The sequence below is a fragment of the Lissotriton vulgaris genome, chromosome 8 (assembly GCF_964263255.1).
Source record: "Lissotriton vulgaris chromosome 8, aLisVul1.2, whole genome shotgun sequence".
NCBI lineage: Eukaryota > Metazoa > Chordata > Amphibia > Caudata > Salamandridae > Lissotriton > Lissotriton vulgaris.
The window spans coordinates 1,442,519,891-1,442,664,069 of NC_141696.1; positions in this window are offsets into that span (position 1 = coordinate 1,442,519,891).

A 144,179-nucleotide genomic window follows, 5' to 3' on the forward strand; every position below is an offset into this window, starting at 1 on the left:
TGCAAATCAGCCTTGACCCTGTGCCTCATGGGAACAGTCCAGCCCGAACTACCAAGCCATGTCTTTCCTAAAACGATGGATTTAGGCCCAGATAACTGTACTGGGGTGAATGTATGACATTGTTCCGCATTCTGTCCATCAACTGTGGTTTTTGCATTTGTCACCCCGAGTGGGATGGGTATGCTCAGACGTGAGTCACATGCACTCCACACCACTGGATTCAAGCAAGCAGGGCTGAAGACGGCTGGAATGCCAGAAACCGGTCCTCGGAAGCTTGTTTCCGGTCCAGGGAAGGCATGGCTTGGCAGTTCGGGCTGGACTGTTCCCATGAGGCACAGGGTCAGACTGATTTGCATGTGGCCATGTCTGAACTGGGGTGGTGTGGAGTGCAAAAAAACGATGGATTTAGGCCCAGATCTCTGTACTAGGGTGAAACTATGACATTGTTCTGCATTCTGTCCATCAACTGTGTTTTTTGCATTTGTCACCCCGAGTGGGATGGGTATGCTCAGACGTGAGTCCCATGCACTCCACACCACTGGATTCAAGCAAGCCGGGCTGAAGATGGCTGGAATGCCAGAAACCGGTCCTCGGAAGCTTGTTTCCGGTCAAGGGAAGGCATGGCTTGGCAGTTCGGGCTGGACTGTTCCCATGAGGCACAGGGTCAGACTGATTTGCATATGGCCATGTCTGAACTGGGGTGGTGTGGAGTGCAAAAAAACGATGGATTTAGGCCCAGATCTCTGTACTGGGGTGAATGTATGACATTGTTCTCCATTCTGTCCATCAACTGTGGTTTTTGCATCTATCATATGATGGCCACATGTGGATATGATGACAATGATTGGCAATGCTTGGAATTCCCTGGAATATCGTGGTATCTCTGGCATATGATGTCATAATTTGGTGTGCAACGCTATTCTCTAGCACTATGACAAGAACTTTGCAACAAGCTCTCTGTACTCGTTTGCAAAAAAATAATCTGCATACATTGCAAATTCAACCCTTGACCAGACCCCCTCATTGTTGTAACTCAACTTTCCATCACAGCCCATGAACGATTCCTGACCTTGTGGCCTGCCATCACGACAGTAGAAATCATTGCTACCGTGGGAAATAACTTTAAAAATCTAATTTGACGTGAAAACCATGTTAGAAGTGCACCTTTAAATGCGTTTAAACTACTGCAGACATTTTTTTACATAGAAAATGACATGTAGGAAAATGTGCTTCCTTTATAACCTGAAAGAATCATTTTCAAATGCATTATTAATGTGACAAAATAATTCATAAATAGGGATCCCGGTTGTATGGTATTTTTCTTTTTTTTTTTACATTTCCGGCAGTATTTATCCATATTTATTTTTTGCTAATTTTATCTGTATGTATCCATTTTTATTTTAGGTTTTATGGAAAAATTAAGCTGCAATTGTTATTTTTCCTTATTTATTTAACCAGTAAATAGGGACTCATGTTTGAATGCCTACTAGGTTTCAATGATGTAGACACCTACAAAAGATACATCAATGCACTTATAAAAAAACATGCAATTTTGAGTATCAACCTTGTGCATATCTACTGCTGTAAAAGCGTCTTTACTAAAAGTCCTTTCTTTTTTAGCCCCCTTAGCTACCAATCCACACAGCTATTGGCCTGGCAGTCAAGGCAGACAGTATTTAAAATTACTCAAAAAGCAAGCCAATTTCCGTTTATATCCACATTTAAAAATAAATACAGACAAGAAAATAAATGTTTTGTGTCTGTATTTATCTGTAAAAATCTGGAAAACAGGTGCCTTATTCATAAATAAATGACACAGTGTAAATGTGCTTGTTTAGATGCATATGAAATACTGTAAAGAGATGTTGTTTTGTACTAGGCTAACAGGTTGAACTGTTTTGTCCAGCAGAGGTCAGCGGCGAGCAGTGGCGAGCGGAGCAGCCAACGGTCAGAGGACGCCACACACCGCGCTGAGAGGAACCCTGATGCGCTCTCTCCCCGTGTAAAGGTCCAGAGGGCGAGCGGTCTGTACCCAGAGCGGCCTGAACCCAGAGACCGAGAGCTCCACGGAGGTAGGAGGCGGCCGCCGGCACTGCGGGAAGTGGCAAAAAGCTGCGGGAAGCTGCGGGGGCGCGGGGCTCGGGAGACCGCCAAACCCAGGAAAAGGGCAGAAAGAACGAGACGGCGAACAGGGGAGCGCCCTCCTGCCATTCCCTACTTGCTGCTTGCCTGTTACCCGCCGCGGGCCGGCGGTCGGGAGTACGTGCAGACTGGAAGAGCAGGCACAGGTACAGGCAGACGCAGCAGGTGCGCCCCCCCCTCCCCCCTTGTTCCACCAGTGATAAGCTTAGCCCTGCACCTAGGGGTTACAGCCAGAGGATCAGGCGGGTTAGTAGCGCCCAGCTCTGTAGTCTGGCTGGTTGGACAGCGAACCTCCTGGGGGATATCGAGGCAAGTGCCATTGAACCAATCGCCGACTAATCAAGCCCCAGGACAGAGAGAGTGTGGGTGTGCAGGCCTGTGGGCTAGCGGCAGCCGGTAGTGTGAGCGCTGGACAAGGAATAGCGCTGCGACAACAACACTCCTGCACACACTCCCAAACACCCTCCTAAACGATGTTTTGTCAGCAGGCCTGCGGCAGCAGGTACAGTGAGTGCTGGTAGCAGAAACAGAGGAGAAGCGCTGTGATAACCAACACTCCTGCGTACACCCCGAACGCCGCTTCCCTCGCCTTAACCACCACCGCATAATCAGCGCAAACGGCTACAGCGACAAGCCCTAAATAAGCCCTAAACAGCCAAAATAGAAGGACAAAGCGAACAGCAGACTGGAAAAGTTTCGCCCTGCTCCCGATCCGTATCCTGTCAAAGACAAGGCATCTAGGAAAGGCAGGAACCAAGTGTCCCAGTGTCGACAAAGGCACAGTCCACTACTGATTCCTGCAAGCATTCCAGCCAGCTCTTGAACTAGTGGCGAGAAAACACGAGAATAACAAATAAGTAAAACAACAATACAACAACACAAACCAATAAAGCTAATCACTCGAGTCCAATTGAGTGGAAAGATGAGATCAGGGAGGCTGAGAGTAAATCCACCAAGAAACATCAGGAAGAAGGCCAAGGCTAAGACCAAATTGCCTGCTCACACCCAGCTAGCCGACCAACCCCCCAACTTAATATCTCCCACCTACTCAATTTTTGGACCAGCGAAACCTTCAGGGAAATTCACATTCATGAAGGACCCGATGTCAGTAATTTACTCAATGCCGACAACTCCAAATGGCTTACAGAAGCCAATGACTCCGAACATCTGTAGCATAACGATGGAGAAAAAGGAATCGTCGAAAGCCCAACCAGACCAACTAGTTACACCTACAGCATCGCACGGAATAGAGCAGGCTCACAATTGTACGGAACCAGCACATGAGTCAACGAAACACACAATGCAATGCCATGCCCTAGTACACAGGAACAACGATACGCACGAACCAATAGCAGGAACCGACGCAGAGGAAAAACCTGCAATAATGCGCGACTCAAACACAGCCCTGGTCAACTTGCTAGAGGGTCGCACGTGTAACGTTACACCAAAAAACCAGGAATCCAATTCTGACGCGCTTAATCACCTGCGACCAGTTAGTAAAAGGGACAACTCTCCTGGAATTCACCTGAGCGACCCACCAGACAAGGTTTACCTCAACAATCACTCAACCCCCAGAATGATTCCACGCTTAAACGAAAATCTAAAACTGAGGACAGCCAACATAACAGACTCAAAGCAGGCACGGAACCCTGAAACATCCACAACAACTATTAACGACAGGCCCACAAGGTGTAGGGATTGCCCGCCCTCCAACATAACTGGAAGTGGAACGGAGCAACCCAACATAAACGATAAGTCACTGCTTGCTGCACTAGAGGACTCAGTAATAATGATTCACGACACACAGTCAGTAATCTTACCCCTTTCACCAATTACAGGTCCTTTGAGCACCAACCAGGTAATGACCCTCAGTGGAACAAAACCGGCACAAGAACCGATACAAGAAAATGCATTAACTACACACGCAAGCATCTGTGGCAAGGACAACTCAAAGTCGGTGTCTATATTAGAAATTTCAAGTTCCTTGACACCAGACATTGCAATCATCGAAAGAAATTGTTGTATCATTAAACAGTTAACCCATGAATCAAAACATACAACATTGCCATATGGTCAGACCCACCCGGATCCGGCTACTATTCAAAACAAAGATCATAGCACACAACCAGTAGAAACAGACGTAAAAAGCAACCTAGAATCCATACTTACGCTACACCAGGCACTGGGTCACATACTGGAAACTTCGATAAAAACCTTGAACATGCAGTCGGACAAACTAGATGTACAAATTTACTTAATGGGCACAATAGCGGAACACATAGCTGGCATAAATAAAAAACTTGACGCAATGGCCGGCACATTCAATCTCCTAACAGAACAAGCCTACCAAAGTAAGCCAATGCCCCCCTGCACTTGTCATCCCATACTGGAAAAACTTCAGGATTTGCCATTTATTCTGAAGGACATCTTGCAGGAATGTAAGCAGGCCAACCTAATCGCTGCCAGTACTCGACCGAGTAACGACTTGATTTCCTTCGATCACAAAGAGTTTCAAGCATACAACACAAGCAAGCCCATGACCATAGAGGCAGCCAATACAGCTGCCCCCTGCCAACAGCTGATAGAAGGAAACGACAAATGCATCAACCCGACTTTTACTATACTCAATCACCCAGAGAAGTTAAATCCAAAACCTGACATCGCTGTGACCAACCATAAGAGCAGCATCAAACTTCCTACCACTGACCAACCTCCTGAACTCGACTCCGGGACAAGACTCACCAAACGTAAAAAAAAAAGAGCCAGAAAAAATAGAAACCAACGTCACAGCAGCGAGCTTGATCATAAGCAGATGATACCAAACTTCCCTATTTTTGATCAAGCCAAAGCAAAAATTAGGAGTGCCAGAACTACTAACTCACCTCAGACGACGACGCCAAAAGACAAAAACACCATGGACCAGAGGACGTCAGTAATATCTGAGGCACATGCCGTGAGAATTGACTCCCACTATACGTACTCTCAGAAAAATTCGCCAAACAGAACATCACACCCTGCAGGAGTCACCTCGTCAAAAACCTTGGGCACAGGTAATCTTCCGGGCGCAGAACTCTGTGACTTAATGGGACTAAATATCACTACCGACCAAGAAGACTCTCTTGAGGGTCAGTCTAACAATCAACCTGTAACTAATCTATCCATATCGGAAAAACCCGAACCACTCCCCAAACAGATCCCAGGCTCACAGAACAAGCAGAACCAGTTAACACGCATCGAGGAAGAATCAACCACTGTTAAGTTTGGAAAATACAGGCCCAACAGAGAAGTCGCAAAAAAGACAGTTACTAATGACACAGCATCTCCAATTTCAATCACCATTTCCAGCGCAGCCGCAGAACCGGACAGACAAGTGGCAGCAACAAACGCGATTAGGAATAACCTTAATCTCATTAAAGTAACCTTTCCAACTGATAAAAAGGGGGCTAACTCCGAAACAAGTAGAGAAGTGGGGGAAAGTCGCCATACAGTGAATCTAGCTAACGTAAACGACCGCGTACCAGCAACAAGGCACGCGATAAACCCAGAAAACGAAGGAAAATCACTATGCTTCCTACATAAGCAACCCCCGAACGGCGTTCAACCCTCTCTTGGGAACAGCCATATCGTTAATGTGAAAGATTCTGGAAGCCATAATCGAATGATCCAGCGCAAAATCGTCAGAATTTGTGACAATCCACCGATGAACAAGGAGGATGCCCCCAACGTGGGGAAACTTCTTTTCATTCCTGAATATGAGCAACAAGGCCTGCAAGACTACCTAAATCGCAGTAACATACTTCGCCTTACTTCAGCTATCCCCAGCCTTGGCCATCTTACTTCAGCTGACCTCCTGTCGGTTGAGTTCATAACCACGGATGACGAGTTAAAGAAAGAGTGCACAGTCACGACTTGGAGGGAGATGGGAATAGCGACCCACATCCTCTCAGAAACTGCCAAATTTAAGGAATGGGGAATTCTTTTGAAGGAAATGGTCAAGCCAGCATATCCATCCCCGCTCCTAAGAAGGCACACCAAGAGTGCAAATTTAGTACTGAGGAACCAACCAGCACGCTCGGTCCTTCAAGGAGCTAGAGGAGCTGAAATCTCAGCCTATGAGCACCTACAGCCGCAAATGTCACTTCCAAATTGAACCCTCGACAAATCTGTTAATACTGAAAGCCACGTAATAAAAATCCTCTCCTGGAACATCGCAGGCGCAAAAGACATTGTGAACAAAAACGGCAAAGCCGCCACCTGGGACCCATACGCAATAATAGCGTTACAGGAAACGTGGCAAATTGATCCAATTGACATCCCAGGCTGTCTATGCTATCACGTAAGTGCGACTCGCTTACAGCGTTTTGGGCGAGCCCGAGGGGGTCTTTCTGTCTACATATCAACAGCCCTAAAAATGAGAACAACTCAACTTTCTGACTCCACCATGGATATGCAAATCTTAAAACTAGAGAGCACAACAATGGTCACTACCAGAACGCTGATCCTAATAAACATTTACGCACACCCAAAAAAATCTCTCAAAAAAGTATTGTTCCAACGTATTATTTCTGTGATCTCAAATACGCGTTTGGAACACCCAGACTGGGAGATAATTCTTACGGGTGACTTCAACTCAAACCTTCTGCAAGAACCAGAGGATGAGGCCAATATCAGTGCCGCAAATGAACTCTGGAATGTTCCGCCGCAGGTGATCCCTCAGGTAAGGAAGTCCGACAAGGAGGGCAAACACCTCATGCGGGACCTTGAAAATCTTGGCCTAAGAGCATTAAACGGAAGAACTAACCAAGACAACCCCCCTTCCATGACCTACATAGGCCATAACTCCTGCTCTGTACTGGATTACACATTTGTCACATTACCCCTGCTTATCCAAATACAAGACTTTCACATCATCTGCTCCCTGGACAGCGACCACTCTAAACAATACTTAGAGATCATGACGGACATACCTAAACTCACACCTGCTCCTATGCTACCAGGTAATGTAACAACAATCAACCTGAAGCGGCTCAAGTGGACAAGTGAATCTCTCCCTCGGATAGCAAATGACGCTAAAAACTTACTAGAAGAGTTCCTGACAGAGAACGCCCTGAGTCCAGACGCCTGGAACAACTACTTGAAGCAACTTCCAAGGACAAACTTAACCAATAAAACAAGATTACCTCTTAAATCTAACATCGTACTTAATAGATCAGTACTACAATTGAAAAGGCCTCTGAATAAATTAACGCACCAAGCACGTGGCCAAACCCAACACGCCAGTGTCTGGGCAGCAGTACGCAAGGCCAGGACCTAATATAAGAAATTATTATGGATCGAAAAACAAAAACTCCAAAATGAGTTCTGGTCCAAACTGCTGCATAATATAAAGAGAGCGGACTCGCGGGCCTTCTGGCTACAAATTAATTCCGTAAATCGGACAGCCCAACCTACAAGCATGGCCTGCCTAACCGAGTCTGAATGGTCCAAACACATAACGGAAACATTCTCAATCAACAACTTGAGCACAGCCACAGCCCTGTACACGGATACAACAGAAAATTACGAGCAGGAAGACATCTCCCGAGTTCACCAAGGGAACTGCGCAAAGGCTTCCGGAACAACTACATCATGCCTCGGGCAAGTTGACGTACAAAGCATTGCAAAAATAATCAGGAAAAGTCGACAAGATAGCGCCCCAGGTCCAAACGGCGTTCCGCAAGCCATCTATAAGGAGGATCCACAGTACTGGGCTAACAAACTTAACTTACTGTTTCGATCGGTAACCAACACAGGCGGCATCCCCGAGAGCTGGAGGGGGGCGATCATAACTCCTATCTATAAAGGAGGAGATCGTAAGGATCCTAACAACTATCGCCTGATCGCCCTCCTTGACGCTGAATCAAAATACTATGCGTCTTCGATACTAGCTGATCTGATCGAATGGTCTGAAATGACCAGTAAAATACCTCCGAACCAGACTGGATTTCGCCATGGCATGGGCACAATGACGAACGCTATGGCCCTATGCCTGATCGCTGAAAAAAGTCTACAGAATTCCCAGGAGCTTTACACGTGCTTCGTGGACTTTAAGGCGGCCTTTGACCGCGTCAATAGGCAAACGCTTTGGGCAAAACTAAAGCATCAGGGCCTACCAGACTCTATTCTTTTGCCCATCATCAACCTACATATCGGAACGTGGATGCAGGTAAAAATCGACAACGGGCGCCACTTGACCAGGAAGATCTATACCGATGATGGACTAAAGCAAGGCTGCGTCTTTGCTCCACATTTATTTAACTTGTTTATGAGTGACCTGACAGAATCCTTAGACAAGGTCAACGCACATCCTCCCAGGCTAGGTACCCTTCGTCTAACGCACCTATCATACGCGGACGACGTGGTACTGTTGAGCCAGACAAGAATTGGCCTTCAACGCCTGCTACACGACCTGTCCAGTTATACAAAAAGGAACCTGCTAACAATAAACATCAGGAAAACAAAGACATTGCTCATAACACGACGTCGCAAAAATCAGCCAATCTTCCAAATAAATAATGATCATCTGGAAGCCGTGAACAGCTATAAATACTTGGGGGTATACCTAGATAAGCGCCTAAACTTCCAAGAGCATTTTAAAGCCGTAGAAAATAAGGGGGCAACTCTATTGCACGCCCTTGCCAGACTGGCAACCGAGCTAAAGGGTCCTCTCGTATCCCCTCTACTAATCGCAATGAAAGCAAAATTACTGCCCACAATAGCATACGGCAGCATCTTGCACCACGGAAAAAGTGCCACCCTCCTGGACAAAATACAAACTAAAGTCTTCAAACGGGTTTTTGTGTTACCAAGTAGTTCTTCTCCAGCTCAAGTTAGACTTGAGTTCGGACTACAATCTCAGGTTTTGCAGAAAAAATATGAAGCCATCAAATTCTGGTACAATGTCTGGATGAATAAGGAGAACATAATGTACGGCGCACTCTGGGAAGCAATCCAGACTAGTCCGAACTCTGACTACTCAAAGTATCTAAAACTTTCACTAGAAGCAACCGAGCTGGGAACCTTGTGGGAAACAAAACTGCCAGTTCCTTCGTTTAACCAGGTGATTAAAAGGATCGCTAAGAAACATTCGTTTCTTACTGACAAAATAACTTTTAGCACCCGAACCCACGCTTTGAATGACTATTAAATCGTACACAAGACTCGCTCCAGCAGTTTACCAAGACACCGCATTCTCACTGACACTTAAACGTAAATTTCTCCTTTTACGGATGGGCATTCTGCCCACAAAACTAGATCAACCTAAATGGAGACCGCAAGAAACAACGGAATGTGATCTTTGTGGCGCAGGTAAACAAGACATTATGCACATAGTCTGTATCTGTCCTGCAATGTATCAAGATCGAAGGCACTGGCTGAAAGACAAACTCAACGAGCAAGGAGTCCGCACCTGTCGATCTGCGATTGTCCAGATTCTATGTTCAGCGGACCCACAACTGATCTGCCGATCAGTAAAATTTCTGGACAGCTTTGTGAAAAAAAACGAGGCCCACAGCCATCGAACCGACCTTCGTCGAGAGCTAAGAACACTGTTTGAATGACAACTCGTGCTCTAGCAAAGCCCACTGAAATCAGTGGCAGCCTTTTTGTAACATAGTTTTATCCTCGTTTTTTAAAATTCTCCTCCCCTTCCCTGTTGCTACTTACTATTCCTTCCCTATTTCTTAAAAGTTGTTTTAAACGTCGTAGAATGTTATATATTGTAATGGTTTTAACTAGCCAAGCAATAAAGAATTTACTTACTTACTTACTAGGCTATCATTCTTGAATGTGCCTCTTTAGTTAGGCCCAAAAGCCTTTTCTTTCAACTCTTGCTCATAGTTAATTGATGTTTATTTAGAACATTTTGCCTTGCACCAGAATCTTGCTTAAAAATATGATGACTTCAAGCTTATGTTTCCTTAGCATCATAATTACACTTTAGCTCATTTAAACTAAACAAAAAACTTTACTATGACTGTTAGAATAAAAAATGATTTAGATATATTTTATGTAAGCCTCACCAGGCATTATTGCTAGCTTTGTCTCAGCATGTGCAACTTGCTTCTCTATTTACAATGACCATAGAGCACATCTTTTGGCTTAGGTAAGAAGAATCTCATGATAACTTTCTCCATGTTACAAATATATGCAACATTGCTTTACTACATACCGGCATGGGTGTGTACAGTGGGAATCAGGAGAAGAAGCATGGATAGTAAACAACACCATTGGATGAGCGGTTTCCACTGGATGAGAACAATTAACAATTACTACGTTTCAGTGTATTGTGTGATTTTATAATATTGAATGTTCCTAGCTAGTGAGGATAGATTCGATTCATTCTTCCTCTGAGACTCGCTAGGAGGAGACCCTTTATGACTCTGCTGGGAGCTGCTTCCTTTTCTAGCTCTTTGTTACCAACAACTATTGCTAAAGGTGACTTTATTCTTTACCTTTTCAAAACCCTTTTCTGATCAATTCTGCTGCAACAATCATATCCTTCTTTACTGACGTTTGCTACTGTGACTGTAGGGAACTCAGCTGAGTTTTCAGAACCACCCTTCATGGGAAGTTTTATTTAGCTCTTTTCCGTAAAGGAACACTTCTTGAGTTCTGTCTTAGGATAGATTAGGCACTTAGGTAGTTTAGTGACATTTTCCTTAATTGAACACTTTGTATTTATTTATGCCTCTTTTTTATTTGATATTGCTGTAAACTGAAATAATCTGAATAAAGATAACAAAAACCATACTAATCCTTTAAGACGAATAAAGGTTTTGAAAACTCTATCAACCTCTCATCATTGACTAAACATTAAGAATCTAACAGTTGATGATCTATTCATGACTTGTATTCTCATTCCAGCCACATTCAAAAACTGTGGCAAAGGTCCATTGACCTGAAAGGAAACCATCAGGATTTCCAAAGGACGAAATCTGTAAGTTATGATGCAAGGTCTTAATAGTCTTTGGAAACCTTCCTAGGATTCTGCGCAGTTTCTGGTAGTACAGTTATGGTTCACACAGCAAATAGAGAATTAAAAATAGTACCCCAGATATATCAAAATAATCACTGATTCCAGTTTCCAGTGTCCATATCCATGTAGCATTTGGAAGCAGAAGTCGAAGGCATTGCAGTATTGGTGATCACGGTATTCAATGTGTGAGTATTAACAGAGTAAAAACGTTGTGATAGAGAGTATTGTGGTTGTGAATGTCTTCTTTTCAGGTGTATGCATGTGAGATGGAGACATTGAGGTATTGAAAAGGAGGAGTTGAGTTTCAGGCTTGTTGAAGTAGAAAGATCCCAGAATAATAACAAATATTTAAACTTATTTGCATGTGAATGAGATGTGGAGTGTGATGAACCATCACTTCCATCAGTGTTGAGAGGAACAACTGTATTTGATTAACTTCTGTTAATGTTAGTGGAAACTTACTGCGCAAACTGGAGAAGCTGCATTGATTTGTGTGAATTTTCGTGTAGAATATTCTTGAGTGGTTGTAATACTTAATTTCCCTTGGGAAGAGCAAACAAGAAGTTGTTTTAAGAAGATATTTGAAGGATGTGTGTGAATGTGAAGAAAATTGCAAAGGAGGGTGAGCTGCTACGAGGAATGAGTTATAAGTTATAATGTTTCACGTTGGGATAGGTTAGTTGTTGTACTTTCAAGCCACCATTGGCTAGTGGATTTTTTGTGTCGCACTGTGATTGGACATATTTATGGTTTGAGTGCTGTATTTTGATTTGGTAAAGAATTACATGAAATTAGAAGCTGTCATTTAATTGGCAAACAATATTTTTACGCATACGACATTTAGTCTTACGTGAAAAATTTGAAAGCTCAATTGTCATCATGAAAGCTTTAAAGGATTTTAAGTCTGGGAAGATGTCCCTATTCCTAAACGCAAAGGTGAGGAGGCACCTTAACAGGGTACTCCAACATATAATATGACTACCAAACATGGATTAAATTCATGTTTGTGGTTTCAACAATGGAGTAGGATTACAGAGAATAAGGGTGCTTTAAGTTTTCCGAGATATGGGACATGCAATACCTGAATCCTAGATCATTTGAAGGGAAAATTGTACGAGATGAAGCCACCACCTCAACCCATGCAATATGAGACTTTTAATGCTTGGGAAAAGGTTGTGAGGGAAAAAGAAAAAGTATAAAATCAAAGAAGGAAAGGAAGAGCATTGCAGAATTCTGCCAATGCCCAATGGGATGAGAAACCACGTAGATGGAGGAAAGGCATTATTGAAGGAACCAGATTATATCAGTTTGTCACATCAGACGGTACAAAAAAGAGTAAGAATACGTCTAAGCAAGATGGAATTGAGTCAGATACTGATCAGGAGACGAGGTATTAGGAGAGATGTTGTCTTCCCAACCATCATCACCTGTAAAACATTCTGACCCAGAAAAGTCAAGTTTTAGTTAAGACAGCTAAGTAACTACAGCTCAAGTGGATTCAGATCCACTTCCTATTGAACAACCCTTGCAGGTTTTACAAATTGCTCCACCGGTTGTGAGATGACCACCAGCTGTGGTCCCCATCGATAATGTTCCAGTTGCACCTTAAATGATTGCTAGCGCACCACCCCAAATTGAGAGAAGGCCAGAAACCTTATTGACACCAGTTGTTTGAAATATTCTCACAACTCAGAATACACAGTTAGTTCGGTGGAGACCCCCACAAAATTTGCCGGCCCTAGTAGATCGAGGTGGGACCCTAGTCTTTACGACTTCCTTACCTTCAAATGACTTCATTGGGAATGGAGATTGGTATTTACCAGCATGGATTGAAGAGATTACTAGAGAGAAAACAAAGCAGTCAGGAGCCCCCAAAAGAATTAGAGACAAGAAAAGACAGATCATTGGATTGCCCTAAATTAAAAATAGAATTAGAAGAACTGATCTAGGTTTGCCTGGAGTGAGATCACTTGGATCAATACCCAAGAAACTATTTAACCTACAGTGTAAGGAGATTACTCAGAGAGCTGCTATGATACATGGCAAATTGGCAGGGGTAGCAAAAAGGCATTATGTGGATCTTTTTAATAACATAAATCTGCATTGTAGTTACAGGGTGGAATTGAATAATCAGGCAATAGAAAACATGAGGATTGCAGGAATGTGTTTGCATATTACTGAACTGGTCAAATGTATAGGCAGATGGAAGGATGTGGCGAAGTTGAAACGTAGCTGGGCTAAGAAACCCAAAAAGATTAAGAGGGAAGCAGGGGGCTAACAGGATGAATTGGGAGAGGCAGAGGTGCATCCATTAAGGGAAGCAGTTGGAGGTACCAATGTACATGTTCCATGGAATTGAGAAACAAAAAGATGCAGTGGTATTCACACTTAGAGAGGTTTATAAAGTTTTGAAGGTGCTGTGGAGAGATCTGGATACATTTCTTGATATTGATTTACGGTCAGAGCGTAAAGTAGTTGTACAATGGCCAAAAGGAGTGGCACATAGGGAGAGCGAAACCGGTACACCATCACCATTATGTAAATATGAAGCGGTTATGACTTTTATTTAAGGAAAAAGTCCTCCCAGGGATACTGATTGGTTAAAAACTGAAAGAACCACACCAGATCCAAAGGAGACAATTTATGAGTACTATGAGAGGTTACTGCAGGTGTTTAAACAGCACAGTAGATGTGAGTATCCTGAAGAGAAGGATATGGGGATTTTTGTATCTCAGTTTTTTTAAGGTTGAAACCTGAAATTTGTGCCCACATTACGCAAAGTGTGATTTGTTGGCACGGCAAGACCTTAGATAAAATCCGGCATTTCACAAAATATTGCAGAGATGAATTGGACATGAAGCAGAGGAAAAATTAGGAGAAATGCATATTGGTTCAGACGAAGTTGGCACAGAAAGGTTTTTAGAACTTGTCATTTTCATGAAATCAGACTGGATTTTTGGGAAATCAAGGGGGAATGAATATGTCCCACGGCACAGTAGATGTGTTCTCACGGGTATGGAATCCAGTACAGACATTTCTGCAATGAAAAGGTTACTGCTTGTCATGTTTGTCATAGGGTGAGGCGTTGCAAACAAGAATGTCCATTTAATCCTGAAAATGCTGGAGGATCTAATGCAAAATTCACAGGGTACACAAGTACAAAGAATGCTTATGCAGCAAATGCGGACTCCTATGCAAAACCAAGCCTGATGATGATTCCCCGTTCCTCTGCAAATAGCTTACGCTAAATTGAAGTTAAATCAAATGCCACAGTTTAACGCAAATCAGTTCCAAAATGCTATGCCACAATTTCAAAACCAGAAGCAAACTATTGTAGGTCAATATCCTTTATTTCAGACTGATGAGTTTGTTTATGATAATTCCCAATGACGGTGCCTGAGAAAGAAAGAAGATTGCGTGCTTGGCGCAGTCGTAGAGGGAGATGGAAGTGGCCCATATGTAGACCCAATGTTTATGGTCACGCTGCGTCTTTCCTCATTGATACAGGAGCTACCCATTCTACTGTTAGAAGAGTGGAAGTGCCAAACTTGCCTCTCTCACGGAAAATAATCCAAGTAGTTGGGGTAACAAATAAACAAATGGAAAATCCAATTTCAAAAGAAGTCCCAGTAAAAATAGGAACTTTTGAAGAGAAGCTCCAATTTGTGGTATGTGACACAAGTTCAGTACACCGACTAGGAAGAGATATGTTGTATAAGTTAAATTGCACAATATACTGCACAACGGATGGTACTGCTTTCCAGACACATGATGAAGATGTTGACTTTAAAATGATGCTTCAGAACGGCATACTAATAGAGTTGATTGGAAACCCATGTATATCCCTTTAAATGGGTCTACAAAAGAAAAATGGCAAGTATAGGATCGTCCAAAATGTAAGGCCAATTGATGACATAGTAGTAGCTTGTTTTCCCGTATTCCAACAATCCTGCCACTATACTTTTCCACATTTCCCGAACTGCACAATGGTTTACAATCATTGATTAATACCAGTCTTTCTCCTCAGTGCCCCTGCACGAGGATAGCCAGTATTTATTCTCCTTTGTCTTCCATCAGAAGACAATCATGTGATGTTGTGTCCTTCAAGGGTATATAGCGAGTCTGTATATCTTCAACCATATCCTAAAAATAAATCTTGAGACTCTGAAAATGCCTTGTGAGTCTACCCTGCTCAATACATGGATGATCTGTAGATACACATAATGCTTGTAAGTACAACACCATTGCACTTTTGAATCACCTGGCAGAGAACAGACACAAGGTGTATCCAGGTAAACTCCAGTACTGTCAAAAAGAAGTTCAATATCTGGAACACGTCATCATGTGAGTCAGACAGGCGTCACCAGGGAGCGTGAATATTATCTTACAAATAAATCCACATCAAACACAGAAAGAAATCAGGATGTTTTTGGGAATAGTTGGCTACTATCTACAGAGGATATCAATATTTTCCCTAATGGCAAAGCCTTTACTGAGGCTGAAACATTGAGTGTCCGATCCGCTTTCTTGGGACAACAAATGTACAAAAGTGTTCCTGGATCTGAAAGACAAACTGTGCCGCGCCCTGGCTCTGGGAATACCTTATTATACAAACAGTTAACTCTATTTTGCAGTGAAAGAGATGGGTGCACACTATCAGTTCTCACTGAGACACATTAAGGTGCCTGGAGAACCATGGTCTATTTTTCTACTACACTTGATCCTGTAGTGGCAGGTCTCCCAAGCTGCTTCAAGGCGATTGTCACGGTGAGTGTTAGTTTGGAAAAGAGGGAGAACATAGTGATGGAACAGCTTCTAATTTTGATGGTCCCGCACTCAGTTGAATTACCGTTGACCAAAACTAAGACCCAACACTTGACCCACAACGGATAACCACATACAAGCAGAACTTGCTCACATCTGAAAATGTTGTAATCAAACGTAATGTTTTAAATGTTTATACTCTTATGCCTGTGGCTGAACAAAGCGAAAAATGTGAAGAGTTCGATCATGATTGCCTAAGTGTCACTGAACTGTGCACAAAACAAAGACCTGACATAAAGGATGAAATGCGTCCTATTTTTTGATGGGTCATGCCTAAGAGGAAATGAAGGCCCACTAAGAGCAGTATTTGGCGTGTGCGCCATAAATGATGTGATTGAAGCTTCCTGGCTTCAATCTGTTTTCTCTGCACAAGTTGCCGAGGTAATTGCCCTTACCCGAGCTTGCAGTTTAACTGCACACATGAGAGTCACCATCTTTACGGATAGCCAATATGGGTTTGGTGTAGTTCATGTGTTCGGGCAATTATGGTTGCAGAGGTGATTTCTAACCTCCACAGGTATGCCTATTAGAAATTGACAGCATGTCATGAAGTTTATTTAAGCCCTGCAAATATCTAGTTAAATTGCTGTAGTAACATGCCCAGGACATCAAACAGAAAGTGGGTACATTGCCATGGGCAACAGATACACTGACTCCGTAGCCAGGTACCGTGCACTGCTAGCATGCACATTTAATGGAGGTCCCACATGTGAGCCTGAAAAATAAAGTACCTTTGCAATGATGATGGAAATAACTGACACTTGGGATGAATTGAAAAGAGTAGAGGAAAATGTGTCCAAAGCAGAGCAGAATTGGTGGATAAGGTCAGGTTGTGTAAAGAACAATAATATTTGAATGTCAGCCAATGGAAGGCCAGTGTTGCCTGATAGCGTGTTGTGTCCAGTGATGTGTTATTATCACAGGTTTACCCATTTAGGGAGTGATTCCATGGTGAGACTATTTTGACAAAGTTGATTCAACCCCAGATTTTGAATAATTTGCTGATTAGAGTTGCAGAAAATGTGGCACATGTCAACAGCTAAATGTAGGAAGGAAAACACGTTAGAAACACACACATAGGGAGATCAAATGGCCCATTTAACAGACTACCGATGGACTCTATTGAGATGCCTGTGCCCAACGGGATGTGATATGTCCTAGTGATCATCTGTGTTTTCTCAAGATGGATGGAAGCCTACCGAACGAGGAGTAATGGCAGTCTTACAATAGCTAAACTGTTACTACGCAAAATCATTACTAGATTTGGGATATTATTTCTTCAGAGTCAGACTGAGGAACACACTTCCACAATGAAGTTACAGACTAGAAGCGTTGGGCATAGTTGGGCAGATGAATGGAACGATAAATTCCAGATTGGCAAAGGTTTGTCCTTCAACTGCACTGAAATGTCCAAATCTATTACCACTAGTATTGATGAGCATTCAAAGTATCCCAGACAGGAAGACAGGACTATCTCCACATGAAATACTGAAAGCATATGTGACCCTGAACAAGAAGAAGAACAAGATCCAGGAGAAAGAACAAGCTCTGGGACAAAAAGAGTCTGCCTTCAAACAGAGGAGCCAAGAAATCTCATAAAAAAGACTGAGGAGAAGCTCATCAATAGCACAGATTTCCGAAATAATGCATGAAGAAAGTGATACAGTAGGCGAGGGTGATCTTGATCCAAACCATCAAGTCCTAGGAAGATCTAGAAGAACTTCAGTCTCCTGTAGCATTCTGCTTTCACTAGTTTAGAACATGTTTAATATTTCTATTCAAATTATGGTTTAGTATTATCTAGAGTGCCTTTAATAGAAAGCATGAATTTTCACCTGCAAGCTTAAATGAGGGCTACAGCTTGCTATTACTTGTTTCCACATTTACCTGTAGATAGAGTGAAGGCTTACAAAAATAATCTAGCCTGCTTAATGCAGCCTGCAGAGAAGGCTTACATTATGGCGTTAGATGAAAGATACATGACACGTATAAGAGAAAGTATGGAAAAAGGAAGAAAATGAATTCAGAAAGAAAATGGTTTATCCTAAACTCAGACTAGACAGCCAACGAAAGGGAAAGATTTGCTTTTATAAAAGACGAACACTAAAAGGGACTAGACATGTAGGGATGAGGTAGTGTAAACACATATTCGAGCTGACAGGGGGAACATGGCAAATATTACAGGAAGACGAAACCACAATTGCAGGGGTTTATTACATTTGTGGCCTAAATGCTTATTTATTATAACCTGCTGATTGGGAAGGAGCCTGTTACTTAGGCATACTAATTACAAAAATGTATCACATTACCAGTTTAGAAGCACTAACATTAGCACCAGGCAGATATACAGAAACATAGCACAAGCAAAGAAGCCGGTTTAGGAGGAGATATATTTGAAGCAGTAATACCACCAGTAGGATTAATCCTGAAAGATGAAAAGATTAGAAAGCTTGCTACTGTAGTTGACAAAATGGCAGCACGCACTTCTGGAGCTTTACTCTTAATTAACACTGAATTAATTGCTACAAGGTCAATGGTTTAGCAGGACCATCTTGCTTTAGACCTATTACTCGCTGAAAAGTGAGGAGTCTGTAACATGTTGAAATTCACACATTGCTGGTCATTCATACCGGATGAGAAGCAAGCAGATAGAAAGTTTTCAAGAAATATTTCAGGTCTAGAACCTGAATTACATGAAATGGAAACACCAAGTTTCTATCAAAATTTTGGGAAAGGATTGAGCACCATCAGAAATTGGTTTTCAACAGCTAGGAAGGGTATACTGATGGCGATACTAATGGCAATAGTGAAAATAGGACTTTTCCTAATAATTCTTTATGCCTATTTCTGAGCTGTAGCCGCAGAGACAGGAACATTTTCAAAAGAGAAGGTACAAGAAGGACATGGTATAATGCGGGATAATTTACGATGACTACTTGAAGTCACTTAGGGCCATATGTATGAAAATGTCAATTTGTGATTCTCAAATAACGATTTTTTGTGAATTGCTATTTGAGAATCGAAAAACACAATGTATGCAGGATTTTCAATAAATTTTGTGAATCCTACATATTCCTGAATTGCGAATCGCAAATTGCGAGATTCGCAATTAAGGAATACCTCCCCATTCATTCCTATGGACCTAGAGGCCCATAGGAATGAATGGGAAGACATTCTCAATTTGTGATTCCCAAGTAGAGAATTGCAAATTGCGAATGCAATTTCAAGGGTGCCAGGGTGTCAAAAGGACACCCTGTTGCACCCCTGAAATGAGCATGGGTGCAGATGTGGTGCACATACATACCCAAGGGCATGTATGTGAGTCACATAGCACTTTGAAAAATGCAAAAAAGTGCATTTTTCAAAGAAATCGCAAAAGAAGAACAACTTGAAGTTGGTGGTAATTTGGTGGTAATTTGCGATTCCTTAAGTCCAAATTGCACTTTGTCTGTGCTTCTTACATTGCATTTAAGGAATCGTGATCGCAAAATTGCCTTCTTAGATATGGCCCTTAAACATTGTAAGAGAATAAAAGACAGAGACTCATCTGAAGACGAATGTGTCTTCTAAACTTTAGTTTGGATGTGAAAGAAAATAGTGTGATGATTTAAAGTCATCAAAAGGGAGGGAATTGTGGGAAATAACTTTAAAAATCAAACTTCAGCTTGCACACCATGTTAGAATTGTACCTTAGCATGTGTGTTTAAACTGCTACAGAAATGTTTTCACATAGAAAGTACAACATAAGAAAATGTGCTGCTTTATGCAGTGAAAACATCTTTTTCAAATGGATTATTAATGTCCCAAAATATTTTATAAATAAATGGCACATAGGGGAAATGTGCTTGCTTAGATGCATATGAAAGAAAGTAAAGAATTTTGTTTTTGTACTATGCTATCATTCTTACATGTGCTCCTTTATTTAGGCCAAAAAGCCTTTTCTTCCAACTCTTGCTCACAGTTAATAAGACGTTAGTTTAGAACATTTTGTCTAGTATCCAGCATCTTGCTTACAAATGTGCTGACTTCAAGCTTATGTTTCCTTCACCTCATCATGCAACATGACCTCATTTAAACTAAACAAAGAACCTTGCTGTGCGTGTTGGAATAAATAATTATTTAGATATATTTTATGTATGGCTCAACAGAATATAATTGCAAATTTTGTCTCAGCATTTTTGGCTTGCTTTTGTATTTACAGTGGACATAGAGCGTATATTTCAGCTAGGTAAGAAGGTTCTCATTAGAACTTTCCTCCATGTTACAAATACATGCAACATTGTTTTACTACGTACCCGCATGGATGTTTACCAAAGGAATCAGGAGAAGAAGCATGGGAAGTTGACACCATTAGATGAGCGGTTTCCATTGCAGAAGAACTATTAACAATACTATGTTTCGTTACAGTATTGTGTGATTTTATATTAATGACTGTTTCTAGCTAGTGGGGAGTTTCTCAATTCATTCTTCCTCTGAGACTCGATTGGAGGAGACCCCTTATGACTCTGCTGAGAGTCGCTTCCTATTTCAGAGCTTTGTTACTGACAGCTATTGCTAAAGGTGACTTTATTCATAACTTTATCCAAACCCTTTTCTGATCAATGTTACTGCAACAATCATCCTCTTCTTTACTTACATTTTGATAGTTGCTAGTGCGACTGAAGGGTGGAGTTTGCAGAAAAACCCTTCATGGGAAGTTTTGCTCTTTTCTGGAAAAGGAACTCTTCATGGGTTCTAATTTAGGATAGATTAGCCTCTTAGCTAGTTTAGTGACATTTTCCTTTTTCACAACATTTTGTATTTATTGATTTATGCCTGTCACTAATCAATCTTTTATTTGATATTTTTGTAACTCAAAATCATCTGAATAAAGATGACAAAAACGATTCTAATCCTTTAAGACAAATAAAGGTTTTTAAAACTCTATCAACCTCTCATAACCCAGTGAAAAACAGAATCAAATTTAAAGTCTGCTGTATGGTGTACAAATCCCTAACCGCTTAACCGCGGCGGCAATTCCGCCGCGGTGCGGCGGTGCGGCGGTTCAGCGGAGTGGACGGGGCCGTGTCGGCCAACGGACATGTGCAGCACTACGAAGGTAGTGCGTGCAACGGCCGTTGGCCGACAGAAGCACGCAAGGGGCTAAACAACAAGGGTACAAGCTATCTGACAGAAAAGTTGGTCAGATACATACTGTCCAGGCCCTTGCGGTCAAGTCGCCAAGCGCTCCTCCACACCTCACGCTTCAAACTAGCCTGCATCGGTGGTAAAGCTTTCTCCCACCTTGCCCCGAACTACTGGGACCAACTTCCCATCCCGTTGTACCAACTTCCTGGCCTATAGAAAGCTGCTGAAAATGTCACTGTTCTGATTCATCCTCCTGGGTTGATCACGAGTAGTCACAGCGCAGAGATACCCCGATGGGGATGATTCGGGCGCTCTACAAATCATATAAATAAATAAATAGATAACTGACTGAGCATTAGGAATCTAAAAATTGATGATTTACGTATGACTTGAATTCTCGTACCAGCCACTAGGATTTCCAAAGGACAAAATCCATAAGTTGGGGTGCTAAGGTCTTAATTTGGAAACCCTCCTAGCATTTCCGGAACTACCATGAAGATCATCCACTCAGAGGCTCCATCTAAACCTTGTCTCCACCACACCTTTATCAAACTACTACTACTGATCAGCAAAACAGTAACACCCATCATCAACACCTTCATTAACTCAGGCACATTCCTGGACACCTGGAAACATGACACCATCATGCCCCTGCTCAAGAAACATCTCCTTACCCAGTCACGCTTTCCAAGTACAGACCCATCCTCTGGGAAAGGTCTTAGAGGAACTAATCAACCAACCACTCACTGACCAACTCAGCAATCATCAGCACCTTGATGCCATGCAGTACGGTTTCAGGCCCAATCACAGTACAGAAACAGCACTCATAGCCATCAGACATGAAATCTCCAGGATCCTTGCCAGAGGAGACCCAGGAGCCCTCATTCTCCTGAACCTTGCAGCAGCATTTGACAAAGCCTCACACCTTATCCTCCTCAAGTGACTGCATGAGATTGGCATTCAAAGACCCACTCTCTGCTTATCCTCTTAACGGATAGAACACAAGTTGCTAGCCTGGCACTTTACTCCATGGAAGTCCGCAACTCATCTGTGCAGTGGCTCAAGGTTCATTACTCAGCCTCCACCTCTTCAGCCCTTACATGATTCCTCTGGCCAACCTCATCTGCCAACATCTCCCACGCAGATGGCATGGTGCTCATACTTTCTCTCTCAGACGACCCCCAACACAAGAAACACGTTTACCACTTGCATAACCGAAGTTGCTAACTGGATGAAAGTCAACTGTCTCAAGCTGAATACCAACAAGAGAGAAGTAGTGATCTTTGGCTAGAACACCTCACCAGGTAGCTCCCGATACTCTAGCATGCCCAATTCAAACTCCTCAGATACGCATTCAGGGCACTATGTAACTCGAGTCCCATCTACCTGAACGGTTGCATCTCCTTCCACCAACCATCCAGGAACCTCCACTCTGCAGCACTTCAACTCGCACCCACAGACCCTAATCAGGAGGATAGACCGTCCTCTTACATCGCTCCTAAAGCCTGGAACGACCTCCCACTACACATAAAAGCCTCCTCCTCTCTTTTTGAATTCCCCAAGAAGCTGAAGACCTAGCTTTACAATTAACCAACCTACCATAGGCAGGACTAGGGACACACACCTGCTCAGCACCAGGATAACCTCGCGGGTGATAATGCACTTTACAAATACATATAACATAACATCCTAGGGTACATAAGCCAAAGCTGTTACAGGCTTCTCAATAGTTTATTTAGGTTTCATTGCAGTCATACTAGGAATATGCAGACTGACTTCTGGAGATTGACATCTCATGTTATAATATAGTGTCAGTGCACAAATGACTACGAAATAACTATTTGAAAAAAAATGAGAAGGTGAAAAAAGCAGAGTGAGGGAGGTGAAGGAAGAGTGGCAAGCAGCACGAATCATCACTGGTATTCATCATCATGATCATATCTATCAGATCTTTATGAGTCTACAATGGCTTTCCATTAGGAAAAGATTTATCTTTTCAGGCATTGCTAATTGTCCACCAAGTCATTCACGATAACACGCCCTCCTTTTTTTGCCACAAAATTTAAGCTTCACTCTCCTTGGCTAAATGGCTTTCTTGGTAGCTGCAACAAGAGAATGAAACAAAGTACCCCTATATCATTGTTAGCTCCCCTCATTGCTGGTCTTTTTAGGCAGGGTTAGTAACAAAGTTGAGTGTGATTTGGATATTTGAAGATATTTTTCAGCCAATCTATAAAATAATGGCTAATTTAAATTAAATTAAATTCCTGTCGTAGTATCTTCTACAAGAAACTTTGATGAATGTGCACTAAATAAAAAATAAATATATCTTAGCGGGAGCGTGTACAAGGGGGCAGATGCAGTAAGGCAGGGAAGAATCTGGAGGGAGCAGATTAGACACAGGAAGTGAAAGAGACGATTAGAAAAAAATAGACTCTACATTTTAGTTGGTTCTGACTTTGCAAAGAAATGTTTAACTTTTTTGTACAGTGATTTAGTGAAAGACTTTTTATTTTTAGCCTCAAGGCTACCTCACAATCTAAGACTTGAGTACGTAAGGTGCCATCATGCTTATTTTTCAAAACTCTAGATTCTAGGTGGAGAAGTGTGGCTCACTGGTTAGAAGCAGCAGACTCTGAAGCAGAGATCAGGCCTGGGACCAGGGTTCAATACCTGACGCAGAAGGGTCTGTGGCTCAATGTCCGCGGACTCGATAATTCTCGCCTCGGCGCCTGCTCTAATCATGGGTCCCACGCTGCAACTCTGGGCAATAGCTTGCTTAATATCCACAACGGCCCCAACAATACTGGGATGCCTGGCTTCACCTTGGGGGTGCCCAGGAGGGGCATCTAGCAGGGAGAGCCAGGAAGGGTTCCACAGCGTTATACAGTGCCGGGACGCCCCGTTGCTGGGGCAGCTGTGCGCTTTACAAGTATACTACATTTACATTTAGGTTCATTCTCAATATACGGCTGATAACATCCTCCAGAATGGAAAAATGTGTGAGGTATACTGAAGCAGTTTTTTTTCTTCATCCTGAAAAATTATAGGAAGCCTTGTCACATTCCACACCAAAGTATCTGAATTGCTCGTAAAACCAGAGTTTTTTTAAACTTAATGTTACCAGAGACTTGTATAGCGCTCTGTTGCCATAGGTATGGCCACGCAGCACTGTTTGATTCAAGTAATCTTCCAACACTGACCTCGTGGAACATATTTTCCTTTAAAAATTGTAGCGTACAATGCCAACATTTCTGGTTGGGGCTGAATCAGTTGTCCTCTCTCTGTTCTGAAGATGTCAGTTGTTGAGAGAAATGTGTTTGCTGTGGTTTGACTGGTATCAGGCTTCAGGGTGTTGTTTCAAAGGGAGACTGCTAAAAGTATCACTAACCCTACTGATGTTACAGAGCAGATTAGAAATGGAGGGCTTCTCAGTCAAAAACAAACCTTGTGTAGCAAAAAAGGAGTTGCGTGAAAGCTACCAGTGGTACCGTGACCCAGAGATGGGAGGAGACCTCACTACAACAATCCTTAGAGCCCTTGACCCCAAAATAATCATTCTAGAGTTCCGAAGGTGAATTATTGCGTATTCTTATAACATGGAATATAGTGATTACTTTTCTTCCTCTTACTGAAAAGTGTGGGTTTTTATAAAGTGAACTATCTGACAATCTTGCTGGTATGAAAGGAAAGGATGTAGTTTTCTTTTAACACACAATACAATTTAAATACCTAAAACAAACTGTACATATTTCATAATGAATAAACCGTAGGCAAAAATAAAGCCAGTTATTCTAATTCTGGAATGTGATGGAAACAAATCTTTTAATAGTAATAAAGCACATCAAGACACTTTGATTGCCAATGCTCAAATGACAAATATTCGCTGAGGCCCAATTCACACACATTATCGTTAGTGCATTTTATAGTTTTATCAGTAAAACTGTACATCTGTGAACATTTTGAGATCACTTCAGTAGAAAATGTGCAGTCTGTAAATGGCAGTGTGCTACCAAACCATGCTTTTGTAATATATTATTGACAGTGTGTTCTTAAATGTAACACCAGGTACTTACTACACCCTTACCACTTTCCTGCAGAATGGGTGTAGCTCATTTGCAACATTTGTCCTATGTCTCATGCTTGGATTTGTCAGAATCCGTATCAGTTCAGTGATGTTACCTTGATGGCAGAACCCCAGTCTGAAAATGTATTGGGGACTACTGTCTAATAGAGTCACAGGAGGTCTTACAGCACAGTGAGCTTGCTGTTTGCTCTGTCTGATTTCCCTCAGCTGTAGGGGTGAGACTCAGTGCAGCAGAATCCACTGAAGCACATGTGGGTGCACTGTGAAGGCCTCGTTGCACATGCACAGAATAGCCGAGCAGTACGTATGCTCACTTTTGTAAAGGCATACCATGCCATTCAGACCTGGCTGCATGCCGCCGGGAGAGGTAAAAAAAAAGTTATGATGATGCTACTGCTTGGCTTCTAATGACAAGAAAGTCACAGTATTCACTGCATTCAGTCCGACAAGAGGTGGACAGACGATGGTGGGTGGTAAAAGAACATACCCTTGCTAAAAACAGAGTTCTGGAACTGAAAAAAATATTTTTTTAAGGGTTGCTTCTTTCATTTTATGTTAAAAAAAATGCACTGGTTACTTTAAAACAACTTCCTGGAGCCGCTAACGCACATTTCTTCCTTAATAAAAGCAGGAGTAGGAATAGTTATCTTTCTGATACTTGTGGAAGCTAGCAAGAATCTCAGAAAACATGATGTTACTCCCCAGTGTGAGCTACTAAGAGAGGGTAAACTCAAGTAACTGTTATAGACAGTACTGTAGTAGAGGTGGGCGAGCCAACAAACTAACCGGGAGAGCAGAACCAAGGTCTGTCTTCGCTCCAATAACACGTCTTGGCTCTAAGAGCCCAGGCATAAGCTGAGCCATGGGAACATTTGGCATAGAAATCACGCAACAAATATTATGTAAAGATATGAAAACATGTCTTTAAAATTTTTAAAATCTCTATTTCTTTAACAAGTGTTTCACCTCCATACATTCAATTACTTCATTACATTGATGGACACTTATTAAAAGTGATCGTTTTTAAACATGACTTAGCAACATTCATGCCCCCACTACCCATGCCAATGAAAATACTATTAGTTAGCCAAATAAATACTTTATTTTAGCCATAATCCTTTAAAGCAGTATAAAACAATTTATAAAAATATACAGTGCATTATTTTGTGGGCAAAACAGTGAGCATACATCGATTAGCATAAACGCACCTCTGAATCCGATTGCACGAAATTAGTATAAATACAGTACTAGAGATAAAAATCTGGAACGGTCAACCTTGCCTGAGGGTGAATTTGGTACATAAGCATTTGACTAGAATTTAGAGTAAATGTTATGACAAGTAATATAACAATGACAATGACCAGGCAGCATAGATTGGAACACTTAAACTCAGCACCTACATCATCAATGCATCGATTGTCCGGTTATAACTGTATTAATATAGCTTAGCTAGCGGGGAGTAGCAATAGCTCATCTCTCAAAACAAAAGTACATATCCATACCCTACAAAGTCCCAAAAAAGCCAGATAATTAAAGAGCGGTAGGTAGATTCAGTTATTTATAGGCAGTCATATCTACAGATTGATTCATCCTAGGACTCTAGTAATTGTAATAAACATTGAGCACATCAACATAAAATCGCAGCAATGTGAGCAATGTAAAACTTGAGTATGCCTAGCCAATTTGTAAATAGGCTAGAGTTAAAAAAGAATAAAAATACTCATTCTGGCCCACATTATAACTTAAACCACGCTCTAAGAGAAAATACTAAAACTTTAGCCCTGCTTTCTTGCGTATAAAACAGACATCAAGTAAGTATTTAATAAGGGCCAACATTTTGCAGTATGATCTGTCATTTTTAAGTACTGCAAGGACTTTTCAAATTTCCTTTAGCCCAAATTCTTACATAACGGACGGATCCATTTACTTCTTTGCCTATTGTAGGCTGTAGAGAAAAATAAAACATGTTTTGTGACTGATCTTAAGTGCATAGAGTGCAACTCTCAGTATAGTTGCATTCATCCTCCATTCTGAGGTATAAGATCTGATTTGGAGAATTACATAATGAAATTTCATATACAGTATCTTCGCTACAAAAGGCTGGATTTCGTCTAGGAAGTCTTCAAATACAGAGACTGGTTTTATAATGAGAAATTGAGTTGTAAATTGACCTAAATTTGGGTTGCGATGCTGGGAGTTTGCAACATAGTCCCAGTACACTGATTTATATGTTTCTTTGAGCTAGTTTGTAGTGTTTGAGGCTTGTTTCAGTATGAAGGTAGAGCACGTTTTATAAACTACCCTTTTACATATCGCAACCATGGGAGAGTTTGTTTCCCATCTAGTTCCAATATTTCCTTTAGACCGCCTCAATAATGGCCAGCTCTTCCTTAGTCCATATTCTTATCCAATAGAGGATAGAACTTAGCGGTGTAATATGTTCTATCTGTTTAATATTCAGATCTAGAGACACTGGGATTAGTGGTGCTCCAGCTGGCAACCCTAAAATGCTATTCAGAAGCATACTTTCTGTTATAGCAAGGGATTTTACTTTGTCTATACCCCATAATTCAGTTCCATATAATACGGTAGCCTGAACCTTGTGCCTGTAGATTTCCAAGGTTGGTGTTACTGCATTGGTAACAGATCTGTTATACTTAATTAGGTTGTAAGTCAGAACAACGAATTCCCTAACCATGTATGCCTTAACAACACAGTCTTAATAACGACCCCGTCTTAACCACGCATGCCTTTAAAACAACTTTTTTTGTAATGGAATAATTGGTAAAATAATTGCTTACAAGAACCTCACAGGTTGTCCCATAGATGCACTGTTTCATACTTTTGGATGAGAGGGGCATGCTCACTTGTATTAGGGAGGGGGTGTTGGGGTATTTTGGGGTTACTAGTTAGGGGGTCTGCAGATGATGTATGCCGGGGACCTAAGCCTTGGGGAATGTTGATAGGTCTCAGCCGCTTCGGGAGTGGGGCACACGATTGGAGGGAAAATGCCAGACCTTCGTTGCAATACAACAATGGGTAGCCCTTCATCATATAAAATTCTCACATGGAACATTAGGGGCATGCATACCATGTGCAAGCGATACAAAATATTCTCCTACCTGAACAGACGCAGTGTGCACTTTGCTTTACTACAAGAAATCCACTTGCTGGTTAAGTAAGGGGTTGCGCTACACGCAGATGGCGGGGGCAGGTGTACTACACCTCGTACTTGGAATTTGCCAGAGGAGTGTTGATCTGGATTAGAGCTGGGGTTCCTTTCCAAGTACTGGGGCCTTGGTAGACCCAGAAGGCTGCTATGTGGTGGTCACAGGCAGATTGGATGGCCAAGACATAGCAATAATCAATATATATGGGCCCAATATAGACCAGGATGCTATCTTATGTAGGTTCTCATGTACCCAGGAGCCTTATCTACCTCACTCCACGATCATTGGAAGAGACTTTAACTGTATAACTGACCACACATTGGGCCGCTCTCATCCCCCACTCCGAGATGCCCCTGTGTACCGCAGGGGGAGGGCCATCATGGACTGGCAGAATCAATGGGGACTGATAGATACCTGAAGACGCCTTCACCAGCGGTTCAGGAATACTCCTATTTCTCAAACGTACATGACCTACATGTTAGGTCTGACACCTATCTGTGCTACCTGGATATCCACGATCTGCCCACAATGTAGAATATCTGACAAGCACAGTGTCAGATCACAACCCGGTTCTTTTACATCTGCAGTGGGGAACCCCCTGCCAAATGATATTTACTTGACGGCTCAAACCTGAAGCACCGGAAGACCAGGCCTCTCTCTTGAAGGCATTAGGGGACACATCACCCATTACTTTACTAAGAATGCTAACACTGCCTAATTCAGATTGATAGAATGGGATGCCTTTAAGGTTGTAATTATAGGCTGATGCATGGCGACTTCCATAGGAGTTAGACGCACTCTGGTGATTGAACTGGAGGCAGCTGACCAGGCGCTTCGGACCTTAGAGAGGCAGAGAGCAGAGCATCCTGAGCTGAGTCAAGCTCTGTTCGATGTTAAGGAAAGGGTGGCCAGCCAGGTTGAGCGGTTGAGGTACTCTGATAATAAGAACTATATGGAGCAGACTCATACAGAACAGGGTTGAGCGGGGGTCCCTACTGGCCTTGCTGACTGACCCGACCTGGAGGGGATCGCCCATTGTAGGAGATTAGGGACAAGGATGGACACCGACTATATAGGCAGAATGAGATCAATTGGAGGTTCTTGGAGCTTTATACTACCCTAAGTAGGAGTGTGCCAGAGCAGGGGGAGAAGACGATCAGGGACTTCCTTGCCCGTACCCTCTTCCTGCCCTAACAGCGGAGGATGTAGATACACTGGGCGCTCCCTTCGAAGTAGAGGAGGTCAGAACAGCTATTAGAGGGCTAGCTAGTGTCAAAACTCGGAGACTTACGGGATACCTGTCGAGTTTTAAACTGCATAAGTGCAGGAACTAGCCCCTAGGCTGGTGGACATGTGTGAGTCCACCCTAGAGGAGGGCTCCCTTCCCAGCACCACACAGGAGGCATTGGTCGTTCCCCTCCTCAAACCTGGAAAATCCCCTCTAGATTGTAAGGCCTATAGACCTCTGTCCATGCCTAATTTAGATTTAAAGATACTCAGTAGAATATTGACCTTGAGACTCCTGCCATTTATGTCCACCCTCGTTCACCAAATCAGTTGGGTTTCTTCCCGGGTTGCAATACGGTGCTTAACATTTGTCTCCTCCGGTCCATAATGGAGGCACAGGAGCGAACGGGGGAAGCAGGAATGGTCTTCGCGATTGACATAGAAAAGGCCTTTGATAGCCTTGAATGGGGGTTCCTATATGCGATCATGGAACACATGCAGCTGGGACAGGGCTTCTTGAGATGGGTCAAACTCTTATATGCAGAGCCCCTGGCCAGAGTCTGAACAGGCCGCACAATCTCTGAGCAATTTAGGTTGGAGAGGGGGGTGAGACAGGGATGCCCCCTCTCCCCACTGCTGTACGACCGAGCTATGGAGTCTCTGGCCAGCCTTGCCCAGACATGCAATAGATATCAAGGCATATATGTAAGAGGATATATCATTGTATGCTGATGACTTACTGAGGTTCCTTGGAGAGGTGGAGAGGACACTTGAGGGGGGCAGACAATTGGTGGCAGAGTTGTGGGCGATGTCAGGGCTTCAGGACAATTGGCAGAAGTCCAGGCTTTTCCCACTGACAGAGAGTAGAGACCCACCGGATGAGCTGGGTAGCCTCCAATGGGAGCTCTATTGTATGAAGTATCTTGGCGTGAAGATGTATCATTCCCATTATGATCTCATTGGAGGCAACTTGGGGTCCTCTACGCGGTCCTTGACGACCAGCATGTATTTCTGGGAAAATCTGCCACTATCCATAGCTGGAAGGGTGGCGCTTCTGAAAACGGTGGCACTTCCACGCCTGCTATATTACTTCACCATGCTGCCTATATGGGTGCTGACGAAATGGTTCACTGGCCTAGACTCCCGTATAATATCATTTATTTGGGTAAATGGCTGCAAACGGGTGGCTCTAAAGACAATGAAGAGCCCAACCAATGACGGAGGACTAGTGGTCCCTGACTCTGAAACGTACAGAGGATGGGGTTCGCACGATGGATAGCGGGTGACAGACACAAGAAAATGAGATTGGGGCATTCACATCTGACCTTGAGGTGCTCTTACGTACTCTGCTGAAAGGGGGTGGGACCCGGGTTGACAGTACTGATGAATTGCAGATGGTGAGACGCTGCCGGAGGAGATGCCACCAAAAAACACATAGTCGAATTCAGTATTCACCAGACCTCCCATGACGATACTGCATATCTTGCCTCAAGGAGGGCAGTGGGAGGGTATCGGAGACTGGACACAGGCAACAGCAACTAGTTTGAGGATCAGAGCAGTTACCTGCCTCTATAGAGCAATAGGAGAGGAGACCCTACTCCCTCTGCATACATTAAACATTTGTATGTGCCCCAAAAGCTCTGCGGACAGCTCTGGGGAAAACCCAATAGAGCAGTCTTCGGGTCAGGGTCTAGGTGAGAGCCAGTTATTGTTTTCTTTTCCCAAAACTCTAGCAAGGAAGGGCACTGCCATGCCGTATATAAAAATCCAGTCTCTTGCGCATAACAACAAGTCGCATAGCTCATATTGTGACAGTCTCTTTGGCACACAGTACACATGCTTGACAGATTTAAATTGTATCAGTCGGTGCCTACCATATAGGGAAATCCCCGTAGTCATGGCTCAGCAATATTTCCAACATTTGTCGTCAATAATCCTGTTGTCTTTGCCAGTCCAAGCGTGCCTCCATCACAGCAGGCCGTCTGGCATCCTATGCAAAGCACTGGTATATCCGGGGGCCCCTGCATGTCATCCCCTAGAAGATCTCGTTGCGCATTTCAGACACTATTGTACTGGAAATAAGTAAGAGCCGAAGAAGGGTGACCCCATCTAGTACGGACTCTGTCTTGTAAAAAATCTCCCATCTTGGTAATTCCTAATGTATGTAAGGCTCATATTAAACCTCTCTCCCTCCCCATCAAGAACCATGAGTACAGCACATGTGGGGAGTACATGAAGGGGCTGGACTGTTGCACCAATAAACTCCTCAAGTATGAATTGTAGAGTTTAAGGAGTACTGTGCCGTCTCACTGTGTTACGGAAAAGAGTTTGAGGTAGGGTGTGTGGGTCTGTGGCATCACTCTCTATATACAAATATGGCAGGTGGTGCAGGCCATGACGCCAATAATGAACATGTCACCTCTGCGCCTCTTTGTAGTACAGTTCTAATTCCAGAGAATTCAGCCGCCCCATATCATTAGGTAAGGTGAGAACCTCTCATTTAACCCTAGGCTGTTTACCGGCCCAAGCTAACTAAATCATCAGAGAGAGCAACGTGACAAACAAAGACCACGGCAGAAGCATTGGAATGTGCTGGAACAAATACATCCTAGGACCGGTTCCTGGCTAGGATGCTTGATTCCGGTCCAGGGAAGACATGGCTTGGCAGTTTGGGCTGGACTGTTCCTATGAGGCACAGGGTCAAGGCTGATTTGCATATGGCCATGTCTGAACTGGGGTGGTGTGGAGTGAAAAAAAACGATGGATTTAGGCCCAGATCTCTGTACTGGGGTGAATGTATGACATTGTTCTGCATTATGTCCATCAACTGTTGTTTTTGCATTGGGCTTCAATTATGACAACTATAATCCCCAAATATCTAAACCTCTCTGCTGCCCACTGAATGCCAGGTCAGACAGCTGTTCGATCAGTATTCCCAGTGGTAACAGTATTGATTACGAGCCATACACACCGTCTGTGATTTTAAACAAGGTGGGCACTGGCCCTGGGTGCAGCTCCCCAGCAGTGCAGTGTTAAAACATGGCAGCGCCAGAAGAGGAAGAACAGCACTCGCAGCAAGCTGCCGAAAGACTATGTTTTCAGCACAAAATACATTAGAATAGAGCATAAGAGCTTGGATATTTAAGACACATGGGCACAATCCGCTAATGTGGTGGCAATAATATAACCGCTGCAAATTCACAATCATCTGAAACTGCAATTTACAATAAATGGATATTTCTCAGTCAAAACGCACAGTGATGCCTATTTATAATCAGAGAATCCATTTCTTCTCATTATGATCTCACGAGCACATTAAGACCTTATTAACATTAATTACTTCGATGGTTTATGGCTGAGCAGAGACAGCAGCCTGCGCATGTCTGTAGTCTGGATCACATCTACATTATACCTTGCTGCATTTTGCTTATACAACATGCGAAAATATTGCTGCTAACACCAATTAGCTAATTTCACACTTACAGCAAACAGTGAACTGTTGCCTCGGTGCGCAGACGAGTGTGGACAGGCAGACAGATGGGAATGTCAGCACCCTTATCTGCAGCAGGCAGAGGAGCAGACACCCTGACACCAGGAACAGGGCAGGCAGCATCGAGAGCAGTGCGAAATGAACACAAGCAACGAAAACAACATAAATGGCATAAATAAAACGTGCAAACAAGACATTTATAGGCAGATGCGATCAGTGAGACAGAGCCTGCGACATAGAAAAGCTGCCATGCAGTCGTCATTCAAGCATAATCGGGAGAGTTACATAAAATGACACACATGCACAGACAAATGTACAGGCGCAGGTGAATTTCTTCTTAGTAATATTAAACGCCACCCTCAACGTGGTAGGGGCAAATGGCATTCATTTCAGACTCTATTTTTACATCGAGGGCATTGCATAATTCCAATGATATCATTTACCCTTTAGAAGAAAGTATGATCTAAACTAGCTATCCATAATACTTGAGAGATGCATGCAGCAACAAGTCTTTATGACTAGTGTTGAGACCTGGATTGTACTGGGTCTGACGCGCTTGCAGGCCTTGCCCCATGTAGAGATTCACACCCACAAAGGAGTGGGGTGGGATGACCTCGAGTGATCTCCCCCAATTGTATTATAACCTCGGGGCAGGCGTGGCCCGAGGGTGAAGTATGACAATATCCGGGGTGACTGCCGGCAAACAACAGGACTGCTGACCTTCCACATCCTATCCCAATTCAGTCCTTCGCAACAGTTTGCATGTGATCATTCAGGAAGCATACAAAGTCTTTGACCCGTGGGCTTGATTGGGGGTTGTGCCTCAGACGATGTAGTGGATGCTGATCCCGGCTGGGTTGCCCGTGATATGCTGTCGGCGGTGGTGCACTGCTAATAAGGGCGTCCTAGGTCATGGTTGGAGGCCTGCAGGCTGGCTCAGTACCAGGTGCAGGGGTTTTCTGCCCCCCAGAGACAGCCCTCTTCATCTGCTCCTTCAAACCCAGGAGTTTTGTGTTGTGAGGCAACCTCCACTTTTTTCAACCAGGGGAGGTTTCGGGCCACTGTCTGTTGTCTCTTTTTGGCAGTTACCATGGTTCCTTCCACCTTACCACTGTCCATAATCCTGGCTCGTATGGTGTCCTGAACTCCCATCCAGGTATTCAGTCCTTGATGACTACTTGGTCCCACAGCTGGAGGTCGCAATGTTTGGCCCCTCTTTTGTGGCTGGCCGCTGTGTTCTGCTGTTCTCTTCACAAGTGTGTTTCTTGCTTATCATAAGGGCGATGTCCCCTCCTGGCCCATGGGGAATGTGTCCTTGCGTGGTCCGTTACATCAGTGTCCATGGGGCTTGTTGAGTAGTGCTGTGCTCCTGTAGTACTGTAGAAACAGTTGTAGGTGGCGCTCTGGGTCAGCATGCTCGGTCACCGCAACCTGCAGCATTTTACTGAGTGTTCTCATGAACCTTTCAATCTCTCCATTGGCTTATGGCCACCGGGGGTGATGCCGCGATGTCGAACTGCATGATGTTTCCTGAAATCAATGAATTCCCTGCCTTGGAAGGGTGGATGATTGTCACTCTTTTTTTAAATTTTTTTTTTTAAAACCTTTATTGTACCTCTAATACAGTATACAGTTTTCAGCCTACCGTCGTCTGGGCCGGCTGTGATGTAATCATTAACCTTCTGCAATATTAGGATAACACAGCCTTTGTTCCGATAACCCAGGGGTACGGCGGCGTTCAGTAGCCATGTGGGTACACAATTTACAGCATGAGTAGAAATCTGGATAGGTCTTTGGTTTTTCTCTTTTTTTTAAACAAACTCGTTGAAATTGCATCAGACAGAATAAATGACATAAGCAACCATGTGTGTAAAATTCGCCTTACCTAATATGCCTAACACTTTGCATTTCTGTTTGCTATAGGTTACATGCATAACTCCGTTGCAACAAACTTCCCGTTTCATATATCAATTAAACCTTGCTATTTTCTAGCTAGGATGAGAGGTTCTCTATCTTATCGGGCGTAGGTAATTCTGACATTAAATCTGCATAGAGGAGTGCTATCTATCAAACACCCTCTATTGCTATCCCCTCACCACGCCACTCTAGGGGTATATAAAGTCTCTATCCCTCCCTCCGGCGACTGAATCTCCATGACAATATTCAATAAGAGTTCAATGCCTCCCCTTCATGGAGTACTTTCAAGATCAGATAAGTCCTATGGTGGGTCACACAGTTGACATCTGTATTCGTTCCACTTTCCCCACACCCTAGTCCATTTCCTGGGGCATCCTCAATGCATATACACTGCCTTTTCTGCCAACATGGCTGTGTCCATATCTCTCCCCCATTGTGTGCAAGTGGGTCTTATCCCCGAGCCCCAATTCCTGGCAATGTTTCGTTTAGCAAGGGCTAGGCCCAATGTAGCCCATGTCTGCATTCCCCGATTCATGTCAGTGTGCGGCCATATATTCAGTAAACAACATCTAGGTTCTCTTGGTAATTCAACCCCGCCTGCCTCTGAGATTTCGGAGAGTATTTGGTCCCAATAAGATTGGATCTTGGGGCAATCCCATATTACGTGAAAAAAGGTGCCCGGAAGACCGCACCGACGCAAGCATATAGGTTCGGGGATACGGCCCAGCCGGTGTAGGAGTGTGCGGGAGTAGTATATTCTGTGCAATATTTTCAATTGTACTAGCTTGAGGCGTGACAGGATGGAGGCCTCCCTGGGAGATGCCAGTGCGTATAGCCAATCTTCATCCTCTCTGTCCCCCAGGTCTATCTCCCATTTGCTCCGAAGGACAGCCATAGGGTCGGGCATGTTATTAATAAGTTTGCAATATGTGAGGGAGATTGCCTTTTTGTCTAGGTATTCAGTAAGGAGTCTATCCTCCAGGGGGGAGGATTCAGCCAGTTGGGTGCCTGTTGGAATCGCCCCTTGTAGTGCATGCTTGATTTGTGCGTAGCGATACTGTTCGGTGTCTGCCATCCCGTATTTGTCTTTGAGGGCTGTGAAGGTTACTATTTCACCTTTTTTCCATAAGTCCCCGATTTTGGAGATACCAATTAGGTCCCATTGTCGGAAGCCCTTTGTGTTTGCTAGGGTACCTAGTCGTCGTGTGTCCCAAAGTGGTGTGGCTAGCGTGAGCACCCTCTCCCATCCCAAGGCTCTCTGTGCTGCGTGCCAGACCCTGACCGTGTGGGCTGTTGGGCCTGTAAGGGTGTGGCGACGTTTGTTTGTGTATAGTGCCCGCATGAGTTGGTCAGGCGGCAGCACAGTTCTGTCAAGGCGGAATGCCAGGTCCATTTGTGGGGCGTGTATCCACTGATTAATTGCTATTAGTTGTGCTGCCCAGTAATAAAATTTAACACAGGGTAGGGCGATCCCCCCGTCATACCAGGATCGGAGTAATTTGGCCTGCACTATGCGGGCTGGCTTTCCGTCCCACAGGAGTGTGGAGATTTCTGTGTCTATGGACTTGAAATAAGTGAGAGGGACTGGAAATGGTGTGTTTTGTAAAGCATAAAGGAATCTGGGGAGCGATAGCATCTTAAATAGCGGTGCCCTCCCTAGCAGCATAAGCGGTAATGATCGCCAGTGTGTGACGTCGGATTTTAGCCTCTGTAGTGGTTTCCGTAAGTTTTCTTCCATGAATAAGTGTTCTTGTGGCGTGACGTAGATCCCCAGGTATTTTAATCCCCTAGTGACCGTCTGTAGGGTACAGTCTGGGGGCAGCGTCGGTGTGTGGCCTCGCAGAATATAAAGAAGCGATTTGGTCCAATTGATTGTGTATCCCGATACCTCACCGTAGGCCCTGAGCAGGTCCATCAACGCAGCCAGTGATTGGGAGGGGGACATCAAATAAACCAGTACATCGTCTGCGTAGAGGGAGATGCGATCTTCCCATCCTGTCCCCCATGTGATATCTCTGATTATAGGGTCTACTTGTACCAGCACCTCCAAAGGTTCAAGTATGAGTGCGAAAAGTAGTGGGGATAGAGGACATCCTTGCCTCCTTCCGCGACCCAGTGTGAATGTGCGGGAAGTGTGGCCGTTTGCTACCACTTGTGCCAATGGTTTGGCGTAAAGCAGTTTAACCCAACTGCAGAATTTAGAGCCAAAGCCTATCCTTCTGAGGACCGCGAATAGGAATGGCCATTCTACTAGGTCGAAGGCCATTGTCGCGTCAAGGGAGAGGATGGCCGCGTCTTCCCGCAAGAGGGGAATACGATGAAGGACACCATTAATACGCCATAGGTTAAGTGATGTATTTCTACCAGGCATAAAGCCCGATTGATCCGGGTGTGTTAGTTCTGTAAGGTGGGGCTGAAGTCGTAGCGCCAAAACTTTCGCAAGTACTTTAGCCTCCACATTCATTAGGGAGATCGGCCTGTAGGAAGATGTCTGGTCGGGTGGCTTACCGGGTTTGTGTATTACGACGATGGTAGCTAGTCGTTGGTCATGTATGAGCTCTCCCTTTGACAGGCAGTCATTATACATCGGGAGCATGCTCCGAGTAACACAGGGCAGAGTAATACCAAAATGGGTGGACCTTGGTCTAGACTCCTAAAATCTCCAGCCCTGCCCTCCCTCCTTCCTGAAGGTTTTACACTAGGAAATGATGTTGGCGAAAGCTATGCCAGTTTGTGTCGGCAGATTTCTAACTCCCTGGATAAGGTGGCTCCATTGCGCAGATCTAGGAATAGACAGAACCGCGCCATGCCTTGGTACACCCCCGACCTCTTGCAGCTGAAGCTGAGATGCAAGCGGGCAGAGAGAGTTTGGAGGAGGCATTATTCAGATGCTGCGAAAACCACTTTTAGATTGGCTCTACAGGATTACAAAGCACAGATTAAGTGTGCAAAAGCAGCCTACCTGGAGGATATGCTAAATCAGGCGACTAACAAGTCTCAGACCCTGTTTAGAATTGTAAATGATCTCTCCCATCCGGCTGGAGCCATGAATAATGTTCTAGTCTCACAGGCCTTATGTGACTCTCTGGCGGCTGCCTTTGAGGATAAGATCGTCACGATACTGAGCGGACTCGCTGGGGGGGTTTCGTCCCTGACGGTCCACTTGGACAGCTTATCTAGTCAGGCTCCCCCAGGAGGTCTCCCATGCCATACTCAGCTGGAAGCTCCGGAAGAACCTTCCAGTCGACCCCGGCCGAGTTACCTGACCCTCGGCTTGGAAGCTCCGAAGCGTCCTCCAGCCGACCCCAGCTGATTTGCTCCTCTTTTAGCCCGGGAGGTCCGGATGAATCTTCCAGTCGACCCCCGCCGAGTTGTTTCCCTCTCGGCGTGGGAGCTCCGGAAGAGTCTCCCAGTCGACCCCGGCAGAGGTATTTGTCTCTTAGCTTGGAAGCCCCGGAGGAATCCCTCAGTCCTCCCCAGCGGAATTATCTTCCTCTCAGCCTGGCAGCCTCGGGAGTATCTTCCAACTGTCTCCAGCTGAGCTGCCCTAGTCTGGAAGCTTTGGAGAAATCTCCCAGTCGACCTCGGCGGAACTGTTCTTACCTTAGTCTGGGAGCCTCGGGTGAACTTCCCAACCGACCTCAGTTGAGTTGCTTCTCCTTTCCCCCTACAGAACCTATTCTCCTGGTACTCCTCTGCTTGTCTGGTGACGGTTCCCAGAGTTCAGAGGATAAGGATGGGAGGGCGGTCGTTCAGCTTTGCGGCCGCCAGACTCTAGAATTCTCTAGAATTTCTAGCTTTCAAAAAAGGTCTGAAAACCTACTTGTTTCCTAGAGCAGTCTGAGTTCTGCATCGGTGGTTCGGCTTGCTGAGTCAAAGCGTCAGGATACCCTTTGGGTGGCAGTACAGCGCTATATAAGTATGCAAATACAAATACATACATACATGGTGATGCAGTGCTACTGGGATGACAATGCAGGATCTGCATAGGAGGATACCATCCTGGATCATGCTTAGTTCATTCCCCACTTTCCACATCTTCATGAGGTACTCGCTATTTTGCCCTGACCAGTCATTGACATCCTGTAGGAAGTTTTGCTCTGTGTCCCCTTGGACAGTGTTCTGCACCTTGGAAAAGACCGGGTCTACTTCAGCTGCTTCCGTGATGTAGGCCAGTGTCAGGGCTGAAGGGCACACTGCTGCTGAGATCAAGTTTATGTATGTCTCCATCTTTTCAGCATCTTGGACTCCGCATTGGGTGTCCGATGGCATCGGTGGAAAGTCGGCTGGGTTCTTCACTCCAGGCTGGTAGACGACCTCCATCAGGTATTGCTGTAGTTGGATAGCCCACCATTCGATTCTGGGAGGTGGGTGCGATGCTGATCCCCGGAATAGCTGGATGAGTGGTTGATGGTCAGTGACGACCTTGAAGTGCTGGCCCCTTATGTAGAGATGAAAATGCCTGCACGCCCAAGAGGACCTCTCGCTCAATGGGTTAGAGAATTTTGCTGGTGAATGGAAGTGCTGCCCACTATCCTGGCTCTTGTTCCTGGGCCAGCACTGCTCCGAGGCATACTGAGCTGGAATCCACTAGCAGTTTGGTGTGCTTGTCCGGTTTGAAGTACATCAGCGTGGCGTTGTCGAGGAGGACAGCTTTGATGCAGTGGAAAGCTGCTTCTTCATGGTGACCCCAGCTCCATTTGGTGTCTGTCTGGGTTGGTGCCCCCTGTAGTTCGGCAATGGTGGCCAAGTCTGGGATGAATCGGCCACAGTACATGGCCATCCCAAGGAAGCTTCTTACTTCTGACACAGTTGTCAGTGGCAATGCTTGTTTTATCACTTTTGACTTCCGGGGGTCTACCTGTATCTTTTGTTAAAAAAACAGGCATTTCTCTTGGTGTAGCGTGGTGCCATACTCCTGGATGTGCTTCAGTGTAGCTCGGAGGTGCTTGTAATTCTCTGCTGCCAGGGCGGAATGTATGAGAATATTATCACTGACATTTAGGACTCCAGGCAGTTCTGTTAATGTTTCAGGTACAGCATTTTAAAACATCACAGTTGCTGAGGAGATACCAAAATTGAGGCTTTTGTAGCCGTGCAACCCCAGGTGTGTCCTGAAGGTGGTTATATATCGGCTTTCTTCTGCCAGGACCAGTTGGTGATATCCAGCGTTCAAGTACAGTTTTGAGAACCACTGGGAGCCGTTTACGTCCACTGCAATTTCGTCCATGGTTGGGGTTATGTTGCGTTTTCTCCATATGGCTCTATTTGGAAGCTTTATGTCAATGCATAGTCATATCTCCCTCGGTTGTTTTGGTTTCTTGGTGATGACTATTGGAGAGACCCAAGGAGTCGATCCCGACACTTTTTCTATGACCCCTTGCTCTTCCAGTTTTTGTAGTTCGCTCTCCACCAGGGGTCGAAGGTGGAAAGGGATTTGGCGGTGTCAGAGTGCCACTAGACCCAGAGCTTCTGCGGAGTGGCTGCTGATCAGTGTACTGCTTTTTGGTTGATGGCATGGATTGTTGCTGTAATTTGGTTCTCTTCGGACTGAGTGGGTACTGTCATACGTCAATGTAGGGGTAGAAGTGACTGGCTCCCATACGCAAATATGTTGGTGTTATATGTTAATTGCATTGCTGTATCCCCATGACATTCACGAAGGCCCCGGTGTCAATCACTGCCTTTACCTCCGAAACCGCAACTCGGATTGTGCATGTGTGCTGTGGTCTCCAGGGCCTCTTCAGCTCTCTTGTGAACAAGATGAGGAATGTTCTTACTTCTTCATCCTCTTCCAGCGACGAGTCTTCCACCTGGTAGGTCGATTGAGGGCAGTCTCTGAGTCACCAGTGTGTGTGAGGGTGGTGCTCGACAGTTGACGTACCATTTTCTTCAATGGCTAATAGCTCTGGTGGTTTCTGCCTTGAGCCTTCTTTCAGCAAACTGAGGAAAAGTGGTTGGGGATTCCATAGTGGGAGCATGTTCGGCCTTGTGCGGGGCAAGCGTTGGTTGAATGTTCTGTCTACCTGCAGTATCCGCATATGTTCTTCTGGGGTTGGAATGGGTGCCCTCTGGGGCCATTCCCTCGCTCCTACGATCCTAATGCATCCGTTCTATCTGTCTTGACAACTACAGTCTTTTCTGACAACCGCGTCAGTGCTAGGTCCACCTCGTTGGCTCTAGATGCTGACAGGTTGACTGTCCTAGGATTAGTCCATGCAATGTTATGGTACGCCATCATGGATTAGCTGGGCACAAATCTACTTGAGCTAGTCATCAGCTCTGAAGGTGCTTGCTAGCTCCCGTAGCCTGGTGTAGAATGTGTCAATAGATTCGCCCTTTGCTGTCTGGCCTGGCATAGCTTGATCTCTCGAAATCCTGGTTAAGTTGAGGGTCAAAGTGAGCATTAAGTGCTCTTACAATGGCGTCGTAGTCAGTAGGTAGACTCGTGTTTGGTAGGTGATTGAATAGGAGATACATTTATTCCCCCTTGTAGTGTAGCAGTAGTGACCATTTAACAGACCATCGGTTTCTTGTGTGGCCACAAAATAGTTGTCCAGACGCCCTACCCATGTCTCCCACATGGAGGAGGAAGTTGCAGGATTGGCCAACTCGCTGAATGGGGGTAGTACATCTGTGAGGGTGTGTTGCATGTCGACATGACTGGGGTGTTGGGAAGCATTTGCTTCCTTCCCCATTTTGAGGACCTATGAGGTTCAGTGAGAATCGTAACGACGTTCTGGGCTTGTTCGGATATGGATGAGTTTGGTATCTATGAACCGTAAAAGACGAGATTAGTAGATGTACGTGTTTTCGCTACAATACTTGTAAGGGTTCGTCTTATTTAACGGGTTTTCCATCTGAACCTTCGGGTTCCATTTTAGATACGGCATCCATTTTGTTTCTTGCCCTCACGTAGCCGGCGAACGGACAATGTCCGCTCGATGACCCTGGGATTCCCAAGCTCTTGCGGAAGATGTATATTCCTTTGAGTGTGCCTTTATGACTAGGGGAATGACACGGCAAAAGCAGATGGCCCCGCTCGAGGCTCATCTTGCCGTGCCGGTCTATTGTTTCAGCCTTGCATACGTTAGGCTCGAATCCTTTGATCCTGTGATTACGCTTCCGATATTGCCCCCACACTCTTTTCAATCTGTTGTCTGTCTTTGTTTCCCTGCACCTGTTTCTGTCCTATCTCTTAGTTCGTTTACAACTAGAATGGAATGTGCCTAATGGTGGGATAGCATGCTTTTACAGTTGGGAACCAACAATGTTTCTGTAATTATGTTCCGGGCTTCTGAAAACATGAATGCGATCTTTTTGAAGTTTACTGTGGGAACTGAGTTGTAACCTTTTGTTCGTTATGTTGTCCAATGGCGAAAATGTGTATAAAAGGAGCGATCCACTTTTGCAATTCGAAGCAGACTCTCTGAACATACACTATGCTGTACTTCTAGCGATTTCTGTGTCCCTGCAGTAAATAAACGCTGATCTTTGACGCCGAAGGAAGTGTCCCGTGTCTCTGTAATTTGTACGCCGGAACAGGTATCCTCACGAAGGTTTCAGGTGTTGTTCCCTGGCACCGCTGGGCCTTAAATTAGCCCAGTCCTTCAGTTGGAGCCCAACGTGGGGCGACATCATGTGGTACCGGTCCAAAGCCTGACGATCGTGAGGAACTTCGTGTGAAATCTCAGAGGAAAGGTGCACCCCGCTTCATCGATCCTGTTGTCGAAATAAGTGGTCCGAAGATTTTTTCCCGCGAAGATTCCTGCTTCCTGACGGCCTCGACGGACCGATGCCCTGACTCTCGACCTGTTTTGGCGCCTGGCGTAGTCCTTTGTACGGCGAGACGATAGACGGGCCTTCCTGGTGACGCCATTGTTCTTTCAGTTAAGTATTTGTGGGTCGTTCCCAGTTCTTAGGTTAACTCTTTGGTTCCTTTTTCGGAACGTTTGTTTCAAATTTGAAAACTTGGCATTTGCTTGACATTTGCTTTGTACTTTGAAACTTGGTTTAATGTTGTTGAAACTTGGTTGATTGCATGGTTCCATTGCATTTTTGGTCCTTAGTTGTTGGTTCTATCTTTTTGTTGTTTGGGTTCTTTGACAATTGCAATTGCCAAAAACCGAGGGTCTCGTATTTTTGCGAGGATATCGTAATCTGATAACCCTTGAAGTTTGAAACTCGGTTAGTGTGCACGATGCCTGGCCGTAGTATTTAGTTTGGTTTCCTTAGATGTTGCAACATGGATTCCCGGTTGGAGGACTCATGTCCGATACCTCCAGTTGGAACTCCGATTTATGAGCTCTATAGTCGACATGGAGTGGGCCCTATTATATATAACCCATTCTGGATTCGTTATACCAGAAAAGATGGTGTCCTTAGTTGGCCACCCCATGGTAGTTTTGAAACTGAGATTTTAGATAATCTCGAAGCGAAATTGTTTAAAAAGAAAGCTAGGCCAGCGATGTTTGATTCCTTTCAGTTATGGCGTAAAGAGGCCAGACAGAAAGAAATCAAGCTGATTAAGAAAAATAAGAAAGAGGGTGTCCTTTCGATCATGCAAGTTGCAGAACAGCATCAGCGAGACAAGGCAGAGAAGGAAAAGGAAGTTTCTATCAGACAGCGTAGCATGGCGGTGGATAAATGTTATCCGGTTCTACCGTCGAGTTCTGACAAGAAGGAAGGTGAATCGAAAGAGGATCCTTTGTTATCTTATTTATTAAAGTCACCACCTCCTTATGTACAGGGTATTATAGCCCTTGTAGTTCCTCCTGTTCTTCCGCCTGTTGTTCCAGTGGCTGCTGGTCAGCCTGTAGTTGGCCCTGTTCCTCCGAATCCCCTTGTTCCTCAAGTGGGCCCTGCTCCTTTACCACCTCTTCTTCCTACTGCTCCTTTGCCCATAACCTATCAGTCTACTGCTACTACTACTCCTGTTATCTTGGCTACTTCCACTGCTCCTACGTTTAGTCCTAACATTGTTGCTCCTGTTCTTCTTTCCTCTTCTCCTTCTGTTCGTAAACGTATACCTCATTCTGTTGCTAATCTCTATTCTCCACTTTTCGGATCGTTATTCGAATCCAATGTCTCTGAAATTTCTCAGAGACGAAGTCAAATGCCTGGTGTACGGGAGAGTGAGACGTTAGTAACTATGGCGCGTAGGTGGATTAGACACCCTGCTAAGTACACTTCGCGCACAGTTTTTGATACGTTCTCTCAGTTTAATGAGCCCACACAGAGATTTGTGTTTGAAGAGATGTGCAAATTATTGAGAGAAGAGTGGGATAATGATGAGCTAGATATCGTACCGCCCGATTTGACTGAACTTCAGAGTCAGTTCTCGAACGGTATGATTGTAGGTGGTGATGTACGGCGTGCATTAGAGCGTCTGTTAGCTTTTAGATCCACAGTGCCTTCACGAGTGTTGTTTGACGACGACTCTGATGATCCGAAAGCGAAATCTGGTCAGTATCCCATGCGAGAGGTTCCCCCAGTGTGGATGCCGGGTGATGCTGCTGCCAATCCTCCAATTTTGCCACACTTCCAGAGAGTTTGGATACACCTCCCATGGAAGCGATCAGAGGTCTTGCAGGTGAAACAATCCTTGCCTGACCCCCGGAAGAATCCGGCAGGTTATTACAAGGAGTTATCCCAACTTGTGGATGCTTCTATTATGAACCTTGCTGATATCGATATGTTGTTTGGTAATGTCGTACCGCAACCAATCTGGGCGAAGATTCGTCACGAGAATCATGCAGCTGAGTTAGGTGGTGATTGGGCTGCAATTGTAGCGGCCGACGGACAGCAAGTTGGTGGGGCCAAGCCTGAACAGTTAATTACGGATCTGCCCCAAAGAATTATTACGCTCATGAAAACACTCATGCCAGCGATGAGGGTGAACTGGGACAAATTGTCCGCTTGCAAACAAAAGAAAGACGAGAGTGTCTCCGATTTCTTTACTAGGTTTGAGGAGGCATTTATCGATCACAGTGGTCAGGACATGAGCACTGAGGGAGGTCAGCGATTGTTTGTCGATAAGTTGGTGCTCAATCTGTTGCCTGAGTTATGCAACAAATTGAAAAATTCTGAAAGTGCTTGGGCTGTTTCAACCACAGCTCAAATATTAGCAACGGCTCAACATTATGAGAATAGAGAAAAAGAGGAGAATGATCGTTCAGAAAAGAAAACGAAGGAACTAAAAATTAAGGTCTTATTGCAGCAAGCGTATCCTCCGCGCTCGAATCAGAATGACTCGCAACAGCAGCATGTGCAGTATCGACCACAGGCGCAGTCTTCGAGGATAAAGTCGCGTTCGGAATACTCTGCATCCAGATCTACGCTTGGGTATAATCAGTGTGCATATTGCAAGGGTGAGGGCCATTTTAAGTTTAATTGCCCTGTTTTACGTGACTGAACGAATGGTGCTTCGGTTCGAGGAGGTCGTGGTGGTCAACAGCAAGCCTCTCGAGGTAGAGGTCGTGGTACCTCTCAAAATCAAAATGAGCGTTCTGCTCCTTCATCGGACATGAACAATTGTTTTGATCAGCGAAATACATCGTCTGGTAGATCTGCACAGTATCATGTGGATGACTATTATGTTGAGCATGAGATTGGTGCAGACAACGATTATTAGGACAGCCATAGACAAAGAGAGGGAGTCGTATCAGTTCCGGTTGATCAGAGAGGGCCTTACGTTGCAGTTGCCACATCGGGCGTAGTTGAGCCTTTTCTGTTGGACACTGGTGCAGCAAAAAGTTCCATCATGCATTCGAAACTCCCTGGCGCACCTTTGTCTGGCTTAACAAATGTTTCTGTTGGATTCTCTGGCGCCCCAGTTAGCAATCCAGTTTCTAGCCCTTTGTCCCTTACGATCGGGACACGTGAGCTGGAGGCTCCTTTGATTTTAACTACTGGTTGTGGTGAGAATCTCTTGGGTCTGAATTTGTTGAAGCGGTTATATGCGACTCTGTATTGCTCTCCTACGGGAGTGGAGCTTACATTAGGTCAGAGAGTGATCTCTCCTATGTACTTGTCAACTGATAAGCTCCCACCGGAATTGAGTTCCCTTCCTGAGTCTTTATGGGCAACAGGTCCCAATGATGTGGGCCTATTGGACATACCAGCTTATGTAGTCCAATTAAAATCACATGTGAGATTACCACGTATCCCCAGTATCGTATCTCTCTCGATGGCGAGCAAGCGGTATTAGCGATCATTTATGACCTGATCGAAAAAGATGTTATTGAAGAAACTCGGGGAAATGTGTGTAATAGTCCTGTGTTACCTATTTTGAAACTAACTGACCCATCCAAGCCTCCTGTGTACCGTTTTGTAATTGATTTGAGAGAAGTGAATAAAATCGTGATTCCACAGTTTCCAGTGGTGCCTGACATTACAGCTTTGCTGACCCTGATAACAGCCTCTGCCTCCTGGTTTTCGGTGATCGACCTAAAGAATGCTTTCTTTAGTATTCCGATTGCTGAGGAAAGCAGAGATCTATTCGGCTTCTCATTAGGTGGTCGCAGTTTTAGGTTCAAACGCGCACCACAGGGCTACTGTGAGAGTCCATCGATCTACAGTCAAGCCCTTAAGAGTCAACTTGATGCATTTGTGTTACCTGCTGGTGCGGCCTTGATTCAGTACGTTGATGACCTGTTAGTGGCTGCCGACACTGAGCAAATTTGTAAAACTGCTACGGTATCGTTGTTAAAGCATTTATGTGACTTACATCACAAGGTATCGCCTTCTAAATTACAGTATTGCTGTCAAGAAGTAACCTATTTAGGTCACTTATTGTCAAAGGAGGGAAGAAGGTTGACCCCAGAAAGAATTGCAGCGATTGCTCGAATGACTGTGCCAACAACTCAGAGAGACGTACGTGCCTTTCTAGGTATCACGTCATACTGCAGACAATGAATTCCAAACTTTTCATTGTTAGCGAAGCTATTGTTAGCTCTCACGTGCAAGGATGTTCCGACTCCTTTGCCATGGACTGAAGATTGTCAGAAGAGTTTTTCTGAATTGCGTGATGTGTTGTGTTCGGCTCCTGTGTTAGGTACTCCTGATTACAGTAAGCCGTTTACAATATATGTTCACGAGAGATAAGGTTGTGCGTTAAGTGTTTTGACGCAACAATTTGGCGGCAAACAGCGTCCATGTGCATATTTTTCTTCGACTTTAGACCCAGTAGCTAGAGCGTTGCCGAGTTGTCTAAGGGCGACAGCGGCAGCTGCAGTGTCCATTCGACAGTCCGCAGGTCTGGTCATGGATAATATGCTTACAGTGATGGTTCCGCATGCAGTTGACACTCTCTTGAATCGAACGAAGACCCAACTCTTGACGAGCGCAAGGTTGTCCGGCTATGAGTTGACACTTTTGGCAAGTCATATACAGATAAAACGTTGTAATGTGTTGAATCCAGCGACATTGTTGCCGATTCATATGGAATCAGGTGATGTAGCACCACATGACTGTTACTTAAGAACTGAAGGGTCGTATTGACCTAAAAAACACTCCATTGGTAGATCCCGATGGTACTTTGTATGTTGATGGTTCATGCTTCAAGTTGCCGAATGGTGATGTGACGACTGCGTATGATGTAGTGACGTTGAGTACGGTTGTGGAAACAGCGAGATTGAGTCAGAATTCAGCGCAAGCGGCAGAGTTGATTGCTTTAACGAGAGCGTGTGTTTTGTCTAAAGGAAAGCGAGTGAATATGTTTACTGACAGTCAGGATGCGTTTGGCGTAGCGCATAGTTTTGGTCGATTGTGGAGAGAGAGAGGATTCATGACGTAGCATGGCACGAAGATTCAACACGGACAGCTCGTGAACGATCTTTTGGATGCACTTACATTGCCTAAGCAAGTGGCAATCATTAAATGCAGCGCGCATCGAAAGGTTACAGATGATGTTGGTCGTGGTAACGCGTTTGCAGATGAGATTGCTAAGGAATCGGCCAAGAATCTGACAAATCGAATGTATGTTACGAGTTCAGTGAGATGGCCGGCGGAGACTGGTATGTGTGAGGACACAGTTGAGAGTGTGAAAGCGATTCAGAATGAGGCCACCGAAACTGAAAAGGCTAAGTGGAAAGAAAGCACGGGGAAGCTAGACATGAATGGATGTTGGGTTGATTTGTCAGAGTATCAGAGATGGATGTTACCGGATGCGTATGTGCTTGCCGTTGTTACTATGGCCCACGGCATGTCACATATTAGCGCGAAAGGTATATGTAAATTGTTGTCTCCTGTATGGAAGAATGATGGGATTGCTAAGTGTGCTGAGAGAGTGGTCAAGAACTGTATGGTATGTTTGATGTATAATCCTGGCAAGGGCACCCCCACTCCACCTGGTCATTTTGCTCCTCCTACATGTCCCTTTGAAGTTATCCAGTTGGACCTCATCCATATGGAGAGATGCAATAATTTGAAATATGTATTGGTTGTGGTTTGTGCGTTCTCCAGATGGATTGAGGCCTACCCTCTTAAGGATAATACTGCCCTGTCCACAGCAAAAGCTCTACTCAAAGAGTATTTCCCAAGGTATGGAATGCCACGGATCGTTTGGTCGGATAATGGTAGTGAGTTTGTGGGAAGTGTGATGAAGAGTGTGTGTGCGGGTTTGGGTATCCGCCAAAAATTTCATAGTGCTAACCATCCTCAATCGGCGGGTTTGGTAGAAGGGTACAATGGTACTCTGAAACTGAAACTTGCCAAAATCCAAGCAACGACTGGGTTATCATGGCCTGATGCATTGCCTCTAGCTCTCTTGTCGACCAGGGCGACTGTGCACTCTCGAGTAGGGCTTAGCCCATATGAGATTGTGTTCGGCCGTCCTGCGAACGTTTGGGGAGTTCCGAGGCCTAAGGAATTTTGCAGAATTGAACATCCAATGTTGATTGACTATCTTTACGATCTGACTGCTAAATTGAGTTTGATTCATCAACAGGTTTTTGAAGCTCTACCGGCACAAACAGAAGGACCTGGACATCGGCTCCATCCTGGAGAGTGGGTGTTAATCCGCAATTTTGGGAGAAAACGAAATCTTGAGCCAAGGTTCGTGGGACCCTAGCAAGTCTTGTTGGCAACGAGGACTGCAGTTCGTTGGACGGCAGAAAGCACTGGGTGCACGCCACCCACACGAAAAAAGTACCGCTCCCATTGCCAGCAAATAATTGGATAAGGAAAGGGTTTGCCCCGACTGAAACAAATGTCATCCTAAAATATGTGCCATTTAGTGATGCTCAACCTGTAGAGATCAATCCAGCTCAGTCAGATACATCTGTTGAATCATCTGGAACTGTACCTTTTTCTTCAGCATTGGAGAATTCAAGTTCTGAACCGTCACCTGAACAATCGAACATTGTTATGCCACCTGAACCGTTGTTTGAAGAGCAAACTCGACCTGGAAAATGTCGATATTTTCTTCGATCGCGTGATTAAGGACAAATAAAATTCCCTTTTGTTTTTGAATTTCCATTACCCCTACCTGTTGTTATGAATATTGTGGACATTTGCATTTTTTTCACTGATTTTGAGTTCTTTAATTTTGTTTTACATATCACGTGTGTTCCTTTTCTGTGCAGCTAGGAGACTTATATGAAATTGAATGCTTAATTGATTAAACCTACCATCTGGGTTGGCTGTAGGGCCGTACGGGTACCTACTTCTGTTTAGCAGGTTTCTGACTCTAGGTCGGTTACTTTTGTCGGTTTCTGGGAACTCCTGGGAATTGACAATCGCTACTCAGAATCAGGTGCGTCAAGAACGTTACGGACGGTCTTTAGAGGATGGAGTTCTCTAAGCTGTCAGAAATAAAGATGATATCGGCGCAAAGATCTAAGTTGTATAAGATTTTACGAACAAAATGTTTTTTGTTTCAGATTTTCATGTTGTTCCTAACTGTGTCTATGTTATTGGTGGGTGGAGTGTATTTTGGGATTCAGTCACTGTTGCCTTCCACTTCACCTACTTCCCCCTCTCATGATCTGAATTCCATTCTCGTTCCCACTAATTCTCCACATTCCTTTCCTCTTCTGCCCAAACATGAACAAGTCAGACGTGCCGAATTTATGAACAATTCCTTTGTCCAACTTTTGCATCAGCATCAGTTGGTGATGAACACTACCAACTGTTGGGTGTGTGGGTTAATGCCACATACCATGGATAAGGGTATTCCGTATTTAGTTCTTCCCTACAGCTCCCAGGGATCAGCTCGAGCATTCCAAACCATGTTCCGTAGTGCACTAGATTCCTACCCCCGTCGAGAGCCACGCTCCACAGACCTTGGTTCTGGCCCGTACCACAAGTCTTTGGGGATAGCGATTGCTGATCTGGATAGAGATATTTTTGATGCATCGCTTATTCCAGAGGAAGAGGTGCGAGCCTACAAGGATCTGAGTGAGGCCGAGTATAGTATTTCAGTGGGTGATAGACAGCTTAAGAGCTTGTCTCCAATTTGGATTGTACCCCACCTCGGTCATTTCTGTCTGCAAGGTCTTGGTCAAAATCCGAGAGCTCAGCTTGGGAAGAATGCTTGTACTGAGACATACGTTTTACCGATGCTCTCCTCCCCTGTATTTCTGACTGCCAAGGGTACCAATTTTGTGTGCTATGATCGTGCTTATACGTGGTTGCCCCGTGACTTCTCGGGCACATGTTATATCGTGAATCTTTTGCCACCGACTTTCACAGTTGCCTCAGACTACCATAAAACGAGAGTTGTGAGAGGCGTTATTAGCAAAGAAGACACGGCCGGTCAAGAAGCAGGAGACTTCTTTAAGGGTTTCCTACCGTTTTGGGGACCTATGGTCAATAGTAGGAACTTGAGACAGTTGACTCGTGTGGTAGAATCGACTGCTAACATAACTGCAAGTGCTCTTGGTAACCTGACAGCAGAGCTTAAAGCGGATAGACTTATGACATTACAGAACCGTATGGTTCTAGATGTTGTACTAGCAGATAGAGGTGGTGTGTGCCAGGTGATCCATTCAAGCTGCTGTATTTTCATACCTGATAATGCTCCAACTGTTTATCAAGCCATCTCGAAGTTGCATAAAATCTCCAAGTCCATACACGTGGACGAAGGCGATTGGATGCTTCTAGGAAGGTTTTGGGGTCTGATGTCGACTTGGGGTTGGAAGATTCTGATAATTGTAGGGGTTGTTGTGACGTTTCTGTTCATGTGTTGTCTTTGTGTACAGTGTGGTCCAGCCTTATGTAGCCTTTGTGCTACAACGTGTATAAGAAGACCATCTGTTACCAGAGAGACATTGATGGATAGAATAATGTTCCAGCAACATCTAAACGATCTGATGAATATCGATATTGATTCTGATATCGACTAGTGCTTGCCTACATGAGGGCAAAAGGAGCGTCTGAGGTTCGGTGAGAATCGTAACGACGTTCTGGGCTTGTTCGGATATGGATGAGTTTGGTATCTATGAACCGTAAAAGACGAGATTAGTAGATGTACGTGTTTTCGCTACACTACTTTGAAGGGTTCGTCTTATTTAACGGGTTTTCCATCTGAACCTTCGGGTTCCATTTAAGATACGGCATCCATTTTGTTTCTTGCCCTCACGTAGCCGGCGAACGGACAATGTCCGCTCGATGACCCTGGGATTCCCAAGCTCTTGCGGAAGATGTATATTCCTTTGAGTGTGCCTTTATGACTAGGGGAATGACACGGCAAAAGCAGATGGCTCCGCTCGAGGCTCATCTTGCCGTGCCGGTCTATTGTTTCAGCCTTGCATACGTTAGGCTCGAATCCTTTGATCCTGTGATTACGCTTCCGATATTGCCCCCACACTCTTTTCAATCTGTTGTCTGTCTTTGTTTCCTTGCACCTGTTTCTGTCCTATCTCTTAGGTCGTTTACAACTAGAATGGAATGTGCCTAATGGTGGGATAGCATGCTTTTACAGTTGGGAACCGACAATGTTTCTGTAATTATGTTTCGGGCTTCTGAAAACATGATTGCGATCCTTTTGAAGTTTACTGTGGGAACTGAGTTGTAACCTTTTGTTCGTTATGTTGTTCAATGGCGAAAATGTGTATAAAAGGAGCGATCCACTTTTGCAATTCGAAGCAGACTCTCTGAACATACACTATACTGTACTTCTAGCGATTTCTGTGTCCCTGCAGTAAATAAACGCTGATCTTTGACGCCGAAGGAAGTGTCCCGTGTCTCTGTAATTTGTACGCCGGAACAGGTATCCCCACGAAGGTTTCAGGTGTTGTTCCCTGGCACCGCTGGGCCTTAAATTAGCCCAGTCCTTCACCTAGTGTAGATTTTTTTTTTGATTGGGGTTTGTGTAGTTTCTGGCTAGTTATTTTATTTCCAATTCATTCCTATATGCCCTTGCTCCCTTTTCTATTGTTCTGCCATTGAAATGTATGCCAAGTTCTTTTCTTTGTAGTGTATATGATGTTGATTGCCGGGACTGCTGGACAGGGCCTTGAAAATATGGGTATTGGACCATAAGCCTTGCTTTGACCAATGCTTGTTGGGGTCAAATTGGATGAGAAACCCGAATCCAGACCCAGTACCGTTTAAGAGCTCCAGCTGCTGGTAGACTTGTGGGCTGGAAGGCTCCAGGCAGGGGCCATGCTCAGTAGTGTGCAGTTCAAAATCTGCTTCCTTCTTCTGCCAGGAATGAGAGTGTGGCGGTATGTCTCCGCCTCCACAGCTTGCTGACAGCAGCTTGCGGTGATGAGACCTGGATTGTACCTGGTTTGGCAGGCCTCGCAGGCCTTGCGCAGCACAAAATTTCACACTCACACAGGTTACAGAAGTGGGGCCGGAAGACCTCAAGCAGTCACCACCCATTTTATTGATAACCTCTGGCCCAAGGTTGAACGGCAATCAACCGGACTACTGACCTTCCACATCTAGCATCTAGCATCGATAGTCAAGTTTCTTTCTTTGCTTTTGTCAAATGCTATATACTAGAGGGGAAACATAGCCAAGGCCTATAGATCACCAATGAGCAAAATGCTGTTGTCTTGAGACAACACAACACTAAGAGGAAAAACATCAGCTGAGCTGAGCGTGGCGGATAATCCTCCTGAAATCCGTGACCTGGGCTGCAGGAGGGACAGCCACAATAGCGAGAGCGGAGAGGAAGAACCCCTGAGAGGGCTCGGCAAACTGCTTGAGCGGACAGCAGCAATGCTGTGGGATAGAGAAGTCATGACGATCAGCCGATATGCACCCTGTAAGATGGCGGTTAGCTCATTGCTCCTGAGTACGGGACTGGGCTGAGCTGTGGCTGGTGGCGGCATCTGGCAGCTGCGATCTGGTGACTTGGCGGCCGGAGCAGAGGTCCTGTGGAGCCACAGCAGAGGCCCCTGAGCAGCGCCAGGGAGAAACGGAGATACACAGCGAGACGGGGCCCGCTGGGACCTCGAAAAGTGCCTGAAGCAATGTCTGGACCTGCGGTGAGCGGCGGGTGAGGGCATGGAGCTGGGAAGTGTTCTGGGCCCTTTTGACTGTGTGGACACGGGTAGGACACCAGGGGGGGCCCCTTGGGATAATAACAAAAGCAGGAGCAGAGCCGTAAGATGGGGGCCCGCTGGAGCAGTGGAGTACATTAAGCCTTTTAGGTCAGATCGGGGCCTATGCCCGGAAACGGCGTGACCCTGAAGTGTGCTTTGTAACTCAGGACGGCAAGGAGACAAGGGAGGGGCCCAATTAAAGATCTGGTGAGAAAATTGCGGGGCGAGTGCCCCCCCCCTGTGACTTTGGTACCACCCCAGTGGAGTAAGGCACCAGATGGCCTGCGGAACTGAAGCGGGGACCCTGAAACATTGTTGATTGGCATACAGAGGTATGTGAAGGTCCCCAAGGCCTGGTTTAAAACAGGAGAGAGAGTGACACCTTAGTCACTTCACCGTTGAGCAGCGAAGCTTTTGCCGGGACTACGTAGGGGCCTGCAGATCACATTGGAGGTTACGGGACTGAAATGGCAGAAAGTAGATATATAGAAGGGTATGGTCCTACTGGGAAAAGATGCCAGTGAAGCGGGATCAGATGACTTTGCTGTAGTGAGAGCATGCCAACTTTGCGGAAGTGAAGTGCTAGTGAGAGGCAGTCTGAGGCCGGAGTGACAGAGACTGGATACAGATGGGGACTGCCTTGACCTTGACCCAGGGAGACCACATATTCCTGCACTTTGGAGAGTTGAAGCGGACACCAATCACAGATTAATGGAGGGGTTTCCTAGACCCCTGTGCAGCCCACATGTAAGACCTGGGAGTCAATAATGACAGTGGCACTTATGACATAATGGGCAAACCAAAGACAAAACAAATGACCGCCCTGCACGGAGGAACGCTCTCCACCTGTGACAAGGTGGCGGAAGGCCAGGACACCCCAGAGCCTTCTATGAAGTTACACTTCAATAAAGTGTTGGCTACTATTGCAGATACCAAGCTTCACACTTCAGCAGGAAATGAATGCAGTATCAGTCGGCTTGGGGCTTTGGCGTGCGGAAAACCGCAAACTGGCAGACTGGGTGGGTGAGGTTGAAACCTTCCTGAATGAGCTGCACCCAGAGCAAAAGACCCTGGTCTGCAAGGTGGGAGATCTAACAGACAGAGCGAGCACCCTCGAACGGCGTGCAGAAGATGCGGAGGCCTGTAACCGCAACAATAATTGAAAAGTGGTGGGGCTCCCTAAAGAAGTAGAAGGCTCAGACATGGTATCCTATTTGGAAAATTGGTTGCAGACAGAGATGGCTCTTAACCAACTGACCCCTTCTTCACTCTGGAGAGGGCGCTTATAATGTCGGCGAACCTGTTGGCACATGGTCATCCTCCGCGCCCTGTGGGGCTAGATTACTGACAGAAACACTATACTACAAAAGGTCTTGGTCAGAAGACCTCTTTGTGGTTGAAAATGCCAAAGTATTAATGTTTCTGGATTTTATGGTCCAGGCCCAGCGCGGATCCTTTTTGGAAGTTAGAAGAGCTCTTCATGAGGCTGGACTGCAGTATTCTTCTGATGTTCCCTGTTAGGCTGTAGATTATCCTAGATGGGAACCCCCTATTTCTATGATGAACCAGGCGCAGCCTGGACCTGGTTGGAAGCGGGTACAGCCCTCCCAGGGTCCAGGCCTAGGGCTTCAGCGACTGAGCTGAGGGCCAGGAAGAACTCCAGGAAATCTTCTTGTGGTTGGTCCCTGAAAAAAAGTCCCTATCTCAGGCGGAGCAGGAATGAGCAGCTACAGTGCAACTCGTGACAGAAACTGTAGCAATGCATACATAGCAGGAGGAACCTGGGACTCTATCTGGGAATGACTCTCTATTGTCTGAATCTGAGACCTCCATTAGAATAATGAAGCCCTACCCCAGGTTACACCAGAGACTGCGGAAGAATTGATCTGATGGAAACTGAACTGGCGGTGTAGCCGGTGTCATTTTGTTCTTTGATTGAGCTCCTATTGGTGTGTAGGGAAGGTCTGTATCTTAGATGGGGTACAGGGCGTACAATGACATTTCCTATCATTGCAGACCACTTGATTAATTGATCATGATAGGGTAACCCAGGTTAAGATACACTCTGTTTAAGGATTTGGCGACTTCTCTCCGTACCCAGGATCATATATTTTTATACTGATGAGAGGGCAGTTGTGGTATTCCCGGCATTCAGGACCCCAGCCCACCTCAACCACTTCAGCCCTTGCCAGAAATCTGGGGGCGGCATATTATTACTAATATTTTTTCTTCACAGGTTTGGGCGGTCAGCCATTGCTGGACAACTCTTGGTTTTGGGACTTTGTAGTTGGGAGTTGTTGATTATGTCTGGGAGGTAACAAGCTTTTCTTTCCCTTTGGGTGAAGGTTGGAGGGGGTGATGGGGGGCAGTATTGCCTGAGGAATTCATGAATGGTAGATTCAAAATTTACAATTACGGTCATGTCCTGGAATATTAGGGGGATGGGATTGGCCTCCAATGTAACATTCATAGATACTTGACGAGGCAAAGAGTCCAAATAACAATGCTGCAGGATACACATCTCACCAGATATGAAGTGGACCACCTGAGACGTAGGTGACGAGGGCAGATCTTTTCAACCACATACTAGCCATTTGCCAGGGGTGCACTTATATGGATTAGGGCAGGGACATCTTTTAAGCATGCACAAGTTATGATTGACAAGGACATATTAAAAGGTAAATTGCTTGGCCAAGATATTACATTAGGAAGTTTCTACGCCCCAAACCAAGACTAGATGGTGTTTTTACAAAATGTATCCACCCAACTTGCCCCAATGGCTGCTAACAATCTCCTAGTGGGGGGAGATTAGAATTGTGTAGCGGGCGTTGTACTAGACCGCTCCACTTCCCCCTTGTAAGAGGCACCTGCACATAGAATCTCTGAGAGCTTCAGGGATTGGATGGTGCACTGGGATGTGGCAGACATCTGGAAGGTGCAAAGTGGGATAGACCGGGACTACTCTTATTACTGTCATATACATCACCTGCATACTCAGTTTGATCCACCAGGTTTAGCCAAAGTGTGACACACACTGGGTACCTGGGTCGTACTGTGTCTGACCGCAGTAAGCTCCTCCTGAAATTTAGACCTATCATAACTCCCAATCACTTGAAGATGCATGCTTTAGGGACACGTTGCCGAACATCGTTACAGATTATTTTGCTCATAATCAAGGTTCTTCCTCGTCAGCGGCATTTGAATGGGAGGGATTCGAGGTGGTGGTGAGGAGACATTGCATGGGTCAGTCAGTGGGGGTGAGGAGAGAGCTTAATAACACAATACTTGACCTAGATATTAAGTTGCATAACTTAGATAATGCAATGGGGGCAGATGAACATACACAGACTAGGCGTAGTGAGGCATGGGATCTTTACAACATCACATTAGAGTACCTGCATTGTCACTACTACCAAGAATACATAGCGAGGGCACATGATGAAACGGGTAGACCTGGTAGACTACTTGCATGGCTTATTCGACCAGATTCCCAGGGGACACTATTACCCAGGTCTGTTCAAGAGATTACACAGCACTTTATGCCCATGGTGCAACAAATGTGGCATTCCTGTAATACTATGAATCCCCTTATGGGAGACCAGAACCAATGGACATGGACGGCTTCTGACATTTCTAAACAGAGTGCCTTTGCGGGAACTGGGCCCAGTGGCTATAGAAGCGCTGGGTGGCCCAGTATTAGTCCAGGAAATCAGGGTCATCAGGGGCATAGCTAACGGAAACACTCCAGGGTCCAGCGGTTGAATTTTATTCTGCCTTTGTCAGTTCTTTGGCACCACTGCTGGAAATTTTAAACGTTGAGTTGTTCAGTAGAGGCTATCTGCCTGAATCAACTAGAGAAGCAATAGTGATCCCTTTCCCGAAGACCAACAAAGAGAATTCTCCAGCCTCTGCATTCCGTTCCCTGTCCAGACTGAATATGGACTTCAAAGTCCTCAGTAAGGTTAGACCCTATACATCAAAGTTGGCGTATAGTGATCAGAATAGATTCATACCAGTGAGCAGTACATCCCTAAATCTTCTTAGGTTATACCATAAACTATACCACAAGTGAGTGTTGACCTGCCCTCGAACTGTCATTATGTCGTTTACCCTAGAGAAGGCCTTCGACTAGGCTCGATTTGATTATCTTTAGGAATTAAAGCTTCGGAGAACAATGGGTAAAATTGGTTTGAATATTGTATTCATCTCCCACGGCGCTAGTTAGGACAGGCCACAGTATCTTCACAGGATATTATGTTTACAGAGGCACGAGGCAAGGCCGTCGGCTCTTTTGTTTGCTATGGCCATAGAGCCATTGGCCAAACTGTTCAGATGAAAGGGGGTGGTCTATGGCTTGATGGTGGATGGCAGAAAACAAATAATATCACTATATGCAGATGACCCCTTACTTTATTTAAAAAATGGCTCGACAGGGGCACCACACGCGATGGCCCTGCTGGATGAGTCTGCACAGTACTTGGGCCTCCAAGTGAATAAGGCTAAGACCTTTTTGTACCCTGTGGTGGCTGGTAGCCAGAGTCCAGATCATATGCCTCGTGGCCTGAATTGGTCCCCGTTGACGTTTAAGTATCTAGGAGTCCAAGCATTTTACTCTCAGGATGACATATGAGAAGGGAATTTGAGCGGCGTTCTCCGGTCTCTTAAGATATGTGTCCCCTTCTGGCGATCTCTAAAACTGCCCATTATGGCGGGGATTTTACTATTCAAAATGGTAATGTTACCACAACTATTATCTTTCTTCACCAACTTCCCAGTTAAAAATCCCTTGATCTTTGTTCCAACAGCTGGATACTATGCTTAGGGAACTGGTGTGAGATGGTGGTAGGCATAGGGTGTCATTATAGACTCTTCATCATCCCCCTGATGAAGGAGGCGTAGGGGTCCCAGATTTTGAAATGTATTATATATCGGCTTAGCTACAGTGGGGAACACTAGCCGGCTGGTTCCAGACAGGAGGGAATTGGCCAGATGGATAGATTCACTCAGCAAGAGGCATTGCTAGTGAAACTCTTAGCCCAGAATGTGCAGTTTTTGAGACCAGGGGTACTGCTATCAGTGGCACTGGAATGTTGGAAAAGCTGTCGGCAACGGACCAGTGGGAGCCCACTATTTACCCCGGCGCTACCATTGGTGGGGTTTCCTCATTAGAGTTGTCTGACTTATAACACTCTGGATCTAGAAGAGCCTAACTCTTCATAGAGAAGAGTGCGAGGCACCTGTTTTACTTCTCTGTAATAATCAGGACCCGCTGACGGCTAAGGATCTCATTCTGGGTGTGCTCTTTGATTTGGAAGAGGGTACACAGCAACCTGGCAATTTTATGATAGTTCGAATTAGGCCTGATCTGGTGATTTTCATTGAATTAGTTTAGTACTCAGATCATTTCTTATCTGCTGCAAAACCCAGGTCAAAATTAAAATTTACATTGTTCATACCACATATGTTTTATGTTACATTGACTGAAAGCAAAGCTAAGCACACACAAGTTCAAATCCTGAAAAGAGCTAAGGTGGATCCCCTTTCTCATTCATAACTTGTTAAAGAAAAATATGACCTTGAGTATGATCATGAAGTAACTCTTCTATGAAAAATCAAATTCAGTCCACAAAAACATGCACAGATCTCTTACATATACACAGTGGTAATGCAAAATGATATGAGTAAAATTATCCTCTGAATTGTTGCAGCAGAATTGGTGAATAGTAATATGTAGGGTGTGACATACACAATTGACAGCTTTCAGATTGAAATAACTCAGTCAATCAATGAGCTAGAAAGTTCAATCACTGATATTGAAAACATAACTAGAAGGGGATCTTCAAATGTTTTGGGCTTCTGGAAAATAAAGAAAGGATGTCAACTCATGTGCTGTATTTTTAGAATCTTGGATCCATTCATTAACTGGTTTAGACTTCATTAGCGCTTATGAAATTCAGAGAACCCATAGGTTTCCTACAGACTAATTCAAGAGTCATAATTTTTAGACCTTTGCTGTATGCACATTCACCAATGATTCATTCATGGGCCAAGGTGAATCCTAACATCAGATGGGTAGGTTATTACATTTTCTTTAGATAAGACTTTGTAATGGAATCTACCTTGAAAAGGAAATTATGTAACCGAGGATTACATCCATGGAAATCAGTTTTGGTTTTATTGTTCCTGCTAAAATGAGGATACCTTAGAAAGGGAAATCACATGATGCAACAAGCTTGGAAGCTTTTCTGGAGAAGGTATAGATGAATGAATGGTGGTTAGTCATGAAAGCGTACATCAGAATTTATTTTAAAGTTGATACATACTGAGAAAATTGTTTATAATTCCGCCATAGTTTGAGGAAACTAATCCGAGGGGTATTATTCCAGCAAATGAAGAAGGCCACATAATTACCTCTCTGATGACCGGGCACATGATGGATGCGGTATTCTTGTTTTTCATGTTCTATATTATTTATGATAAATATTTCATAGGATTGACAATCATCGAATTAACTCAGATGTGGTGTGTAAACTGTTTTGAGAGTGGTTGGATTGGCCTTAGCTATATGGAGGACTGACAAAAGCTTTTGGTTCGTTGTTTGCTCATATTTCTTTTTTGGAACCCTGTTATCTTTATTCTCTCTTTCATTTCTCTCTATTCCTCTTATTGTTCAAATTCTGTCCTTTCTGTTACAAAAATGAGGATTATTCTTAAAAAGGGAAGTAGTGTGGAATAACTATGGCATATACCCAGGACAAGCTTCAGGGTGCATAATGGAACATTTACTAGTTACTACAGAATGACATCAGACATATCCACAAGTGTTTAAATTACCCTGTGAAGCACAGAAGACTTTTGAACAATGAGAGCGATTAGAAGGAGGTATTATATTACTCTAGCAGACCAGATCTACTGAAATGGAAATTATGGAAATGAAAAGAGAATGGCTGGATGAAGTAATATACACTAAAGCAATGGCCAAGAAAAATTGGACAATAAGTTTAATAGTTAAAAAAGGCTAATCTCAATCTCACCAGACAATATTGATATATTATTGATATACAGCATATGTGGTCCTAAGTCAGATTCTCCACCTTTTGTTATACATATTGAGAAAGAGTTACTGTCATTCTCAAACGCTACCCAATTAGTGGTTAAAGGCCATTTTAATTTAGTTTGAAATCACACTTTGGACAAAATTCTCTCAAACAACACCTTCCAAAGCCACAACAAGATTTGATAATAATGAGTAAACATTTATTACTAGAAGATCTTTGGCCACTCATGCACCTAACAGATTGAGAATTCACATTCTGCTTCCTGCATAAGTCCTTTTCTAGATTTGATTATCTACTAGTTAAACAACAGCTTAAGAGGGAAGTTGACTCTACTGGGAATGAACCAAGGTGATTTAGACCTTCCATGACTAAATATGTCAATGGTCCTAAATAAGAATAATTGTTTGAAACCAAATAACAATCCCCTTGAAAACAAATTACATTTAGGAAAGATTTTATTTTTGATTAGTGATGCAATTACACTTACTAACACTGGCGAAATGATGAAGAGCTTTACGGCGAGTAGCACACTACTCCAGAATCCAAGATTAGTGGTTCATCCAGTGGTTATTGATTACTAATGTAATGTACTTAAAGAGGCTTTTAGACTTGCAGTCTTAATATGTAGACATTCAGGGATAGATTTACTAATATTTGGCTAAACACAATGTACTAGGACTTGCTGCGCTGCGCCAAATGGAGAGGGCAGGAATGCATCATATCTACTAATATATTGCACATTCCTGTTCTCTCCACGCTCATACACTTCTGACAGCCACGTGGCAAAGCAGGCAACTTTGCACTATGGTGCCTGTGTTACAGCCAGGATTGTTATTGTGCAGAAAAGCACAACATAATCCTCTGAGGCTTTTTTCTTTATCTAGATGTGTTGCATAATGCATAATCCATTCATTTCTGCTCTGCAAGGATTTCCTTTCCAATACCTCATTTCTCCCATGTGCTTAAATGGAGATGTCCCGGTGTTTATCAGTCTTGTCATCTGCAAAAACCCTCTGGGTCACTCACTATGGTGTGATTGCATTTTATTGCATGGAATGTGGAATGCTTTGATGTTTAGTGATAGTTGTTCCCTATTGTTTACTCCCATTTCATCCATCCTTACACATCATGAGCTGTTGAATAATGGTAATTATTCAAAGCTGACGAATATCAGTTGTTACGGCTTGGAACCATGGTGATTACAGTTTTAAAGACAATACAATGCTGTGGAAGGAACTTGTACCCACCACCACAACATGTAATCAAGAGTGCCCCCTTGCCCAGTATTGGTTTGAAAACATGCCTTTTGACGAACGTAACCAATTAGTATCAATATTACTACAAAAACAAGTCCCTTTGACATCAGTGACAGTGACTTATAACCTACAGACAGCCACAACCGTTCCAGAGATTCAGAAGCTGTTGCAGACAGAATCTCTGACGCACATTACCGACATGGCACAGACCATCTTTAACGCTTCAACGACCACTGGTATTGGTGACTTTTTTTAATAGTATTGAATCCGGTCTGGTAATTGGATTTAAATCTGTGTTCGTTTTAATACCATCTGTTTTCATTTCCTATTCTCCTGAATTTTTTGAGGTCTTCCAATGATCCTTTTGCTGATTGGAAGTGGAATCGTCATCTTTTTCTTGGTCTGGCACATAACTCAATAAATAGGTTCATGTACTCAACTGAACATGAATACTTACAAAACATGGTAAGTTACTTAAGATGTTCCTGGCTTTCCTAACTGATTGAGAAGTGGATGGAGCTTTCAGTAAAATGAACGCTACACAGGTGAAACCGGTCTTCCAATGTCTGAACTGTCCCACTGAGGTTATTCTACATTTACCTCTGGAGTGGCCCATTGGAGCTTTCCGCAACATGGATTCTCTTGTACAACCCCTATATAAAAACCTGAGACAATGTGAAGCAATATATTTAACATTTTTCCATGATGCTCGTTATCATGGACTTAGCTCCCCATTATCTTTCCTGGCTGGACTGATGGACAATTGGCTCTCTTATAGGCAATATATAGGACCAGAGTCTCTAAATGGAGCACTGATATCATCCTTGAGTGCTTTAGAGTTACAACCACTAGCGAGTCCACCAACCTCACAAGTCAACGACAAGCCAACAACAACATCAACACAATACCAACAATGACAACATCATGATTATCAAGAATGCTGGGGATTCCCTACATGCATTGGCATGATCACACGTACGCATATGATAATATGGACCATGTGTGTGAAATAAATGTTGATGAATTATCATCAGATGAAAATTATAAGCACAACGTAAAACCTACCAAACAGTTGTTCTTTTGGAAATAAGCTGCATTGTGTTTTCCAATTGGTCTGTATATTTTGTATTTGATATGTTTAATCACCAAAATGCATCTCTACAGTACAGCTTGAGAAAATCTTTTAAATAGTACAAATGTTTTATATGTTTCTCTTTTTAGCTTGAAACTTGCTAGGCTTAAGAAAATATTAATGTAATGCTTATAGCCTAATTTGATAATATTTCATATATCCTTTATATTTATCAACTGTTTTTATGTTTCTTAAAGATACAGTATTCCTATTTATATATTTTAGGCATTTAGATATAAGTGATGAGAAATAGATCAGAGAGCATAGACTTCAGCTCATTATTCGCCCCTAAGCTCAACCATACAATAAAGCAACCTGAGATGTACAAGGTGGGAATGTTGTGTTGACCCTATAGCCTGATTCCATTTTGTCCATGATTGGGACTCCATTTGTATTAGGCCCGCTTGGAATATGGCAACCTTTCGTTCCCTAGCTTTAAAACATGGTGGTCTTTACCTTCCTGGGGAAAATATCTTCTGTGATATCCTTTTGACTCATAAATGTGTCACATCCTTCTGACCCTAATATGAAAAGATATATTTTGCACCTGATAGGGACATATTAAATATGTCCTATTTCCCAGTAGTGACATATAAAAGTTGTCATATTCCCCTGTAGTGAAATACAAACGATTTCATATCCCCGGTAGTAACATACAAAATACCTTGTAGCCTCCTGGTAGAAACACAAATAAAAGTTCCTTGTATGACAGTGGTCTTTGACAGATGCTTTTCTTAAGGTCAAATAACAGCTATAACCCAAACAGTATAGTCTGTATTGATGTATTTGTACCTAATACATACATACACACATACACATATATAAATAGATGCATATATTCAAAGCAACTCCAATAGAATAGATTAGATACAGCACTCCACATAATCCAGCATTCTTATTTATTTAAATGCTCGCATAATCCTGGCAACATACATATTATAGCCTTATTGCCTTCCGTGAAGGCTATACGGGCTATTAAAGGCCCGGTCCAGGGGCAAAGGCCCGAGCCGAAGGCGAGGGATTTTAACAAGGGAGCGGGACAATAATAGCTGGTATGAACAATTGTTATTTACCTGTAAACAGGTGGTTCTCCGGTATTGGTGTCTTTCATAGATTGTATGTACAACGAGAGAGGAAGGGAATAATGGCTACTCTCCTACCCCTAGTTCTATAGCAAAAACACAGAAGTACAAAAACCGGCCGAGAACGCCAAGCAGCACGATCCGGGCCGTAGGGGTGAAATGACTAGGTCCATGGCGGCGAGTCTTCCGGCAGCAAGTAAGCCACACGGCGCGATTTCAGCAGCAATGCTTTTTGCTTTTTTAAAAGGGGTTTTCCTCTTCAATAGTAACTTAGATTGCCGGTATCAAACAATGCTCCCTCTGATCAGCTTGTGTTTGCGTTTAAATAGATTAGACTGGAAGTGAAAGCACGCCCAACTCCACGAGCCCATGAAGCTTGTTGAATTTTGAAGCATCGTAAGTGCATTTTTTTCCAGTGAATAGGTCTGTTCTTCTGTCTGCTATCTGGCCTCGATGGCCCCTATCAGGGGACTCTGAGATTCAGTTTCTTGAATAGCTATGCTGATATTGTGACTATTCTCCTAAATTAATTTGAACACTGCTGAAATTAAATAATCATGATCCAAATAGATACATGATAACTCGAAATGTAAACTGCCTCATACTACAAATGTATTGGTTTAACTAATATCGATAGATTTGTGAATAGTTTGGAGGACAATTTCAAAAGTAAAAAGAATGAGAAGTTCTGAAATGGTCATTTATTTCAAAAGGGATGCATGTTAAAGAATATGTATGTCTGTTCATTTACAGAAACTCAACCTGACGATTAGCAGGAATCCTATGGACAGGTAAAACCGTGAGTTTGTTGAGGAGAGTAAAATTTACTATACCTTCTCTCTTGATCCTAACGGTGTGGGCAGGCCTTAGCGTGCTTGGACCCCCGTAGGACTCTCTTTTTTCTTTCTTTTTCTTGGTCCTGAAGAAAGCTGAGCTGAAAATAGTACTACCAGCAGAAACATGTTGACCATTCACTTTTAAGCCACTGGAATTCTAATTCAAAACCCCAGTGACTTTACTGTTTTTACTGTGAACAACTGGCCCTTAATAAAGTTTGTTGAGGCACAGTTGTGATCTTTTAAAATACACTTCCCTTCACTGATCACTCTTTCACACACACCAGCTCCGCTGCACTTGCAGGCGTGGTAGCACACAGGCGGGGATAGTCGGCCCCACCTGTGACTGAACCCCATGATGAAGCATGTCACCACTAGGGTGAGTGAGGGTTCTTTTAGAAAATAATAGTTTTTTTATTATAACTGCCTCCTTTGTTTAATGACCACTTGAATTAAAGTAAATCTGATTATTCCACTGTGTTGTAGGTTTTCACTTGTGACTTATAGGCGCTCTTTTGTTGATATAAGTCTTTCATAGATTCACATGCTTGAATATTCCCTGTTGTCGAAGTGGGAGTCCCACGATACATAAAATAGCAATAATGCTAAATATATATATATATGTGAGAACATAATACATAATAAAAGAAGAGGTAAATACAACTGAAAACCTCCAAAACAATTCCTACATGCATGGTAAAGAGAAAAAAACACTTGTAACACATTAGTGTCATTATGTTAGTCCAAACTACAGCCAATCAGGCGCAAGCACCCTCAAGTCAAGTCAAGTCAAGTCAAGTCAGAGAATTTATATAGCGCACTACATACCCAGAGGGTCTCAAGGCTAAGGCTCTAGAACCTTCTCCTCAGAAGCTCCAGTCCTCAGATTTTCTACTGCACGTCGTGTGAAGGGAATCTCCCTGAGCTCTTCTCAGTTCTTTGCCTCAAATCTTCTAGTTCCAGTCTTCTCAACATGTCAAGTAAGAAGTCTTTATTCAGACCTTGCTCTTCCTGTGGGAAGCTGCGTCTTTTTGATAAAGACCCCCACCAGAAGTGTATTTATTGTCTCTACCCTGAGCATGAAGTTGGCAGCTGCAAGTTCTGTAGAACTTTTTCTACAAAGACTCTGAAGGACAGAAATCAGAATTAGTCAGAAATCAAACCACTAATGGTTGATGGATCAACTAATGGAAACTAGACCATGAATAAACAAGACCAGCTTGACTTTTTGAATCTAATTTATTTATTTTATTTCATAAAGAAAGAGCATTTTACGTTTTAATTCTTTATTTTATAAGCAAATAGGTAAGCTGCATTTTAATAAAGAAATGAACATAAAAATTGAAAAAAACTAAATATACTCCCCTTTTTTTTTACAGATAACCTTTTTCTCGAACAGCTTTCCTTCTAAAAAAAAATCTTCGCCCTTATGTCATACATCAAATGTGTTTTCCAGCTAACACAATTTCTTCGACCTTGTGTCTCCTAACACAGTTTCTTCAACCTTGTGTCACTTAATCAAAATGTTCAGTGTCACTTGCATCCTCAAAATTTTCTTGACTACTATTTACTTCTACCACTGGTGGGATAATAATATGAGCCCACTCTGGGGTTTTATATTTTTAGTTTGGCCTAATTATTCTCTTTGCTCTGCTGCTAATCACTTCTATTTTATTTCCTGCCTGATTTTTCTTACTCAAGTCTTCTTCCTTTTGACTTGTGATCTCATTCACCTGCTCTTTTGCTTTATTCACTAATTTAAATTTTATACTTCCAATTTCTTTTGGCCAACTATCCCCTTTTCTTGTTAGCTTCTTTTTTGGTTCTCTCAAATTATACTCCACTCTCCAAGCTCTTTTTCTTGTTTTCTTCAATTTAGATTCATCTTCACTGTCATCTGTTTCACTTTCTGTGTTTTCAGCTGATTCATTAATGATCAATTTTTCTGAGTCAGATTCTTCATCAGATTCAGGTACTTCTTTACTCAGCAGTTTCACTTTGTTAGGAAAATCATCATGCTTATAGTTGGTACTTGGAATTTCTTCTTCTTCTTCTTCGATTACTTCCAGTTCACCAGTTTCAGAATTATCGTTCCTTCTTCCAAAGTTTCCAATCTGCCTTTCAATACTCTCCTGATCTTGATCTTGAATCACTTCTTGACCAGTTTCTTTATCCGCTTCTTGATCTAGCAGATTTTTGTAATTTTCTTCTTCAGAATCTTGTATTACAATTTCTTCATTGTTTTCATTCAAATCTTCATTCGCATTTGAATTTTCCAGATGTCGACTATCTTGTCGATCTTCAGGATCTGGATTTCTTTCAGGTTCTTCTTCTGAATCTGAATCAGCTGTTGCATCACCTTCTTCGTCAGGATTTTCAGGTTCTGGCACACGTATGGTGTGACTAGCGTGAATCCACCTTTTCAATCCCCTACACTTAACTGCATTTGTCGTGACCAAAATCACCTGTCTTGCCTTTTGCCACCTTGGTACTAGGCAATTCCTTCTTCGATGCACTTTTTTTCTTACCCAGTCTCCTGGTAACAGATCATGAGCTTGTTCTTTCTCTTTTGTGAGCACTTCAGTTCCTACATGATGGAACACAGAAGTCACCACGTGAGATACGTTTTTGCAGTAATCCATAATGATGCTATCATTTATACTCAACAACTTATCGACTGGAACAAATGCTTGCCTCATGACTCTGCCCCTTAAAATTTCATGAGGGCTCAATCCTGTTTTCCTATCTGGAATGCTTCTCAGAGTCATCAACACAAGTGGTAGTGCATCTGTCCACTTCATTTCTGTTGCTAAGCACATCTTACTTATTCTGTTTTTAATTGTTCCATTTACCTGCTCAACAACACCTGATGCTTCTGGTCTATATGCACAATGTAATTTCTATTTAATTCCCAATGCTTCACAAATCAGTTTTAGCAGCCTGTTTTCAAAATGTGTGCCGCGATCTGTCTCGACCGACACTGGGAATCCATACCTTGGTATGAGCTCTCTCAAAAGCAATTTTGCAACAGTTATTGAATCATTATGACGAGTTGGAAAAGCTCCCACCCATCTTGACAACAAACAAACAATCACCAAAAAATATCTGGGATTATTATGAGGCGGCATGTCAATGAAGTCAAGCTGTATTCTGGTAAAAGGACCTCCCTCCTGTCCTATGGTTCCCATACTTACAACTGTTTTTCTGTTCGGGTTGATCTGCTGACAGATCAGATATCTCTGACAAAAGGATTCTGCAATTATTCTGAATTTTGGATGGTACCATGTCTGCCTAAACAATCTGATCATGGAATCTCTGCCTATATGTCCTGGACCATGGTACATGCGTGCCATGTCAGAAATCATACTGTCTGGCATTACTGCTCTGTCATCTTTGTAAACCCAAACTTCATCCTCTTCTGTTTGCCTGCATCCTGCTTTTAACCATGTGTCTTTTTCCTCATCACTTGCCTCATCTTGCAACTGTTTTACTCCCTGCCAAGTCTCAACTACAGATATTAGCATAAGTGAGTTCAAAACATGTTCATTTTCTTTTTCCTGATTGACTGCTGCATTATGTTTTGCACAATTTTTTGCAATTTCATCAGCATATGAGTTTCCTCTTGTTGTGTAGTCTTCTCCTCTTTGGTGTGCTGTGCATTTAACCATAGCAATTTTTTTCTGGTAATTGATTTCCATCAATCAGTCTTTTTATCAGCTTCGCATTCCTTATTGGTGATCCCGCAGACGTTAAATAACCTCTTTGAGACCAGAGCTGGCCAAAGTCATGGACTACACCATAACCATACTGACTATCAGTCACTATGGTAATCTTTCGCCCTTTTTCCCAATTCACATGCTCGAATCAAAGCAATTAATTCTGCTACTTGAGCTGAACGAATTCCTTTGAGACTTGAAGCTTCAATCACATCTGCAACTGTGCACACTGAATATGCTGCACTCAGAACACCTTCATCTGTTCTTATGCATGAACCATCAACAAACAAAACATAATCTGATTCAGGCAACGGGACATCTTTAATATCCTGCCTTGGTTTTGTGCAGTAGTCCAGTACATCCAGGCATTCATGAACAACAATTTCATCTCTGATCTCTGTTTCAGAAGTGTCAGGTAACAATGTTGAAGGATTCAGATCCACACATCTCGCAATCGAAACATTGTCTGATCAAAGAATCACTTTTTCATATTACTTGTCAAATGCTGTGTTTTGCCCTCTGGTAAGAAGTATTTCGACCAAATATGGCACATATACTTTTACAGGAAATCCCATTATTATTCCTTCACTTTTTTCCAAACTCACACTTGTTGCATCTACTGCTTTTAAGCAACCTGGTAATGCTTTTGCAACAGGGTGAAGAACAGCTGAGAAATATGCTATGGCTTTCTCATTCTTCCATGTCTTTGTATTAGAACTGATAATGCACATCCTTCTCTTTCACTGCAATACAGCTCAAACTCTTTTTTATATTCAGGCATTCCAAATGCTGGAGCTTCACACAAACTTCTCTTTAGCTGCTCAAAAGCATCCAATTCAGTTTTTGTCAGACTAATCGAGTCTTTTATGTCTGCTTTTGTCAGTCTCTGCAAAGGTTTTGCAATTACTGAGAATCCACTAATCCATTGGCGACAATAACCTACCATGCCTAGAAACATTCTAACCTGTCTCTGTGTTTTTGGAGCTTGCATTGCTTGAATCATTTTTATTCTTTCTGTTGTCACTTGTATGGTACCTTTTGCAATTCTGTGATCAAGATATTTTACTTCTTGTTTGCAAAACTGTAATTTCACAGGAGATACTTTGTGTCTCTCATCTGCCAGATGATTTAAAAGAGTAATGGTATCTGTTATACAATTATCTATTGTTTTTGCAGCAACAAAGAGATCATCAATATACTGCACTAATGTAGAGTTTCCAGGTAAATTTAAATTCTCCAATGATTTCTTCAACAACTGATTAAAAATAGATGGACTTTCGGTGTACCCCTGAGGGATTCTACACCATGCTAGAATACGGTCTTGGAACCGGAACGCAAACATTTGTTGGCTTTCTGGATGCATAGGAACAGTAAAGAATGCATTGCATAAGTCAATAACTGTGTACCATTCTGCATCATGCGGAATCTGATATAAAATTAACGCTGGGTTTGGTACGACTGGACAACATGGAACAACAATTTTGTTTTCTCAGGTCCTGAACAATTCTGAAAGTTCCATTTGGTTTTTTGATTCCCATAATCGGTGAATTACATGGACTGCTTTCTATCTCTTTTAGAACACCTTGTTTTATGAATTTTTCAATTACAGGAATAACACCTTCAATCACTTCTGCTTTCATTTTATACTGTGGAATGTTTGGATAGTCTGCTCCTTGTTTTACTGTAATTTGTACTGGATCTACACTTTTCATCAGACCCATTTCATCTCCTGTAAAATCCCAAATTTTAACATTCACTGTGTCTTTTAATTCTTCAGGTAAATTGTTTTGATCAAACACAGGAAATAATCTGCTTTCTTCTGCCTCAACCATTGACATTGTTAGTTTGTAAAGGCCATCTTCTTCTGGAGTTTGAAGCTCTATACCATCCGGTGAGCAAGATATTGCGCAATTCATTTTACAGAGTATATCCCTACCTAACAGATTTACGGGACTGCTGTCACAAACTAGAAGTCTATGCATGTCTCGAAATTTACCTATTTTAACTTCAACTGGTTCAGTTAAATCTGTTTTGATCTGTTGATTAGCTATACCTACTACTTGGATCTTATCACCAGAGAGAGGAAGGTTTTCTATTTCTACTGACCTAACAGTAGAACGAGTAGCACCTGTATCCACTAGGAAAGTAATTTCCACATCATTCACTTTACCATTCACAAATGGACCAGATTGATCTAACTCAAAAGTGGCTCCAAGCACGCACTCTTCCTCCTCTCTCAGGCACCGTCATAAGTAATCCTACGATTCACTCCCTCCATCTTCTTTCAACCAAAATTGTTGAGAAACATTTGAAACATTCACTCTCGGTGATCTGTTTACCTGTTCACCTCCGCTGAATCCTGATTCTGTACTGTATCTCTGCAAATTTACACAGTTTGGAAGTGGCGGTTGTGGTAACTGTTGTGGTAACTGACTTTGGTGAATCACTACCTGTCGCTGTAGCTGTTGCTGCTGATTTATCTCATTCTGCATCTGTGGATTTAATGACTGATTTTTAACAATATTTCTGGGTGGATTCTTACATTCGTGCTTCCAATGTCCAATTTTGCCGCAATTAAAACAAGGGAGTTTCTGTTTCAACTCTTCTATATTACCCATTAACTTTGGCTAATTATGATTACCTTTAAATTTACCTTGATTCTGGTCAGCATTTTTATTTTGTAAAGTTGCTATCTGTTGCTCAGCCACTTTCACCTGTGCCCACATTGCTTTTTCTTTCAGCTTCTTTTGTTTAGCATCTATCTCATGACTACACTATTTTGCCTTTCTCAAAATATCATCCACTGTATTTGATTGCCAACCAACTATTCAAGTTCTTATCATTTCACTAATTTCAGGTCTCAAGCCATATACAAATCTGTATATAAAATGGCTCATATCCTTTTCACTCAGATGCTCATAACCACTGTATTGTTTAAATACCAGCAGCAATCTTTCATAAAATGAATGTACTGATTCTTTTGCTTCTTGAATTGTTCTATCAATTTTAACCCAATCTACTTCTTCTTTTTCAAAAACACAATCACTTGTTCGTATTTTCTCATCACTTCTGATGAAGGAGCACCTGTTATTTTATCTCATAGAGGTTCTTCTCTAGGCCAATTTATAGCAGTTTTACATTCTGTCCACAAATCTGATGGAACGATTATGTCAAATAATCCATCCAGGTCTACCCACAAAACCTTTGAAACCTTCACAAATCTTTCCACCTGTCGATACCATTCTACAGGTTTTTCTCTCAAACTGGGAAAATTATTTGTGAACAGTAAAATGTCCTCTCTTGTCCATGGGACATGCACAAACCCTCCACCTGCTATTTCCATCATTGGAAATACATCTGCTACCTTTTCTTTTTCTTTTACAAGAAAATTTAAACTTACTCTGTCTTCATCTCTTTTCTTTGTCCATTTCGCTCTCCATTTACTTAATTCACCCAATTTTCTCAGAATTGCAATTAAATCTTTTATATGTGTAATTCTTCCTGCAGCATTCATGTTTTCAATGTCTTTTTCAGCGAAATCCATCTTATAATTTTTCTGCAAATTTTTCTGTTTACTCAAATCAACTTCAAACTCAGCAGCTATTTCTTCCAATTGATCATATCTATTTTTCGTTTTCCATGTTATGCTTTTGCAAATAAACAATAATTCATCATCCTGATATGCCTTTAAACTGTCAGTTCCAATTGTTCCAATTATTAATTCTTCTATATCTGCTTTTAATTTACCAACATCAAGTCATTTACCTTCTGGGGTTAAATGTATTTTATTAATACTCTTTTCTGGCGATCCAGAATCAGAATCTGCCCTAATTGGGGTTTTACATGTTAAACTTTGATTAAGAGTTAAGTCAGGCATCCTCATTCTCTCTCGATGAATTTCAGTCAAATCCGAATAAAATTTTTCAGTTACTTTTTGTATTTCTGAATTTAATGGAGCGGTTAAAGCTGAATGTCTAATTTCTTTTTGAACAAATACTGGAAGAACAGGTCCAATCGTTACAGGCACTGTTACTGCTTCCATGCTTTTGGTTAACTGCTGTATGAATTTGTTTGCTGAGCGAATATATTCTGAAGTATCTGGTATTGGTGACCCTTCATACCTATCTTCTCTGATTCCATTTCTTGGGGATTCCTTTCTTGGGGTTTCATTCCTCTGATCTGGAGTTTCAGTAACATTACTATTTTCTGGTGATATATTTGAAATACATCCTGTTACTGTTCTTTCTGGAGTTTTATTATTAGTCAAATTTGTTTCAGGAGATTCCTCAACATTAATTTCTCTAGGTGGGGCACTAGGAGGAGTAGTCCATGTACAAACTGGTTGATAAGGCGGCGGTTTCCTAGTATACATTTCTTCTAAAACCGCATCTTCTGAATTACTCTCTTCTCTAGTATTATTTCTCTTTCAGGAATGCTTTTTTCCAGTTGTCTCATTAACTAGTCTCACTGGGTACAAGCCATCACACATGTCTGCACTTCTCCATCGATGCATTCTATCCTGATGTGTTTCTCTAGCTATTCTTTTTGGTAAACCTCTACTTTCTCGTTCTAATTCATGCATCTCATCTTCCCATTCAACTAGAGCTTCAAATTGTGTAGGTCTGGGTTTTGGTACAAGATTTATCATTTTTTCTCTTAAGTTTTTCAAAACCGCTATATTAAATGATCCGTCTTCTGGCCATGCTAACACACCATCATTCTCAGCGTATTTCATCCAATTCTCAATCCAGAGACAAGTATGGTAACCATATTCACCTAGCATATAAGCTGCAGGTGTTTTGTACTTATGAATCAATTTTCCGACTCGCGTTGCAATTTTCTTGTCAGGTTTAACTTTATTTTTCAATTTCTGAAACCATGAAGTTTCTTTTTCTCTTTCTGAAAATAATAATCCATGTTTTTAAAAGATTTCCTCAACTTCGGAAAAGATCGTAACAAGGAAGTTGTTATTCCACAACACCAACCAATCCGTGCGCGAAACTCACTAACTAGCCAATCAGGATAAGCTACGTCACTATTCTGCTCAGCCAATAGAATTACTGTTTTTCAGAATAAGCCAATCAGCTATAAGCTGGTCTTGTCACATGAACCAATCTGTGCGTGAACACTGTGACGTATGTTAGCCAATCACAGCGTGACACCAGTAACGTATGCTGCCGCTGCAGACTTCTCTGCCTCTCGCTCTTTACAAAAAAATTTCACAGCGCCATATTTACAAATCTTTTGATGAAATTTAGTTAATAACTTCACAAATAACAAATCATTTGTCTGTTTCGCTAAAATAAAGTGAGTTTTCTCATACATTCAAGAATTCATTTCACGTGAAATAGACAACGCTATTTTCCCAGAATATATAAATTCGTCGATAAAGTAACCTTACCCTACCCTTCTAGCAAGTAATAACGAACTTGTTTTTCTCCAAATGCACATACAGAGATTTTTACACCTCCTTAGAGACAATTCAGAGTTTTACTCGATCATATATTACCAAATCATTTACACACATTCATACGGAAAAATCCCTAACCATGCATACTTAATTCTTTAGTAGGACTTTAACCCACCAATAGAAATCCTCACTCGCCAGTAAGATAGATGACACTTCCTTATCCTTCACTCAAGCTTGAATAGATTCTACTACTCTCTTCACAGTGAGTTTTAAAACTGGACAGAAAATCCCTATACTCGAAAGCTACAATTTCATAGACAATCCTTACTATACATTTTACCTAACACACCTAAAAACCCTAAACTTGTGCTGTACGACCACAACACTAGTGATATACGACAATACCACTATTTTGAAACAGAACAAATGCACTGTGTAACTTCCCTTGTCACACTACTCATGCCGGCACAACTAGGAATTTTCACACTGCTGGAAAAAACCTTTCGACTACATATAACAACTAAACAAACTTAACACGTTTTAGACATGTAATCCTATGTAATTACCATGTAACATGTCAGTTACCATAGTAACCGAACTCTGCTACCAAGTTATTGATCCAGCGCTCCGATAGAAAAACTGTCTCACAAACGTTATTTATCACCTCGATACTCACCATCTTCCTTTAAACACTCATACAGACCCATAACACCAAAGAGACAATTTTTTTGAGCAACTGAATCATGTGGTTTGATTTTAACTCTATTCACATATTATTTACACTAATATATACAACTGCAGTTTTATCATTCATTGTCATGATTTTGAGTCAATTATTAATCAGAAATCAAACCACTAATGGTTGATGGATCAACTAATGGAAACTAGACCATGAATAAACAAGACCAGCTTGTCTTTTCGAATCTAATTTATTTATTTTATTTCATAAAGAAAGAGCATTTTACGTTTTAATTCTTTATTTCATAAGCAAATAGGTAAGCTGCATTTTAATAAGGAAATGAATATTAGAACGGACATTTCTAAGTAAGCTCAGAAACATGAAGAATTAGCAAATGAACAGTTTCCCTTCCCTATCTAAATCCCTCTTTACCTAGAAAAGAATAAATTTAATAATGTCTGCTGTCCTTATATGCGCCAAAAGTCCAACAGCATGTTTCACCATTCAGGAGTCGGAAAGTAAGAGTTTTTTCCCAGCTCATGGTGTCATAATTTATACCTTTCTCTCTAGCTAAACTTTCTACATTTTACATTCTTTCATAGAAAACCAAGCCTCTCATTGGCTGTTCTGAGTCATTATTATTATTATTATTTTGAGATTTGTAAAGCGCCTGGTGACCCGAAGGCATCCCCGCGCTATAATACTGTAAAATCCAGGACAGGCGAGAACCAGGTACTATTTGGGGAAGAGGAGGGTTTTGAGTTTTTTGCGGAACATCGTGTGGCTAGGTTCCAGACGCAGCAGACGGGGAAGTGCGTTCCATGTGGAGGAGGCCTTAACCGAGAAGCGGCGTCCACCGGTGCGCGCCTTCTTGAATCTTGGGACTGTGGCCAGGTGTTCGTTGTCCGAGCGGAGGGTTCTGTGGGCTTTATAAGGTGTGATCATATCTTTGAGGGTGGCAGGTCCAACCCCATTGATGAGTTTGTGCGTGATGCACATGGCCTTAAACTCCACTCGCTGGCGGACCGGAAGCCAGTGCAGGGATTTGAGGGCCGGTGTGGTATGGGCTCTGGGGGGAAGTTTGAGAATGAGTCTCGCCGCGGCATTTTGTACGCGCTGAAGTTTGGTCAGAGTGGCTTTAGGAGCACCGAGGTATGCGGCGTTGCCGTAGTCCAGGCGTGCTAATATGAGCCCTTGCATCATTCCATGATAAAGTCAATTAGGTCACTCGTCTTTTGACCAAAAATCCGGGTTTCATATAAGGCCATTGTCTTTCAATTCCGCATCCTCGATTTCCTCAAAAAAGTTACTTTCACTCGAGCTCAGGACGCTCGCTTCCTAACCTTGGCAAACATATCGAAATATTGTCCTTTGCTGTCCTCCGTGAACACGTACAACACGACAAAGAAGTTGCTCTCTGTTTCATAACAAGTTTGCAGCAAAATTATTCACAGCTTCGCAGGTGCAGGAAATCACTCTGGACAAGCTTTCGTGTCTGGAGCTCTGTCAGCCATATTTCTGCATCATCTCTTAGGCCTTACTTTGGAAACTATTATTAAACAAACACAAGACATCAATTAATTAAAGAATTGAGACCCATTCTGTTACCCTCCCCCTTTGCTAACTAACCCTTATGTTACCTGGCTAACGCACGAATATGCAGCTATATATTCACCTGTCCTTTTCGATTTGACAGGAACTCCAAAGGCTTTTGTCACAAAAGACATAACATAAGCATATAAAATAAGCACATGCCATTAAATAAAACTGCCGCATTTAATACTGACAAAGACAATAGACGATATTAGTTCATTCATTTTTCTTTGCGTTTGCAACGAAAAGCACATTAGTCCCGCATGTATTTTCATGTATGCATCTTTAAACTAAGTTGATTAATAGATTCACCACAAGCTTATTAGTCTGTTTAATTTTTGTTAGGAGAGATTAACTTCGCAAGTTTTAACAAAATGTTGTCTTTAGCTTGCTCCATCAGGTGCACTGTCCCAGTTTGTAGCTGTCACACCAATTTGAAGCCTCAGGTATTCTAACTTTTAATTTGGTCCTAGGGCCACTTTAATCAAATGTGTGAGTGGAGGACTAAGTCAGTCCTTGACTAAGCAAGGCACAGTACTCGTTGTGACCTGGATGGGATCACCAAGCGTATCTGTAAGGTGGACAGAGGACTACTCTCCCAGACCTGGGTGTAGCATATAAAGTGGTGGTGGCAACATGCTGTGATTTGAGACTGATAGTGTCACAAGACCTTTTTACCTGAGTCAGTGAGACAGCGGCCTAATGGACCTCATGTGTAAAATTCCTCAGTTATGTAAGTATTCAGAACATTATAATGGCATCCTGTGTGCATATCAAGTGTGTGTGTATGTGTGTGTGTGCAGCCGGTGTATGACACATGTACAGTTGTAGGACTCGGTGGGGAGTAGGTGTCTGAGGATTGATGCCACTGGTGACCATTTTAGTTGCCCCTTGTTTAGCATGGCACAAGCTATGTACATCTTGGAAGTATTTTGCCTGCATTATTGTGGTTGGAGGGTCAGGGACGAACCATCATAACTTAATAGTTGGCTCCCTCAAATGATCTTGGAAGCTGGGGGAGTTTCTGGTGAAACACAGTATTTAAATGAAGTGCAATACTTGTGGAATCAAAAAAGCTACAAAGTATTGGAAAGGTATCTACTTTCAGGGACAAGAAGTTCCTTCCACTTCTTTGCACCACTTTCCATACGAGGTACCTGTGACGCATTTTTTATATAACATTTTTTACCTTTACTGAACATTAGCACATGAACTTGCAGATGTTCTTTGTAGAGAAAACAATTGTGTTTACGGTTAACTTAACCATAGCCAATGTAGGCCTGCCTTCATTTAAAAATGGCTAACGCTGGTTGCCATCATGCTAGGTGAAGTTGCAGTCTTAATTATTGAATGCCCGCAACTGAATTTATTCCAACTTTTCACGGCAGAGGCTTCAAAACTTTAATAGATTATATCTTAGTATCTATAAATAAAGCAGAAAACATTAAGACTTTTGAAGTACACGACAATGTACTAAGTGATCATTCCCCCATCAGTATGACGTTCCAGGAACCTAAATCGCAGAACAAAGGAGACAGGGTACATCCTAGTCTGCTATTCCAGCAAGCACTTACACTGGATAGGTTAAACGGCTATACCTTAAAATGGGGCAAAATAGACCAGGAAACCACAAATACAAGAATAATAAAAACATGCAGAAACGAGATAGACAGGTGCTTAGACCCTTCTACAACTCCAACTGAAATTCTGACTAACTATACTGATATTGTGGAAAATATAAGAAAAGAACTAACCAAGCCCCACACACAAAACAGGACTACAAGAAAGGGATGGTTCAGCACGGAATGTACAAAAGCCTATTCTAATCTAAAGAAGGCCCTAGCCAAAAAAGGAAGAGACAGAGACGAGATGATCAAATTAAGGAAGGTCTATACGCTTGCAATTCGAAAAAGAAAAAAGGACTTGCAAGCAAATTTATGGGCTGAACTACAGAAAAGCAGCACTCAAAAGGACAGTACTGCTTTCTGGCAGATAGTGAAATCTCCCTTCCTAACAGAAAAAATCGAGGTGCCTTCACTAGATGTTGCAATAAATGCAGGGGACTGGGTGCAACATTTCTCAGGGGTTTTCAGTGAGGACACACTTACAGATTTAGAACATCCGGACCTGCTTTTGCCGGTGAAATACCCACTAGCCCTCCATTTCACAATAGATGAAACGATAAAGGCCATAAAAACTGCGAAATCAGGAAAAGCACCAGGTCCAGACTCGGTTCCTATGGACCTTTACAAATATATACCTGACCTTTGGTGCCCACTGCTTACCAACGTATTAAATGCGGCGAAGGAGATTGGTCTCCCTGATTCCTGGTCAACCTCGATACTGGTCCTCATATTTAAGAAGGGTAACAGAGACAGCCCCTCCTGTTACCGTCCCATTTCCCTCCTGGATTCGATCGGAAAAATGGCAGGGCGCATACTTCTTGATCGTCTCCAGGAGTGGTCGCTAGAACAAGGGGCAATTTCGGATCTACAATATGGGTTCAGGACGGGACTGAGTACGGTGGACCAGGTTTTAAACTTGACATTATTGACCGGAAAGTACGTAGACGCAAAAAGATCTTCTTTACACATGGTATATGTGGACCTCACAGCAGCGTTTGACTGCGTCGAACACTCAAAACTATGGTCAATAATGCTGCAAATGGGGATCGACCCACCAATAGTTGACTTCCTCCGCGAATTATGTACCGGAGCTACGGGAAAGGTGAGATTTGGGACTGGTGGCCAGTTAACTGATAGTTTTTCAATACAGAAGGGGGTCAGACAAGGGTGTGTGCTGGCCCTTTCTTATTTACTCTCTACACCAACGGGCTAGAGGCTACAATGTTAAAGGGTGCAAAAGATCTTCCAGCAGTCGGTCGTCAGCAGATTCCAGCATTATTATACGCCGACGACGCGGTAATCCTAGCCCGAACTCCAGTTCAGCTCCAACGGGTATTGAACAATTATTGCTCCTTTATGACCAGCCTGAGTCTAAGAGTCAGTATAAAAAAAACATATGTGATGCACGCTGGCATAAAGGGGAAAAAACCAAAGAAAATTTACGTGGATAACTCACCCCTTGAAAGAACAAACACGTATCCTTAACTAGGTATTATTATCGATGAGGCATTTAAATGGAAGGAAGCTATCAACTCCCGTAAATTGGCCATTAAAAGAACTGTTGGTGCACTAAAGGCTTTTTCCGTTCAGCTTGGCAAAAGACCTCCGACTGAGATGATAAAAATATACAACGCCAAATGTCTCAGCACAGCAACCTTTGGAGCAGGGGTCTGGGAAGGGGCAAATGTAGACCAGCTCCAAAAAGTTGAAAATTCTTTCCTAAGATTTCTACTGGCCGTCCCAAATAGTACAACTACATATGGGTGCCACCTCGAACTTGGTTTGGATTATATTTCTGACATTATTAAAATCCAACCGATCATGTTGTGGCGTAGAATCTGGGCAACGGACCAATGCCAGCTCACAAGAACAATAGCCCTAGATTGTATGAAACTTGAGAACATGAGAAAGATAAGATGGTTGGTCTATGTGAAAACATTCCTCACAGACATTGGATACGCAAGATTTTTTGATGATCCCTCATCGGTAACAGACATATCAAAAAAAGAACTAAAAACACTTTGTCTGTCTCACCTGTCTCAAATGCGGTTGTTGAGCGAAATAGGGAAGTCATCAGTCCAGCAATGTTTATTAATACAGTTTGTCCCCACTATTCAACCATATTTACAGTACAATTTAAGTCAATACGAAAGATACCTGCTTACCCGTTTTAGGTTTAATATATATCACCATATGGTTCCATTTCCTAACCAAAATGACTGGTCACATAATCTTTCCGTCTGTCCTTGCGACTCAATGTCTTCACAGTCCACCATTCATGTTCTCTTTTTTGAAAATTTTATGTACCACTACGTAGGCGGTGGATAATACCACTCCTAAAGGTTTTAAAGATCCGTAAATGCCGCCCGGCCTATTTGGCCTTACAGTTTTTGGAAAACGACCTGATGGCAAAATCTATTGCACAGTTTCTTAAACTGTGTGTCAGGCACCGAATGAACCTCTGAAGAGTGACTGAATAGTCTTTGCGAAACAAGAAGGACTGATAAAAAACAGTTTTTTAAAATATTTTTCGAAATTAGAAAGAATGTGAATTTTAATATTTTTACTGTGTTTTTATGTACTTTTATGGTTTTCAAAAAATAACGGAAAACCGAATAAAGATGATTTGATTTGAATTATTGAATGTCATGTTCTTGAGCTTTCTTTTCCATATGATGAAATGTTTTCTTTTCTTTATGATAATCAAGGAATGTTTTAATGAGCCGCACATTCACAAAGACGCCGGCAGAGTACAGTCTGGTCCCTGTATATCAACCTGTAACAGACAGTGTAAGTTTGAAGGATGCTGAGAGAAGCTGTATTGTGAGGAGTCAGCAGAAAATAATATAATTTTCTTAACTTGCTTTAACCTGATCGGACAGTCTCATGAGAACTGTGTGTGTAGGTGTTTAGATATCAGACTTAAGAGTAGCGCAGATCAGAGCAGGAGATTGTAAACTGCTCTCCCAAATGAGAGAACTGACTTTTTATGCCTTTCACTTAGAGACGACTCCAAGCTGGCTTGCACTCTTATAAAGACGATTTTTATTTAATTTAAATTGCATATTAATCAAAGCATATGAATTTGGGTCGTCAAATAATACTCCTCTGATTTTGCCATCTGTAAAGTTTTGATCTTTATTAAACCTTTATGGTTTGAAAATATATTAATTCTCTGTCCTTCTTGCAGAGCCTAAATTGCTTCTCATTTATTGAGTGTATTATTTTGTTGACCAAGCTCAGTTGTGAAATTCGATTCATCCAATAGCACTTTATGTGCCCTGAAATGTGCACAAAGAAAAGTCCTAACAGTACTTGACCCCTACGGCACTAGCACCTACATTGTTTTACCGCAAAACCCTACGTACTAAGATAGCCAGACCATGCTTTACATACAAAAATATTGCCTCCTTGCGGGCACAAAGTTGGACTAGGTATATTATTCCTCCTAACAGTTCATATATTGCATGTTTTCTGAATTATATAGGAAACACACATCCAACAAAAATTATCTGGGCATAGGATGGTTTACAAAAAAGGTACACTTTCATTGCAAAACCTTTGCTCGAAATCACATAGACCTTTGCACCATGAAGCAACAATTTGTGCATGGCTTGGTTTGGTTTGGTTTGGTTTGTGCATGGTTTGTGCACCAACACAGAGGAAGAGAGGAGTGGCAGTCCATTTTTAGTAAATGCGGCTCTGCACTCTTTTTGCCCCCCTTCCACAAAACAGTGCAGCATTTTTTGTTTCTAAAATGTTGAATTTCATAACTTTCTTCAAAGTTTCCTTCCTAAGCAACTCAATACCATTGGCCCACTTTTTATATCACCATATCTCTCTATATTAGTTCTCAGGCGTTGGTGCTCATTGATTACCTGAGTGTTTCGAAATGGACTCAGGATTGAATCAGCATTTTATAAACAAAGAATGACATCGAGTGGGACTCTAAGACTGGTTCACTGCTATGAGGGGAGGGGCTCACGCTGACAACAGAAAACTGAGAAATAAATACTAACAATGACACAGGACCCCGGAAATGGGGGCACCAAGATTGTCACTGGCTCAGTGCCACAAGAGCACCAACATGACATGGGAACACTGACATTGTCTCAGCGACAAGCGTAGACTGACACTAGGAGACTAACATGGGGACACTAACACAGAGTCTATGGCAAACAGAGTACTCATACAAAAACAGTGATGCTTGGACACAACACCAGGACAGTGAAATGGTACAAACACACTAACGCCGGGGCACTGACTGGAGGGACAAAACACTGGGTTTCTGTTGTTGCTGACATGGGTCACTGACACAGAAAGCTGACATAGGAATACAGGCACTGATACTGAAACATGAACACTGCCAAGGGTTATTGCCACAGTGGCACTGCCTAGAAAAACAGATACTTGGACATGAGGACACTGTCAGAAAGACACTGATATTGGGATGCTCTCATTGGCACATGGGCAATGACACAAAGGAACTGACATGGAATACACTGACGCCAAAGCACTGAAACTGTTTAGATAGACAAAACAGGGTCACTCACTTTGATACTGGTACAATGACAGAGTGAGCTAAGGGGACACTGTCACATATGCACTAGCACTGACATGGAGACAGTGGCACTGCTAAAGGGATGCTGACTTTTGGACACTGATGTGGGAACATTGATACACGGAATACTGATACACTGAAACTGACATTGAAGTCACAATGGAAAAGTGACAATGGGACAAAGGGATCCGGCTCCCAGTGTCACACAGAAGGGCACTGAAAGTTATACAAGGCCATTGGAAAAGGATTGTGAAGATATCGAGAAACAGTCTTTTGCGCCCCAAGAGAGCATAATGTCGGCAAATGCTTCCTAATCTGTATTCCTATTTTAAGACTATATGGCAGCCTATCAACGCCCAAACACAATGAGTCCTCAGCCTTGCCCAAAATATTTGAACCCTGTCTCAACCAATGTATGTTCATAGAATGCACCTTTTCAGTTTTCAGAAGGATGTATGCTTTCTACTGTCATAGTAAAGAACATGGGGCTTCAATCAAGCTTAGCATGCAGTATTTGAAAAAGAAGGTCGTTTTTTTCCTTTATTGTCTGTGCCTTTTTAATCACTTAAATAGCACGGTCTACCATCTGAGAAGACAATCTGGAAGAACTCTGCAGACAACCACCTAAAGAGTAAGGGACCGAAGCGGAGTGAGAACCTGGACCCAAAATGTATCACTGCCATTACTCCCTTTTCTGTGGTTTTAAGTCCAAGCACGCTAAAAGTGCTTAGAATTAGAATTAGAATTAGAAATAAATTTATTGAGCACGGTTGCTGCCCAAGGGCGTCCAAGCGCTGAAGTAAGAATTGGAGAGACATGCTGAGTGACAGATTAGAGCTCGGAGGCTTTGGCGAATAATAAAGTTTTCAACTTTTTACGGAATGCGAGCAGGTCCGGGTTGGAACGGAGTGAAAGGGGGAGGGTGTTCCAAAGTTTAGCTGCGTTCAGTGAGAACAACCTGCCCCCGGATCTAGCTCTCTTCACTCTAGGAACCACTGCCAAGAAAGCCTCGGTGGAGCGGAGGTTCCTATTTGGGTGATAGGGGATGACAAGGTTGCTGTTAATTGCGGGTCCTGTTTTCCAAAAGGCCCGATGCGCAATACACAGTGCCTTGAATGTCACCCTGTGCTTGACTGGTAGCCAGTGAAGACTTTTTAGTGCAGGTCTGGCTGACTGGGCTCGTGGAATCTGTAGCAGGGTGCGTGCTGCGCAGTTTTGCACCACTTGGAGTTTCCGGAGGGTCATCTCGGGAGCCCCTACATATAGGGCATTATTTGAGTCCAGGCGGGACTGAATGAGGCCTTGTACTGCCACTTTCTTGGCTTCTAGAGGTAGAAGTGGAAGGACTTTCCTTAGAGTTTTAAGGATGCCAAAGCAGGTGGCGGACAGCTTAGTAGCCTGGGTGGCAAAGGAAAGTTTCCTGTCCAACCACACTCCTAGGCTCTTGACGCTTTCCTTGGGGGTGGGGGGAGTGCCCAGAGCTTGGGGCCACAAGGAAGTAAAAGGTATTGGCGAGGCTGGGCCTAGAAGCAAGAGCTCTGTTTTGTCTCCATTTAGTTTGAGGGAGGAGCTGGTCATCCATTCCTTGACATCTTCTAGGCAGCTCAGCAGGCCTCCATGGAGTTGACTGATGTTATCTTGAGCCAATGATACCACTAACTGAGTGTCGTCGGCGTACGACACAATTTTGATGCCGTACGGTTCGACGATCCCAGCCAGTGGTCTCATGTAGACATTGAATAGCACAGGGCTCAAAGAGGAGCCCTGTGGTACTCCGCAACTGAGAGGCTTGCTGGTTGATGTTATGTCACCATCGAAGATCTGAAAGGATCTATCAGACAGGAAGGAGTCGAACCACCTTAGAGCGTCGCCTGAGACTCCGATGTCCCGGAGACGGTTCAGCAGGGTGGCATAGCTGACCGTATCGAAGGCGGCGCTTAGATCAAGGAGGATCACTGCCACTGATCCTCCCTGATCCAGGACCCTTCGGGATTCCTCGGCGACCGCTAGTAAGGCAGTTTCGGTGCCATGTTTCGGCCTGAAACCTGTCTGGGATACCTCCAGTAGGGAGTGATTTTCAATGAACTGGACCAGCTGGGCATTTATATATTTTTCCAACACCTTGCCAGCCCAAGGGAGGAGTGAAATGGGACGATAGTTGGAGTGATCATCGGGATCCAGGGTAGGCTTTTTCAGCAACGCCCGTACCATGGCTTGTTTCCATGCTGTAGGAACAGCGCATGAGGCTATAGATGTATTTAGAAGTTCCAAGATAACGGGCAGGGTGGCTTCGTGTGCTTGTATCAGAACTTCTGGTGGGGCTGGGTCCCGAGGGGAGCCCGATTTAACTTGGCGTGCCATTTTGCCAAGGGTGTCGAGGTCTAGGGGAGGGAAGTGATCAAGGGTTGACTGTTCTGGGGGAGGGAGAATTTTGGGAGAGGGTAGGTCAGCTATCTCCGGAGCTGTGGCTCCCGTTTGGAAGGTGGAATATATTTTCAGGACTTTGTTGTGGAAAAAGTCTGCAAGCTTGTTGCATTGGTCTTGAGTTTTGCTCGGAGGGGGGGCGGTGGTGACACTTGAGCAGTGTTTTATTATCTGAAAAATTTCCCTGGGCTTAGATTTAGCCTCTAGGATTTTATCAGAGTAGAAGGTTGCTTTCGCCGTCCTAATCCCGTCTCTATAAGCTTTTATCGCCTCTTTGTAGGCTACCTTTTTTTCCGGGAGAAAGTCTAAGCGCCAGGCTCTCTCTCGTTGCCTGCAGCAGCGTTTTAGTTCTCTTAAGGAGTCGGAGAACCAAGGCGCGGATTTATACATTCTCTTAGATGAGGATCTCCGGAAGGGAAGGATCGTGTCTAATGAGTTGGTGATCCAGCTGACATAATTTTCGTTTGCTACACTGGGGTTTGAGCAGGGAGGCGGGCGGGTAGAGTCCAGGCTGTGCATCCAGGAATCCAGCTGGAGTTTTGACCAGTTCCTCCTGATTGTTGTCCGGGGGGGGTAACTGGGGGACCTTGTGGATGGCCCAAGAAAACGGAATCAAAAAATGGTCTGACCATGGGAGGGGGACAGGGGAGTCAACATTCAGGTTGCTGCAGCTGCTGAAAATTGGATCGAGCAGATTGCCCTTCTCATGGGTTGGAGCTGTGACCAGCTGGAACAACTGAAGAGCTCCAAGGTCGTCTATTAGCTCCTTGGCAATATTATCAGCGGGGGAGTTAAAGTGAAGATTCAGGTCTCCTAGGACCTTGTAATTAGCCGCGGATAAAGTTCTTTTCGCTATGATCTCCGGGAGTGCCCTATGGAACAGTTTTGTTGGATCAGGGGGACGGTAGATCAACGTGCCCGAGAAGGAGGTGTTGGCGTTGAACTCTATGCAGAATTCCATGCTTTCGCACTCGGGAATACTTTCTGCTGTGATGTGACAACGGTACTGGTTTTTGTAGATAATAGCCAGACCGCCGCCTCTTCCTACTGGTCTGTCCGATCTAACGATGTGGTATCCACTGGGTAGAGCTGCGACTATGTCTGGGTCAGAATGAGTGGAGAGCCAGGTCTCTGTTAAAAAGGTAACATCTGGCTTGCGGTCCTCTAGCAGCATGGACATTTGGATGCTATGCTTTGGCAGTGATCGACAATTTAATGCCAACATGCAGTAAAACTATTACTGCTGGGACCGAAAATGTTTTTAGGAGGCTGTCACAGCATTAATGAATGCCAGGTGTTGTAATCTACTTGTTGGGTTAATGCATCTTCCTAACTGATGTTCTCTCCCTTGCTGCTAAGCCAATGGTGAGGTCATTAAAATGTTGAGAGTGTTTGTGCTTGAAGAAGGATCAGTTGGAGTGGATGGGCTGAGCAGCAAGGAGGCTGCTCCCGGTGGGGCATTATATGGATCTTACCTTCATCCTATACCTTGTAACTGTAGAAGTGACTTGAAGAATAAATCCAATCTTTTACCTACATGACCTGTCTACGTACCATCCTTCATTTTAACACAAGGCTTGCCGAATACCAAGGCCTAGGACCCCATTAGGATGACGGGTGGATCGCCCACGCTGGGCCAGCAGTAGCCGCCGCCCACCATCCCTGCAGAAATGACCCCCGCCATATTATATTGGCTGGGGGGTCCGCGGTGGACGGAAAGACCGTCCACCACATTTCTGCCCTGGTCAACTTGCAACCGGGCGGAAAAGGCTGCACTATGGTGGCAGTGGCTGTTGGATACCGCCAGCCATATTACAATGTGCTTTTAGAAATGCCTTTCCGCTGCGTTGCCGCCGCCGTTGTGGGCCCCCAGAGACTCCGGGGAGGGTTGGGGGCACATGGGGGTACCTATGGTACCCCCAGCAGTTCTATGCACAGCATGGCAGGCAACGCGCGGTGCCTGCCATGTTGTGCATGGAAGTGCACAACATGCCTTCCTGACATTGTGGTGGGCGGTGCTGAGTGCACCGCCCGCCACAATGTCAGGAATGCTTGATGCACCCGCCACTGTGGTGAGCGCATCCTAATAGCAGGCACGGGACCCCCACCCTTATGACGGGCGATCCCTCTGTACGACGGGGTGGCGGGCAGACTTTGTCCGCCGGCCATCCTAATGTGCCGCCTAGTTTTCATTCAACCCTGTGCCTCTTCTTCCACCACACTTACTGTATCTTTTTCATACTCTTTCATTCCTGCTATCTGCTTTTGTTACTGTTTCGCTATCTTTCTCTTCGATCTTTGGTATACCACTTTCTCTTTTTGTCTGGGCAAAGTTTAATGATGAAAATGTATTCTGGGTCCACAAAATGTATTGCTGTGTTTGCCAGCTTCAAACACCCACACAGATTAAGCACTAGGACCAAGGCTCTGGTTCAGGGGGCCAAGGAAGCAGTCACTTAGTCCTAGTGCTGTTGCTGCCACCCTAGATACCTAGTAGAGAGGCTCCACCATATCAGTCTGGATGCTGCAATTGCCTGGAGATGAGAGCCTCTCTGCATTTGCTTGTCGTCTGAAGTTGTGAGGCGAAGAACGCCCACCTGCATCAGTGCTGAAGATGAGCATGAACCTCAAGTGCACCAACTGCTAAAGATGAATGCCCACAACCTAAAAGCTCTAGTGAGCATGTAACGTAGTTCTATTTCTGCACAAACTTAAAGACTGTACCTATTGAGAGGAGAAGAAAACTATTGCTTCCATTGCTAACCATTGTTGGTGCACACTTGTTGGGTTAAAAGTCTGAAAAACATGACAGGCCAATTTTTGAGGTTAGCAATAGTGATCTGCACCTGTGCCTCATCCATGCTTGTACCCATACCTTTGCCTCAGTCGCACATAAGAGAAAGGGGGAGGTAATGGACACAGTAGGAACAACCGCATTTCATTAGATCACGTGGGGTTTTACAACTATGAAACCATACCACCTTTGGAATGGGTAGCATTTTGTTTTCCTGAATCAAAGTACTTTATTTTTCACAAAAGATAAGCACTGAGCTGGACATTATGTAACGCACTGTTACTCACTGTTAATCTTCATTACTCTGAGTCCTGGTTTTCCCGTTCCAATTCTTACACATGAGCAGTTTGCCTTCTCCACAGAAACTATTACCTAGCTTCGGTCAAAATACGTTCCCCAATTTGGCACTGCCTACCCAGCATGCATAAAGAAAGAAGCATGTCACTAGGACATTCCGAGAATACCAAAGAAACTCAAAAGAAAGAAAAACAAAAAAACAATCACCATAACCAGAAACCAGGGAGGGAGCGTCGGGCTCAGGAAAAGCAGGGGAACTACAGGACTCAGAGTAATGAAGATTACAGGTGAGTAACTGGGCACTACCCCCTAATTTCTCCTCTCTTCCAATTCCTTACGCAAGAGCTCACACCCAAGCGCATGGTGATTGATTCACACAGAAATCAAGGATGACGCAACATACTTGGTAGTGAATTAATAAAATAGCACAAATGACAGAGCTTGTACAGCCAACAAAGTACGAGTGCCAAACTCTGCGAACGCAGCTATCCCCAACTGAAGACGGAAGTGGGAAACAAAGGTGCGAGGAGAGGTCCACATAGCAGCATACAAAAAATATTAACGGGATGTCCTAGTGATGTACTTTCCCCTTTATGCATGTTGGGTATGCAGCGCCAATTGGGGGAAGTATTTGACCTAAGTTGGGTAATAGTTTCTGTAGAGTAGGAAAACTGCTCATGCTTAAGGAATGGGACGGGAAGACGGATGCGGATGTAACTGTGTCTGTAGTTTGACAGTTTAGTTCTGAGCTCTTGTTTCTCTCATTACCTCCCTGAGAAGCATGGTACTGCTTGCCCTTGCTACCCTGGGAGTCAAGCTCAGAGAGGTGTGTAAGTGGCATGATTTGCACTGCCCTATTAGAATGTAACACAGGCTACAGTACAAATTACCTCAACCATCATAGTTGCAAGTGCTTAATATTGTTTGCAAAAATATAGTTGTTAAAAATATCGATTTTTTCTATTATTGTTATGTATTTTAGTATATATTTTAAATGTATGTGAGGTATTGTTTTTGTATAAGAATGATTTGTATTTTTTATTATATGTGTTACATTTTTAGTAGTTATTATTTATTTTTTATTTAAATTTTGCATTTTTTAGTTCTGTACCGGGTTGCTGCTTTATAGTGGAATAGGGTGGGAATAGGGAATAGGGTGATTGAGATGTCATAGTATTAAATGTGTAAATTAATTAATAAATAATTGGTTGTTATTTAATATTAATTACTTGATTGGCATTTAAATATGGTAATTGTGTAATTAATTTTAGGTGTGTGTTTTGGGGTTTACAAGGGTTAATAGTAGCAAGTAATTTCTTTATTTTTTATTAATAATTATTTGTCAATTTTAATGAATTAATGTAATTAAAATGAATTATGGTAATTGTGCAATTAATTTTAGGTGTGTGTTGTGGTGTTTTAGGGGTAAAGGGTGGGAAGTAATCTGTGTTTAATGAATTATTATATAGTTGTTAATTGCTGTTAATTATTGGATATTTATTTTTGGATATTGTTTATTTTTGTATGTGTTGTTTTTACTGTTAAAGGGGTGGGTATTAAATAAATGTTACTTACTTTATAATTGGTTATTTAATAGTAATAGTTTGTAATTTAAAAAAAACTCTTGATTGTGTAATAAATTATTTGACAGTTTAATTTAGGTGTGTTTTTTAGGGATTATAGGGTTAAGGTGTGGGTAGTTAAATAATTTGTATTAAATAATGTTTTTATTATTAATATTTCTCCAATTGATAATTAATTGTGTTAATTATGGAAGGATATCTTTTTTCAAAATGTAGAAGTGTGTGGTGTCATGTGTGTGGTGTTTTAGGGTACAAAATAAAAGAAATACATTTATGTAATAATTAACGTTTTTCATTGTAAATATTTTCTAGTTTAAAATATTTCTTTTTGGGGAATTTATTTTTTCTTTTATATTATATAATGGTTGTAGATATTTGTTATATGTAATTAATATTATAATATGTTTATAAATTAAACATATTTGTTTTTTAATTTTGAACATATTTATACATTTATTTATGTATTTCTTTTTATAATATATTGCTTTTGATTTTTTTATATTTATTTTGCTTTTATTTTTGAACTCCCTGGAGTGGGAATATTAATTTTTACACCTCCGCTATCCAATAATTTTCCTACTGTTGCACTCACTGGAGTTGAAATAGTAAATTTGATCCCTCCGCTATCCAACGCTTACCCTACTGTTGCACTCACTGGATTGGGAATAGTAATTTGTACCCCTTCACTATCCAACACTTTCCCTACTGTTGTACTTATTGGAGTGAGAATAGGAATTTTACCCCTGCGCTATCCAAAACTTTCTTTACTGTTACGCTCACTGGAGTGGGAATAGTACATTTTACCCCTCCACTATCCAACACTTACCCTACAGTAGCACTGACTGGAGCTGGAATAGTACATTTAATCCCTCCGCTATCCAACATTTACTCTACTGTTGCTCTCATTGGAGTTGGAATAGTAATTTTTACCGTATATTTAAAATTATTGATATATAAATCTTTTATTTGTATATAATTTTAAAGTTTTAAATAAATTTAAAAAATACGTTATTAGTTGTTTTGAAGTAAATATATATATGTATAGATTACTATGTTTGTGTGTTTCTTTATTTTAAACTTAGTTTATTTGTTATATTTTGTTAAAATGTATATTAAATGTATTTATTTTGTTAAAAATAATTTTCATATTTAATATAACTAATATATAATATTTTATTATATGTATCTCTCTCTCTCTCTCTGTCTCTCTCTCTCTCTCTCTCTCTCTCTCTATATATATATATATACTAGCAGCCCGTCCCGACGTTGTCCGGGTATGAATTGCTGCCGGCTAGTAGTATATTGTCCGGGTATGAATTGCTGCCGGCTAGTAGTATATTGTTTTGTTGGATTTCGTTTTGATAGCATTTCCTATCTGTGACAGGCCTGTGAAACGCTCTGATTCACAGTGCACTTCTGATGCACTTAAGAGTGTGCATTGAGTAGTGTGTGAACTCGAGTTTCCCTACTTTATTTTTCCTTGCAATATTATATAGCGCGAACTCGACAACATGGCATGAGCACAATTAACATTACAGAAGAACAGATTCATTTGTGGTAGGCACGGGAAGACAAAGCGATTTGCCTGGAATCACAGGATGTTGAGCTGATGCCGAGATTCGAACGTAGCTCCCCAGCTCTAAAGTTCGCAATTCTAGAACTTGTGGCGGGAGGTGTGTCTAAACGTGTATGTCGGTGCTGGCCATCAATGAGAGAGACCTGTGCATTTTTCAAATCGGTGGTGAAAAAATATGATTATGTTGCTGGAGATGTGGGCCGCTGTGCCACCAATGTACTTACAGGGGGAGGGTAAACCTCCATTATTCTGCAACTTTCTTTCCGCATACCATCACTCTGCATACTTTCATTACGAAAGTACCATGACTCCGCAATGCCATTATAACGCATGGCATTACATTTTATATGCTTTTACCACACATACATTTACAACAAAATTCGATGTAAATGAATGAATGGTAAAAGCATGTTTTTTTAATGTTTGGATAAGGTAAGTATGGGTATAGGGGTATATGTTTTAGGGTACTGAGGTATATGTTTTGGGGTGTTTGGGTATTTTAAGGGTTCAGATATAGATTTGGGTTTTGAGTACAGGGGTAGTTTTAGGGTTTAGGGATAGGTATGTGTTTTGGGTACAGGGTTACTTTTAGAGTTCCTGGCTAGGTTTTGGTTTTGGGGTACAGGGGTATTTTAAGGGTTCATGGCCAAGTTTGGGTTTTGGGGTACAGAGGTGTTTTTAGGGTTCAGGGGTAGGTTTGGGTTTTGGGGTACAGGGGTATTTTAAGAATTCAGGGCTAGGTTTGGGTTTTGGCGTACAAGGGGTATTTTAGTGTTCAGGGGTAGGTTTGGGTTTTGGGGTACAGGGTTATTTTTATGGTTCAGGGCAAGGTTTGGGTTTTGGGGTACAGAGGTGTTTTTAGGGTTCAGGGGTAGGGTTCGGTTTTGGGGTACAGGGGTATTTTAAGGGTTCAGGGCTAGGTTTGGGTTTTGGGGTACAGGGGTATTTTAGGGTTCAGGTATAGTTTTGGGTATGGAGTACAGGGGTAGTTTTAGGGTTTAGGGATAGGCATGGGTTTTGGGTACAGGGTTATTTTTAGGGTTCAGGGCTAGGTTTTGGTTTTGGGGTACAGGGGTATTTTAAGGGTCCATGGCTAGGTTTGGGTTTTGGGGTACAGGGGTATTTTTAGGGTTCAGGGCTAGGTTTGGGTTATGGGGTACAGGGGTATTTTAGGGTTCAGTGGTAGGTTTGGGTTTTGGGGTACAGGGTTATTTTTATGGTTCAGGGCTAGGTTTGGGATTTGGGGTACAGAGGTGTTTTAGGGTTCAGGGGTAGGGTTGGGTTTTGGGGTACAGGGGTATTTTAAGGGTTCAGGGCTAGGTTTGGGTTTTGGGGTACAGGGGAATTTTAGGGTTCAGGGGTAGGTTTGGGTTTTGGGGTACAGGGTTATTTTCATGGTTCAGGCCTATGTTTGGGTTTCGGGGAACAGAGGTGTTTTTAGGGTTCAGGGGTAGGGTTGGGTTTCTCGGGTACAGGGGTATTTTAAGGGTTCAGGGCTAGGTTTGGGTTTTGGGGTACAGGGGTATTTTAGGGTTCAGGGGTATGTTTGGGTTTTGAGGTGCAGGGGTAGTTTTATGGTTCCGGGGTAGGTTTGAGTTTTGAGGTACAGGGGTATTTATAGGGTTCAGGGCTAGGTTTGGGTTTTGGGGTACAGGGGTATTTTTAGGGTTTAGGGATAGGTTTGGGTTTTGGGGTACAGGGTATATTTATAGGGTTAGGATGGGTTAGTGTTTAAGGGTGTTGGGGTATTTTAAGGAGTAAGGGTGGGTTATGATTATGGGGTGCAGCAGTATTTAAAGGGAGCAGGGTGGACACCCGGAGCTGGAATGTACAGAACCTGGGAAGAAAAAACAATGAAATATTGGGTACAACGCTTGTTTTTTCCCCCCGTAATCCCGCGCCCCGCACACGCCCCCAGCACACGCCCACAGTACACGATATGAGACATGGCATGAAGGGCGGAACATACCACACGCCCCAAGCGTTTGTCACGCCCGCAGCACACACCCAAAGCACAACGCAAACAAGCCCACAAGAGACTATTTTGCTGGCATGGTTCTTTTACCTTTTAAATGTATATGGTGGGCCTTTGCATAGCCTATGTCCTTCTGCTGCAACTGCCCTTTCCAACACTGTATTGGGTGTTGTGATTGGTGCTGTGGTTCCTGAGATTACCCGCCTCAAAGTTTTGGGCTCTCTCTTTATTATATTAGTACATATATATATATATATATATATATATATATATATATATATATATATATATATATATATATATATATATATATTGTACATCTATATTTTTTACAACAATATTTTTTAGTCAATATTTTTGTACTTGCCTGTATAAGTATAGGAGTCGATATTTTTTTTAGTCGATATTTTTTCATCGATGTTTTTTACATTGATGTTTGTGACATCAATGTTGTTTCAGTGAATCATCTTCTGGTTTGTTGGTAAATAGAAAAATAGTGCCATCAGACATTCCATCTTTTCCACTATTGATAGTTAGGTCCCTAAGCAGGAAGTGTCCTTGCCCTCCTTCTCTCTGAGGGGGTCCCTACATCTCTCAAAGAGAGAGACATCAGTTTCTAACATGCTCTGCTATCCCCCGTCCTCTCTCTCTTTCTCTCGACAATCATAAGTTCGTAACCTCTTCCCCACCTCACATGATTTCAAAGGTATTCTTTCTTTGCCTTCACCTGTGAAATCTTGTCTCTCATGGAATAGTCCGTGGCATGCTAACTGTCCTAATTGCAAGCACTTTTGCAAAACCCACATCCTTTTAAATGTATGCAGTTTATCAGACACCCTATTGGAGGACCTAACCGCAGACATATTTTTTAAATCGACATTACTTACCTTAAGTCGATATTCTTGACCACAATATTCTTGCAGAGAAAATTTAACACTCACAACATTTGTGACTCGATATTTCTGTCAGTCGATATTTAAAACTCAAAATTGTGTCTCATCACCCCAGAAGATAGAGGCCTTAAGTCCTTGCTCATATTAGGGACAATGGCGTCTTTGTTACACCCCTGCTCTAGATATGTTGTCGATAGATGGACAGCCAGGCACGGAATTTATCTCTGTCGAAATAGGGAGACACATAAATGCCATAGCTACCAATAGTGCAACAGTACGGTGGAACTGCAAGACATTTGTCTGAGGGACTCATTGCAACCAAGTAATAAATGTTTTTAACTACTAAACATGGACATAGGAGGCCCATTTTCCTTACTTCCATTTGGGCCTATGGTACCCTCGCTATTCCACTGAGAACAAGGCTAAAACAGAGAAAGGGAAAGGATATAACACAGGCACAGGAGGAGAGACATATATATTTCAAGGACGAAGTATTGAGCAGTCCAGCACATAAATGGAGGCAAGAAGTTCCGTGAAAGGAGGCAAAGATGAGGAGACCTTAGGATTGGGGAGAAAAGATGATTGTCCCACAGAGGGCATGAGAGCTGTGGAATCTCTTCAAACAAAAATATATCTCACTCAGAGATAAAGACATGGACTCCCCCACAGACAAAGAAAGGGAGATACAAAGATTCATCAGTAGGTAGGGAGGCATGAAGGCTCCCCAGTGAGCGAAAGAGACAACAATTCTCACAGAAAAGTGAAGGACTGCAAAGAGAAAACAAGACAAAGTTGGTCGCAGCTGTGTAGTGTGTATGTATGTGTGAATGAGTGCCTGGCAGGACACTGCCCTTGCTGTTAAGCTTTTTTGACCAACCTATGGCTTATGGATGGGAATCTCGGCTTTGTGGGGCTATATTTCCCAGAATGGTGCCCTCTCTGGTCAAATTTGTGGTTATGTCATATTGATGGTGAACTACAGCAGTTTGGGGCCACCCATTGCATATTGGTGGTAATTATTGACATTTTAGGGGCGCTCATTGCAACATGGTGCATATCCTGACCAAAATGCTGGCCATGATAAATAAATGGTCAGTTATGGTTTGAGATGGTGATACAATGACACGTAAAGTAGAGTTTATCCTTGTGCTACAGTAGTACAAGTGAGTACTTCAAAGAAATGGAACATTATGCTTATGCAATGAACATGTGTTTAATACAAATGAAAAGGTGCTATTTTAGGACAAAACTATTTTCCCCTAACAATGATAAGATTTTGGTAAAATTAATCAAGTTTATTGTTCTAAAATTATGTCAGAATATTTCATAGCAAAATATTAGCATTTTCATAAACGTACAAGCTAATTTTTGTGGATAAAATTATTGCATTTCCAAAATATATGTCTAATGCAGACCCGTGAGTGATAGTACTGCAGTCTGAAATCCCCGCCTGAATCCTAAGAGCAAATGTCTAGATCTTCTACAGTATGTAATACCTGCTTCAGATTTTGAGATTTTGTTTTTACATCTTGGCCTTTCTAAGGTGGAAAACAAAAGAAATGGAATGTACGATTGTGGATTAATACTATAGCAAATTATATGCCATGTAAAATTTAATTTCCAGTATTGACTGTTTCCCTTAAGGCTTTATATGGCACTAATGTTTCCATCAACCAATAACTCTTCTCACACCTGAAATGGAACATCCTACTTGGCTCCTCCTTATCCGGATTCCGCAGCAACCACAGCACAGCGACAGCCCTCATCGCGGCTACCAACGGCATCCGAGCCCTACTCGAGTCCTACTTGACAAAGGAGAGATTGCGACTCTGATCCTCCTAGACCTTTCAACAGCCTTCTATATGGTCTGCTACCACACATTCATCAAACAGTTGCATATTATAGGCATACAAGGAGCCACTTTCAGATGCATTGTCTCTTTATTCACTGGATGACAGCAAAAATTCTGCATCCCGCCCTTAACCTCCGAACCCAAGGACATAATCTGTGGAGTACCCCACGGATCCTCACACAACTGCACCCTTTTCAACAGTTATATGAGACCTTTGGCCAGTATAACTAAAACCCATGGATTTAACATCATATCCTACGCCTACAACACACAACTCATTCTCTCTCTCTCAGAAGACACCACCAACACCAAGACCGACTTCCACAACTGCATGACAGACGTCGCCAACTAGATGAAGGATAACTGCCTGAAGCTCAAAATGGACAAGACAGAGGTACTGGTTTTCAGAAACAAAAGCTCCACAAGGGACGCATCCTGCTGGTCCTCAGAACCACTGACCACGCTAGGAAAATAGGCATCATTCTCAACAACAAGTTGACCACAATGCCTCAGGTCAACTCCATCTCTTCCTCCTACTTCTTCGTCTTCTGCATGCTTTGTACATTATTTAAGTGGCTACCTCAAAGCTCAAGACACACCATCACCCAGGCCCTCATCTCCAGCTCACTGGACTACTTCAAAGCTCTCTACGCTGGGATCGCAGCTCATGTCTTCTGATACTACAGACCATACAGAAGGCCAAAGTCAGACTCATCCTGGATTTCCCTAGATGCACCTACATCACCCTCTATCTCAGGGAACTCCTCTGGCTCCCTGTACAGAAAAGCTGCCAGTTCAAGCTCCTGACCCATTCCTACTAGGCCCTGCACAACTGCCACCCTGTCTACTTTAACAACAGCCTGAACTTCTATCATCCCACTAGACACCTCTACTCTACGTTGCTTTCTCTAAGCATCACCCACTGCATGCAACGTAGCAGATGTGGAGGTCGCTCCTTCTCCCCACTAGCAACAAAGACATGGAATGAGCTACTCTTTCTTGTACGGACATCTAGATGTCTTCCAGAGTTCCAAAACTCCCTGAAGACCTGGCTATTCAGCTCATCAACTGGACCCTGCCCACGTCTGGACATCCTCACGGGTGACATGAAGGGCTATACAAATATACTGATTGTTTGATTTATTAATTGATTGAATGCAGTGTTTTGTCACCATTTTCTTACAATGATTACAGGGGCAGGAGAATCTACTACACTGACGCATAGTTCTCGCACCAAGAGAGTACTGAAATATACCATAAGTGCCATTAAAGAGCAGTCCTGGTTTAGCAAATTTATGTCAACAATGTGCTGCAAAATGTACTATTTAAGCAAATGCCTCCTAACACTGCACTTAGAATTTACGAGCTTGATTTTAGCAGAAAATAGATATGATATGTTAACTGATTACTTAATGCTTTTCTGATGGTATCCAGCCCCTCACTCTCTACCTCCTGGTAGCAAGGCAGCAGTTCTGTGATTGAGCATTTGCACCAACTTGGCATCTGAACTCTGAAAATATATATTGTTTTTAGGGCTGTGATAGTGTATGGCGTGTTGCCACTGTACTTTAGCAAACAGAGAAGCTTCACGTGGTTAGAATGCATACAGCACACTAATTTACGCAAGCCTTAAAACTGTGATATTATGCAAAATTAGACTGGTTAGTTTAGCTCAGGGATGGTAATTTCCCCCATTATGAACACTCAAACTAAAACGAGTTCTGAACAATTTAAAATTATTTTCTAAAAAGGATTGCTAAAACTTTAGCAATAACTGGATGATATAATCACTTGGAAATAATCACTTCCTCTCAGATTTTAAGAGGAAGTCAGAAGTTTTCGAGGCTTGGTAAAGTCTACTTAAATGTTTAAAAGTAACAAATCTAGACTCAACACAACAGCGTTATAACTACATACCAGTGTACCAGTGCAGAAGTGAGTGGTTTAGTGTGGCCGCTCTGCTGATCCTAACCCTCTCCATCAGATACACGTGAGGTGTGCAAAGTGATGACCACTACGATTAGACAAAGCATCTAAGTAAGTGACAGTTGTTTATGTTACATTAGGGTGCATAGTGCAATGTGGTGGCACAATATTTAATGGGGACTTGAGGGAAGGAGAAGCAAGGTGCTCTGCTCCACAGGCTTTTTGGATTGTGTTAGGTAAGGTTGATAGGGTAATAACTTTAGGTTTAGGTCCTCATTTGGTTCAGGCAGTGGTAGGTTGAGGTTTAGTAAAGTGCTTTACTAGCCGTCTGGCTGTTCAAAGCAATAAAGCAGTGCTAGATACTCAGATGGTACTGAAGGAGGTTGGGATTGATTTAGGAACCAGAGTTTTGGAGCATCGGAGGGTGCCACAGAGGGCATGACCAGTTGGCTGGCTTAGGGGGTACCCACAGCTGTATTAGACTGCTTGCCTCAGCAAAAAATTAGTTAAAGAAAGCTAAGAAGGCAGGAGTGAGTACAGTAGGCAGTGGGCTCGGTGTGCGGCTAGAGGGCTATGGTGTGCTGGTGGTAGAACCTAGAGGTTAACAAGGGCAGAGGAGCCCTGCGGGGCTTCTGTGGTAGTACTGGTGGCCAAGTAGGATGAGGAAAAGGATGGGACATAACTTACCACCTGTGGTGGTGAGCACTGTGGCGAAGAAGGGTCGTTAGGATTAGAAGCAGCTGTAACGCTAAGGTTTGGGCCCCCCCTAACAGTGAATCATATGCGTTGTTCAGGGAGACAAGCAGGTGGATCACAGCTAGCACACAGGATCCTCCCTGGCGCACCCATTCAAAGTAGCAGACATGACATCAATAGCTAGGCGATAGCCTGGACCTGATGCTGAAGTAGGACTTCAGTCATTGCACTTAATGCTTTGGAAGCTTAAGTCTGATGTGAGTTTTGTGACTGGGGAAGGAGGAAAAAGTATCGATAAATGATTGAGTAAGGGATGAAAAATGTATGTTAGTAAACAAATAAGGGCAGGAAATGGGAAGTTCTGGGGAAGGAGGGAGGCGGGAGCAATCCACGTGGGGGTTATGAACAGCAGGTGAGCAGAGATGAAGTGAGTGGGGATCTCATGGAAGATGGAGTCATAAGGGTCATTAGGCCAACGGACGAAACACCATATCACTGGAGGGCAGTACGGCCAAATCCAGAAGAAGGGTGAAGTGCAAAAAAGGGAAGGGGTTGATGGTGGGGATTGAGGGAGATGAAACAAAGTCTGGGGACAACATAGCTAATATGAGAAAAGGTGTTGGTATCCAGGCAAGCTTGAGGAGTAACATTGGAGTAGAAGAATGATAATTGTGGAAACCTGTAGACTTCAGTGTGGATTCACAATCTTAATCAGAAGACAGGGTAAGGTCCAGTGGCCAGACCCAGAGATGTTGAGGGATATGGATGGAAATGCTTGATGAAGGTCTAGTGTGACAAATTGAGTGATAAGGTTAGTGATGGGGGTGATGGAGAGATGACATGTAATAGAGTTTTGTGTATGGACAAGACAGTGTATGATGGAGTAGGGGAAACAATGCTTGATTGTGAGGAGGATGATGATGAAGTGCAAAGGGGAGATTGGGGAGGAGGGCATTCAGCTGTGTGTCTCTGGACAAGAAGTGTGGCATTGGAAGACGAAGGACTTGGTGGACTGAGACAGACCAGGATGTGCTAACCCGGAAGGAGAGACTAGTATTTTGCAGAGAGATGTAGAGGCTGAAGGAACAATGTTAAAGAGAATGGCACTTTCAGTTGAAGGACAAAGAATTACAACAGGACGACAGACCCCAAAGCTACAGCCAAGTATTGGTGTGTGAAAAGACAGAGACAAATGTAGTATATGTCTTCCCTCGTGCTGTGCTCAGCACGAGGGATTGCCTTCTCTTGTTGTGTTCTGCCCCTCCGTTCGGTTCTAGCGCTCTGGGCAACGCTAGTCAGTTGCCCGGAGTCCTGGAGTCGAGCGGCGGCCTTTCCCTGTGGGTGTATTACAATTGAAATAAAAGAAGATACTTACCTGCACTCTTGCCCAGAAATACAAATTATTTCATTTGGCGAAGAGCGGGTCCCGAACCTACCAGACACCCACCAGGAAGTACTCGGCCTACTCTCTCGATGCCCGCCCTCCCACTCCTGCCAAGTTCTTAACTACTCTTCACGGACATCACGGACATCACATCTACCTGCTGGTGAGGCCAACGGTGCTCTGCTTTCCGGCGAATTTCCGTCATTTTCCACCGCTTTGCCTTTCATGCTGACGGTTGCCTTGAGTGCTCGAGCTTCAGCCGGTGAGTGCCCAACGTTCCAAAGCGTCATTGTCCTTGCGCGTCTTCAATTTCTTCGAGCACTTGACGCTGATACACGTGATCCTCCAGCGCCTCACCTCATCACGCTGGCACGTCATCACGTTACGCTCGGCAGCCATTTTCACTCGTTGCCTAGCTACAGCTGTCAACATCTACACGCTCCGCGCTGATCTTCACACGGAGTCAGTTTCCTGATGCCTGACGTTACAGCGCGACCTTGACTTCGTTTCCTTGGCGTTTATTCATACGCTGGAGATAAATACTGGTACTTTTACAATATTCTTTATTATATTTGACAAATTTATTTATTCCTGTGTGTGCTCCTTCGGTGACAGGCACACCCCTACCTGCATTTCATTTGTTATTTTAAGCTTCAATTCATGCTTATAATTTCTTGAACACCTTCAATATTTCTTCTCAATTACAACCACAACTTTGATATTTTTCATTCTATTTTAATGGCTTCTTCTCAGCAATTTGCTCAACCCCCTCCTTTTCTTCAACTCCCTGGAAAACCTACCATTCCTTGGCGTCAATGGGTTAGAGCTTTTGCCAACCATATCGTAGCCATTGATGCAGTCAAGTTCACTCCTGAGAGGAAAGTTGCTATTTTATATGGTTGCTTGGGTGTTGCTGCACAACATACTTTTGAAAACCTCCCAAGATCCTCTCCTCCCACTGGGGATGCTGGTGATAATTGGGATGAGTATAAGGAAGCCTTATCTAGACTCGCAAGACATTATGGTGAAGAACCTAATGAAATGCTTGAGAGACATAACTTCTTTAAAAGGAGACAGCGAGAAGATGAGTCCATTGAGGAGTACATTGCTCAGTTAAGAATCTTGGCCTCCACTTGCGAATTTGAATCTAATCCCGACATTTACATTCGGGATCAATTTGTTTTTGCGTGTTTTTCTAAAAAGATTCAACAACGCCTTTTGAGCTGCAAGAAGCCTACACTTCAAGAAACTATTGACATTGCCAAGAGCATCGAAAGATCCATCACCACCTCTAACGCACTGCAAAAAGACCAAGCTCATTCTTCTCTTCATTCTTCTTCATATGACAATGCCACTTCTATTAGTGTAGTTAACACTAATAGGTCTGTTAGATCTTTTCAAAAGAAGCCTAACCCTAACCCTTATTGTTACAGGTGTGGTTCTAAGTCCCATATTGGCAACAACCCCTCTTGTCCTGCTTCAGGAAAAAGGTGTGTTTTGTGTAAAAAATTAGGACATTTCCAAGGTATGTGCAAATCTGTCAAAAGATCGTCCAGACCCTCTGTAAATAGTATTGTATGTCCTGATTTGGATGATTGTATTGATGAATTTCAAGACATGGTTGTATCTATCCATTGCAACTTCATTGATACCTCTAATTTGGTCAAAGGTCCTTACTGCTCTGCACGGTTTGGTAACATTGAAGTTACAGTCATGGCAGATTCTGGATCTCCGATAACCATTCTTAATGAAGCATTTTTTCTTGAAAAATGGAACAATTCCATTTCTTTGCTCAAATCTGACCTTAGTCCCAAAGCATTTAATGAGTCTGATATTATTATGCTTGGCTACTTCAACTATAGGCTTGAGTGTTTTGGGAGATCTATTATTACCAAAATTTATATTGCAACCAAGGGTCCCAATATAGTTGGCTGGCAAGATCTTGCCAAAATGGGTATCTACCTAGTTCCTGGTTCGGATGATCCCATTAGAGTTGGTGATCCCCCTGAAGGTTATTCCCCTGTTCCACCTTTTGTTTCTGTTTGTCTTCTCTCTGATAATCATGAGTCAGACATCAAACAAATTTTGGACAAATTTCCCAATGTTTTTTCCAACCAACCAGGCACCGTCAAAGGTTTTAAACATGAGATCAAACTTAAAGCCTCTGCCCAACCCATTGTTCATAAAGTCCGTCCTGTCCCCATCAGTGCCAGAGACGAACTTAAATCTATGCTCACCTCTCTCAAAAAGGATGGTATCATTGCACCTTCGGATTCTTCCGAATGGGTTTCCTCCATTGTTATCGTTCGCAAGAAGAACGGTGAGGTCAGGCTATGTGCCGACCTTCGCACCCTTAACAAAAATATTTTGGTTGATTGCCACCCCCTTCCCAAAATTCACGACCTACTTGCCAACCTAGGTGGTGCCAAGTATTTTTCCCTTATTGACTTGCGCTCCGCATACCATCAGGTACCCCTTACCGAATCTTCTCAGGACCTCACCACTTTTGTCACCCCATTTGGTGTTTTTAAATATTTGAAACTTCCATTTGGACTTGCTAGCGCAGCTAGTGTTTTCCAAAAAATCATGGATCATCTCTTCGAGTCTGTTCCTGGGGTTCAGGCCTATCAGGATGACATCTTGGTTTTTTCTCCTGATTGGAATTCTCATTTATCCCATCTTTCTTCTGTTTTGTGCAAGCTTAATGAAGCTGGCATGACTGTCAGGGCTGACAAATGTAAATTTGGTTCTCAATCCCTGGATTACTTGGGTCACACTTTGACTCCCGAAGGCATAAAACCCAAGTCCTCCCTCATTGAGGCTATTTCTCAAGCTTCTCCTCCCAAAGACAAGGATGCTCTCCGCTCCGTTTTGGGTTTAGCGGAGTATTACGCCCGTTTTGTTAAAGGCTATGCCCAAATTGTTGAACCCCTTCGCTCTTTGCTTCGCAAAGGTTCCAAATATCCTTGGACTGAAGAGATCAATTCCTCTTTTTCATATGTCAAGGACATGATTGTTGGTGCCCCTGCTTTGCACCCCTTTCAAGACTCTGCCAAGTGTTTCATCATGGTTGACGCCAGCTTGACTGGTTTGGGTGCTGTCCTTGGTCAGTGGGTTTCTGGTAGGGAACACACTGTCGCTTTTTCTTCCAGAACACTTAAGGATTCTGAAACCCACTATAGCACCATTGAGCGTGAGTCATTGGCTTGCGTTTGGGCAATTGAAAAGTTTAAGAACTACATTTGGGGTAGAGAATTTGATTTGTTCACCGATCACAAGCCTCTCACTCAACTTCTCAATGGTGATGGCCTAGGTAAAGCCTCCTCAAGACTTGTCAGACTCTTGTCCAAATTACATGAATTTCACTTCAATATTAAGCACATTTCAGGTGGCAAAAATTTTCGTGCTGACTGTTTATCTCGCATGTCACTCAATTCTGATTCAGATGTTCAAGATTTTGGTGATGTTGAGTGTGTTGTCGCCACCCTTGACGCCACCAAATTGTGCCCTTTCATTACAGAGGATTCTTGGTCAAGAGCTTATGAAAATGACCAGAATCTAAAATTGGTTGCAAAATACATTTCTCAGGGCTGGCCTGAGAGTAGAAATTTGTCAAATGAACTTAAGGCCTTTTCCATGGTTTCTTCTGAACTTTCTCTTGTCGACAATTTAATTATGAGGCATGATGTTTTCGTTCCGCCTTCTGATGTCAGACCCGATATCATTAAATTTGCACATCAAGGACATCTTGGCATAACTAAAACATCTCAACTCATCAAATCACATTATTGGTGGCCCTCTATTGAGTCCCAGGTAAAGTTTTACATTGATTCCTGCAATGAATGTTTGCTCTCGGATAAGAAATGGAAACTCATTAGTACGCCCCTCCATCCTGTTCCCTTTCCACTTAAACCTTGGGAAAAGGTTGGGTTGGATTTTTCTGGCCCTTTTGATGTCCTTCCCCATGACATGAAATATGTCATTCTTCTTATTGATTATCATTCAAAATGGTTGTACCACATGTTTTGTGACTCTCCTTCCTCTGCCAATGCCATCAAATTTTTGCGTAATTTGTTCATCATTGAAGGTTGTCCTTCTGTGGTGGTTACCGATAATGGTTCCCATTTCATATCTGAAAAATTTGACTCATTTTTAATGGAACATGATGTTGTCCATTTCAAGGTTGCTCTCTATTCGCCCACTTCAAACGGTTTAGTTGAACGGGCCAATAGACTGCTCAAAGATGCTGTTCAAACAGCTATTTCCTCACACAATGACGTTAGGAGTTTTGTTGAAGAGAAGTTTTGGTCGTATAACATTTCTCCCCATTGTACTACTGGTGTTTCCCCCTTTTCTTTGTTAAGAAATAGGAATGTTCATACCAAATTGTGTCCCACATGGTTGTCTGCGAAAAACGTCCAGACCCTTCGACCTTCAGATGTCTCTCTTTCTGAAAAAGTTTCTCAGAAACAATCCCTTATGAAAACCAGGCATGATTCAGGTAAATTTTTCACTTCTTTTGTCCTAAAAGTTGGTGATTGGGTCCTCATCAAAAATCCTAGAAAAGTTGCCAAAGGACTCTCTAAGTTTTCCACCCCTGTTCAGGTAACTGCTGTCAGTAAGGCCTCAGCTTTACTTGGCAGCAGAGGATGGTGGAACAAAAGGGCTCTGGTTCTCCTGTCCGACTCACAAGCTCGTTCCTTGTTAAGTTTGACCAAAAAACAGTTTGATCAATGCGACTGGTCTTTTTGGTTAGATTCCCCATGTTCTTCTTTCTCATCTCCTTTGTCGGATGCTTCTGTTTCCGTAACTGATTCCTCTCCTTCCTCTTCAGGTCTCTCCTCTTCTTTGTTGTCTATCTCTCCTTCTTCCATTCTTTCTGAGGCTGGTGGGGAGGTTTCACTTCAAGCTTCCGCCCCATCTGTTCGATGTAGGAGGTTACCTGTCAGGTTTAATGATTATGTTTTAAGTTGAAACTTATTTTTATGTCTCAGTTCCAAATTCTGTTCATGTCCTAACTTACATGCCATGGCTTCCCTTTCATTCTCTTTATGTTTGAAATGTTGTGAAGAGGGAGAAGTTGTAGTATATGTCTTCCCTCGTGCTGTGCTCAGCACGAGGGATTGCCTTCTCTTGTTGTGTTCTGCCCCTCCGTTCGGTTCTAGCGCTCTGGGCAACGCTAGTCAGTTGCCCGGAGTCCTGGAGTCGAGCGGCGGCCTTTCCCTGTGGGTGTATTACAATTGAAATAAAAGAAGATACTTACCTGCACTCTTGCCCAGAAATACAAATTATTTCAACAAAGAGGGAGGTCTAAGTATGAGATCTTTCGGTTTTGGCAAGGGTGTAACACAGGCCCCTGTAGCCCCTGCAGAGCGGGGGCGAGCTGCAGTGGGCCCCCTCAGCACAATACTCAGGCCTGAGAACTCTGGATTAAATCCAGAGCGGGCTACTCTGTGTACTTTGCAGGGGGGCCCCCTCAAATTTTGTTACGTCACTGAGTGTTGGAGGTGAGTCAGGTCAGAGTGTGACCAATGATAGGATAATAAAAGGGTGGTATAAGTCAGACAAGAGTATTGGTACAGAGGAGGTGACAGAACTGATGAAAAGCTTATTGCACGCGATCTTCCGGGTAGAGCTCTAAGATCCTGAGCAGATCTGCTCATGAAAAGGACAAGAATAAAGAGATCCAGGTGGGGAGGTAGATCCTTCTCAAATCTGGTTCCTAGTTTTCGGAACTCCCTACCTAAGAAAAGCGACTGCTTACAGATGAACTGGCATTTAAGAAAAAACTTAAAACTTGGCTCTCTTCATGTAAACTTCTACGCCCTGACTGTATTTTCTCCTCACCGCTGGAAAGCCTTGGGGCAGCCATGCTCCCCATAAATATATAAACATGAACATGAAGACACACAACAAAATGGTAGTTTGTAAGTGAGAACAATGAAGGGAAAGTGAAGGATAAGAAGAAAAATTAAGAGCAGAAGTTATCTTACATGGGAGTGACAAAGGCATTGGGTTCGCAACTTATGACTTCTACTGAAGAAAACATTTGAAAGGGAGAGTACATCAAAGTCTTCAAGTTAATACACATAGAGTTTAGAGAAAAGGAAGATTCTAAAACAGAAAGAACTTGAGCATTCATAGCAGCCAAAGATGCCGCTAGGAACAGAGAAATGAATGTTAGCCTTTCTGATTTTTTACATTGTATATACTGTGAGAGACATTCAGAGAGAAATGTGTGGCACTCTTTAAGTATATTGATGTCTAAGAAAAGTTCATACAAGGTTTGAAGGTTTAGCCTTGGTCCAATAATCATAACATTAAGGATGCTAGCGCTAGGTTGGCAGAGTATGCTGAAAGCAAGTAGCACGAGATAGATACGAAGCCAGTGGGTTTCCTGTGCTACAGAGCAGTGGTTCTTAACCTGTGGTCTGCCAAAATTACTCATGGGGTCACTGCGACTTCTTAGAAATTAAACAATATTAAAAGATTGGTAGATTAGTAAAGTATAAATGAAGAAACAACACTAAAAGTGAACATTCAAAAATGTTCTAAAAATGGGAAGTTATTTGAAATTGAAGATTGAACATGAATATCCTGTGATGGATTCGTGTTCAGATCAAGTGCATCAAATAGAATATAATATGGACCAACCATCCCATTACAATTAAAATGTAGATTTAAAAAAAATATTTGTTTCTGAATTAAACAAAATATTTAAATATTTGTGTATTGTTTGGCTAGCAGCCCGTCCCGACGTTGTCTTGATATGAATTGCTGCCGGCCAGTAGTATATTGTTTTGTAGGATTTCGTTTTGATAGCATTTCCTATCTGTGACAGGCCTGTGAAACGCTCCGATTCACAGTGCACTGCTGATGCACTTAAGAGTGTGCGTTGAGTAGTGTGTGAACTCGAGTTTTCCTACTTTATTTTTCCTTGCAATATTATATAGCGCGGACTCGACAACATGGCATGAGCACAATTTACAATACAGAAGAACACATTCATTTGTGGTAGGCACGGGGAGACAAAGCGATTTGCCTGGAATCACAAGATGTTGAGCTGATGCCGAGATTCTAACGTAGCTCCTCAGCTCTAAAGTTCGCGATTCTAGAACTTGGGGCTGGAGGTGTGTCTAAAAGTGTATGTCGGTGCTGGCCATCAATGAGAGAGACCAGTGCATTTTTCAAATCGGTGTTGAAAAAATATGAGTATTTTGCTGGAGATGTGGGCCGCCGTGCCAGCAATGTACTTACCGGGGGAGGTTAAGCCCCCATTACTCCGCAACTTTCTTTCCGCATACCATCACGCTGCATACTTTCATTACGAAAGTACCATGACTCCGCAATGCTGTTATAACGCATGGCATTACATTTTATATGCTTTTACCACACATACATTTACAACAAAATTCGTTGTAAATGCATGAATGGTAAAAGCATATTTTTTTTAAATGTTTGGATAAGGTAAGTATGGGTATAGGGGTATATGTTTTGGGATACTGCGGTATATGTTTTGGGGTGTTTGGGTATTTTAAGGGTTCAGATATATTTTTCGGTTATGGGGTACAGGGGTAGTTTTAGGGTTTAGGGATAGGTATGGGTTTTGTGGTACAGGAGTATTTTTAGGGTTCAGAGGTAGGTTTGGGTTTTGGGGTACAGGGGTAGTTTAAGGGTTCAGATATATTTTTGGGTTATGGGGTACAGGGTTAATTTTAGGGTTTAGGGATAGGTTTGGGTTTGGGGGTACAGGGGTATTTTTAGAGTTCAGGGAGAGGTTTGGGTTTTGGGGTACAGGGGTATTTTTTTTTTATATATTTTTATTGAGGAATAGGTCATAAGCACACAACTTCTCATCTTGCGGTTGTGGGGTTGCAAGAACAGTGTACAATACGATACATTGTAAGATTGAAGCAAAACAAGAATCACATCAGAACTAAAATGCAGGGGAATTCCGCTGATTCACAGATTGTAACATTATATAAGCAAGGGGTATTTTAGGGTTCAGGGGTAGGTTTGGGGTACAGGGTTATTTTTATGGTTCAGGGCTAGGTTTGGGTTTTGGGGTACAGGGGTGTTCTTAGGGTTGAGGGGTAGGTTTGGGTTTTGGGGTACAGGGATATTTTAGGGTTCAGATGTAGGTTTGGATTTTGGGATACAGGGGTATTTTTAGGGTTCAGGGTTAGGTTTGGGTTTTGGGGTACAGGGGTATTTCTAGGGTTCCGGGGTAGGTTTGGGTTTTGAGGTACAGGGGTATTTATAGGATTCAGGGCTAGGGTTGGGTTTTGGGGTACAGATGTATTTTTAGGGTTTAGGGATAGGTTTGGGTTTTGGGGTACAGGGTATATTTATAGGGTTAAGATGGGTTAGTGTTTAAGGGTGTTGGGGTATTTTAAGGAGTAAGGGTGGGTTGAGTATGGGGTGCAGGGGAATTTAAAGGGAGCAGGGTGGACACCCGGAGCTGGAATGTACAGAATCTGGGAATAAAAAACAATGATATATTGGGTACAACGCTTGCTTTTTTTTCTGTAATCCCGCGCCCCGCACACGCCCCAAGCACACGCCCACAGCACACGATGTGAGACAGGGTATGAAGGGCGGAACGTACCACACGTCCCCAGCATTTGTCACGCCCCCAGCACACGCCCACAGCACAACGCAGAGACGCCCACAAGGGACTATTTTGCTGGCACGGTTCTTTTACCTTTTAAATGTATATGGTGGGTGTCTGCATAGCCTATGTCCTTCTGCTGCAACTGCCCTTTCCAACACTGTATTGGGTGTTGTGATTGGTGCTGTGGTTCCCGAGATTACCCGCCTCAAAGGTTTGGGCTCTCTCTTTATTATATTAGTATAGATGAATGATTGGTTCGGTATTTTTGTGCACTGTTGTGCGAATTAAATCATCCAAAATGATTAGGAAGGGTCCTTGCTTCCATTAATGGGTTAGTGGAGGTACCCAGATTCCAATACTGATTCAGTGAGGCTCCCTGGGTATCGGTAATGATTACCTGTGAGTACACAGAAATTAAACCGTTACAGACCAATGATATAGAGTCTGGTTCAAGGGCGGCCCACCTATGGAGTAGTGGGTGGACAAGTGGGAATATGCAGGTCCTATAACAAAGGTTAAGAGAGAATTGCAGGTTCTTCCTGCATGAGTGTTCATAGAGTATCCTCTTACACATTGCTTCAAACAGGTGGGAAGGAATAATCAAATGGGAAAAGAGAGTCTTTCCAGGCCCAGAAACATGTGCCAAGGAAAGGGTGACTACTTGCTGCAATTGTACCCCACAATAAAAGGTAGCCTATTGTTCATTGGTTTCTGGATCGGTTTTAGACTGGGATATGAGGGGTCTAAGGTTAGGAGATGGGCAGAGAACTTGTGTTCAGTAGTGATCTAGTGGTTAAGAAGTAGCTAATGAAAGAGGTGGTGGAAGGGAGGATGGGTGATTAGCCTTTAGAGAGGTTGAGATGTGCAGGACCCAAAATAGAGAAAGCTGAGTTATGCTTGATCCAGCCAGATGGTTACTATGTAAACAAGTCAAATGCAGACGAATTGAGGTTTGTCATTTTTCATTAATAGGTGATGCAATTGAACTGGTAAGAACAGCACGTTCAGGAATCTACACAGAAAAATCAGTCTTCCGACATCTACCTCTACAGCTAGATAATTCCAGGTTGATAGATAGACATACAATTTTGGGGTTACATCATTGTTGAGAAGGCCTTACCAATGAAGTGTCTTATTTTTGTGTTTGCGAAGTTTAGTTTCTTTGTTGTTCACATTTGTCACAGGCTCGTCAGCAATACCACATTACTTAGATGATTTATTTACTGCTGTGTGTCAGATGTCCATGAGATATTATACAGCCAAAATTTCTAGATGAGAAAACAAACTGATTCTCTTGTTTGGAGGTAAGGGTTCCTTTAAACAAGAAGATGTCATTGTTATTGCCATTACTAGAGGAGATGGGTATAAAGAAGGTTGTATCAAGTACTTTTAGGTCACCTGAATTTTCCAAGTAAGGTGGTAAAAGTGGGCAAAGAATTTTCCAAGACACTAAGGGGGTCAAGTCCGCCCCCATCCTATCAGATAATGGGACCGCCTGCCATAAGGGCAGGGGTCCCGTGGGGGGTATTAGGACGCGTCAGCCACAGTGGCAGGCGCATCCTGCATTTTTAAGATTGTGGCGGGCGGTGCTCTCAGCACCGCCTGCCACAATGCTAAAAATGCATGTATGCATTTGCATACACAAAGCGGCAGGCACCGTGCGGTGCCTGTCAAATTGTGTATGCAAACGCAGGGCGGTACCACAGCAACCCACACCTCGCCTTCACCATGGGGGCCCGCAGGGGGCCCCCGAAGTGACGACCGCCTGCCTTTCTGTGGCGGCATTGCCGCCACGGAAAGGCATCTGTTTTAGCCCATACTAATATGGCTGGCGGTGTCTGATAGACACTGCAACCATATTAAACCTTTTCCGCCTCGGTTGCAAGGCGACCGGGCGGAAAAGCGGCGGACGGTCTTTATGTCCGCCACGGTCCCCCCACCATAGTAATATGACCTGGGGAAATGGGTGGCGGGCAGGCAAGGATGTCGGGCGAATCCGCCCGACATCCTAATGGGCCCCTTAGATTGAGCTTGGAGGGACAAAGTTTGTTACATCATGTAATCCAAGTGACTGCAGCAGTGAAGGCAGATTTGTGACTGTGAAAGAAGTTTTAACACACTTTATGTTCGGAGATTGGAAGATGAAGCATAGTGGACAGTGCAGATGTTTTCAGATGCCGCTAGCCTAGTAGGTTTTCGATTGATTTGACAAGGAAAGTGGTCAGACCACTATTATGAAAATGTGAAGAAGCGTTGAATTCTTGAAGTCTTACCACTGGTAGTGCCATGTGGGGGTAAGCATTTCAAGAATTAGAAAGTGAATTTCAATGTTGACAACATGACAGTGGTGAGCACAGTGATTATTCAGTCAGCAAGAGAAGTGATGGTGTTTCAGTCTGGAGTGATTCTACTAGGCTGTTTTTTATTACATTATTTTTAGTTTTAGACATAGTGGATATGTTGCCTCAATCACAATGGAAGAGGTTCTGTGAGTAAGTGCCAGAAACAGACTCGGACAGGACAGTGATGCCAAAGGACTTGTGTGTGAAGGCTAGACAGGTGAGAGTGATCCAATGAAAAGAAGGGTCATTGGTGCTGTCGAAGACGAAAGTGTATAGGCAGGCCTGCACAGAGTTTCTAATGTCTAGAGCAAAACATATGTCTTTTGAGGCTGGGGAAATTCAAATGAGAAGGGAGGATGTAGTTATTTATTATGGCACTATGTGAACAACATTTGCTCTCCTTTACAAATTGGAGGGAAATTTGTGGGTTTGGTGTTTTACTAAAGATATTTTAGAGTTACGAGTCATCAGTAAAGGGCTAAAGAATTTAAGGGGGTTGGTAAGGAAGTTCACTAGAGCCACTAAGGTTGGAAGACCCATAACAGTTTTTTTGTTATGTCGGATACTGCTGGCCTTATGGAAGGTTTACTAGGCCATGTAATGAAGCAGCTTATTTCTTACATTATCCTTACAAATAAAATTTTCAGCTGTGACCTTTTTCACACATTTGCACACACAACAATGTTGGATTAATTTCTCTGAAACTAAAACTGTTTTTACATCTAGCTTTGCACAACATTATCAAAACGCCCTGAACATCATGTACTAGGTCTTGTTTCATACTGTGTACAAATGTCATTACTTTCGTCATCCACAGGGTGATAGGGTTATCTACATATCCATAACATTACTAATCTATGCGTACATCGCAAGGCTGCTTTTATTATAAAAGATGAGCATCCCAATAGATTAGTAGAGGAGGTACTTTTGCTGACACTGAGGGTCCTTGTATGCTGAGAAATCACCATGCACTGGTCTGATATCTCGTGAGGGGTGTCTAGTTCATGACCAAGACGGGGTCCTTCAATCTCTCCCATCAGGTAATGGGGTAGGATCGTCCCTGGGGGGATTCTTGGCATTACACCTACACACACTCTAGGTACACTTAGAGTAGGATCCACATAGTAGGAATATGCTAGATTACTGCCTTGTTTATATGCCTGCATATATACAATTGTTTAGCACCATGAAAGAACTATATCTACTACTTTCGCTTCTGGTCCTTGTAATGCTTTTATCTGCTCCTGTCTCCTAGTCATTGCAGCACATGTATTTTATGCAGGAATAACGTTGGTTCAATAAATGTTATTGAAAAAGTCCCACTGTGTATTCTCTGTATATTTCTCTGAGAATCAATGAGCACGAGGGACTTAGCGAAAGGTTCTGTACTGTTTCCACAATCCTTGAGGGTCAGGGTTATCATGTTCCGTGGTTGCCAGAAACCATTCACTCCCAGGTAGGTTAGGGGGCTTAAGGTGGCACTGTGAGCTAGCTGGTCTATAGGCCAACATATCCTGCGGGCTGTCTGAAATCAAACTTGACACCAAGCCCTTAGTTTATGTTGTCTGACCAATGTGCAGGTCCTACTGGTTGGTAGCAACTAAACAACTGTTGGCTTTGGTGCCTTTCTAGCACTACAGTTGTTGGAGGGGAGTGGTGGACAGAGTTTGCATTTGGTAGATGTGATTGATCAGGGTGACAGGCTGGAGGTTTGGTTACTTAAGTCAGAATCAGATCAGAAGAGGGCGAGGTAACTGTGCAGGCAAGGAAATATCTATTATTTGGGGTATAGCCTACAGCTTTGGGGTAGCAGCAGGAGTTGTTGAGCACAAGGATATGCCAATGTTATCTAGTTTACAATTATCCAGGGTCTTACACTGGACTATGAAGTTTTTTAAATTGCCATCTGCTGAGTCTAGGAGTTTAGAATAGGTGAATCGGCAGAAGCTGCGGAGAAGGGGTGTTTAGAAGAGGATATAAGGAGAATGAGGGCACGGAGATCGAATTGTTATGGTATGTTGATTTGTATAGCGCACAAATAACCATAGAGAGTATCCTGGCGTCTGGGCAAGGTGTGTGCTCCCAGGGTGCTTATGTGAAGAGCCAGGTCTTCAGCTTTCTGTGGAACTTAGGAAGTGAGGAGAAGGCTCTGATCTTTTGAGGGAGACCATTCCATGTCTTGGGTGTGATGTAGGGGAATGAGCAACCTCCAGTTTTGTTTTTGCCGATGCAGGGAGTATGTGAGTGAGAGTGAGACAGAGCCCAGGTGGCTAGTGGGTTGGTGAAAGCGTATGCAGCTGTTCAGCTAATCTGGTCCTGTGTTGTGTAGGGCTTTGCATGTGCGTTTGTGAGAAGTTTGAATTGGCTCCACTTGTGAATAGGGAGCCAGTGAAGATTCCTGAGGTGCAGTGTGATATGGGTGCAGCATGAGATGTCAAGTATGAGTCTTGCGGCTGCATTCTGCATGGTCTGGAGTCTGTGGAGGAGTTGTTTGGAGATTCCAGCAGCGAGGGAGGTGCTGTAGTCCAGGCAGCTGTTAATGAGTGATTGTGTGATGGTCTGTCTGGTGTTCTGAGGCAACCATTTCAAGATCTTTCGCAGTCCAGCCTGCTGTTGATCAGTGTTTGCATGATGGTCCATCTGGTGTTCTGAGGCAACAATTTCAAGAACTTTTGCAGCATACGCGGAATGTGGAAGCAGGGTAGTGCACACTGCGTTGACTTGAACCGTCATGTTGAGCTTGTCATCTATGATGATCCATAAAGTTCTTGCTTGGTCTGTGGGTGTTAATCCTAGTTCTGAAGATATAAGATATATGTGAGGTCAGGAAGTTTGCTTTAATAATTAAAGTGGTTCTAATTGTGTTTTGCTTGGTGGTTGTTTTTTAAGGTTCAATTTCCGGTCCACTGATTAGTGTTATCTTAGCGTGGATCTGCAGACACTTGTTTTAAAGAGGTCACTTTGGCAGACACAGCATAGGTAATTCTGCAAGCAGTTAGAGTATGACAATACCAGGGTACAGATTAAGTAGTTGGGGAAAGGTGAGATGTGTTGGGTTTAGCAACTGTCAATTCCAGCAAAGTTAGGGGCTGTCCAGTTGTCCTAGTAGTTCATAGCAGAGAGAATGACGTGGTGCAGTTAAAGGATCTGATGCTTTTGAAAAATATGAGGACAGATTTGAGAGAGCTGAAGTGTCTTTGCCAGAACCATCTGTACTGTGGACAAACTTAATACTGAGGAGAACATAACGGGGCTGGCTGTAATAGAAAAAGGAATGAAGAAGAGGAATAGGAAGATGAGTAAATTAGAAACTGATGAGAACAGAGGGGGAGTGTGACATCCAGAGAACCATTTTCAGGAAGTGCAGTTTTTCAGTGAAGAAGAGGTATCCAGAAAACTGCTTTGAGGAAGTGCAGCTTTTCAGTGATGAGGGTTTATGTTCTTTTATTAGTATGGAATTTAACCTAATGAAATGAAGTGATACTTTGGTGAAGTTGTGAGATGACAAATGCTGGTCGGTACTGGTGGGACAGAAAACTCATCTGAATAGAATATTTCTGTATGGCAGGTTTATAGGCTAGTGAGGGCACAAGGAAGGGTGATTACACAGCTGGCCGGGTGGATCAGATCAAGGAAGGGACATGGGCAGGGGTTTGAGGAGTTCAGAGGTTGCCTTTGTTTAAAAGAGAAATTGTTCTGCGGAGTGTTGTTCAGGGCAGATTTGTGCAGGGTCCTGGGAGAAGTTCAAAGAGGGGGTTGTTTGAGGTGGGATCATCATATTGTGGTTAGGTATTCTGGTTTGTAATCAGAAGAGTTAATCATAGTCTCTAAGGCAATGTGCCAAAGGTATGTTTTTTGCGAGAAACAAATGCCTTATTTAAGCAGCTTTTTGCACTTTCAGAAATGGTGTGGTTCCTGGTGCTCACCATCTCGCACAGAGTGATCTTGCAGCCATACAATTCTAGGATCATTGACCTCCAGGCTTTTTGAATGGGTGGTGTGGTCCAAGCACCACACCAAGAGAGACTAGTTTAGGTCAGCAAAGTGCAGAGTTAAGTAGGGTTGATAGGCTAGGGACTTTAGGTTAGGGTGCTCTATTGACAAGTGGGCAGCACACTGGCTACATAGAGAAAGGTTCATGTTCAGGTCACAAGAAACCTCCCAAGTTAGGGCACTTGTCTTACTGTGATTGTAAATTAAGAGCTTGTTGTTTCAGGTGCATAAGGCTTATTGGAGATGTTACATGGATCGTCGAAGATGAGTAGGTGTGAGCAGGTTTGTAAGTTAGTGTAGAGAACAAGGAATCTTGATTGGGCTATTGGTAGGTAGATCACATAGTGCAAGCAACATGCAGGTACCTCGAAGAAGCACAAGGCAGGAGCTGTGACAGTTCAGATGTTGTTTCGGTAAAAAAAGAAGGTGTTGGAAAGAGTTTTGTCCAGGGTAAAGTTAAGCAGAATCCTACAGGGAAGTTCTTGGAGAACTGCTTTTGCATAAATTTAGAGGTGGTGGTTGGGGGAAATGTCATAATGTAGTTAGGTATTCCAGTTTGTATATAAGGTGCTAATCATAATCTCTAAGGGGATGTGCCATGATTATGTTTATTTGTGATACATACCTGTCTCATTAAAGCAGTCTTTTTCACACTCCCAAACTGGTATGGTTCCTGTGGTGTGCTGTCTTGTCAATGTAAGATCATGCATGCAAGGTTGAAAGTGCATGCAGACCCACAGAGTTTTCAACATTTTGAGGAGTGTTCAATAATTTATATTTTGATGATGTTAGAGCAAGTTATGCCACATGGCCTTTGGCACTGATTTAATACTAGAAAGTGAAGTTGATTTAACAATGTTAATGCTCAAAATATATGCAACAATAAAGTGATGGACGGAATGCTTGAAATAATGTCAGCCATTGGTAATCACCCGGGCCCACATCCCAATGAAACGTTATTTTGCACACCATGTTTCCTCAGTTTAGACCCAGTCATATGTAAATCAGTTTTGACCCTGTTTCAATCAGAACAGTCCAACCCGAACTGCCGAGCCTGGTCCTCCCTGAACTGGAACATAAGCAGTACAGGACTGGTTTTGCCCCTGACATGGGCTCATCCGCTGAGTACAGCTTAGTTGCAGTGACACACGGTGCACTGGAGCCATGTCTGGGCACACCCATCCCACTTAGGGCAACACACTAAAGTATACAATAAAGTGATGGATGTAATGCTTGAATACATCTCAGCCACTGGTAATCACTTGGGTCACATCCCAATCCATCATTATTTTGCACACCATGTCACCTTTGTTTGGCCCTAGCCATATGCAAATCAACCTTAACCCTGCTCCAATCGGAACAGTCCAGCCCAAACTGCCAAGTCAGGTCCTACCTGAATCAGAACACTTATAACCCAATATTTGTTTCACCCTATTTATAGACTAATCAGCCAGGTACAACTTGGTTCCAGTGACACTGTGTGCATGGGACTATGTCCAGGCATACCCGTCCCACTTCGGTCAACACACTGAGGGATACGATAAAGCAATGAATGGAATGCTTGAATTATTCTCAGCCACTGGTCAGCCGCATTCCAGTCCACTGGTGTAGTTTGCTTAGGTCTTTGAGTAGGTACGTTATTAAGCACCACTTTAGTTGCAGGGCATGAAACGGGCTGCAGGTTTCTTTTTCCGGTTGCGATGCAATGTGGTATTACAGAGCGTTTATAATTGATACGCATTATTTAAATTATAACACATTGTTTGAACAACCTCTTTTTTATGTTGAAGCTTTGGAATAGATTGTTGATTTGTATATATCAAGTGCCGGACAAATCTTTCTTAAAGGACTTTCTATGATTGAATTTGGAGCCTTAACATCTATATCTATCTATACTCATATAATAAAGAGAGAGCCCAAACCTTTGAGGCGAATAATCTCAGGAACCACAGCACCAATCACAACACCCAATACAGCGTTGGAAAGGGCAGTTGCAGCAGAAGGACATAGGCTATGCAGACGCCCACCATATACATTTAAAAGGTAAATGAACCGTGCCAGCAAAATGGTCCCTTGTGGGCGTGTCTGCGTTGTGCTGTGGGCGTGTGCTGGGGGCGTGACAAACGCTGGGGGCGTGTGGTACGTTCCGCCCTTCATGCCATGTCTCATATCGTGTGCTGTGGGCGTGTGCTGGGGGCGTGTGCGGGGCGCGGGATTACGGGAAAAAAAGCAAGCGTTGTACCCAATATTTCATTGTTTTTTCTTCCCAGATTCTGTACATTTCAGCTCCGGGTGTCCACCCTGCTCCCTTTAAATACCCCTGCACCCCTTAATCATAACCCACCCTTACTCCTTAAAATACCCCAACACCCTTAAACACTAACCCATTCTAACCCTATAAATATACCCTGTACCCCAAAACCCAAACCTATCCCTAAACCCTAAAAATACCCCTGTACCGCAAACCCAAACCTAGGCCTCAACCCTATAAATACCCCTGTACCTCAAAACCCAAACCTACCCCGGAACCCTAAAAATACACCTGAACTCTAAAAATACCCCTGAACCCTAAAAATACCCCTGTACCCCAAAACCCAAACCTACCCCTGAACCCTAAAATACCCCTGTACCCCAAAACCCAAACCTAGCCGTGAACCCTTAAAATACCCCTTTACCCCAAAACCCAACCCTACCCCTGAACCCTAAAAACACCTCTGTACCCCAAAACCCAAACCTAGCCCTGAACTATAAAAATAACCCTGTACCCCAAAACCCAAACCTACCCCTGAACCCTAAAATACCCCTGTACCCCAAAACTCAAACCTAGCCCTGAACCCTAAAAATACCCCTGTACCCCAAAACCCAACCTAGCCCTGAACCCTTAAAATACCCCTGTACCCCAAAACCCAAACCTAGCCCTGAACCCTAAAAATAACCCTGTACCCAAAAACCCATACCTATCCCTAAACCCTAAAACTACCCCTGTACCCCATAACCCAAAACCATATCTGAACCCTTAAAGTACCCAAACACCCCAAAACATATACCTCAGTACCCCAAAACATACACCCTTATACCCATACTTACCTTATCCAAACATTAAAAAAAACATGCTTTACCATTCATGCATTTACAATGAATTTTGTTGTAAATGTATGTGTGGTAAAAGCATATAAAATATAATGCCATAAGTTATAATGGCTTGCGGAGTCATGGTACTTTCGTAATGTAAGTATGCAGAGTGATGGTATGCAGAAAGAAAGTTGCGGAATAATGGGTGTTTACCCTCCCCCGGTAAGTACATTGGTGGCACTGCGGCCCACATCTCCAGCAACATACTCATATTTTTTCACCACCGATTTGAAAATGCACAGGTCTCTCTCATTGATGGCCAGCACCGACATACACTTTTAGACACACCTCTCGCCACAAGTTCTACAATTGCGAACTTTAGAGCTGGGGAGCTACATTCGAATCTCGGCATCAGCTCAACATCCTGTGATTCCAGGCAAATCGCTTTGTCTTCCCGTGCCTACCACAAATGAATGTGTTCTTCTGTAATGTAAATTGTGCTCATGCCATGTTGTCGAGTTCGCGCTATATAATATTGAAAGGAAAAATAAAGTAGGGAAACTCGAGTTCACAGACTACTCAATGCACACTCTTAAGTGCATCAGAAGTGCACTGTGAATCGGAGCGTTGCACAGGCCTGTTACAGATACGAAATGCTATCAAAACGAAATCCTACAAAACAATATACTACTGGCCGGCAGCAATTCATACCCGGACAACGTCGGGACGGGCTGCTAGTTGAAAATAACTGCAAAAACAACAAGTGATGGACCGAATGTGGATCAATGTCACACATTCCCCCAGTCAAAATATCTGGGCCCAAATCCATCGTTTTTTTGCACTCCACACCACCCTGGGTTAGACAATGGCGATATGCAAATCAGCTCTGACCCTGCTGCCCCATGGGAACAGTCCAGTCCGAAGTACAAAAGCAATGTCCTTCCCAGAACGGAATCAAGCATCCGAGGACCGGACCGGTTTCGAGGTAACACCTCTCATCAGCCCCGCTAGCTTGACTCCAAGTGGTGTGGAGTGCCTGGGACCCACGTCTGGGCATCCCCAGCGCACTTAGGGCGGCAATTGCAAAAACAACAAGTGATGGACCGAATGTGGATCAATGTCACACATTTCCCCAGTCAAAAGATCTGGGCCCAAATCCATCGTTTTTGTGCACTCCACAGCACCCTGGGTTAGACAATGGCGATATGCAAATCAGCTCTCACCCTGTTGCCCCATGGGAACAGTCCAGTCCGAACTACAAAAGCCATGTCCTTCCCAGAACGGAATCAAGCATCCGAGGACCAGACCGGTTTCGAGGTAACACCTCTCATCAGCCCGGCTAGCTTGACTCCAAGTGGTGTGGAGTGCCTGGGACCCACGTCTGGGCATCCCCAGCGCACTTAGGGCGGCAATTGCAAAAACAACAAGTGATGGACCGAATGTGGATCAATGTCACACATTCCCCCAGTCAAAAGATCTGGGCCCAAATCCATCGTTTTTTTGCACTCCACACCACCCTGGGTTAGACAATGGCGATATGCAAATCAGCTCTGACCATGTTGCCCCATGGGAACAGTCCAGTCCAAACTACAAAAGCCATGTCCTTCCCAGAACGGAATCAAGCATCCGAGGACCGGACCGGTTTCGAGGTAACACCTCTCATCAGCCCGGCTAGCTTGACTCCAAGTGGTGTGGAGTGCCTGGGACCCACGTCTGGGCATCCCCAGCGCACTTAGGGCGGCAATTGCAAAAACAACAAGTGATGGACGGAATGTGGATCAATGTCACACATTCCCCCAGTGAAAAGATCTGGGCCCAAATCCATCGTTTTTTTGCACTCCACACCACCCTGGGTTAGACAATGGCGATATGCAAATCAGCTCTGACCCTGTTGCCCCATGGGAACAGTCCAGTCCGATCTACAAAAGCCATGTCCTTCCCAGAACGGAATCAAGCATCCAAGGACCGGACCGGTTTCGAGGTAACACCTCTCATCAGCCCGGCTAGCTTGACTCCAAGTGGTGTGGAGTGCCTGGGACCCACGTCTGGGCATCCCCAGCGCACTTAGGGCGGCAATTGCAAAAACAACAAGTGATGGACCGAATGTGGATCAATGTCACACATTCCCCCAGTCAAAAGATCTGGGCCCAAATCCATCGTTTTTTTGCACTCCACACCACCCTGGGTTAGACAATTGCGATATGCAAATCAGCTCTGAGCCTGTTGCCCCATGGGAACAGTCCAGTCTGAACTACAAAAGCCATGTAATTCCCAGAACGGAATCAAGCATCCGAGGACCGGACCGGTTTCAAGGTAACACCTCTCATCAGCCCGGCTAGCTTGACTCCAAGTGGTGTGGAGTGCCTGGGACCCACGTCTGGGCATCCCCAGCGCACTTAGGGCGGCAATTGCAAAAACAACAAGTGATGGACCGAATGTGGATCAATGTCACACATTCCCCCAGTGAAAAGATCTGGGCCCAAATCCATCGTTTTTTTGCACTCCACACCACCCTGGGTTAGACAATGGCGATATGCAAATCAGCTCTGACCCTGTTGCCCCATGGGAACAGTCCAGTCCGAACTACAAAAGCCATGTCCTTCCCAGAACGGAATCAAGCATCCGAGGACCGGACCGGTTTCGAGGTAACACCTCTCATCAGCCGGGCTAGCTTGACTCCAAGTGGTGTGGAGTGCCTGGGACCCACGTCTGGGCATCCCCAGCGCATTTAGGGCGGCAATTGCAAAAACAACAAGTGATGAACCGAATGTGGATCAATGTCACACATTCCCCCAGTCAAAAGATCTGGGCCCAAATCCACAGTTTTTTTGCACTCCACACCACCCTGGGTTAGACAATGGCGATATGCAAATCAGCTCTGACCCTGTTGCCCCATGGGAACAGTCCAGTCCGAACTACAAAAGCCATGTCCTTCCCAGAACGGAATCAAGCATCCGAGGACCGGACCGGTTTCGAGGTAACACCTCTCATCAGCCCGGCTAGCTTGACTCCAAGTGGTGTGGAGTGCCTGGGACCCACGTCTGGGCATCCCCAGCGCACTTAGGGCGGCAATTGCAAAAACAACAAGTGATGGACCGAATGTGGATCAATGTCACACATTCCCCCAGTCAAAAGATCTGGGCCCAAATCCATCGTTTTTTTGCACTCCACACCACCCTGGGTTAGACAATGGCGATATGCAAATCAGCTCTGACCCTGTTGCCCCATGGGAACAGTCCAGTCCGAACTACAAAAGCCATGTCCTTCCCAGAACGGAATCAAGCATCCGAGGACCGGACCGGTTTCGAGGTAACACCTCTCATCAGCCCGGCTAGCTTGACTCCAAGTGGTGTGGAGTGCCTGGGACCCACGTCTGGGCATCCCCAGCGCACTTAGGGCGGCAATTGCAAAAACAACAAGTGATGGACCGAATGTGGATCAATGTCACACATTCCCCCAGTCAAAAGATCTGGGCCCAAATCCATCGTTTTTTTGCACTCCACACCACCCTGGGTTAGACAATGGCGATATGCAAATCAGCTCTAGGATCCACATTCGGTCCATCACTTGTTGTTTTTGCAATTGCCGCCCTAAGTGCGCTGGGGATGCCCAGACGTGGGTCCCAGGCACTCCACAGCACTTGGAGTCAAGCTAGCTGGGCTGATGAGAGGTGTTACCTCGAAACCGGTCCCGTCCTCGGATGCTTGATTCCGTTCTGGGAAGGACATGGCTTTTGTAGTTCGGACTGGACTGTTCCCATGGGGCAACAGGGTCAGAGCTGATTTGCATATCGCCATTGTCTAACCCAGGGTGGTGTGGAGTGCAAAAAAACGATGGATTTGGGCCCAGATGTTTTGACTGGGGGAATGTGTGACATTGATCCACATTCCGTCCATCACTTGTTGTTTTTGCAATTGCTGCCCTAAGTGCGCTGGGGATGCCCAGGCGTGGGTCCCAGGCACTCCACACCACTTGGAGTCAAGCTAGCCGGGCTGATGAGAGGTGTTACCTCGAAACCAGTCCGGTCCTTGGATGCTTGATTCCGTTCTGGGAAGGACATGGCTTTTGTAGTTCGGACTGGACTGTTCCCATGGGGCAACAGGGTCAGAGCTGATTTGCATATCGCCATTGTCTAACCCAGGGTGGTGTGGAGTGCAAAAAAACGATGGATTTGGGCCCAGATCTTTTGACTGGGGGAATGTGTGACATTGATCCACATTAGGTCCATCACTTGTTGTTTTTGCAATTGCCACCCTAAGTGCGCTGGGGATGCCCATACGTGGGTCCCAGGCACTCCACACCACTTGGAGTCAAGCTAGCCGGGCTGATGAGAGGTGTTACCTCGAAACCGGTCCGGTCCTCGGATGCTTGATTCCGTTCTGGGAAGGACATGGCTTTTGTAGTTCGGACTGGACTGTTCCCATGGGGCAACAGGGTCAGAGCTGATTTGCATATCGCCATTGTCTAACCCAGGGTGGTGTGGAGTGCAAAAAAACGATGGATTTGGGCCCCGATCTTTTGACTGGGGGAATGTGTGACATTGATCCACATTCCGTCCATCACTTGTTGTTTTTGCAATTGCCGCCCTAAGTGCGCTGGGGATGCCCAGACGTGGGTCCCAGGCACTCCACACCACTTGGAGTCAAGCTAGCCGGGCTGATGAGAGGTGTTACCTCGAAACCGGTCCGGTCCTCGGATGCTTGATTCCGTTCTGGGAAGGACATGGCTTTTGTAGTTCGGACTGGACTGTTCCCATGGGGCAACAGGGTCAGAGCTGATTTGCATATCGCCATTGTCTAACCCAGGGTGGTGTGGAGTGCAAAAAAACGATGGATTTGGGCCCAGATCTTTTGACTGGGGGAATGTGTGACATTGATCTACATTCCGTCCATCACTTGTTGTTTTTGCAATTGCCGCCCTAAGTGCGCTGGGGATGCCCAGACGTGGGTCCCAGGCACTCCACACCACTTGGAGTCAAGCTAGCTGGGCTGATGAGAGGTGTTACCTCGAAACCGGTCCGGTCCTCGGATGCTTGATTCCGTTCTGGGAAGGACATGGCTTTTGTAGTTCGGACTGGACTGTTCCCATGGGGCAACAGGGTCAGAGCTGATTTGCATATCGCCATTGTCTAACCCAGGGTGGTGTGGAGTGCAAAAAAACGATGGATTTGGGCCCAGATCTTTTGACTGGGGGAATGTGTGACATTGATCCTCATTCCGTCCATCACTTGTTGTTTTTGCAATTGCCGCCCTAAGTGCGCTGGGGATGCCCAGACGTGGGTCCCAGGCACTCCACACCACTTGGAGTCAAGCTAGCCGGGCTGATGAGAGGTGTTACCTCGAAACCGGTCCGGTCCTCGGATGCTTGATTCCGTTCTGGGAAGGACATGGCTTTTGTAGTTCGGACTGGACTGTTCCCATGGGGCAACAGGGTCAGAGCTGATTTGCATATCGCCATTGTCTAACCCAGGGTGGTGTGGAGTGCAAAAAAACGATGGATTTGGGCCCAGATCTTTTGACTGGGGGAATGTGTGACATTGATCTACATTCCGTCCATCACTTGTTGTTTTTGCTAGTTGAAAATAAAGCAGGTCGTTGGGTGTATGTCCAAAAAGACATATACAGTGAATAAAATATTTTGTGATATTTTTAACATTGCCTGAGTACATTTATGTTTATGGCTCAGATGATTTTGTGTTTTATTTTCATCTATATATGTTTACTTCTGTGGGGTTATTTATTGCAATTATAAATTCTGAACACACTTGATGAAAAGACACAAGAAAATTGCACTGTGATTGTATTTGCCCCATGAGATTTATACATACATGTCCCTGATGGTCATATCCGCACAGTATCACAAATGAACATGTGACGAGTCATACTTGTGTAAGAGAATAAATTAGAGACAAATTAAAGATGTATTTTACCGCTACAAACATTTTGATGGATAAAATGACATGGTATGTTTTCCCTATATTTATCTCCACACGATATTGGGTATTTTTCAGTATATTAACTCACCCTCCCTTCTTTCTTTTCATCTTGTTGTGGACATTATGTGTAAAAGTTGATCTTTTTTTATATGTTTTTAACATAAGATTATATTTTTGAAAAATAATGGACAAAACATATAAGCCAGACCCTGCTTTTAGTAATTGTTTTATTTGTTTGTCTATTGACTTTTGTTACTGACTTTTAAATAAACCTGTCATATTGTTTTGTTATTCGTTAATTGTGTAGATAGTATGCTATTCCTTCCTTAATTTCCCTCTTGTTTTCTGTCTTTTGTATATTGCGTTTTGTATATTTTGTATTAAGTCAATATATTGCTCATTGTTAGTATTATGAAAATGTATATTGTCTGTTGTATTATATGTGTGTTTTATGTTTGTAGCTTTACACTTTGCATGTATATGTTCTACAGCCCTAATGTTCACTTGCAGTGAATGAAACGCGTTGGCTGTCTCGTGACATAATTAGGAAAATCAAAGATTACTTTTGTATTACATATGATTACTTGGATTGATATCTATTGTATATTGACTTGGCGGTGCACTCAATGTGTTTATGTTGCACTTTGCTAAACTTTCGGTTGCATCTTTTGAAACAGCAGGAGCAGTGTTTGTGAAGGTGGTATAGAATATATCCTAAGGATTGTTTGGAACAAGGAGGGTGGTGCGGTTGGTGCGGTTGGTGCTGTGGCTCGCTGTTGCACTCGTTTTGTATTATTCTCAACCGCTGGTAATCACTTGGGCCACATCCCAATCCATCATTATTCTGCAGACCATGTCACATTATTTTGGCCCTGGCCATATGAAAATCAATCTTGACCTTGCTCCAATCGGAACAGTCCAGCCCGACCTGACAAGAAAGGTGCTCCCTGAAGCAACCCAATACTGGTTTAGCCCTATTTATGGGCTCATTAGACAGGTACAGCTTGGTACCAGCGACACAGGGTGCACGGGCCATGTCTGGGCATACCTGCCACTTAAGTCAACACACTAAAGTAAACAATAAAGTGATGGACGGAATGCTTGGATTAATCTCAGCCACTGGTAATCACTCATGCCGCTTCCCAGTCTACTGTTATTTTGCACACCATGTCACCTCAGTTTGGACTAAGGGTGGGCGTAGTTCGCGTAGCCGCACTCCGCGGAGCTACGCAAGGTTGCTCTTGCACTCTGCGTAGCTGCGCGAGCTTGCGTAGTAGCTTGCTCGACCTGTTCGGGGCGCTGCCTGCATGCTCGGGATGTGTAGCATGCAAAGTTACCCATGAGGTGGGCTATGGGCGTGGCCATCTTGTTTTTTCAATTGTCCAGCCCATGCTTGCGAGTTATTCTGTGCCAGATTGCAGTTCTGCGTGTTCGGCAACTCGATCTTACCGACAAGCATCCTCGCACGTCCTAATGACCTCATCGCGCATCCAAATGCCATTTGCAAATCAGACGTGACCCTGCTCCAATTGGAAAGGTCCAGCATGAACTGCCAAATCAGGTCCTGCCTGAACCGGAAAACAAACAACTCAGGACCAGTTTCACCCTAGTTATAGGATTATCCTACAGGTACAACTTGGTTTCAGTGGCACAGTGTGCACGGGAACCACGCAGACGCAACAGGCAGGTCAGCTCATGGAAGCAGCAGGCAGGAGCTGTGACAGTTCAGAGGTTGCTTTGGTAAAAACAGAAGTTGTTGGAAAGAGTGTTGTTCAGGGCAAAAGCTAAGCGGAGTGCTTGGTATAAGATCTTGTGGAACTGCTTTTGTGTAAATTTAGAGGCGGCGGTGGTGGGTGGGTAGTATTATATAAGGTATTCCTGTTTGTAAATCAATCAATCAATCAATCAGGGTTTTTTTGAGCACGCTACTCACCCATGAGGGTCTCAAGGCGCTGGGGGATACGAGCTGCTCTATTGGTCATTTGAAGAGCCAAGTCTTGAGGACCTTCCTGAACTGGTGCAGTTTGGTGCTTCGTCAGGTGCGAGGGGAGGGTTTGTTATACGTCTTGACTGTGAGGTAGGAGAAGGATTTGCCACTTGCTCTGACCATGTGGATGCGAGGGCCCGTGGCTAGGGCGAGCTCGTTGGGGCGGAGGTTTCTCTTTGAAGCGTGGAATGAGATTTGTTCATTGAGGTATCGGGGTCCTGTGGTTTGGAGGGCTTTGTAGGTGTGTTTGAGCGGTTTGAAAGTTATTCTTCTTTTGATGAGAAGCCAGTGGAGGTCACGGAGGTGTTGGGTGATGTGGTCATGTCGCAGGATGTTAAGGATAAGTCTGGCTGCGGAATTCTAGACGGTCTGGAGTTGGGGCAGGAGTGTTTTGTTGATTCCAGCATAGAAGGCGTTTCCATAGTCTAGTCTGCTGGTGATGAGTGCGTGGGTGACAGTCTTCCTGGAGTCAGGGGGGAACCATTTGAAGCTCTTGCAAAATATGCAGAGGGTGTTGAACATGTGGAGGAAATGGCATTGTTCTGACGGTTCATGGAAAGTGAAGAGTCGAGTAAGATGGCGAGGTTGCGTGCCTGGTCTATTGGGGTGGGTGGGTTTCTGAGGGCAGGAGGTCACCAGGTGTAATCCCATGCTGACGGGGTGAAGCCACGGATGGAGACTTCTGTTTTCTCTGAGTTGAGCTTAAGCCATCTGTTGGTCATCCAGGTTGCAACATTTTTTTTATCCCTTCTTGGAAATTAGGAATGGTGATGTTGGATTCCTTGGTGAGGGAGAGGATGAGCTGGGTGTCATTGGTGAATAAGACTATGTTGAGTCCGTGGTCTCTGACGATGGCTGTGAAGGGGGCCGTCTAGCCTTTGAAGAGCTTGGGGCTGAGGGAGGATCCTTGGAGTACTCCGCATCTGATGTCTGTCGGGCGGGAGTCTTTTTCTTTGTGTTCTGTCTGAGAGGAAAGATCAAATCCAGTCTAAGCCTGTGCTTTGAATGCCATTGTTGTGGAGCCTGGAGGCTAGTGTGCAGTGGGAGACTGTGTCGGAAGCTGCTGAAAGGTTCAGAAGGATGAGAGCTGCTGTGCGGTCTTGGTCGAGGAGGGGGCACATGTTGTTGGTGGTGGCTATGAGGGCAGTCTCTGTGCTGTGGTTGCTGCAGAATCCGGATTGAGAGGCGTCTAGGATGTTGTTGGTTTCCATGAAGTGTGCTAGCTGGGTGTTGACGGCTTTTTCAATGATTTTGGAGGCAAAAGGAAGTAGTGAGATCGGTCTGAAGTTCTTAAGATTTGTCGGGTCTGCGGAGGGCTTCTTTAAGAGGGGATTGTCATCAGTGTTTCCAATTCTCGAGGAATGTGGCGGTCTTGAGGGAGCAGTTGATAGTTTGGCGTAGTTCAGGTGTGATGGCAGTGGTGGCCCTGTGAAAGATGTGCGGTGGTTAGGGGTCTGTTGGTGCTCCTGAGTGGATGTTTTTTATTGGCTTAACGTTGACTTCTGTGGTGAGAGAATCCAGGTGAGGATGGGTCTGTTGGATGGCATTGCTCGGGGTGGGAGTTGGAGCGATGCAGTGGTCTTGGTCGTCAAAGTTGTCGCAGAGCATCTTGATCTTGAGGTGAAATAAGGAGCTGAGTTTGCTGCAGAGGTCTTGGGAGGGTGGGACGTCAGCTATTTCGCTGTTGGATCAGGCAAATTGTTGTATGATGACGAAAAGTTCCTTGGGGTTGTGGGAGCTGGAGCAGATTCTGTCTTGGAAGAAGTGTCTCTTTGTTTATTTGATGAGTTGGTGTTGCGCCGTGGTTGCTGCCTTGTTGGCGGAGCAAGCTTCCCCAGTTTTATTCTTTCTCTACAGGGTTTTGTTGTTTCTAGATAAGGTGCTAATCATAGTGTGTAAGGTAATGTGCCAGGGGTATGTTTCATTAAAGCAGACACTTTCACACTCACAAACTGGTGGGGTTTCTGTGGTGTGCTGTCTTGTCAAAGGTAATTTACATCCTGATGGTGTTGCAGTAAGTGATATCACAGGGCCTTTGGCACTGATTCAGTTCCAGAAAGTCAATGTTACAAAGTACATCTCTTTATTCGTCAATTACTCCCATGACTACTGCTTGATATCATTGTTTTAGTGGTTGTTCTTGCTATGATAATTGTGAGTCCACCTCTGTATCCATTTGCATCTATATTTTGCGCTCATCTCTCCAATATCTTGGAAGCCTTAATTTTTTTCCATTTGTCTTTGCATTCTGAACATGTGTAATGTGCTCTGATATCCGCATGGATAATGCTTGTGCTATACATGTAAGACAGTTTTAAAAAGGCTGAACTAAAATAAAAATGGCAACAAAAATTATACTCTATATATTCGATGCACCTAGCTGTTGGATAAACATGAAATTTGGAGCATTTTGTCTGCTGTGGATCGTTCACTGAGCAAAAGGAGCAGGAAATGGTTGCCCTTAGAGTACAGCATCCTTATGTTTATAGCACTCATGAGAAAAATAGTGTTAACCTCGGCTTAGTTAGATAAAGATCAAAGTCGAAAACACTGGCATGCTGTGAAGACTCATCTTAAACATGAGTGGATCAAGAGAAATGGTTAAGTGCTATCATATAACATGATAAAAATGTCTAATACCGAGAGGGTCCTTAGCTTTATGACAACACAATACTTTAAGTAGAAGTGATTTAACATTTAACATTAGTCATGGCATTTCAGAGTTTGCCTTTGATTCTGACTATTGTGTGTGACAGGCTGTCAGAGTCAAATTGAATACAGTTGCAATGTACACGGGCATAAAGTAAAATGTGCAGCCCAATAGAACAGCTATGGAATGGTTAACAGAAGTTGCATCCAGACCAAGAGCCTGACTTAGAGTTGGGAGGACGGACTATCATTCCTCGGTCATAGAGGGACAGATCCGTCTGTCAGACTGACGGATTTCCGTCTGCTGTGTGTAGTGTTTGGCCTGACGGACTGCAAACCATCCTCGTGGAGGATAGACTGTCAGCTGAATCTCAGGTCTCTGCCGTCGGTCCCACCATCTACTACTGACTGATACAATGCCATATTTAGGGTTGTGGGCCATTAGAGTGGGCCATTAGAGTGGTATGGAGTGATCCTAATAACTGAGGACATGGTTTCTGATGTCAACATGTCCATCAATATGCACATGCTTAATCAACTAATCAACTACACCTGCAGCTCCCACCACAAAAGACTCTACTTATACCACACAAAACATTTACCACAGCACGCAGCACAGCTCTTTGCTACAATAATCAAAAGTTGGCTGGAAGAAGACAGCCAAGATTTCAGAGAATGAGTAAACTCTTGTGGCTGATGATATATTTAGGGTAGAGCCACAGCTGTTTGGAGGATTGGTACAGAAGAGAACCATGAGCCAGGGAAGGGAAACGTGGGCCAGAACAGTGGATAAAGTGGTGCAACATCAGACACCTCTAACACCAGACACTCACAGAAGGAGTAAGTGGTGGAACGAGGTTCGATGGACAGTACATTCCCTTGCTACCAGGGTATGCCAAGATACCCTGGCAAATGATGGTGGCTCTCCAAGGTCCCTTAACCTCATGCCCTGGGAGGAGAAGGTGTTGTCCCTACACTACAAGGACGGCATTGTGGCAAATACAGGCAAAGTGGAGCCTGGTAAGAACAAATACTACCTCTATATCACTAACAGTTGTATCCTCTACCTGCTCTGCCACTCCTGTTCCCTAACCAAACTTTCCACACTAATCTCAATTTATTTACACATGCTTTCTATATTATATCTATTACAACTCAAGACATCCACTACCTAATCTCAATCTACCATTTCCTCACTGTATTTCACCAAGTTTGTTACATAAACTGAGACAAGAAAAATATCCAAACAGTACACATTGTTGGCTCTAAACACACTTGCCCTTATGTAACATCTGCACTTAACAATTTTCTAATACCAAAGTAAGTGCTAACCACTATAATCTCATTCTCATCCCAAAGAATATTTGTATTCATATATTACAATTTTTATTAAATCCTTTCTGGTAGTGTAACTCATATCAAATGAATATATGCTCTTAGGACAATCTAGTAGGAGTTTTGGCTTCCAAAATACTACATTGCTGCATTGTTGTTTTTTTTATTGTCTTCACCCATATTGTTTAAATATACATTTTTGTGTGATAAAGAAAGGGAAACCAATGTCATAGTTACATTTGAAAGAGGTTTACCCATTTGACATAAGTACTAACCCTGTCTTTAGAGATATAAGAATAATTCATTCCTTCATATCATACTAGCAGCCCGCCCCGACGTTGTCCGGGGCAGAAGGGGGCTGGGGGCAGCTACGCTGCAGGAGACACGCAGCAGAGCGGCCAGCAGCGGGAGCAGCAGAGCGTACTCACCAGCATCACGTGCGCAGGGTGTTTACTTGCCCCCGTTTCCTTGCTCCTGGCCGCTTCTGGCCACGTTCGTTTCGTTGCTCCTGGCCGCTTCTGCCCACAGTCCTGTCCTGACTCCGGAGGCTGTTGGTTTGGCGCTCCTACCCGCTTCTGCCCACGCTCCTGTCCGCTTTTGGCATTTAGAACTCCGTAATCTGCCGGTTCGGCGCTCCTGTCCTGCCCGCTTCTGGCCACGCTCCTGTCCGCTCTCCGAGCACTTTACTACTTTACTAACATGGCGCATAGCTGCCAAGGTTTCAGATTGCTATGTGTGACACTTTATAATTTCTGTGTAATTATGAGTGACATTTCAAGGAATATGAGTGACACTGTCTCATGAGCAAAATCAAGCAATGGATACCAGGTAAACATATCAATATCTGAAATTACACCCATTTGAGTAACGAAAAACTCTCAGAAGATTTTGAAAATGCTGTAAATCACCAAAAATGAAGCACGCTCCTGTCCGCTCTCCGAGCACTTTACTACTTTACTAACATGGCGCATAGCTGCCAAGGTTTCAGATTGCTATGTGTGACACTTTATAATTTCTGTGTAATTATGAGTGACATTTCAACGAATATGAGTGACACTGTCTCATGAGCAAAATCAAGCAATGGATACCAGGTAAACATATCAATATCTGAAATTACACCCATTTGAGTAACAAAAAACTCTCAGTAGATCTTGAAAATGCTGTAAATCACCAAAAATGAAAAGGCACTAACGATTGGCAAATAGTTTGTCCAGGTCTGTCACATGTAAGACATGACCAAGCAGGCTGAGAGGCCCCGGTAAGGATGTCTTGTGCTAATTATAATGAATGTATTCAGTCAGTGTGCTATAGGGTTAGTCAGGCTGTAATAATATTTCAGTCCTTTAATGCTTATAAATAATAATAATGTATTGGCTGCACTCATTGTGTCAACTGTGTAGAGGTCTGGGGCAGCGTCCTGAGAGCAGTGAGCTACAGGCTCTGGCAGAGCAGGAACGCTGTAATAAAATATAACTTACTGTTCACTCGAAAGTTGGACGTCACCTGACCACAATTAACGAAAAACCGGATGGGACTGACTCTTACCGTATAGTTCAATTTACATGAGGCATAGTAAATAACATGTAATGATCAATGAGATCTGGCTCATGCTCCGAACTAAGACGCGCTGCTCAGTGCAGCCTGGGAGAGTGGAGCTGTAACAGGATCTCAGTCAGGCTGAATTGAGTGACGCTCTAAATTAAATATATAACAGGCACTGCCAGGTCCTGTATTCGTTATATTTACCACGCGCCGGTTGCGAAACTAAGTGTTACAGCCAGTGGAGGTTAGAGCAAACAGAGGCAAGGCTCGGCTGAACCGCCAGGCACAGGCACAAAACGAAAACAATGTTATTGTTGTTGCCACCTATTTGACTTAACAGCGATGGAGGGCGCACACTGCGTACTCAAATGCCCAGCTCCTTGGTGTGAGGAGCCTTGCAGGAATCCAATCATTCCACCTACGCATGACTGAGTCTAACCAGCGGCCAGACCTTTGTCCACGTGGGAATGACTGAGAAGGCTGAGAAGAGTGCGGCGCCAGCGCGGACATCAGCTCAGCTGCAGTCATTTAACCAACATTTACGGGCACCAGCTGAAAGTTACAAAATCAGGCTGACTCCAAAGAAACATTCAATAAATGCACACACCTGTCTGCGCGGCCGCAGTCAGATCCATTGTAATAATCACTGGCTGATGAGAGAGGCTGTCTAGTGACCAGCCTGCTCTCTCTCAAATTTCCCGCCGCTTCTGCTAAATTACTTTCTGTTCCTCCGGACTGCTAAATTACTTTCTTTTCCTCCGGATGTGACGGCACTCTACCGCCACACATCCGGATTTAATCCTGGCCCCCTGGTGACACGGTCGGTGATTGACACAATTGCAGTACTATCGGATTGAGGGCAGCCCGGCCCCCCTGCCGATTGTGATTCATGATGAGCCGCACTGCGCTGGCGCCGCACTCTTGTTTACAGGGCAATAGGCAGAGTGGGACCTGTGATTGTGATGTCAGCACGCATTAAACGCACACGCCCACCTCAGACATGGCGCTACTTCCAAGGGACTACTTTCTGAAAGAACGTACTTTTCCCTTCTAAGGCATATTTTTTTATGGTATATCGCCTATGACCATCTGCTTAGCCTGACGTTTCCTATGATGTATTGGGTGTTTTGATTGGCGCTGTGGTTCCCGAGTTTACCTGGCTCAAAGGTGTGTGTTCTCTCTTTATAATAGTAGTATAGATATCATATATCATATATATAGTCATGGACTATACATTTTTATTAAAATAAATGTAACGCAGTATGACATCATCTACAAAGAGGTTTTGTCTACAAATGTGTATTTATAGATCACCCAAAAACATAACAAAGGTACATGTGTCTGCTGACAAGAGTCTTTTAGCTGTCTTACTCAAGACTCCCTATTTTAGTGAAATATAGAATAATAACATGAAATAGCTCTCCTGTAGCACCTCCATTTTTTCTATCACTATTAAACTACGCATGACATTGTAGTACCAGAAAATTATGTAGCACAGATATCGTTCACTCACATATTTTGTTTTAAAAAAATGTAATCTATATAAGATAATAATGCAATTTTTCATTAACTTTATAGTGACTCAAAAAAAATTAATAACTTTATTCGATTAAAAAAAAAGAATCATAAAAGTATATTATTAAAATAATAAATATCATACATTCAATCACAAATGGTATTTCACAGATCATATTCAAAATTCCAAAATTCACGAACAATAAACACTGAAAACTATATATTAATGAGATAGATCGTTAAATAATACAAGTTATAATATTTCACGTCGGCCTTCCATGGTCACTGAAAAAAAGAGAATTTTAAAGTGCAGTGTATTCACAATATCAAAATATCATATTTAAAACGACATAAAGTCAATAAACAAATCATAGCTCATAAAGATTCCTAATCGAAAGTGCAGATCTAATAAAACTAAGCATAGAGCTACATATAACAACAGATAGAAGTGATCTCAGATACTCGAAGCCTTCCATATATGTACAAGGTCCAATATCCTTTAGAAGGGGTTTGATAAAACGATCCCTTGGGAATTTATAAAGTGAACAGAAGAGAACAAAGTGCACTGTGCATTGGTGGGCTGTATTATTACATGGGCAAGGGGGCGGTCTCTCACACCAGCCCCCTTGTTTCGGAAAAGCAGCCAAAAAGTACAATATTTGTAACCGGAATCTAGTCAGATAGAAACGCCATTGTGTATGCATGGTAAAAGACAAATAAAACTGTTGTTGTTGAAAGAAATTCTATGATGAATCTATGCAAATTTATGTCATCTATAGCAATCCTATGTTATGCATTAGTTATTAAGTTTGCCAGACAACACATTTAGGGACTGTATTTGTCAGTCAGATGGTAAGGTATAATTGTCCGTACTGTGGGATAGCACAATTAAAAGCACATAGATGTGAGTCATAATAAACACCACACTATTGCAGGCCCAAATTCTAAAAGTGCAATTAACATTGCCTTTTTCATAAATAATTTTATTAAGAAAACATAACAGTATTATGAAGGTTCAAATGTGTAAGGACACTCAATTGGATTATTATTGGAAAGATGTTATGATTTTGAGAAGCAAATCCATCAATCTAACAGTATATGGGACCCAAAGCTCTGTAATCATTATAATAAAAACTAACATTTATTATACAGTGTTGGACTTGGCCCTCTCTGCAGGGTCACCTTAAACGTTTTGTCTTCACCCTTCATGTGTTCTGAACCTGTTTTTGTTGGCATTAGGACTGTGAACACTTTACTACAGCTAACCAGAGCTAAAGTGCCTGTGCTCTCTACTTTAAACATGGTAACATTGGCATACACACAATTGACATATTTAATTCACATATAGGGCCCTAGTAAAGTAAAATTTACATGTACCCAGGTACTGTAAATGAATTGCTAATAGTGGTCCTGCAGCACTGATTGTGTCACCAACTTAAGTAGCCTTTTGAACTACGTCCCAGGCCTGCCACTGCAACCTGTGTGTGCAGTTTTGAACTGCCATTTCGACATGGCAAAATATCCATTTGCCAGGCCTAAATCTTCATTTTTAATACAAATAAGTCAGCCCTATGGGTTGTTCCTAAACCGCCTATAGGGCAGTGTGCGGTGAAATTTAATAAGTTGGATATGTACTTTTGAGATTTACATGCCTTGGTAGTGAAAAACTCTTAAATTCGTTTTTCACTACTGCAAGGCTTACCTCTCGCTTTGGATTGCACTGGGTTAACTTATTGCATTTAATAAGTGTTCACTTTTTTGGTAGTAGCTAGGAATGCCATCTAGGGCTTTAAAGAATTGTAATTTAAAACCCACTGTATAGGTAAAGTCGAATTTTAAGTCACAAATCTGAAAAAAAGACGCTTTCAGAAAGTTGGTACTTTCTTTTCCTAACTATATGGTGCCAGCAACCTGCTACGGAGTCATATGACAAGATGTGAGTGGTTCTTAACCTTTGCGTATTCGTCCCAGGGAGTTACACAATTAAGAAACTAGGTGTTGGCAGGATGGGCCATCTCCAGCAGGTTTGGGGGAGGGGTGGAGCTGTCATCTACAACACTTGCACTTCCAAGAAAACTGCCTCAGCACACTCAAAAAGATTTTCACACTAGTCTATTGTGACCCCAGACAATTTGAGGCCAGAGAAGGGAATAAGGAAATTCCAGACACATCAGTGAGGGAACCTCTAGAAGTTTCACCCACTTCAAAGTGGGCACCAGGTATAAGTAATGGAGCCTCAGACCAACTCTTTAGATCCCATCTGGTCCTCTGCAAGACTCAGAAGAAAGACTGCTTTGCTTTGCTGCACCGCTGCCGAAAGGACTGTCCTGCTGCCCTGCTTTAAGGAGGACTGCTCTGCTGTAGGAGCAAGAAGGACTGGAACTGAAACTTGAACCAAGGACTATCAGAGTGACTCCAAGGGCTTGTGGCTGGCCCCCAGTTCAGAGCTACAGGGTCATAGCAAGAACCAAGAGTGTTGCTTGGTCATTGAGAGCGTTGAGTTGAGGATGATTCCCAGGTTGCTTTCATGGTCGGTGAGTGTCTGGGCTGCCCCCAGTGCCCTCGGCCACCAGGAGTCGTCCCAGTCTGAAGTGTTGGAGCCGAGGATGAGGACCTCCGTCGTGTCCGAGTTCAGCTTCAGACAGCTGGTCTTCATCCAGTCGGCGATGGCCTTCATTCCTTCGTGGAGGTTGGCTTTGGCTTTGATGGAGACCTTGGTGAGGGAGAGGATCAGCTGAGTGTCGTCAGCATCGGAGATTATGTTGAGGTCGTGCTGTTGGGCTACGTGTGCGAGCGGGGCCATGTAAATGTTGAACAGCGTCAGGTTCAGGGAGGATCCCTCGGGTACGCCGCAGATGATCTCGGAGGCTTTAGATCGGAATGGGGGAGGTGGACGCTCTAGATTCTGCCGAAGAGGAAGAAGGTGGTCCAATCCATAGCCTTGTCTCAGATCCCTGCGGCATGGAGGCATGCACGTAGTGTGCGGTGGCAGATGGTGTCAAAGGCGGCGGAGAGGTCTAGGAGGATGAGTGCTGCAGTCTCCCGTTGTCCAGCAGGGTCCTGAAGTCGTCGGTGGCGGCGATGAAGGCAGTCTCGGTGCTGTGGTTGCTGCCGAACCCTAACTGGGAAGGGTCTAGGATTCTGTTCTCTTCGAGGTATCGGGTTAGCTGTTCTCAATGACCTTGGCCGGGAAGGGGAGCAGAGAGATGGGCCGGAAGTTCTTGAGGTCTCTTGGGTCTGCCTTAGGTTTTTTGAGTAGGGAGTTGATCTCAGCATGTTTCCAGATCTCTGGCAAAGTCGCAGTATCGAGGGAGAGATTGATGACGTTGCGCAGGTGGGGTGCGATGGTGCTGCTTGCTTTATTGAAGACGTGGTGCAGGAATGGGTCCGACGGAGAGCCGGAGTGGATTGAGCGCATGTTCTTGATGCTGGCATCGATGCTCACGCTGGCCCAGGCTAGCAGGGGGTCGTGGTTGATGGTGTACAGAGGGTCTGTTGTGTTGCTGTATGTTGGGGCTGTCTGGGTGTTGAAGCTGTCGTGGATGTCTGCTATCTTGCGGTGGAAGAAGGTGGCGAGGAAGTCACATAGGGCTTGCGACGGCGGGATGTCGTTGGAGTTGGAGCTGGGGTTGGAGAGTTCCTTCACGATGTTGAGGAGCTCCATGCTATTGTGTGCGTTGTTGTCGAGGCAGTCTTTGAAGGAGGCCCTCTTGGCCGCCCTGATGAGGTGGTGGTGGTTGCGGATGGCGTCCTTGTGTGCTGTGTGGCTGTCCGGAGTTTGTTCACTGTGCCATTTCTTCTCCAGGTTCGGGCAGGCTTGCTTGGAGGCAAGGAGTTCTGGGGTGAACCAGCGGGCCTTCTTGCTGGTGTCTCTGTGGGAGGGTTTCTTCAGCTGGGTGAGGGTGTTGGCGCAGTCCTCGATCCAGCATCTGAGGCTGTGGGCAGCGTCGGCGGTGTTGGAGGGTTCGGTGGGTGGGCTTAGAGCGAGGTTTGCGTGTAGTTGGTCTTCAGAAATTTTGCTCCAGCAGCGGTGGGGGATCTGTTGGGTGCGGCGGTGTGTCGTGGGTTTTTGGAAGGCGAAGTGGATGCAGCGGTTGTCGGTCCAGAGGAGTTCGGCGGTGTGGCTGACGTATGGGCTTGAGGGCTTGAAGAAAAGACTGGGTCGAGCGTGTGGCTGGCGGAGTGGGTGGGCTTTGTGACGAGTTGCTTCAGTCCGAGGTTGGCGAGGTTATCGATCAGGGTTGTGGAGTTGTTGTTGTTCTCAAGGTGAAAGTTCAGGTCTCTGAGGAGGAGGATGTAGTCGGTGGAGGTCTGGGCGTGCCTGCTGATCAAGTCGGCGATGGAGTCGATGAACTGGGGGTAGGGTCCGGGGGGTCGGTAGACAAGGGTGCCTCTGAGGGTGGAATTAGCGTCTGTGTGGATCTGAAAATGCATGTTTTCGGCGGTGCTGAGCGCGTCGTTGGTGCTAGTCGAGACCCTGATGCTGTTATTGTCGACGATGGCGATTCCTCCTCTGACTCGGCTGGTGCGGTCTATGCTTGTGATCTTGTAGCCATCTGGAATGGCTATGGCGATATCAGGTGCGGAGGAGTCGTTAAATCAGGTCTCTGTCAGGAAGGCGACGTCCGGGATGTTGTGTCAAGCAGGTCCCAGACCTCGACGGCATGCTTGCGTGTGGAGCAGGTGTTCAGTAGTATGCATCGGAGGTGGTTGGGGTCTTTCTTGGCAGGTGGTTTGTTGGCTCTGAGGCTGGTGTAGCTGCAGTTCCGGAAGGTGAAGGAGCCGTGTGTGCATTTCGGGGCGGCCTTGAAGCAGGTGTGGATCCGTCCGGAATTGAGAGCGTGCAGAGTGCTGGCGTAGTAGTGGTGGCAGTCGTCATGGCAGGTGCAGGGGTTCTGGCGCTTGGGGCGGTCCAGGCACAGACGGGCGCAGACGGGCTCGCCTTAGGCTGGCATATATGGGGATGCGGGAGGCGGGGCAGCGAATGGGCAGTGTGCAATCAGGGGGGCAGGGCCGCAGCGGAGGCAGCGGCGAGGGCGGTGAGGGACAACGAAGGTAACAGGAGGAAAAAGGGGCAACAAAATCGAGGGTAAAACGAGTGGCACAGAAGGCAAAAGGGCACAAAAAAACGAGTGGAACAGAAGGCAGAAAGGCACAGAAACGAGGAAAAAACGAGTGGAACAGAGGGCAGAAAGGCACAATAATGATGGAAAAATTAGTGGTACAGAGGGCAGAAAGGCACAAAAAAATTAGGGAAAGACGTGAGGAACAGATGCCAGAAAGGCACAAAAAAATGGGAAAAATGAGTGGAACAGAGGGCAGAAGAGCACAAAAATCGAGGGAAAAAACAAGTGGAACAGAGGGCAGAAAGGCACAAAAAACGAGGAAACAACGAGTGGAACAGAGGGCAGAAAGGCACAAAAAAAGACGGAAAAACAAGAGGAACAGTTAGTTACAGGCGTTTCAATAGGGCGACGTGCAGACTGACACGGACGCCAAATGACGGAATAGGACCGATACAGCAAACTAATTTTTATTAACACATGTACCTGAAGCTAACTGTGCACTCATTGACGGTCACCAATATACAGATCAGTGCCCATATAAACGGTTATGGTGGTTTAGTATTAACACTTTTGTACACCAAGAACAAGCCATCAGTCAAATTAGATGTATATCTCTCGCTGTGTGATCGGGTGTATAAAAGAAAGAGAAGACCCTATACTCACCAGTCAACACCCCCAACCTGAAATAACAAATATGGGTTGCTCATTCTACTTAAAGATTGAGAATTAAAAGAAACAGTGATCGTGCAGGAAATTCTATTCATAGGAATCTGCATATTTTCATCACCTTTGCGGCTCCCTGGACCATTGTAACAACAAATGTGAAACTGTAACAGAGTCCTGGGAGGTCATTGGAAAACCCATACCTGCTTGCCTACGAACCTGTGCCCAGTTGCCCTTGCGGGACCCTCGTCTTCCTTGGCTCATCCCCCCCGCTGCCGCCCACAAGACCATCAGCGGCCGCCGAGCGGGGGGACTACAGCCCCCAGCAGCCTGTGCGGGTCCTTCACCCGCCCACCCACTTCCACGCCCGGAGGCGCTTAAATCAACGGCGCTTCCTCGGGGGGAGCGGGGGTCATTGGAAAACCCATATCTGCTTGCCTACAAACCTGTGCCCAGTTGCCCTTGCGGGACCCTCGTCTTCCTTGGCTCGTCCCCCCTGCTGCCGCCCACAAGACCATCAGCGGCCGCCAAGCGGGGGGACTACAGCCCCCAGCAGCCTGTGCGGGCCCTTCACCCGCCCACCCACTTCCGCGCCCGGAGGCGCTTAAATCAACGGCGCTTCCTCGGGGGGAGCGGGGGTCATTGGAAAACCCATACCTGCTTGCCTACGAACCTGTGCCCAGTTGCCCTTGCGGGACCCTCGTCTTCCTTGGCTCATCCCCCCCGCTGCCGCCCGCAAGACCATCAGCTGCCGCCGATCGGGGGGACTACAGCCCCCAGCAGCCTGTGCGGGTCCTTCACCCGCCCACCCACTTCCGCGCCCAGAGGCGCTTAAATCAACGGCGCTTCCTCCGCGTCGCGGGACACGCGCGGGCGGCGCCGGGCTAAGCCCGGGCCAAGGGCGGGCCCGTTTTAGCCCGTTAAAGACCGAGCGAGACCGGACTTGTATGTGAAGCCGCTGGCTGCTGTCGTCAGGCAATTTGGCCTCACCATGACATCGTATGCCGATGACACGCAGCTGGCGGTGACACTCAGTGGGGACCCTGAGGTGACTGCGCTCAGATTCCGGGCAGGACTTACAGCTGTGGCTAGCTGGATGCGTAATAACTGCTTACAGCTTAATGCCAAGAAGACCGAGGTCCTGATCGTAGGGAAGCAGGCGGACCTCTGGAGAGATCAGTGGTGGCCTTCCGAACTAGGGGTGACCCCCCTCCCAGCGGCCGAAGTTAAAAATCTGGGGGTCTGGCTGGATTCTAATCTATCTTTTACCAGCCACACGAAGAAGACAGCAGCTACCTGTTATGGTATTCTGCGAGGACTGAGACCAGTCCTCAAATTCTTCGACCCTCCCACTCGGCAACTGGTGGTTCAGGCCTCCATCCTTTCCCGGATTGACTACGGGAGCGCCATGCTGCTAGGAGTCAACCAGGCGGAGGCCACTAGGCTTCAGAGGGTGCAGAATGCTGCTGCACGGGCCATTGTTGGCCTTCCAAGACGTTGTTCGGTCTCGGCTGTTCTGACCTCTCTTCACTGGCTTCCGGTCAGACAGAGAATCAAATTTAAGGCTCTCTGTCTGACATTTAAGATTCTGAAGCTTTCTTCTCCCCCCGCCTTGGTGGGCCTCATCTCTTCGTATGTCCCCACGCGGTCCCTCAGATCTGAATCACTCCATCTGGTGAGTAAGCCTAGGTTCAGGCTGAGCAGGATGGGAGGACGTTCCTTCCGTGTTCTGGCGGCTGATTTGTGGAACTCCCTTCCTGTGCACATTCGCGCCCTTAATAGTCTGACTCTTTTTAGACGGGCCATCAAAACCCACTTGTTCTCCCCTGTTATCTGATTTACCCTCTTTTCAGCTCTGATCTGTTGTGTTGTGTACATGATCTGGCGCCAGGACGCCCCTTTGCTGGGGCAGCTGTTGCGCCTAATAAATGTTATTAACATAACATAACATAACCGGGCCCCCCCTCTAACTCCTGTTATATTTTGCGACTTGTATGTACATTCCACTTCCTTTTTAACCTACCTGTTTTATAACATTCTTGACTGGTGATTGAATACTGTGTATACCCTTTTATTATGACTACACGAGGGAGTAGGAGCAAAACGGCCACGGGGGGGGGGGGCTCTGTTAACTGGTACTTTAGATAATTTTATTACAAGGGCAAATTCAGTTATAGATCAAGGTATCATCCTCATGGAACGTAGAGTGCCCCAAGTACAGGCGAAAAGATCATCCATGGGTCATTTCGCGCCAGCTAGAACCCCGGAGCAGGTTAATGGAACAGGCTCCATAGAAGTTCTTGTAGACGTACATAGCATGCCAAATGTGGTAGACCTGTCGACGTCACAACTCTTATCCGACTCACAATTAAGCTTAGCACTAGAAAGGACCCCGGAATTAATTGTGAATATCACGCCAGATGAAATAAGTACAAGGCAGCTGCGGGGAGGGAGGGAGGGCGCCATATTGAAAAAAACAAATGTATCAAAGGCTAAGGAGACCAGCGCGTTACCTAAAAAACAAGGGAAGGGACCAGTTCAAACTATACAGAAAGGGCATGAACAAATGCATACAGATGTGTTAAATGAGATTCTGGTCCCTGGGAGTGCAGAGGCTTCGGCCAGTATGGTTGGGGAAAGTAATATTGATGATGCTGATAGCCAATTTTTTGCAAAAATAGGGAAGCTTCTTAAAACCCACCTTTCTCAAAAAAGATTAGATTAACTCACAAAGAAAAGCAGTTAGCTGGACTGAGCGCTCTTTCCAAGAATTCTCCCAATCTTGGTGTACCAAAGGTAGGGGGAATCAAATCGAACAATAACAAACCCGTAGGTTTACCAGCTAAAAAAACACCAGCCCCAGTGGTAAACGCAAAATTAAAGACTCCATTGGCCCCAGAAAAGAAACCCGTTGACAATCCCAAAGACCCCTCTGTGCATACTAGGCAGGAGGATAGTTCATCTAAGGCCTCCGTCCTGCACCCTAAAAGGGATTGGAACAGGGAACCTGCAGAGGGCAGATTCGCTGTTAATTTGCCCCCTGAGGCAAGCCCTTTTGTGGTGGTCATGAATGGGGTCCCGGAACTGGCAGAATTCACAGAGGAACCTAGTTGGTCATTAAAGAATAAAGTTAAGCATTGGCTTAACATTAATCGACCCTTACCGCCTCTCTGCTTGAGCAAGATCTTAATGGTGCGTAGGGTGCCATGGGTGGGGCACGAGAAGAAAACAACTAAGGGTGACTGTGTCTTAGTTAATTTTGAGGACCCACGAACGGTCAATCACATATGCTCATGGAGAACGCAAAGCAGTAGTGAAGGCAGAGAAACTAAACAACTCTCCTTTTTTAATCCACCTAGGAGACATTTTGGCCCTGTCTATGAAGACGAGAATTGGTGCAGAGTAGGACGTCAGGACTGGGGAGGAGAGTGGGCGGAAAGGGGAGGAAACCTCATCAGGGACATAGCATACAGGGGTAGTTGGAGAGGAATCCCGATTAAAAATAGGTATAGCTGTCTGGAGATGATTGATTGACTGCCACCGACTATTGGGTCTTTGTACGGTAGTAGGGAGAGATATTGCAAGCCCATTAGGAGAGTTAACCAGATGACCCATTGTCACAAAAATAACGTGCCCGAAAAAAGGGATAAAGATGATGTTGAAGGCTCCACTATACCCTGCTCATTAGAAAAGGGGATAGGACTAGAGAAGGTAGAGAATAATCACACTGGAGGAGGTATAGAAAGTGTGCTAGCCCAACTCAGGCCCTTAAGCGAGGCAGTGGGGGTTGATGGAGTAAGTATAGTACCTGTACCACAGTCAAATGGTAATTCTGATGTTACTCCACTAAACCCAGGTATTCCACTGGTGGAAAAAAGGGGTAGGATGGCTTTGCTATCCTGGAATATAGCGGGCTTGTCAAACAAGGTAAAGGACCCTATCTTCCTGGCATTCATAGATAACTTTTGTAATGTGTCTCCAAGAATGCTGGGCACAGTCCGAGATTCATCTGAATGGTTACCCCACATACTTTACCGCAGCACAGCAGACTAGCAGGGGTAGGTGCTCTGGTGGGCTTTGTACTTTTATATCTAATACAGCCAACTTGACTGTTAAGTGCCTAACAAATGGGGGGAACAATTATTATCAGGTACTCTCACTCAAGGGGGGAGGTAATCTGCACATCATCCTGATTAATCTCTATAACAACATCCCAAGGGATGACCAAAAAAGGGTCCTGGATGAATTAGATAATGCTTTATGCAGTGGATCAGGACCAGAGCAAAAGGAAAGGTGTGTTATAGTGACACGCGACTTTAATTGCCATCAATGCCCCCATAGTAGCCTAGATATATGCGGAATGGTTAATCTTAAGGAAGATCCTTGTACCCACTTTGAGTATTCTATGCTTGGGAATTTGTTCAATAATTTACTATTCGAGTGGGACCTAGGATTCGTGAATGAGCTTTGTAACCCTCAAGTGAATTTCCAACCCACCTTTAACGGGCGGAGTCTACGGTCTGTTATTGACTATTCATTGGTCACTACAAGCTATCATCGCAGTGTCCTGTCGTTCAAAACAGAGGATATTGCACTCAGCGATCACTTTCCGATTAGTTCAATCTTTGATATAGGGTTTTTATGATTATCACAAGTTAATCGAATAAAAGTATTTTGAACTGAACTGATATAGGGTTGAGCCATAGACAAGCACCTAATGTGGCTGAAAACTTATACTGCCATGGGATTTCTTTGTCTAGAACCAATGGCTACTCAATATAATGGAATAGGGTCGACCCTACAAACTTTCTCAATAGTCTAGTAGCGGGTCAGTTAAACGATTTCATGATCTGTCTCGCGGAAAATCTTGATCCAACCACGGTTATTGCAGCATTCCAGAAGATCTTAGCACAAATCAGTAGCAAACTTACAGGGACAATACGAGAAGGCACGAGGGACAAGGCCGAAGGTTGGTTCAACTCTGAGTGCAGCAAAGCGCACTCTTATTTAAAACGAACCCTAAAAAAGATACCTAAAAACATGCAAGATATAAGGTCTGCTAGACTATCTTACAAACTTACTCTACAAAAGCGGAAAAACGAATTGAAGGAGGCTGCCTGGGAAACTCTGCTTAAGGCGTGCTCCCTGGTAGATAACACTGCTTTCTGGAGAGCGGTAAATGCCCCTTCTTTGTCGATAGGAAATCTGACTTGGTAGAAATTGCCATACATGAGACGGTATGGGTTGATTATTTTACTGAGCTGTACAAGAAATATGACCTGGTCAGAACAGATAGCCGTAGTGCTGGACAGTTGATAAGAAAACAAGTTACTTACCTGTAACTTTGGTTCCCCAGTATTGGTAACTTTCATAGATTCCCATGCTTTGTATCATTCCCCGTCGTCGGAATGGGATCCTCGGTAAATAGAAAATACCATAGTAGTAAGCACAAAGTGAAAAAATAGGCCTAGGCCTCATCTCATTTTGTAGCTTATCCACCTCTTTTTGTAAAAGAGACCAAAATTCTGCAGTAGCCAATCAGAGCAGCCTCACCCCATAGAACCTTCCTGAGAGAAGCTCAGAGCCTCAGATTTTCGTAGCCGTTGTGAACAGCTAACCAC